At 41.4% G+C, this 144,179-nt stretch overlaps 5 protein-coding genes across 8 annotated transcripts; 2 read left to right on the top strand and 3 right to left on the bottom strand.

Moving 5' to 3' along the window:
* Positions 1-226: 226 nt before the first annotated feature.
* Positions 227-1,144, top strand: LOC122320350. The gene has a single exon (XM_043208543.1). The coding sequence runs from the start codon at positions 227-229 to the stop codon at positions 1,142-1,144; it is 918 nt and encodes a 305-aa protein (XP_043064478.1).
* A 9,869-nt stretch (positions 1,145-11,013) lies between these two features.
* LOC122320349 (predicted GPI-anchored protein 23) lies at positions 11,014-12,123 on the bottom strand. The gene is made up of 2 exons (XM_043208542.1): positions 11,781-12,123; positions 11,014-11,630 (listed from the first exon to the last, which is right to left on the bottom strand). Exons 1-2 carry the CDS (start codon positions 12,121-12,123, stop codon positions 11,014-11,016), a joined length of 960 nt encoding a protein of 319 aa, XP_043064477.1.
* Positions 12,124-36,264: 24,141 nt separating this feature from the next.
* LOC122320348 lies at positions 36,265-43,504 on the top strand. The gene is made up of 2 exons (XM_043208541.1): positions 36,265-36,278; positions 42,539-43,504. The coding sequence occupies exons 1-2, from the start codon at positions 36,267-36,269 to the stop codon at positions 43,502-43,504; spliced, it is 978 nt and encodes a 325-aa protein (XP_043064476.1). The 5' UTR covers positions 36,265-36,266.
* A 758-nt stretch (positions 43,505-44,262) lies between these two features.
* Positions 44,263-46,184, bottom strand: LOC122320347. The gene is made up of 2 exons (XM_043208540.1): positions 45,415-46,184; positions 44,263-45,085 (listed from the first exon to the last, which is right to left on the bottom strand). The coding sequence occupies exons 1-2, from the start codon at positions 46,182-46,184 to the stop codon at positions 44,263-44,265; spliced, it is 1,593 nt and encodes a 530-aa protein (XP_043064475.1).
* Positions 46,185-70,961: 24,777 nt separating this feature from the next.
* On the bottom strand, positions 70,962-124,053 carry LOC108098668 (thyroid transcription factor 1). 4 transcript variants are annotated; one of them, XM_043208501.1, is made up of 7 exons: positions 123,776-124,053; positions 118,007-118,447; positions 114,896-115,107; positions 101,071-101,222; positions 90,997-91,092; positions 85,250-85,336; positions 70,962-71,649 (listed from the first exon to the last, which is right to left on the bottom strand). In XM_043208501.1, exons 2-7 carry the CDS (start codon positions 118,318-118,320, stop codon positions 71,221-71,223), a joined length of 1,290 nt encoding a protein of 429 aa, XP_043064436.1. In that variant the 5' UTR covers positions 118,321-118,447; positions 123,776-124,053; the 3' UTR covers positions 70,962-71,220. The 4 variants fall into 4 exon arrangements, with proteins under 4 accessions (XP_043064436.1, XP_043064437.1, XP_017057251.1 ...); XM_043208502.1 differs by lacking the exon at positions 85,250-85,336; XM_017201762.2 differs by lacking the exons at positions 114,896-115,107; positions 118,007-118,447; positions 123,776-124,053 and adding an exon at positions 101,285-101,416.
* Positions 124,054-144,179: the final 20,126 nt, after the last annotated feature.

Genomic DNA, 144,179 nt, shown 5'->3' with positions numbered 1-144,179 from the left:
AGCTTACTGACCCAACATTTTGGTGACCCCGACGTGATAGTGCAATAGAAATTGGAACCATCTAAAACTAAAGTGCAACCAAACAAATAATTTATTATTTTCGTTTCGGTTCTCTTTGATTATCTTTGATTCTGCTGGAGCTTTATCATCGATAAGCTATGAACATTCACGCTTTCAAGTATTTGTTACTAATCAAATATCTTTAATTCAGAAGCTATCCAGTGGCATGAGTTGGCACTTCGTTTTGACTGACTGCAATCCAGCCGACAATTTGAAAAGAGGAGCTTCCCAGAGTGAGCTTCTGGATTCTGCCCTTTGGTTCAGAGGCCCAGCGATCCTTCTCAAGAATCAGCACGATTGGCCTGAATCTTGTTTGCCTGAGAAGACTCCTCCCGACTTCAGAAAGGGCATTTTGGTTGGCGTCTCTACCAAAGTGGATCTACCCTTAAAACGCAATCTCGTGAATTCCTGTCAAAAGATGACCCACACTTTCGGATTCGAATACAAATTTGCACACCGTAAAAGACGTCCTGGTCTTGCCGTCAAATATGTCAAGATGGGCACTCAGATGTTCATCAGATGTATCCAAATGAGCAAGCTGGCTGATGACTACTGGAGACTGCATTCTAAGCAGCAAATTTCATCATCCAGCCCGTTGTCCTCTCTATTGCCATTCATCGATAGCTTCGGTCTGATGCGAGTTGGTGGCCGTCTACAGAATTCGTCCTTGGATTACAATGCGCAGCATTCTGTCATACTGCCACGCCAGCATCCAGTTACACGTGCCATTATTCTGGACTTGCATCGGAGGAACTTGCATTCTGGTCCACGAGCTCTGCTTGCTCACATGCGCCTTCAGTTTTGGCCATTAGGTGGCCGCAAAACAGTGTCAGCTGCAGCGTCCAAATGCTTTATTTGCTTTCGTGCCAAACCACTGCTTTCTCAACACATAATCGCTGACTTGCCCAAGGATCGTGTAAATGCCACGTCTACGTCCATGGTTACTGGTCTGGACACCTGCGGTCCATTTTACTACAAAACCGGAGTTCGAAGCAAGGTGCCTGGGAAAACGTACGTCTGCGTTTTCATCTGTTTCGCGACGAAAGCGATGCATCTGGAGCTTGTCCAGGATCTTTCGACATAAGCATTTTTGGGAGCACTGAAGCGGTTTTTTCTCACTAGAGGCAAACCTGTCCGAATATGGTCGGATAATGCCACGAACTTCGTTGGAGCCAAGAACGAGCTAGCTGAGCTGAAGAATCTTTTCTTAGCGAGCCCCCACATTCGAGCGATTGAAGAATTCTGCCTGGAAGATTCGATTGAGTGGCGTTTTATTCCCCCTCGTTCACCTCACTTTGGAGGTCTCTGGGAGGCTGCAGTAAAAACGGCCAAATTTCATTTCTACCGTTCTGTTGGCCCATCGTTATTATCGTTCGATGAATTGCGCACTCTCATTTGCCACATTGCGGCGATTGTAAACTCACGGCCTTTACTCCCTCTTTCAGAGAATCCGGCAGATCTTGAGGCGCTAACTCCTGCACACTTTCTTGGCACAGTTCCACTGGTGTTGTACTCTGAGCCTGACGTCACAAAGCTGATCTTCAACCGTTTGGACCGCTGGCAGAGAATTTCCTACTTCCAAAAATCTTCTGGTCACGGTGTCGTGAAGAGTACTTGACCCTGTTACAGCAACGGTCAAAGTGGCGCACTCCCAAACCTGTGCTACAAATCAACGAGGTCGTCTTCACTCTGCCGCTATTTAAATGGCCATTAGCCAGGATCATGGAATTGGTGCCTGGATCTGATGGAGTTGCTCGTGTGGCTCGGATCTCTCGAAGGGTTGTCCGCAAGCTGTGCGTGCTGCCGAAGCTGGATCTGGTTGAAAGCCCTGGTCTTCCAACGGGGGGAGTATGTTCGGGCATGCCGCAGCCTAAATCAAACCACTAATTTCAAATAAAAAACCAAATTCTCGATGTTCTCCTTTTCTTTTGCTATTTGCCCTGCGCGGCAACACTGTTTTGATTGTCATTGCTAACTACCTTTGCACTTTTTCGCTTATCGCTTCCTGGCCTTGTCCACGGCAAGCTTCATGTAATTCTATTCGTTTTCGCTTACAAGAATGCACGGTCGCTGATCGCCTGCCTATGTATGTATATACTCTACGGCTATATACTCTTCGCGTCGTTTAAGGCACAGACAAATCGGTCTGCCTGCCCAACATAACTTTATACTAGTTCGAATCTGTACACGCTTACACAAGGCACGATCGCTGATCGCCTGCCAAATCTCGGTTATATACTTTCGTCTAAAGCACAGACAAATCGGTCTGCCTGCTAATATACTTTCGCTAAAGGCACAGACAAATCGGTCTGCATGCTAAAATACCCTTTCGCTGCAAAAAAAGGCACAGACAATTCGGTCTGCCTGCCTAACTAAATCTACAACAAACAATAACTCTGTGAATTTAAGGCCTTGGTGCCAGTAATAAATAAGTGCATTATTTAAGCTAAAATTTGTGCGTTTTATTTACTTGGGCACAAGGTAACGGTTAGTAAAAAAGCTTACTGACCCAACAAATTTGTTTTGCATATTTTTGCTACAAAAAACATAAATATTACAACAAAAATCGAAAATACACAATTAAAATGTACAAATTTTGATGGCCCAAGCCTGACTACAAAAGTGGCCCAACCCTGACGACATGCGGTATTAATCTATTATGGTATGATATAGCCAAACTATATCTATCAATGAAACTATATCTTAGTATTTTGTAATATAACACCTATATAACGTATTTTTATGTTCACTTTGCGGATGACATGTTGTAATCTTGTGTTATTCCACCTTATCGGCCAGGTTAAAAAAACTTTTTCGAGCATTTATTTTTCACAGGAAAACGACACGTAGAAAAATGAAATCCCGAAATAAGTAGTCAGGTGGAAAGTTTCGAGTGACCGATAGAAGTTTCTAAACACCCACAAACAGAAGGTACTAGAACGAATTTTCGAAATATTGAGATGGCCCAACTCTGACAATGGCCCAACCCTGACAACATTCCCCTATTATTTCAAATTTATATAACAAGAACAGTTTAGCAAGTATGTTTTTTTATAATATCTCAAATTTTAGAAAATACCTTCAACTTTAAAATCCATTACAAATATTTTAAATTTGGACACGTAATAAATGAACTGACCACTTGAAAGTTCGGGTTTGCTATGAAATGTTCGCAATGCGCGCAAGCTGCGCTGTGTAAATGAACACCTTCTTACAATTTTAATTTTATTTTTAGAAAGAAGCGTTAGATTTACAGAAAAATATAGTTTGCCATCAAGAAGCTTGGACAATTTAGAAACGATTTGTTTACCTACTTTTCGTACATTTTTGTTGTTATGACTTTTTTTATTTTTGGCCTATGGGCGCAACCACTGTGGTATGGGAGCTATCCGATATAGTCGGCCGATCCGGCTCGTTGCGACTTATATACTGAGTGCAATACCTACACAACTTTTCAGAAAGTTTCAGCACGCTAGCTTCAAAACTGAGAGACTAGTTTACATAGAAACAGACAGACGGACCGACGGACAGACGTACATACATATTTCGATTCAGATGGTGATGCTGATCAAGAATATATATACTTTATGGGGTCTAAGGTGTCTCCTTCACTGCGTTGCAAACTTCTGACTGAAATTATAATACCCTTTGCTCTGCAAGGGTATAAAAATTCATAAAATTCGGACAATTATACCAAATAGCTGCCATAAGAAAGATTGAAAAATATATATAGATTTAATGGAAATTATTGGAAATGTGAGTGCTTTATTTTAGAGTTATTGGAATACATAAAATGTAAAGTAGTTTCCTGGCTGGGATATGACTCAGTCTGTCCAAGATCGCTTACAGAAAATTTATATCTGCGGGACTATCGGAAATTTTGATAGAGGGTGAACCGACGGAGATGGAGGGATCGGGCTCACGGTAGTGTGGGTTGCAAAAAGGCGGAAAATATGGGGAAAACAACTGAGGCTGGTCGCCGATAGCAGTTGCCAGGGTAACGGGTAGCGATGCGCTCACGGGCACACAGAGGCTGTGATCGCCGGAAGCGGCACACACGCGGGAGCAGCGGCAGGATGCCGGGCTGCGGTCACCGGGGTGCACGCAGGGACGGGGCGTGGCACGCAAGCGGGAGCAGAGGCTGGACGCCTGGCTGCGGTCACCGGGATCCACGTGGGGAAGGGGACGTGGCACTCAAGCGGGAGCAGAGGCTGTGCGCCTGGCTGCGATCACCGGGTTCCACGTGGGGAAGGGGGCGTGGCACGCAAGCGGGAGCAGAGGCTGTGTGCCTGGCTGCGATCACCGGGTTTCACGTAGGGCAGGGAAAGGGGCGTGGCACGCAAGCGGGAGCAGAGGCTGTGCGTCTGGCTGCGATCACCGGGTTCCACGTGGGGAAGGGAAAGGGGCGTGGCACGCAAGCGAGAGCAGAGGCTTGTCGCCTGGCTGCAGTCACCGGGTTCCACGTGGGGCAGGGAAAGGGGCGTGGCACGCAAGCGGGAGCAGAGGCTTGTCGCCTGGCTGCGATCACCGGGTTCCACGTGGGGCAGGGAAAGGGGCGTGGCACGCAAGCGGAAGCAGAAGCTTGTCGCCTGGCTGCAGTCACCGGGTTCCACGTGGGGCAGGGAAAGAGGGGCGTGGCACACAAGCGAGAGCAGAGGCTTGTCGCCTGGCTGCGATCACCGGGTTCCACGTGGGGCAGGGAAAGGGGCGTGGCACACAAGCGAGAGCAGAGGCTTGTCGCCTGGCTGCAGTCACCGGGTTCCACGTGGGGCAGGGAAAGGGGCGTGGCACGCAAGCGGGAGCAGAGGCTGTGCGTCTGGCTGCGATCACCGGGTTCCACGTGGGGAAGGGAAAGGGGCGTGGCACGCAAGCGAGAGCAGAGGCTTGTCGCCTGGCTGCAGTCACCGGGTTCCACGTGGGGCAGGGAAAGGGGCGTGGCACGCAAGCGGGAGCAGAGGCTTGTCGCCTGGCTGCGATCAGCGGGTTCCACGTGGGGCAGGGAAAGGGGCGTGGCACGCAAGCGAGAGCAGAGGCTTGTCGCCTGGCTGCAGTCACCGGGTTCCACGTGGGGCAGGGAAAGGGGCGTGGCACGCAAGCGGGAGCAGAGGCTGTGCGCCTGGCTGCGATCACCGGGTTCCACGTGGGGCAGGGAAAGGGGCGTGGCACGCAAGCGGAAGCAGAGGCTTGTCGCCTGGCTGCAGTCACCGGGTTCCACGTGGGGCAGGGGAAAGAGAGGCGTGGCACGCAAGCGGGAGCAGAGGCTGTGCGCCTGGCTGCGATCACCGGGTTCCACGTGGGGAAGGGGGCGTGGCACGCAAGCGGGAGCAGAGGCTGTGCGCCTGGCTGCGATCACCGGGTTTCACGTGGGGCAGGGAAAGGGGCGTGGCACGCAAGCGGGAGCAGAGGCTGTGCGTCTGGCTGCGATCACCGGGTTAAACGTGGGGAAGGGAAAGGGGCGTGGCACGCAAGCGAGAGCAGAGGCTTGTCGCCTGGCTGCAGTCACCGGGTTCCACGTGGGGCAGGGAAAGGGGCGTGGCACGCAAGCGGGAGCAGAGGCTGTGCGCCTGGCTGCGATCACCGGGTTCCACGTGGGGCAGGGAAAGGGCGTGGCACGCAAGCGGGAGCAGAGGCTGTGCGCCTGGCTGCGATCACCGGGTTCCACGTGGGGCAGGGAAAGGGGCGTGGCACGCAAGCGGGAGCAGAGGCTTGTCGCCTGGCTGCAGTCACCGGGTTCCAGGTGGGGCAGGGAAAGGGGGGTGTGGCACACAAGCGAGAGCAGAGGCTTGTCGCCTGGCTGCAGTCACCGCGTTCCACGTGGGGCAGGGGAAAGGGGCGTGGCACACAAGCGGGAGCAGAGGCTGGACGCCTGGCTGCAGTCACCGGGTTCCACGTGGGGAAAGGGCGGATGGGACCCTGACATTTGGAAATGGCTGCCGGCTCTAACTACTGGGTACGGGAATTAAATATGCAAGCGAAGGTTGGTTCAGTTTTATGTACACGTGTTTATTTAATTGTGGTAAAGAAATGGTCCCTGCCTATACCGCACTCCTGTTTCTTAGCACTACTCACTCATACAGATTTTTGAGAGCTCGGGGCGGGGAAGTCGACGTCCTGGATGCTGTAGCGGGGCCTCGTTCGACGGTGGTGTTTCGCTGGCGTGTGTCACAAATGGCGGCGCGGAGCCTGCCACGCGGTGCGGTGCGCGGCGGGGTCGCGGTGTGCGAGGTGGGCGGGGTGTGCGAGGTCTGCCGCTTCGAGGGCTTGGTTCACTTTTCCCGATATTTCCGAAGGGCCTGGCACGTGGTCCAGAGGTTTGCAACGCAGAGCCGTGTCGAAACGGGTGCCGAAATTGCGTGTATTCGCGACTGATCCTCGACGATGATGGAGCGGGGCCTCTTGCCACGTGGTTTCTGATCGCGTGCCGTTGCGCAGAGCCGCTACGAGCGGGTGCCGAAAAATGTGTCCTTTCCAAACTGGGCCTCGAAGATAATTCCAGAAGTAGGTGATGAGCAGGTGCACTTTCGCGGATTCCGGATTTAGGATTGTTTTCCACTTTCGTCGCGAGACTTGGAACGGGGCCTGCCACGTGGTCCACTGACGCGGAGCGCAGAGCCGTGTCGAACGGGTGCCGAAAAGTACGTCTGATCTAATCTGGGCCTCGGGGATACGTGATTTCTCTCCCTCGCCAAAACTAATAACCAGCCAAAGTTCTTGCACTCTGCTACAGTCCTCTGCCGCCGTCCTCTGCTCGCACGATCGGCGCTTGCATATTTTAATGCGTATCAATCGTCTTGCCTACGCTCTCATTGGCTTAGCCGCCCTCTGCTCGCCCAAGCGGGGCCTGCCTTTTTTATGATGTAAGTGCAGGTCGCGACGTAATTTTGGGCTTCGGCGCTCGCTCCGCTGCCCTCTGCTCGGCTAGTCGGCGCCTGCGCTGGTCCACGCAATTGCGTTGTAGACTTAGATTTGCGGTTGTTTTCTCTGGTTCTGTCGTTCTCTCCCCGCCGTCGTACTCTCCCTGCTTAGTGATGCTCTTGTGGTTAGCTTAATTCTAGTCTTATTTATTATTCAAAATTAAAGTGGAAAACTTAGAATAAGGGGAAAAAATTGTACGGCCAATTCGGGCCGCTACAAAAAGAAACACGTCCGCTCGTTGTGAAGTTACAAAAGAGAATCAAACTTAGAACTTATCGATCTACAGTTGCTCGCAGACAACAATCGCAATCAGCTGACAAACGGCGTTGCCCTACTATTTCATATTTCTAACACTCCTTCTCAACGCTGTATGTCATTTTACAAGATAATCATTTACAACAAACCCATCATATTAATAAATTTCATGTGCTTAAGCTTACTTAAATTCTTCGTTAACACATCTGTCATCATGTTTTCTGTTGATACATACTTCAAATCTATAATCTTTTCCTTAAATATATCTTTTACATGATGATACCTGTAAGGATGTTTTCTCGTACGGGGTACAAATCTCAGTCGAGTACCAGAGTCCTTTACAAGAATATTTGTAAATCACCGAAACACCGGACTAGGGGGTTCCGCTCCGCGAGGGAACGGTCGATTTCGAGGGAGAGTCTCCACCGGAGGTGGGAGTGAAGGAATACGCAGACGACTTTAATAACGCAGGATCCTGTTCGTGGGCTGCGATTCCTTTGTGTTTCGCGTCGAAAATTCACCGGGCTGGACCTTCGGGCGAGGCCAAGCCGGGACAATACTTTGCGGATGTGGGAGCAGGGTGGCTGGATTGGCGGATCCGGCGGGAAGGGTGTCCACGCCCGAATCTCTAACTACGGTTAGTCGGGAATCGGATCCGGCGGGAAGGGTGTCCACGATCGAACCTCTAGCTACGGTTACCTGGGAGTCGGATCCGGCGGGAAGGATGTCCTCGCTCGAATCTCTGGCTACGGTTAGTTGGGAGTCGGATCCGGCGGGAAGGATGTCCCCGCTCGAATCCCCGAACTACAGAGGTGGGGGGTTAGGTGAGGTTAGGTTTGATCCTGAGCTACGCAAGGAAAAACACACACTTCGTATATATTTCACAATTTATTCCATATCACTTCAATAGAGTCCGCTACACCGTCGTAAACACGTGTGAGCCTGGTCGTACTAACCTCGACTATCTCGCTTTCAAAATGCTCTGAGCCTCGTTTACCAACGTCCCCGAAACACCGCGTGGATCTTGGCCAACTCTCACTGTCGTCATGAATTTTACCGGGAGTCCGAGGACGGTCGCGTTAGGCGTCGAAGGTGGCCTATCCCGCGATCCTCTGCCGGCGAGGAGGAAAACTCGAGGAGCGCACGTCTGCTCCGTACCACGATCCCGGAAAAAGCGGAGTTCGAGAGACATACGTCCGCCCCGTTCCGCGAACCCGAGAGAAGAGATCGGGGAAACCACGCTCCCTCTCTGCGTGACCCTCTTCCCCCTTTTTCCCGCATTCGGGATTTCTGGTATTTTCCTACTGTCGAAATCCTAACTCTTTTGCGTATCTAGTATTTAAGGTGTCTCGGCTAAATATCGGTAGGCGTTGCCACCCCGGACTTGGATCTTAGCTGTAACTTCTTTATAGTGGTTGTAACTTAATATTTAATATAATTCACGATAAGTCTCTTAAGACTAACTTGGTTATGGTTATGATTGTGGCGTACCCGCCTTCTAGGTGGGTTCGTCACCCCCCCCTTTCTTCCCGCGGCGCGATGAAGAGGTGTCCGTCACTCTTGATAGTGACGGTATACCCGTAGGCTCCTGTCCCGATTGCTATCCGCACTCGACTTACTGATAGCCCTACCTTCCGAACCCCCTACCTAACGGTGTAGCTAACAAAGGACTCGTTAAACTTAACCTATTATAAGTGTGGTTCTGGCTCCATGGTTTTGGGCGCTTACCGAGCCGGGTTAATCGGCCTGGCGTTGCTGTCGTCGATCGTGTCAGGGGTATCCGCCGCGTAGTAGGGCTTGACCTGTGATATGTTGGCGATCCGCCGCTGTCGATCTCCCGAGCGCTGCAGTCCTACCAGGTTCGGAGAGGTGAACTTCACGACGGTGTAGGGACACACCATTCGCGTCTCCGAAGGTTGTAGTGCCTCGCCTGCTCCAGGGATGCCCGTTGAAGGTTCGACCGCACGATGTCGAAGAGTTCGCTCACGACCCGGGTTAGCATTTTCTCTGCAGCTTTGGTCCGATCAGTCTTGAACTTCTGGCAGGGCTCGCAGCGCCGCACGTGGTGTTTGGCGTCGCGGTACATGCCGGGACAGAAATACCTCTGTGACAGACGGGTGATCGTCTTTCGGACCCCCAAGTGCCCTGCAGTCGGGGAGTCGTGGCATTCGTGTAAGACGCGAGCTCTATGGGGAGTGGGCACGCAGAGCTTCCACGGGAAGTAGTCCTCGTCGTCCGCTCGGTAACCCATGTTCTTATAGAGCTGGCCGTTCTCTAGTGTATCCTCGGCGAACTTCTCAGGCTCGTCGCGCACCTTCTCTTTCATCTTCTTGATCCATTCGTACTGGTCCTCGAGCTCGACTGCTCCTTAGAGTACGTCGCGGGGCTGTCGCGAAAGTGTATCGGCTACGACGTTCAGCCTCCTTCGTCGGAAGCGCACGTCAAATTGGAACTGTTGAAGTTCCAATGCCCAGTGCGCTATTCGGCCGGAAGGACTCTCGATGGAATTCAACCAATTGAGGGCCAAATGGTCGGTAACGATCGGTAGCCCTCCAGGTAACACCGCATCTTCCTGATGGCCCAGATAATGGCCAGACACTCTTTCTCGGTCGTCGTGTAATTAAGTTCTGCGGGGGTTAGTCGGCGGCTGGCGAATGTGACGATCTTCTCTTGTCCCTCGATGTCCTGAGATAACACCGCTCCCAAGCCGACGTCACTCACGTCAGTCTGCAAAATGAACTTCTGGTCGATATCCGGACAACCCAACACGGGGGTAGTGGTCAGGCATCTTCTAATTTCTTCCAATGCAGCTTGCTGTTCCGGTCCCCATGTCCACTTCCGACCTTTCTTCAGCAGCGCGGTGACTGGTTGTACGATGGTCGCGAAATTAGGAACGAATCTCCGATACCTGGATGCCATCCCGATCCATTGGCGGACTTCCTTTTGGTTGGTGGGCGCCTTCAACCCCTTAATCGCGGATACCTTCTCTGGGTCTGCCTGGGCTCCTTCGCCTTGTTCTTCCGCCTCCGTCCCAGCAGATGTCTCGGCGTCGGTTGGTATTGTCGTGGCTCGTTCCGGCGTGGTGCCAGGAATCTCCGCTTCTCCTTGTCTGGCAGTCCCCAATTGGACTCTAGGCTGGACAAGGTGTACTGCTTCTCCTCGTTCGTCTCCCCGGGGCATGAATACCGGGGTTAACAACTGCTCTCCTACTACTTGGGATTCCGGCCGCAAATCGAGGGTGGCTTGCCCGCATTGCAAGCGCGTTCCTGCTGCTTCAAGGAAGTCCATCCCAAGTATCACTCGATCCACCATGGTGGGCATCACCAACATGGGTAAGATTACTGTGGTTCCCACCAACGTGACCGGTTCGCCACGACTTCGTCACGTCCAGACATGGCCGATCGGCCAACGCTATGCTAGTGACCACGTCCCGAACCTCGCCCGCACGGGCGACCAGGTTCGTAAAGCTTTCGCTGGCGAAACTCCTCGATGCCCCCGTATCGACGGTGGCGTCTACCCACTTTCCTCCGATTTTGATCGCGGCCGTGATGAGCCCACCGTGTATTCTTAACGGGGATTTGGATGGGGTCGGGTCGCTGCTTCGTGTGTCTCCGCCGTACCGACCGAATTCCGACGAAGACGTCCTCCGTTTCCCGAGGCATTTTTTTCTGTGTTGCCTATATTTTGTGTGTGTTTTATTGACCGGTCCACCTCCAGCACTACCCGCCCCTGTCCCCCACATATACAGTCGACTAGTACACTTGAATGGGCATTTATTGTGTCTTAAAGACCCTGGCCCGCCCGCCCGCCATCTTGATGCGGTAGCGGGCCCCTTCTGACCACATTAATTTGGCCCACCGCTGGGTCCTCCCTCGCCGAGCCTGCCTCTCCGCCTCGGTCCTCACCGCATCTGGGCACTCCGTGAGGGCTATCTCCCGCCCGGCGGGCTCCACCGACACCGTCCTCCGCAAGGTGGGTCTCTTTGGTGCCTGGGCCTCCGGACACGACACCTGACGGAGCAGCTTCGGCGGTCGTGGCGGCGGTTGCGGCGCCGACGGCGGTGGCCCTTGCGGCAGCGGCGGCGTGCTCCTTGCCGGTGGCGACGGCGGCGGCCCTTGCGGCAGCGGCGGCGACGGCCCTTGCGGCAGCGGCGGCGTCGGCGACGGCAGTGGCCCTTGCGGCCGTGGTGGCCACACCCACGCCGGCGGAGGAGGCGGCGGCGATGACAGCTTCGGCGACGGCGGTGACAGCTTCGGCGACGGCGGTGGCGATGGCAGTTTCGGCGGTGGCGACGGCAGTTTTGGCGGCGGCGACGGCAGCTTCGGCGGCGATGGCAGTTTCGGCAGTGGCGACGGCAGTTTCGGCGGCGGCGACGGCAGTTTCGGCGGCGGCGACGGCAGCTTCGGCGGCGATGATGACGCCGACGACGACGATGATGCCGACGACGACGACGACGATGATGACGACGACGACGACGACGAAGATGACGACGCCGACGACGACCTTGGTGACGGCCTCCACAACTCGGCCTCCGCTTGCTGGAGTCGCACTTGCCACGCCTCCCACGCCGCCACCCTTTCCCTCTGCTGCTCCTGCAACCTCCGCAGCGTCCATTGGCGCCTGGCCATGATGGCTGCCACTTCCGCGGGGTCCCCCGACGGAGCCTCCGTTCCGCACCGGATGATGTCGCCACCCGCCACGGCCCGCCTGAGCTGCCTGTAGCTCCTCCCTGGCCTTTGCCGCCCGCCTGTCGTCGTCCTCGTCCGACGAGACCACGGGGGTCACAGTCTCCCCGCCGCTGTCCTCTTCCGTCGACGACAACTCCACCGTGACTATCTCCGCGGTGGGGCCGCCGTCGACCTCCTCGTCGGAGGACACCTCCCTCTCCGACATCTCGCACCAGGCCGGCGACGGGGACCGCGATACCAGCGGGGACGCCAGCAGCTGGAGGGCCGACGACGAGCGCCGACGCCCCCACTTCGCCCCTGGCTGTTGCCGCTGGTCGCGGCCCTCCGCGCCGACCTTGCGCTTGCGCAGCTGCTGCAGCGGCAACGGCTGCTGCTGTTGCTGTTGTTGCGGCTGCTGGTGCTGCTGCTGCTGTTGCTGTTGCTGGTGCTGCTGCTGCCGTTGCTGCTGCTGTTGTTGCGGCTGCTGGTGCTGCTGCTGTTTACGTCCGGCCATCTTGATCGTAATTTTTGAAAAGACCGAGTCTTCCCGCGTGGTTCCCCATGACACCTCGGTTTCCTCCTTTCCGCTGTGCCGTAAATTACAAATTACCAGGGAAATAAAATTAGTGATTGTGAATGGCCCGTCATATCTGGGGGCCAATTTCGCCGCGAAGCCTTCCACCGCTTTGGACAGGTGGTGCTCCTTGGCCCAGACCCTATCACCAATCCTTGGCGTCCATGGTCTCCTTCGCAGGTTGTAATGCCTTGCCTGATCTTGCGCTGCCTTCTCCATATTACGTCTGACGAGTTCGAAAATTTCCTACAGTTTTTGTGCATTTTCCTTCGGTGTTTGTCTCGCCTTTCCGGTCTCGATTGTGTGTTCGTCGAAAAGAGCTTTTGGCAGCCTAGGTTCTCGACCCTGGGTGACGAACACTGGTGAGTACCCGGTGGACTCCGCCACACTGGTATTCACTGCCAGCTGTAGTTCTGGCCATTTGTCGTCCCAGGTCCTCTGGTCGGCCCCCGCGAACTGGGCTATCATCGTCTTAACTGTTCTGTTTGCCCTTTCTGTCGGGTTTTCCTGAGGCGTGTATGGTGCAGTGAATTGGTGTCGCACCCCCAATTCTTCCAGAAATCTTTTAAACGCCCTGCTTGTGAATTGTACCCCGTTGTCCGTGATTAACACCTTAGGGACCCCGTACCGTGAGACGATTCTCTCCCTTATCGCCTTCTGTAGAGATTCCGTGGTCGCCTTCCGCATTGGCACCAACTCGGTCCACTTCGAGAATCAGTCCACCAGCACGAGCAGCATAGCATTGCCGAGTTTTGACCTCGGCAGTGGCCCGACGAAATCGGCACACACTCTCGCCCACGGCTCCTCGGGAATCTGCGTCAACATCTTGCCTGCAACCTGTAGCTGATTCGGCTTGTACTTCATGCAGCTCTCACAGCTACGCACGTAGTCTCTGATGTCCCTGTGCATGCCCGGCCAGTGGTACCTCGCAGCCACTCTCGCGATCGTTTTCCTGCTGCCCAAGTGACTGGCTGTTGGTGCGTCGTGATTTTCTGCTATCACCCTCTGCCTTGATCCTCTGGGTATGCATAGCTTCCACGCAACCACGTCCTCGTTCCCCGCCCTGTGGGGTATGTGGCGATACATCTGATCGCCTTCCAGCATGTAATACGGGTATTTCTGCGGGTTTTGCTCCACCTTGTTCCTCATCTCTGCTATCCAATCGCGTCCCTGTTCCGCTGTCTTCGGGTCTGCCTTCTTTGTCTTCATGCGGCGGCATTCCGCTGGCAATGGCTGTCTTGACAGGGCATCCGCCACGACGTTAAGTTGGCCTTTCCGGTAGGATATCTCAAAATCATATTGCTGGAGTTCCAGTGCCCATCTTGCAATCCTTCCCGACGGGCTCTCTATGCTGTTGAGCCACTTCAGTGCCATATGATCCGTGATTACCTTGAAGTGGTATCCCTCGAGGTATGGTCGCAACTTTCTTATGGCCCATACAATCGCCAAGCATTCCTTTTCCGTTGCGGAGTAATTCCTTTCCGCTCCATTTAGGGAGCGACTTGAATACGAGATTACTCTCTCGCCTTGGTCCGAATGCTGCGTGAGTATGGCGCCGAGCCCGTAGTCGCTGGCGTCTGTTTGCAGGATGAACGTCTTCGTGAAGTCTGGGCATGCCAGGATTGGGTCTGCGACCAGCCTGGCCTTGACCGCCTCAAACGCTTTCTGGTGGTCGTCGGTCCACTCCCATTTCACCTTCTTTCGGAGTAGGGCATTAAGCGGCTGGACTAGTGTGGCGAAGTCGGGTACAAAACGTCGGTACCATGATGCCACTCCCAGGTATTGCCTCAGCTCCTTGACGTTGGCTGGAGGTTCCAGCAACGCTATCGCCGCCACCTTCTCCGGATCAGTTCCAATTCCTTGGTCGGTGATGCGATGTCCCAAGTACTGCAGCTCCTTTCTGAAGAACTTGCACTTCTCCACGTTTACTTTTAGGTTCGCTGCTCTCAGTCTTCGGAACACTTCCCTCAGGTTTCTTTTATGCTCCTCCAGCGTCCGTCCGATGACGATAATATCGTCTTGATACGCAAAGGCGTGCGGCATCATCTCAGGCCCTATGACCTGATCGAGCGCCCTTTGGAACGTTGCCGACGCTGAGTGCAGCCCGAATGGCATCACCTTCCATTGGAACAGTCCTTTTCCTGGGACGGTGAACGCGGTATACTGCCTGCTCTTCTCTTCCAGCGGTATCTGCCAGTATCCATCCTTTAAGTCCAGGCTGCTGATGTACCGTGCCTCCCTTAATTGATCCAGTATGTAATTGATCATAGGCATCGGGTACGCATCCTTTACCGACTTTGCGTTGATTTGTCGGAAATCTACGCACAGCCTCCATTTTCCCGTCTTCTTCTTTACCATGACGATTGGAGAGCTGTACGGGCTTCTTGACGGCTCGATGCATCCTTTTTCCAGCAGCTCGTCTACCTTTTCGTTTATTTCCCCCTGCATTTTTGGGGTTTTTTGGGTAGTACCGCTGCTTCACTGGCTGGTCGTCCTTCATCGTGATCTTGTGGACGGCTATGTTTGATACTCCGCTTGACTCTTCTAGAGCTTTCAGCTCCTCCTTCAGGAGTTTGGCGATGTCCTCTTCCGAAAACTGTTCTGGTGTTTCTACCACTGCTACCGACAGTCTTTCTTCCAGCATTCCTAGTCTGCGCTTCCTTGCTGGTATCGCCACCTCGAGTCCTGCGCATTTTACCTCCGCTCCTATTTTTGTGAGGAAATCCCAACCCAATACTATGGCGTCTATCACTCTTGGGAGGATTAGTAACTGCATCAACACCTGTCTCGTCCCGAGACCAACCACTATCTCCAGCTGTGATTGGATGCTCCCGCATCTTCCGTCTGCCATGCGCACCTGCCTTCTCGTTGGTACGACCTTACCGGCGGCCTGCAGCCTGTCCGCCAACTCTTCGCTTATAAAGCTTGCCGTGGCGCCAGTGTCCACCGTGGCCTTCACTTTTCGTTTGTTTATGAGCACAGTGGCGGACAGCTGCATCTCTTCCGCCTTCAGATCGCCCATTAGTTTCGAGAGGCAGCACCTTGCGATCCCTGGCCGCCCCTCGGTGGCTGATGTCGCTTGGCGTTTCCCGCTCGTGCGCAGCATTCTCCGTTTATGACGCCTATCTTCCCGGGCTTTTGTGACGTTTTCCTGCTCGAACCGTTCCCTCTGCTGGTCGAGCTCCTCAAATTCGTCCGCTAATGCCATCAGGGTATCCAGGTTCTGGCACCTGTAGGGGCGGATAAACAGCCGTAGTGTCGGGGTGCTGTTTTCCTTAATCCGCTCCAAGATTTCGTCCTTGTTCAAGCCCAGGGGTCGCATCAGTGTCTATATGTCTACCATGTAGTCCTTGAAGCTTTCGCCGTAGTTTTGCTTCCTCTGCCTGACCTGATCTGCGAGTTTGTTCATGAACCCCCTGGAAAAGAAGCTCTGGAAGCTTTGGCTAAATCCGCCTCAGGTCTCCCAGAACCTGTTGTTGGCGATGAACCATTTGAGCGCTCTACCCTGAAGCAGTTCCGGCATTGCCCTCGGGATTTGGTTTATGTCTAGCCCGTATGTCATGGCCGACCACTCCACTTGTTCGAGGAACTCCAGGCGCTTCTCATTCCCGTCGTAGCGGAAACTCCACTCCCTGACTTGTTTTGTGACTTTGGCATAATCCTGTCCTGGTCTGCCATTTTCCTCGCGTTGTTCGCGGTTGACGCTCTTTCTCTCCCTGCTGTTCTCCCGTCGGTCGCGGCTGCTGCTCCTGCCGGCGTTCTGCATGCTGCTCACGTCCAGGCTGCGCACCAGGCCCTCGGCTCCGGTGACTTTCAGGCCGACCGACGGGTATTTGGCTTAATCCCTTTCCAGGGCCGCCAGAATTGCCAGCGCTTCATGATCATGTTCGGAGTGGTCGATGAATTCGGTCAGTGTCCGCCTCATTTCCTCTACGAGGCCCTCTAGCTCGATGCCTAGGGCGCTTGCGATCGCCGGGAAATCGTCCTTTTTAAGGTTGTATAACCAGGACTTCCCCCATTCTATACCTATTCTGGTCTCTTTGGTCTGAGTATCACGCTTGGGCGCCAGATGTAACGAACTGCTTTTTTATGTCTCCGCTCGCTACGTAAACGTGCGGCTAGCTCAGTTGAGTTTGTGCGTTCGTCCCACCAAATTTATTGTTTCGTGACCCCGAGACCAAAGAAGAACGCAGAGTTAGGTTAGATTTAGAATATGTGTTGGGTTTATTGCTTGTGGATTTACAGCTTGGTATTGATTCGTGGATCTGCTGCCTGACGACTCGCTCTCCCTCGTTGACGCTGGTATGGCTCCCGCGTCGACTCTACGGCGGCACGCCTGTCGCGCGTCCTCTGCCTTGCCGAGTCTTTTGGGCACCGGCCGCGTACTAGGCTCGCTACGAGCCTCTCACAACCTTGGAGGATGTTAAGCAGAACCTCCCTAGCGGGGCTAAGCAGTGATGCCTGCAGTCACCACTCTTCGCTCCACCCCGGAGTTCGTTCGGGACTTCGTCGGCCTGGCCCTCAGCAGGTCCTCACTCTCGTGTGGACCGACACCGGGTACCTTTCGCACAACTCCACTGGATCTTCGTCGGTCTGGCCCTCAGCAGGTTCTCAGGTTGGGTTGAGGCAGTTTCGGCGGAAGTGTCCGTTCTCGCCGCAGCGGCCGCAGGCTCGCTGCGCGTCTATTCGGGCGGTCCCTTGCCCGATCATCCGGTGAGTCGCGTGTTCTGTCGGCATGATAGGCTCCGAGTCCCGGAAGGGGGGCCGTCGGATTCGCGATCCCTCATCGCTTCCGGTCGTCATTACTGGGGCTTCACTTCGAGTTGCTTGATACTCTCATACTCGGTAGCCATGTAGGTCAACTGTTTTAGCGTCGTGAACTCGCTGCGCTTGATATAAAGTCGGTACTCTGGGGCCATGTTTTCATATGCTCGGTATAGCTCTTCCTCTTCTCGGTATCCGGCCTGCTGCATCTTCGTCCTGAGCTCGATCAGGTAAGTTTTGAAAGGCTCTCCTTTCCTCTGCACGTGCGTCCGTATCTCGTCCTCTAATCTTTCGAAGTACCGAGGAGGTAGGAAGAAATCTAGGAATTCCTTCCGGAAAGTTCCCCAAGAGGCGGACTGTAGATGGCTAGTGCGAAACCACCGTGCCGCCGGGATCCCAAGGATTTCGGACATAGCCCGGGGAATCTCTTCCGGGTTTATCCTGTACGTCGTCATCTTCTCCTCGAGTGCGGCTATGAGCATCAACGGGTCGGAGCTACCGTCGAACCGCAGGTTCCACTTATGCATCTTCTCGGGAAGTAAATGCTGGGCGGGAGTCGTATCACTTTGTGCTTCCTGTCCCTGTGGATCCGTGGCCACGCGGGAATCTGTCGGCGGCGCCCAGAGGCCGTGTGGTATTCCCGTATGTACCCCTCTATGACGGGCGTCTGACTCCTTAGGAGTACTCATCGTGTTGTCTTCCAGGGCGTACCTCTTACTTATTTCCTCCTGGCGGGTCGTCGCGTCTCGACTCTCCGGGTGACTCTTCGTGTCTTTTAAGTGGGTCTTTAGGCCACTTAGGTACATCCCTAGCTAGTCTCGGTGTCCCTGCTCGGGCGCCACTTGTAAGGATGTTTTCTCGGCCGGGGTGCAAATCTCAGTCGAGTACCAGAGTCATTTACAAGAATATTTATAAATCACCGAAACACCGGACTAGGGAGTTCCGCTCCGCGAGGGAACGGTCGATTTCGAGGGAGAGTCTCCACCGGAGGTGGGAGTAAAGGAATACGCAGACGACTTTAATAACGCAGGATTTACCGGGCTGGACTTTCGGGCGAGGCCAAGCCGGAAGAATACTTTGCGGATGTGGGAGCAAGGTGGCTGGATTGGCGGATCCGGCGGGAAGGGTGTCCACGTCCGAATCTCTAACTACGGTTAGTCGGGAATCGGATCCGGCGGGAAGGGTGTCCACCCCCGAACCTCTAACTACGGTTAGTCGGGAGTCAGATCCGGCGGGAAGGGTGTCCGCGCTCGAACCTCTAGCTACGGTTAGTCGGGAATCGGATCCGGCGGGAAGGGTGTCCACGCTCGAACCTCTAGCTACGGTTACCTGGGAGTCGGATCCGGCGGGAAGGATGTCCTCGCTCGAATCTCTGGCTACGGTTAGTTGGGAGTCGGATCCGGCGGGAAGGATGTCCCCGCTCGAATCCCCGAACTACAGAGGGGGGGGTTAGGTGAGGTTAGGTTTGATCCTGAGCTACGCAAGGAAAAACACACACTTCGTATATATTTCACAATTTATTCCATATCACTTCAATAGAGTCCGCTACACCGTCGTAAACACGTGTGAGCCTGGTCGTACTAACCTCGACTATCTCGCTTTCAAAATGCTCTGAGCCTCGTTTACCAACGTCCGCGAAACACCGCGTGGATCTTGGCCAACTCTCACTGTCGTCATGAATTTTACCGGGAGTCCGAGGACGGTCGCGTTAGGCGTCGAAGGTGGCCTATCCCGCGATCCTCTGCCGGCGAGGAGGAAAACTCGAGGAGCGCACGTCTGCTCCGTACCACGATCCCGGAAAAAGCGGAGTTCGAGAGACATACGTCCGCCCCGTTCCGCGAACCCGAGAGAAGAGATCGAGGAAACCACGCTCCGTCTCTGCGTGACCCTCTTCCCCCTTTTTCCCGCATTCGGGATTTCTGGTATTTTCCTACTGTCGAAATCCTAACTCCTTTGCGTATCTAGTATTTAAGGTGTCTCGGCTAAATATCGGTAGGCGTTGCCACCCCGGACTTGGATCTTAGATGTAACTTCTTTATAGTGGTTGTAACTTAATATTTAATATAATTCACGATAAGTCTCTTAAGACTAACTTGGTTATGGTTATGATTGTGGCGTACCCGCCTTCTCGGTGGGACTTCACCAAGACCCATCTCACGCCAAAGCTTACGAATGTATACTGCTTCCTTTGCAGCATAAGATAGCGCTATATACTCAGCTTCTGTTGTGCTGAGAGCTACCACGGGTTGCTTTTTAGACTCCCAGTTTATCGCCGCTCCTGCTACCAAAAATGTCCAGCCAGTGAATTATTTCCTGTCGCTGTCGTCTCCAGCCCAGTCTGCGTCCACGTAACAATAGACAGCCTGTCCAGTTCGCTGATAGTTTAGCTGGAATGTCTTCGTACCCTGCAAGTACCTCAGGATTCGCTTGGCACACACCATGTGCTCCTGATGTGGATCCGAGTTCCGTTGAGCAAGCTTTGCCACAGAATGGAGTATATCTGGCCTTGTTGTTATAGCCAAATACATAAGTGAGCCTATCAGGGACTGGTATTCAACCTGATTTTCTCTCGGGCACTCCTTCTTGCTGCATCGAGCCTGGTAGCCAGCTTCGAGAGGAAGGTTGGATGCCTTACAGTTTTGCATTCCGTAATCTTCCAATGGAGCCTCTATGTACTGCTTATGGCCCAATCGAACGCTGCCAACTTCGCCATCGCGATCAATTTCCATTCCCAGGAAATGTTTCAGGATACCGCCATCTACAACATCGTATCTCTCTGATATAAGGTCCTTGATCTCGTCTAGGTCTGCCTTCGAGTCGCTCGCCACTATGATGTCATCTACGTAGACTATGATGAAGCTCATTTGGTCACCCTGACCCCGTTTGTAGATGCAGGGTTCACTCGGACATGCTGAGAACCCTAACTTCAGGATGACATCGTTTAGGTTGCTATTCCACTCTCGGCCACTTTGTTTTAGTCCATAAAGCGATTTGTGCAGCCTAAGAACCTTTTCTGGATGCTCTTCGTCAGTGAATCCCTCAGGTTGCCTCATATATACCACGTCATGGAGTTCACTGTTGAGGTAAGCAGAAGAAACATCAAGCTGGTGCATATACATACCACGTTCGACCGCTACAGCAATAATTAGCCTTATTGATGAATATCTGGCCACCGGCGAAAACGTCTCAGAGTAGTTGATGCCATACTTTTGTCCACAGCCCTTCGCGACAAGCCGTGACTTCAGACGTTCCACATTGCCGTATTTATCTCGCTTGACCGCGTAGACCCATTTGCATCCAATAGCCTTCTCTCCCTCAGGTAGCTCGACGAGTGTCCAAGTTTTCCTTTCTTGCAAACTACTAATTTCCTCTTTCATAGCCTTTTCCAGTTATCTGCATATTTGGAGCTTAATGCATCGTTTAAGCTTGCTGGAACCTCAACATCACTTTTGGTTATGATATTGACAGTTTGGTACTCCTTCCGAGGTCTCCCACGCCGGCCAGTACAAACAAGTTTTGGTGGTGGTTATTTTTAAACATTTTATTTAGACTTCCAAAATTTAAATGTCCGAATCTGTGATGCCACTTTATTATTTCTGAACCTTTCGCTTCTGCCGCAAAACATACACTTTTGTTGGTTTCTAATAAGAATAAGTCATTTTTCTTATCGGCACTTAAAACAACATTTCCCTTTTCATTTATGATTTGGGCTCTATTTCCAGAAAACTCTGCACGAAATCCATTTTCAACTGCTCTCGCTACGGATAAAAAGTTACACTGCAAATCTTTTACATACAGTACATCCACTAGATCGATCGTGCTTTTCTTCCATTGTATGCGTATATTTCCACGACCTTCCGCCATGATGCTATTAGTGCCAGCCAACATTATTTTCTCTCGGTGTTCCGTTATAGTTGTAAAACTAGAGCGATCACAACAAAGAAGTCCAACACACTCTCTTGTTTCTATCCTTGTTCTTCCATTCGGTTTTTGTAACAGCTTTTTCAGTTCGCGACACGAACATTTTTGTTTCTTTCTCATGAACCGTTTCGTCGCTCTTTAGTCTCTTTCCTTCCTCCATCAATTTGATTTTTAGCAGATGGATCGACGGCAATCTATCGCGCGTCTCAACCGCGACAACAAAATTTTCGAAGGCGTCACTTAGACCAAACAGCAACAAAATAACTGTAACCTCTTCGGGCAGTATCACCCCGATGTCGTTCAGATTCTCAAGAATATCAGAAAATTTGTTGATATGCGATCCAATATTGTCTTCTTCGGCCATTTTCATACGGAGCAGTTGCCGAAGTAGAAATACACGCCGCGCCGGTCCCATTGGCCGGTGTATTGCTAGAAGTCTGTCCCATGCTTCCGCTGCATTAATACAATGTTTTACATGATTTATTTGAGACGGTTTTATATTTAACATTATGCTCGCAAGAGCCTTTTCATCTTTTATATCAAATGCAGCCTTAACTTCTTCACTGTCATTTTCGTTCTTCGTCACACGACGGCAAACAACTGCCCACAGATCTGCGTATATTAAAACGCTCTTCATCAGCACAGCCCACGCGCTGTAATTTTCATCGCCAAGTTTTTCTATTGAATTCATACCCGGATTCATCTTTCGTGTTTAATTGCGAAGCCACTAATTTAGCCTTAAGTCCAGAATTTTCCACGCAGTAAAAATTCACTTTTTACCGCAACAATCACACGCACACAACCGCAACCGTGTTTAACGCGAAGCCATCCACCCGGCCTTAAGTCCAGAACTTATACGCAGGAATTAGTTCACTTTTTACCGCGATTATCAAACACGACCGTCAAAAACTCTTTTTCCATTCCTTTCGCGCAGTGAAGTCACTCTGGGCCCTTAACCTATTGGAAATGTGAGTGCTTTATTTTAGGGTACTTGGAATACATAAAAGAAACACGTCCACTCGTTGTGAAGTTACAAAAGAGAATCAAACTTAGAACTTATTGATCTACAGTTGCTCGCAGACAACAATCGCAATCAGCTGACAAACGGCGTTGCCCTACTATTTCATATTTCTAACAAAAAGCAACGACATTATAATTTTTTTCCATTATTTATGCATATATTTTTTGATCTCTCTTATGGCAGCTATATGATAGAGTTATCCGATTTTGTAAAAATTTAATCCGAAATTTTAATTTAAACGCCATCTGGAAAAAATGAAGTCGATCTGATCAAAAACAGCTGCCTGAGAATTTTTTAATTCTTTCTCTCGTATGGGAGCTATCCTATATAGTCAGCCGATCCGGCCCGTTCCGACTTATATATTGCGTGCAATAACTACACACCTTTTGCGAAAGGTTCAGCGAGATAGCTTTACAACTGAGAGACTAGTTTACATAGAAACCGACAGGAGGACCGACGGACAGACGTACATACGTATTTGGATTCTGATCATGATGCTGATCACGAATATATATACTTTATGGGGTCTGAGGTGTCTCCTTCACAGCGTTGTAAACTTCCGACTGAAATTATAATACCCTTTGCTCCGCGTCGGCTTAACAAAAACAAAAAGTGCCCAACAATAAACTATCATCTTCGTGGTTAAAACAAAATGGAGTTGCCGCTGAGGAGGCCTTTTCGTCGGTGCCTCTGGAGAGTTTTTTTTTATCCTTGCCAGGCCTTGCCGCTGATTGCGCGCACCCTATAAACATACGTCGCCAAGCATATGGATCGGTAGATAGTGAGCATTCTAACCAAAAAATTTGGATAAATAAAAAAATTGCATGCACTAACAATTATAATTCTCATACATATTTGTATACCCATATATTCTATATATTGTCATGTATATTGAATTACAAGTGAATCGCTTTGGACCTTCTACGCATCGGTCATTGCATCATTTTCCGCTAGTGTCAGCATTTACCAAAGAGTGAGCCGCCAGATAAATACATACATGGGACATTCTTTTACAAATCGTACACCTTTTTTTGCGTCACAATTCCGATTTTTGTCAAAATTTTGATTTTTTATTTATATGAATTAGTAACAAATTAATCATTATATCGACATTTAAATGCCGATCCCCACAACTTATTTAATTGAAAAAATCAATTTATTATCCCTATGTTTCGCTTAATAAGTAGTAAAAGGAATAAGCGTGGGGTCTTCATTAGGTCAAGAGAAATTAAATAATTTTCCACTCTTCGCGCAGCGCGCTTTCCACATGCTGCCGCAGCGCGATCAATGTTATTTTATATCTTATTACCTAATTGCGCTGAGCGTGTGCTCCTCTAGAATTTGTGCGTGCGGTATATGTATTAGTGCCGTAAGGAATTAATAAATTAATTGTTACTATACTTAACGACTTCTTGTAAGTTATTCGACAAATCCCCTACACTGCATACATTCGGCATAGACCACTCGATTATTTTGTTATTATTTAAATAAAAATTAATTATTCAGCGAAGCCTCCGCTAATTTCGCTTATAAATAAAAGCAGGCGTGTGAGCGTCGATGAATGCGCTCCACCGGCAAGGCGTACTCCCCAATGCCGCTCGCCGAGCATTTCTCTTCCAACATTCAGGAGAAAGCACTCCGAATTTAAAAATTGTATATACCTTTTCGAAACATTTATTGACAAAGATGACACTCTGCACGATATTGAAAAATTTAACCATCTCATATCGTGTCGAGCTGGAGACGCTTTAGGAACAGTCAGGGCATTTCAAGTTATTGCGGCCAATTATCCTAAGGCCCTGGCTAGCCTGAAGCGGGTGTACGATTATGATTGTTTGATTTTCTTCGACAATATATCGACACTTTTCAATCTGCCAAAAATTTCCCAGCCATCAGCCACAGCCTTGAGAAACCTGATCAATACAGTCAGAGCTCTTTATGACTCTTTGCTGTCTTTTGGGGATGACAAAAGAATTACGAATTTCATCTTTATTCATTTAACAATGAGCAAAAAAGTCGATGCAGGAACAAAGAAAAAGTGGGGAGAACAGATAGACTATACTTCGCTTCCGCTTTGGAGCGAATGTGAGTCGACTCTGGACAGGCGATACCAGCACATGGTCGCCGAAGAGGAGCACCTGCGGCCTCAAAGCAACTCAACCAAGTTGGGAGTGGTATTCGATGCCTCAAACCGCACATCGACGCCGGTTGCGTTGAATGACATCTTGATGGTAGGCCCCACTATTCAAGAGGAGCTGTACTCGACGCTACTTCGGTTCAGAATGCACAAGTTCGCCCTTGCAGTGGACATTAAAAAGATGTATCGCCAAGTAATGGTTGACGAAGCTGACCGAAACTATCAGCTCATAGTGTGGAGACGATATCCTTCTGAGTCTCTGAAGATCTTCAAGTTACTTACCGTGACATATGAAACATCGCCTGCACCCTTCCTGGCAATCCGGTGTTTAATGCGGCTTAGAGAGATGGCGCAAGCTATTTATTGTTATTAATAAATTCAGCAAAGGTCATTTAGAAAGAATTTTATGTTGACGAATTGTTGACAGGCGCCGGATGCGTTGAGAACCTGCAAAACCTTCGTGATAAAGTTTCTCCGGTTTTGCAAGAGGCAGGTTTCGAATTGGCAAAGTAGTTTTCAAACTGTCCAGAGGTCTCCGCATCTGATAGCGCTATCATGCCATTATTGGCCGACTCAGATGCAACTGAAACCCTTGGAGTGGTTTTACCTGGTAAAAATTTCGGTTGGTTGACTCTTTCCTGGGTCTTCGTCCGACAAAACGCAAAATACTCTCCGTGACTGCGCGACTTTTCGGTCCACTGGGCCTGTTACGTTCTTTGGTCACAAAGGCAAAGATGCTTTTACAGGAGCTGTGGCTTCGAAAATTAGATTGGGACGAGTCGATACCGATACAGCTACAAACGTCGTGGGAAGCCTTTAAAGCAACTCTGCTGCAACTGCCCAAAATTAAGGTATCACGATTCGTTCACACAGATCCACAAGTCCCGATCGAAATTCACGGTTTCGCTGTCGCTTCTATGCGAGCATATGGAGCATGCATCTACGTTTGCACTCAAACTGATGAAGGATTAAAAGTGTCATTACTGACGGCCAAATCTAAAGTAGCTCCCCTCAAGACGAAAACTTTGCCTCGCTAAGCTGTGTGCAGCTCACCTTTAAGCAGATCTTCTTAATCGTGAAGGGCCGTTACTTAATTGCCCTATTAAAAAAGTGGTCCTCTGGACCGACTCCGAGATCACTCTGCATTGGATCAAAACTCATCTTTCGTCGTTGTCAGTTTTCGTCTCAAATCGAATAGCTGAGATCCAAGAGTGGTCGGGGAATGCATTTTGGCGACCCAGTTAATCCAGCGGATATAGTGTCTCGAGGATGTGACGTTGAAGATCTCTTAACGTCCATTTGGTTCAATGAGCCGTCATTTTTACTCGACACAGAAATTTAATTGGCCTGTAAATCAACACTTCGAACTGCCATCAGAAGTCGTGTCGAGTGGGTTACGGGTTCACAAAACCGAACCCAACTCGGCCAATTTGACCCAAAACTGAACAGAAGAGGAAATCGTACTCAGCCAATACAGATCAATTGATCAAAAATGTTCCGCATGTTCCATATGAGGTTTGGCATTAATTTCTCAAAAAAAGGCCAAGCCTAATTCTTTTTATAGTTGGGAAAAGGCTTTTACAGACATATTTGCTCTAAATATTTATTCCAAATTATATGATCACAATTAACCCCCTGTTAAAATCTGCGAGGTTTTTTTCATCAAGTATTTCATTAAGAGTAAGTGGATTATCGTAATGAATATTTAATGATGCAAGCCCATTTAACCGTTCTGGGCCAATTGTACTTCGCAAATATGTTTTAAATCTTTTGAGTGCAGAAAATGTACGTTCTGGCGTCTCAGTTGAAACTGGTACATTTTGTATCTTCCAATCTCCAACTCGCCTTCTTCACATCTTGACTTCTGATACGAACCCATTTTCAGAACAGTCAAGAACCGTAGCATAAAACTCGTATAATCCCATGCACTTATCAACATCGAAATCATTTTTCGGGAACAAGGTACCAAAATTTTCGAGAACTAATTTGTGTTTTGCGAAACGACTTTGAAGATGAGTTATGTATGTATCGATGAATGGGATGTAAAATGCGATTCTGTAGTAATCCTCGGCAGATTCTGCAACGACGTTGCACCTTCCTGTTTGACGACTGTTGACCTTTTGTACATCTCCAAAAATTTAATGAAAGTAATCATCTGACTTTTGGCGCATCTCTTGAAATTCCTGCATTGCATCATCTGCAAGCTTTGTGGCTTCAATCAAATCGTGTGCTTCTGTTTGTAATCGCTTGCTTAATGGCAAAACGATGGAATGCGCTGATTATATAACAAGACATTTGGAAATCTTGCTTTATCGTTCTTCCATTTTTGAATTTCTTCAAGACCTTCAAAAATAGCTGGTTGAAGTTCGATAAATGTCGCTACTGCTTCGTATGATTAAGCCCATCTGGTTGGACTGACACCTTTCAATTTTTCTTTCCGGCTTCCAATTTGTAGTCCTAAAATTTTTTCTTTGAGAACGTTTTGTCTTTTAGGCCATCGAAAAAATTCATGTATTGGTCCAACAGTCCCCAAACTGCATTTACAGCTTAGTTAAAACAGTGTGCTGCACAATGCACATAAATGGTCAAGGGAAAATCAGATTGTACATATGCTTGAGCTCCATGAAACTCTCCACTCATTGCTGGAGCTCCATCAAACCCTTGGTCGTACAAGTACGAGCAATCTAGACCTGCGTCGAGGAGATATGTCTCGATAGTGTTGGCTAGACCTTGGCCAGAAACGTCTTTCACTTCCATAAGTCCCAAAAAATCCTCACGATGTTTTGATGTGAAAAGGTCTATATCGAGAACTGATCAATACCAGCAGCATCAGTGGTACCATCTGCCAAAACTTCGAATCCTTTAGCGTTGTTGACCTTTTGAACAATTTTACTCCGAATCAAATTTTAACACACCTGGATTATTTTATTCTGGGTTGTTTTGCTGATATGTGTTGCATTTTTTTGCTGAAGGAAAAAGAATGTTTCTTAGATCATTATCGATTTCAGCACGATAGCGTAAAATAGCCCGAAAATTTTCGTCGTTATCGTACTTTCCATCATCACTTTCTTTATTGGTTGAGCGGAGTAAAGGTCCATCGTCTCTGTGGCCTCGGAGAGCGATTCCTTGTCGTCCACACAAGATATTTTGTGTTTTTAATTAGTGCTTCTAATACTGAAACACAAATAAAACCAAAAAAAAAAAATCAAACAAATAAGGTGATGAACCCAAACGAAGCTCGGGCGCAGCGCCAACGTAACCAAGACGAGCGCCGGCTCTCGCTGCAAAAGAGCAATGCTTACATCTCTTTCGTACCGACAGCGGAAGCACCAACAACAAAAGCTTCTGCAGTAGGCGATCCACCGCGATCGTTAACCCCAACACCTTCCAACGAACTCAAGCCTATTCATAACGAAAGGGCGCGCTCTCTTTCTTCATATATGTCAGCGACGGTGCAAAGCGGGGTAAGCGACAAATGCATTTCTCCTCTTCCTGGCCTTGCCTCACCCCAACTGCCCACATGCCTGGCCACGGTTACCAGCACAGTAACGTCATTAGCAACTGTAAATGCAATGACAACAACAACATCAGTTTCGTCTGCATGCCCAATACAGTCGAGCGTTTAACCTGCTGTCTCAGCGAATTTATCAACTGTAGCTAGCGCAGCACCGTCAGATGCTTCAATTAAAAAGCAAGGTCCGTCCATACGGACTGGCATGGATCGCTACATAAACATTAAAAGAAAACTAAGCCCACAGGGCACGAAAATGGGTAACGCCGCAAAAATCAATAGGGCTTTCCCAAACCAAGGAACCGTGCAAAACTCTAATACTGCAAATAGATTTGAACTTTTGGCTGACACGTCCGATGAAATCCCTTCAACAGTCTTGGATACGGACAAAAAGAAACCCAGGCCGCCTCCGCTTTACATTCGAGAGAAAAACTCCAACAACCTCGTTAATATAATAATCGATCTGATTGGTAAAGATAGCTTCCACGTAATCCCCTAGACTAAAGGAGACATACATGAAACAAAGGTCCAAGTGAAAAGCGAAGAAAGCTTTAGAAAACTGACGGAGCTCTTAGACGCCAAGAAAAAGAACTACTATACCTACCAGCTAAAAAGTAGTAAAGGACAACAAGTTGTTATAAAAGGAATAGAACCAAACGTAAGCCCTGCTGAAGTCGAACAGGCACTAAAAGATAAAGGTTTTAACGTGAAAACAGTTATAAACATACGTAACAGAAACAAACAACCGCAACCTCTATTTAAAGTGGAACTTGCACCTGATTCTAAGGCGCTTAAGAAAAATGAAGTCCATCCCATCTACAATCTCCACTTTCTAATGCAGCGCAGAATCACGGTTGAAGAGCCACATAAACGCAATGGCCCAGTCCAGTGCGCAAATTGCCAGGAATACGGACACACCAAATCTTACTGCACACTCCGCTCTATATGCGTCGCCTGTGGAGGGCTGCATACCTCTGCTAAGTGTGAATTAAAAAATGAGCCAAATAGCAAAAAGTGTAGTAACTGCGGAGGAGACCACACAGCAAACTACAGAGGCTGTCTAGTATACAAGGAGTTAAGAAGTCGGATAAACCAGAGAGTCTCAACAGCACGATCTCACCACACCCCATTGATACCCTCTAAACTTACACCTGAAGTCTTCTTTTCGTCAGCAGCCCGATCATCACTCGGCAGTTCCACTATAAATAAAAACGTAAGTTTTGCAAGCTTTATAAAATCGAAAACAGAAAACAGAATGGAAACGATGATGCTCAGTTTGCAACAAAATATGGATGAATTCATTTCATTTATGCGAACGACCATGCAATGTATGTTGACAAATCGGAATATTTTGATTCAGATGCTCCCAAACACTTTATCAATATAATCAATGGCTCCCCTGCGCATTGCACTGTGGAATGCCAACGATGTTTCACGGCACAAACTTGAGCCAGCACAATTTATGAATGACAATGAAATCGACGTAATGTTACTTGCAGAAACCCACCTTACCAACAAATATAATTTCCAAATCCGAGGGTATATGTTTTACAACACCAATCATCCTGATGGAAAGGCCAACGGAGCCACTGGAGTCCTAATAAAAAACCGCTTGACGGCCTAATGCATAAAATCAAAATAATGCTCCCTAATAACACGCATAAACTCTTGAAGTCAAATCTTTACAACAGAATATTTGAGGTGAGATGCAATACTTCCATATCAGCTGAACGTAACATCGAAGCAGGAGTTCCTCAAGGCAGCGTTCTCGTTCCTACGAGCAGTCAACTGACTATGTCTACGTTTCCCGACGACACCACGATCCTCAGCCGATCTAGATGTCCACAACAAGCCTCAGCGCAACTTGCGACACATCTAGAAGTAGTGGAGAAATGGCTCTCAGACTGGCGTATAAAAGTAAATGAGCAAAAATGTTAGCAAGTAACATTTACCTTAAATAGACGAAACTGCCCAAACCTTACACTAAACAACACCGTGCTTCCCCAGTCAGATGATGTAACATATCTTGGCGTACATCTCGACAGACGGCTTACCTGGCGCACGCATATTGAAGCTAAACGAACTTATCTAAGGCTGAAGGCAAATAGTTTGCATTGGCTTATAAACTCCCGCTCCCCACTCAGTTGTCTGGACTACAAGGTCCTTATCTACAATACAGTTTTGAAACCAATCTGGACTTATGGCTCCCAGTTGTGGGGCAGCGCCAGCAACAGCAACGTAGAAATCGTGCAGAGAGCCCAAGCAAAGATCATAAGAATTATCACTGGGGCACCGTGGTACGTTCGGAGTGTAAATATTCAGAGAGACTTGAATGTACTACCCGTCCGAGATGTAATAGCGCAGAACATGGAAAATTACTTCACAAAGCTGTCAACCCATCCAAACCACCTCGCTAGAGCATTGACGTTGGTATGTAGCCGCTCCCGCCTTCGTCGTAAAGACCTTCCCATCCAGCGATAATTATTAGGACAGTCTAACATAAATGCAGTTTAACAAATTGTTAGAATAATGTAGTACTTTAAGATTTTAACACAATTTGTTAGTCTCGTCCGAGAAGATTCAAAATAAACAACCAAAGTCTAAAAAAAAAAAAAACTCTTCCAGTAACGAAATAGTTTGGTAACTAGTTGACCCAATTCATTGTGTGACATCCCACCAGTTGAAACTCTAAATGAAACACAGTACTTGCAATAAGCACCATCAACTCTAGCAAAATAAGCTATGTTTGAGTAATCGATTAACCATTGTCTTTGGAAACTCAAATTCCTTCCACTAGATTTAGGAAACTTAAATGTTTTTTGCGGTGTCCAGACATTGTTAACAGCGTTGCCAGACGTCCCGATTTTGGCGATTTTTAAATAAAAATTAAATGTCCCGCGCGGGACAGGTTCAGTCCCGCTTCTTAATGAGAATTCGAACGTGCGGGCTGATAAAGCGCTCAGGATTGAGAGAGGCGCGTGCGACTGCGACTTCCTCTCTTTCTCTTCGCTCTTTCCTTATTTTCATTTGCTTATAATTTTCTGTTTCAAGAAAACCTACGATTATCAACGAAAGAATAACGATTACCGTTTGTTTTAGTGCAGTGAAGCAGTGATCTTTTTATTAAAGAGAAAAAAGAAACTTTAAAAGAAGTGAAATCTTCACAGAAATATCATGAATAAGTGATTGTTATAAATAGTTATTATTTTATTGTAAGTTAAAATTAGAAACATTCACTCCTCAGACTATTGTTTAAAACGCCATAGGTATGGTTCTACTTATTTGATTTTGATTTCTGTTTATTATTATTTTTTTTATTCAGGGAACGAATAAAACCCAAATATTTAACGAAAAAGTAAATATCATTGGAAATATTATATTTTTGTTTAAATATATTTTCTATAGCTAATTTTACTATCTATTGTACTTTAACTTAATTTGGATGGAAGTAAAAAGATAAATATTTTAAAAACTTCTGGTTACATACGTTTTTTATTATGTCCCGCTCTCGACGTAAGAGTCCCGCTTTTTTCACTAAAAAGTTCCTAAGTCCCGACTTGGCAAAAAAAACTGGCAACGCTGATTGTTAATAACTTCTAGCATCTCAGCTGGCATCAGTTTATTTTTTGTTCTCAAATTACGAAGACTGACAGTCGCGATACCACGGTTGCAAATCTTCTTATTCTGTAAATTGCTTAGAGCAGCGTCGATGTGAGAGGACTCGGCACATAGAAGGTCGTCATCATTCTGAGTTGGCGAAGACGATTCTTGTGCCGAACTTATGTCAGCGAATTCGGCAGAAAACTTGCCATATTCTATATCGTCCGTATCCTAAGAATAACATTTATTAAACTTATTAGACGAGTACAATTTAATAAAGTAGAGTTAATTCGAAAATGAACCACACATGACACAAGTATAAATTTGATTCTATGGAATCAGTAATAATTTTTTGATAATTTTTCATTTAGAAATAAACGGTCAATAACGGGTAGATGACACGTTTAAACTTTATACTTCAATCTTTTTTTGATTTCTTTTATGTAATTTGTTGACATTCTAATAGAAAATAATTAATTAATAAAAGCAGTTACCTAACCTCTCGACCTTTATGAAAATTGAATTTTTTAATTGAATGCTTTGTAAAGCGTAAAAAGAGGAACGGTCATACTATGAGGTGAATTTAACGTCCACTTACGATACACCACGTTTGGTTTGACCATTTTCTTTAAGGTTTGGTTGAACATCCATTTTATTCTTAATATATTTTATTCTAGTCATACATTACTTCAAAATAACCTATTAGGGAACTCAACTTATAGACAGCAGTTATAGAAATGAAATTGAAAATTACCGGTTTCCGTTGTTTATTTGCACTAAGATCGACTGGTAAAAAATAACCGAGTATGTAAAGTCCTCTTCATCTTGTCGGGTGAAAAATCATCAACATCATTGAATAATTTTACAATAATTTGAAATAATAGGTCAAGTAAAAAGTAATCCATTAGTAGTACATGAAATTCAAAGCTTTTTTTGTGGTTAGAATTATCCGATTTATTTCAGAATTTATTTTTAATCGATTGCCATTTTGATAATAATTTCATGACACCCCTCTCATAAAATCATTCGTCCTTATTTGCAAAAAACTGAGCCATCTATTCTTCAAATAATGAATTACTTTTTACTTGACCTATTATATATGAACTGATATAAAGTTAATTCCCGAGATTAACATATAAATTCCACAGACTAGACACAGACACTAAAATTTTTTTTCAATCGAAAACCCCCCCAGATTGAAATTCTAGATCCGGCACTGAGCCTTTCGAAAAAAGCAATACGCCAAGAGAACTGAATTTTACGTTCGAGAAAATTGTAAAAGTTATCCATTCTCACGAATTCAGTGACAACATAGGCAAAATTCGAAAAAAGAAACTAGTATCAACGAATATTCAAAAGCTAAATCCCTTTTTGCAGGAAAATAAATTAGATTGGTGCTCTTCGACATTATTGCGAGTTGGTGGTCGGTTATTGAATGCTCCTATCCCGTACAAAGCCAAATTTCCGTTCTTGCTAACGAAAAGCTCACAGTTCCTTAATAGTTACGTGTCTTCTGCGAGAAAAAGTCTGGTTAGTCAATGCTCAAGACGTATGTCGCCGAACCGTTCGTTCGTGCATGCGTTGCTTTCGATGCAAGCCGCAACTCTTGACGCAAATTATGAGGAACTTGCCATCAGACAGACTCCGAGCTCCCTGCGTCGATATGTGAGCAATTTAGCACAACACATTGGATCCGTGGTAAACCACCGTACAAGTCATATGTGGCCTTTTTGTGTGTTTTGCGTTCAAAGCGATCCACTTAGAGTTAGTGTCTGACCTTACCAATGATGCATTTTTATTGGCTTTTCAAAGGTTCGTGAGTCATCGCGGGATTCCGAAGAAGGTGTGGTGCGACAACGCGACCAATTTCGTCGGCGCAGATCAGCACCTGAGAAAGTTCCGGGCCCGTCTGGAGGAGCAGGGGGGCGGTGTAGAAACATTCGCATCAAAAAAAGGATGCGACTTTGCGTTCAAACCGCCCAGAGCACCTCACTTCGGAGGTCTATGGGAAGCAGGAGTGAAGTCTGGAAACCACCTGTTTTTTTTTTCGGTCACGACCTCTTGACCGCGGAGGAGCTCGGATCTCTCCTCGCAAGCGTGGAGGCGGTGCTAAATTCGAGACCCATCCGAGCGCTAAGCAACGACCCCAGCCACGGCGAAGCCCTAACCCCCGGGTATCTCCTGATCGACGGCCCGCTGGTAGCGCCACCACCGTTGAACTTCTGATCGCACGCACTGTCGTGACTCTTGACTTCGTTTTTGTTTCGCTAATTTCGCCTTGAAGTGGCGGGGCGTCCTTCTTGAAGGCAGCAAACTCCTGGTATCAGCGATGGCTGGCGGGGTAGGCTGTGGGGGCGAGAAAAACCACACTCGGCGATCGCGAAAGAAAGAAAGACTTGGATGTCGGGTGATAGCGCGGACCAGCCGGGCGTTTATTCAAGCGTATGACGTTTTGGAACTAACTTAAGCTATTCTAAGCTAGGTGCTTGGAGGCGCAGCGGAGACTTCTCGCGCTCGGGGAGTGGAGAGCCTGGACGGCCGAGCGCGACATGCTCCAAGCTTCGGGAGAGGGAGAGTGCGGTGTGGGGAGAAGCTCCGGGAGAGGGAGAGCGGGAGAGGCCTGAACATTCCGCCCCCCTTGCAACCGCTGGCGTTGCAACATAATTAGCCCTGGTTGCAGGCGCCGGACAGGATCCAGCCGAAGATGGTCTTCTGGGCCACCGGCAATCCCTCGGCGACCAGGTGGAATCCTGGTTGGATGACCTTGGCGTAGACATCCGCACCCAGGACCATGGAAATCGACGCCGGCAGATAGAACCGCTTGTCGGCCAGCGGAAGGTCCTTGTAGCGGCCGACGACAGACTCGTCGATCGCTCGGATGGGGGTGGGCGCCAGGGTGGCGTCGATGCAGCTTTGAGGCGAGCAGGGGTCTATGAGAGCCACGGTGTCCACGATCTGACCAAAGCCGTTGGAAGGACGTTGACGACGTGGTGTTGAAGGAGGGTTGCCAGCGTCGGAGCAGCGCGCGCTGCGCGAGTCGAGGGCTCTGGTGTCGAGGATGCTGAGCGCGGTGGAGAAGCAAGCGCTCTGCGAGTTGGCGGATCTTGCCGGCGCGAACGCTGCTGAGAAGCGGAGCCCCTTTTGGAAGGCTTGGAAGACTCGGTGATGTGGAGCAGCGTGTGATGCTCCTCATCGCACGTTCTGCACCGGTCACCGCTACGGCAGTCCCCTTGCGAATGCTCGTGGGCAAGGCAATTTGCGCAGTACTTATTAACCAGAACTGCCCGTCCGCCTCGAGTCCGCCTGCTCTCCAACACTTGAGCGTTCTGTTTACGCGGAGCCAATGTCTACGGATGTCGGCGTTGGATCATGAAAAAAAAAAAACACAGGAAGATGTTTTATAATGGAAAGATTCGGGCCTTACGGACTACGGACAACGAAGTATGGATTACTGGGTAGAAGTTTGGGGAGCCTCTCCGGGAAGGAGAACAATTTTGGCTACTGGACGACGGACAATGCCGCGCGCCGTCCGGATGTCGACTACGCGGACATTGCCATCGGCTCCAGGAAAGACGGAGTCGATTCTACCGAGTCGCCACTCATTTGAGGGCAGATTGTCGTCTTTGATGACGACTGTCCGGGACACTTCTTTATGGCAGTGTAACAATTAACAGACCAGAGAGCAGTTCTCTCCAGATGATCTCTCATCTCGCTCTCTTGGTCTGCTAATTGTCTCCACACCGCTCTGCCGCCCTCTCCTGGAATTACATCAAACCAGTGTAAAAACTAACCTACGGCAATAAAGTGCATTTCTCCGAATTCGAACCTTCGTCTTTATATTTACCGCGGCGCGAGAAATATTCTTTTTTCATCTTCGAGTGCCCACATCCAGAAGGAAGTCCGCCCCACTTAACATTTTGATCCATCGACCGGATAATTTGAATCACCAGCGGCCACACCGGCGGAGTTTTTTATTTCCAAAAGATAAGTACGAATTTTTCATACATATATATATGCGATCGCCATATTGGCTTCGCATAATTTTCAAAATCCATTATATATATATGTACATGCGTATGCACACTCCAGTGCATACTTAAGTCCAAAATCATATATATATATAAACGATCGCCGTATTGCGGCTTCGTTTAATTTCCAAGTTCCTATTGCAAATTTAATCCAATTGCATAATTACTTATACATATATGTATGCACACTCCAGTGCATACATCATTTCATCCATATATACATAAGATCGCCATATTGCGACTTGTATAAATTCCAATTGCAATTTTTTCTTCCAATTGCATTTCTAAATACAGTCCACATTTAAACAAAAAAACCACAATTAATAAAACATTTATGTACATATTAAAATCCAACAAAATTAAAATTGAGAACAAATTTAAATTTATATAGTACTACATACACATATAATTTCCAGTAATATATATGCATCCCGTTTTATAGTAGCAACATATATTATTATAACATATATTATAACATCCAATACCAAAGACATATACATCTCTTCCAGCAAGTGAAAAGTGCAAAGAGAATAAAGAAAATAAATCCCCAATTAAAATTATTGTTTGTGTGGGCAAATATTTTTGTCCAGTGTGTTTTCCAAGTGCATTTCCAGCAGCAAGCAAGGAACGAAAGCTCTGCATATATGCACGTTATGCGTCCAGCATAACTAAAAATCAAAGAGCAATAAATAAAGAAATAAAGAGTGTTGTGCGTGAGCTGGGGCAAACATATTTTTTGTTGCCCAGTGTGTTGTTATTCCAAGTGCTTTTACATCCAAATATATATACATATGTACAAGCACATATGTACATATGTCACTTGGGGTAGAAATCCCGAATAATAAGAATTACACCATATTTCCACTAATCACATCATCCACAAATCCATGCATGCTCTTGTAATTTTTTCCAGTTGATACTAATATCCATTATATATTCATATATACATATATATATATTATACGTTTATTTTTTTTTGCGTTTTAATATTTCTAAAGGCGCAAATTAATTAAAGGAAAATTTGAGAAACAGATAATATTACAAATACATACATACGAAAAACACAAATAATAATACCAATCCATACATACAAATTAAAAGAAAATCAAAGAAATTAATTAATAAAATAAATACAGCAAATTATAAATTAATAAATAAAAATTATTAATTCAATAATTAATTATTTCTTTTTCCAACCATCCAAAGCCGGCACCAAATAAGTTTTTTGGGCTGCTGCATATATTTTTGAAAATCCTTACATATACAAAAAGAGAAAAATCGACTGTTCCATCCCACGCTCTCTGATATATTTTTTACTGTTTAAAATTAATTCAGGACAATCTCCAGATAATTTTTAAGACGTTCTATTCCACGCGTTCCAAGGCTTTATTTTTTGCCTTATTAATTGCTCGGTTCGGATTAATTTCACCGTGTTGAAGTTTTTCCTCCTTCGGACGTCTCGTTTCATTCCGCGGGTTCCAACGCATATTTTGTTCCAAATATACTTGGCATCCTTGGGTTTTTTTTCGCATCGCGATTTTGTTTGTTTGTTTTTGGGTTGCAACCACCCGTGCCGTAAGTCTACCGTCCCTCTTGAAACGCAAGAGCTGGCATGCCAGTAGGAGGCGATAACAAACCATTAGCCGTTCCGTCCGTGAATCCAACGCGGTCACCCTCAGCTCTTCCTCCCTGCTCCAAGGAGAGCTCGCAAGTAAAATCGTCTGGTAGGACTCCGATTGTAAAGGTAACGCGTTCTACCATCAAAATGTCCACAGACGTAGCAGAGGCAGCCCTCAATAAGTTTATCGCAGTGACTGATCGTCTCAGTCAGTTCGAAGCGAGACTTAATGGTCCAGGCACTTCCAACCCCTCGCTGCATACGTGCAATGTCCGCCGAGACCAGGTCCGGTCACTCTGGGACAAAGTCGAGAAGGAGTTCGAGACTTGTCTGGAGGTCATAACGGCGGCAGGCGAGGGGACTGCCGAAATGCGTACAGTTCTCCATAACAAGTACGACTATTGTTATTCGGTATACGAGACTCTGGCAGCTCACCTCAGCGAGCAAATAGAGAGAGCGACGGCTCCCACAACTTCCACGAACCCGCCAAGCTATATTCCCTCCGGATGTCGCTTACCTCCATGTGACACCGAGGTTTTTGAGGGAGACTATCTAAAATGGCCAACGTTCAGAGATCTCTTCACGGCAGTTTACGTGAATAATCCTAGGCTCACACCAGTTGAGAAATTATTCCATCTTAACTCCAAGACCAGTGGTGAAGCGAAAGCGATTGTTTCAAAATCCCCGCTTACCAATGACGGCTTCGCGTCCGCCTGGGAATCGCTCCGAGAGCGGTTTGAAAACAAAAGGCTTTTGGTCAACAGCCAACTCAAACTTCTATTTAACTTGAGTTCGGTTGGCCAAGAATCTGGTCGAGCGCTAAAGGAGCTGCAGAGCACCATACAAGGGTGTTTAGTAGCGCTAGCGCACTCCAATATTTCCACGGAGAACTGGGATTGCCTGTTGGTGTTCCTGTGCGCCAGTAAACTGCCGAAGTTGACCCTTTCCTTATGGGAACAGTCTCTGTCATCCAAGTCCGATATTCCGACATGGGAAGAAATGAATACATTTCTCAGTGAAAGATATCGGACTTTAGAAGCCATCGAGGACATGAAACCGACTATCAGCGGTATAGCCTCGAGAAATCCAGTAGCTCCCAAGAAACTCAATTCCTTTGAAGCAAAAGTGAGCACAAAACCAAAGACTTGCGATTTGTGTTCGAAAGAGAATCACCCAGTCCGGTTGTGCTCACGCTTCTTACAGATGTCCGTGGATGCGCGCAGCAGCTATATTAAAAAGAAGCAGCTGTGCCTCAATTGTTTCGCGCGCGGCCATCAGCTTCGCGACTGCACGAGCACACACAGCTGTGCTACGTGCCACGCGCGACACCACACGCTGCTGCATCGGGGCGCTCCTAGCCCTGGGCCACATTCCACAGTTAACGTTTCGGCCAACACACAACCTCCTGCAGCACCTGCGACGACCAGCTCATCCGGACAGCCGCCAACAGTGCAAAACTTTTTTGCAGCTGGATCCACGGCGGTGCTGCTAGGCACGGCAATGCTGGATATTTGCCATCTCGGGACAAAATATAGGGCTCGCGCCCTAATCGATTCGGGCTCCGAGGCGACCTTTATTTCCGAACGCCTATTCAGGCTCCTTAAGCTGCCATTCCGTCTCATTAACGCCAAGGTCTCCGGTTTGAATCAGACCGTTTCCGCACAGTCGACCAGGCTGTGCCATTTCGCGATAAGTTCGCCCTCCAAACCCGACCTGCAGCTAAATACAGCAGCCTATGTGCTGCCGGAATTAGCAGGCAATCTTCCATCGTGTCCGATTCCAAAGGAAGCACTGTCTGGCTTGCCTAATCTTCCTCTAGCAGACCCTACGTTCTCCGAAGTTTCTAAAATAGACGTACTGATCGGAGCTGACATTTTGCCATCCGTGCTGCTGAGCGGCACAAGGACGAACATATGCGGCTCTCTCCTCGGTCAGGAAACCATTTTCGGTTGGGTGCTTACAGGCCCAGTGTCCAGCACACCGAACCATGGCAGTGTCTCCGCGTTTACAACCCAGATCAGCGAGACGGCAGACCAAGAACTAAATAAGCTTTTGACAAAGTTTTGGGAGGTGGAAGATCTACCAATTAAAATGGTAAAGGAGTCGGATTCCTATTGCGAAAGCAATTTCCGTCAAACTACGACAAGGGACCAAACCGGGAAATACGTGGTAACGCTACCGTTTCGCGATCCAGAGCATTCTGGGTCCAGTTTGGGGTACTCGAGATCCATCGCATTGGCTCAGTTTCTTCGAAATGAAAATAGATTGAAAAGAGACTTTCCGTTAAAAGAGCAATACGACTCCGTCATTCAGGAGTATCTGGATCTCGACCACATGAGGCAAGTACCTCCGACTCAGGACACTCCGTCCTACTACCTTCCACATCATGCGGTCATTAAGCCCGAAAGTACCACTACAAAACTGCGAGTGGTATTTAACGCATCCAGCCCTTCAGCAAATGGGACCAGTTTGAACGATGTGCTTCACGCTGGCCCAGTCCTACAATCTGATCTAACGATCCAGATTTTGAAGTGGCGGTTTTTCCAATACGTATTTAGTGCCGACATTACAAAAATGTATCGGCAGATCTGGGTTAATCCGAAACATACGCCTTTCCAGAGAATTCTGTTCCGAAACAAGGAAGGAGAATTACGGGACTACGAGCTGAAGACGGTCACGTTCGGGGTCAATTGCGCCCCTTTTCTTGCGATTCGAGTCCTTCAGCAACTAGCAAGTGACGTCGAAGTTCAGTTTCCAAGGGCTAGCCATATTATTCGGCAGCACATGTACGTAGACGATGTCCTAGCAGGGGCAAATTCCATTCAAGAGACCAGGCGAGCCATTCGAGAGCTTCAGGACGCTCTCAATTCCGCAGGATTTCCCTTAAGAAAGTGGACATCGAACCATAAAGAGGTTCTCAAAGACATTCCTAGCGCGCATCGTCTCCACGATGGCTTCCTTGAAATCGATGCTGACAGCTCCGCCAAGACGCTTGGAATTCGATGGGAAGCTACGTCCGACGAGTTCTTCTTTGTACCGCCGGTGATCGGTATAGAATCGTCATACACGAAGCGGGAAGTTCTCTCCCAGATCGCCAAACTATTCGACCCCGCAGGTTGGCTGGCGCCATTCATAGTGCGTTCCAAAATATTCATGCAGGAGATTTGGCTGCAAGAATTGGGTTGGGATGAAAAGCTTCCCAACGAGATGAGCCAAAGGTGGCAAGAGTTTTTGCGCAGCTATTCCGATCTTAACAAGATCCGCATACCGCGATGGATTGGCTACAATTCCGATGTGAGAATCGAGCATCACGGGTTTTGCGACGCTTCCCAAAAGGCGTATGGGGCAGCCATATATGTGAGAGTTGAGGTGGGCGATAAAATAATGGCGCATCTCCTTGCGGCCAAGACACGAGTCGCCCCGGTAAAAACCGTGTCCCTTCCCCGACTTGAGCTGTGTGGTGCCCTGCTGCTGTCCGAAATGGCGGCAGCAATCCTTCCTAACATGCCGACGGGTCCTTCCAAGCTTTTCTGTTGGACCGATTCCACGATCGTCCTCGCATGGTTGCAAAAGCCCGCCTGCTGTTGGACCACATTCGTGGCCAACAGAGTTGCCAAGATACTCCAAGCGACAGCTGCCGAGAATTGGTCGCACGTTCGATCCGAGCAAAATGCTGCTGACTTAGCCAGTCGTGGCGTTCCTTTGAGCGACCTGGTTGGAAGTCAACTCTGGTGGCATGGTCCTGAGTGGTTACAAAGACCGAGAGACCAGTGGCCAGCAGTGTCCGTCCTAAATCCATCCACTGAGTTAGAGCAGCGCGTGGTTAAGACCAATTTCGCTAAAGCAGCTTCAGAAAATTTCCTTACTCGTTTTTCCAAGCTCGACAAAGCCCTACGGGTCCTGGTGTATGTGCTCCGTTTTCCGACTCGTTGCCGTAAAGGTCCCAAGGGACCAGAGGGCCCTCCTACAAACGTCGAGATTCGGCATGCTGAAGAAGTGCTTGTTGCGCTAGCTCAGCGCGAGGAATATGGCCAAGAGCTTAATTCCTTAAACAGCAAACGTCCGTTGTCGGGTTCAAGTCCAATAAAGAACCTCTTTCCGTTCATAGACCAACAAGGCATGTTAAGAGCTAGTGGCCGCCTCTCAGCCTCAAAGGTCCTGAAGTATGATGAGCGTCACCCTATCATCCTGCCTTACAGTTGTCGGCTGTCTCGTCTCTTAGTCGAGTTCATCCACCAGATTTCGCTCCATGGCGGCAATCAGTTGATGATACGCCTAATCCGAGCGAAGTATTGGGTTCCAAAGCTCAAAAATCTAGTAAAGGCGGTAGGGAGCTCTTGCAAGGTGTGCATCATCTTCAAGAAAAGGCTGCAGTCGCAACTGATGGGCGATCTTCCGACAGACCGCGTCTCCTTCTCGAGGCCTTTTACCTACACCGGCATTGATTACGCAGGCCCGTTTGAGATTAAAAATTACACAGGAAGAGCGTGCCTCATTACGAAGGGGTACGTCTGCGTTTTTGTGTGCTTCTCAACTAAGGCCATCCACTTGGAACCAACTTCTGACTTAACAACAGAGAAGTTCCTTGCGGCATTCGCCCGGTTTGTGGCCAGACGAGGTTGTCCCCAGCGGGTCTATTCAGACAACGGCAAAACCTTCGTGGGAGCAGCAACTTTGCTATCCCGTGATTTCCTGCAAGCGGTCAAGGAGTCTGCGATGGGTACATACGGCTATCAAGGGCTTCTGTGGCGTTTCATTCCGCCAGGCGCACCGCATATGGGCGGCTTGTGGGAAGCGGGTGTGAAGAGTTTCAAAACACTTTTTTACAAAGCCACGTCCAGTCGAAAATACACATTCGAAGAGCTTTCGACGCTACTTTCTAAGGTTGAAGCATGCCTTAACTCCCGGCCTCTCTCTCCAATGTCCGAGGATCCCTCCGACTTGCTCGCATTAACGCCAGGCCATTTCCTGATTGGGGGTCCGTTGCTCTCCACAGCTGAGCCCGAAATCAAAGGGGAAGCTAAGTCGATAATAAATCGATGGCAACATCTCAAGGCCCAGCATCAGCAATTTACTGTGCGATGGAAAGAGGAGTACCTGAAAGAACTCCATAAGCGCAACAAATGGCAAGCTCCAGACCGGAACATCCAAGTTGGCGATATGGTGGTTGTCAAAGAGGACAACATACCATCCAACGATTGGCGACTCGGCAGAGTCGTGTCGGTCTATCCGGGAGCCGATAGCCGGGTTCGCGTCATCGACGTGCTTACTTCGCGGGGCACTATTAAACGCCCAGTTCACAAAGTTGTGCTCCTTCCGACAGGGGCTCAAATTGTTCCGCAGCCCAGTCAATAGCTCACGTAGTCGCTAACCATTCCGCGCGCTTACAACGTATTTCATAAGCTGACAACGGTTAATTCTTATTTAATCTTCCATTATTCTATTCCTTTTTTTTTCATGTGCCTAGCATCATATCGTGTCAGCATCCACAATGGCTCCTCGTCCAACTCCCCGCTCTGCGCAAGCCCTCGAAAACAGACGATCCCGAGGTACACAGTCCTACCGATGCCGAGTCTGTAAGGGGATTCATCCTCTTCGGAAATGCAACCGTTTCCTGAGGTTGTCCTCCGAGAAGAGGCTTCGAGCAGTTCTGATTAACAAGTACTGCTCGAATTGCCTAGCGCACCAGCACTCGGAGGGGGCTTGCCGCAGCGGGGACAAGTGCAAAAAATGTGGACAGAACCACCACACTCTGCTCCACTTCCGTGAGCAGCCAGTGGTGCGACGCCCATCACCACGTCCGTCTCCATCGCCTTCGCCATCACCATCGCCGTCGCCATCACCATCTCCGTCGCCATTATCATCGCCAAGATCGTCGGTTTCCAGGGCCCATCCATCGGCAGGACGACGCAGGAGTCCCGTGCGATCTACGCAGCCTGCCACGCCATCCGTGGTTTCCGTGGCTCCGTTGCTGCATATATTGCCAACGGCAATAGTGGTGCTGGACACTGGCACTACGAAGTACGAGGTCGGTGCGCTCATCGACACTTGCACCGCAATGAGCTCGATCGACAGCTCACTGGCCGCGGCATTCCGACTCGCCACGACCAATTTGGGCGACGAACGCGTGTGTGCGGTGACCATCCGGTCCCGTACTTGCGATTTCGCCACCAATGCGGTCCTAAAGGTGTCCGCCGGCACGCGGGTCCGCACGCCACGACGGGCATTGAGCGACGAGGTTCGGTCGAGGTATGACGACATTCGTCTTGCCGATGACCAGTTTCATCGTCCGGCGACTGTCTCCCTGGTATTGGGGTCCGACTTATACACGAAGATCATCCAGCCAGGGTTCCTAAAACTCGAGGACAGTCTGCCCGTCGCTCAGTGCACGGTGTTTGGGTGGATCGTGTCAGGAGCGTGCCGACTATCCTGATGCCACTCGCGAGTCTTTCGCCTTCGCCAGGGGGGGAGAATGTCCGCGCCAAGACGGGACACTTCTTTATGGCAGTGTAACAATTAACAGACCAGAGAGCAGTTCTCTCCAGATGATCTCTCATCTCGCTCTCTTGGTCTGCTAATTGTCTCCACACCGCTCTGCCGCCCTCTCCTGGAATTACATCAAACCAGTGTAAAAACTAACCTACGGCAATAAAGTGCATTTCTCCGAATTCGAACCTTCGTCTTTATATTTACCGCGGCGCGAGAAATATTCTTTTTTCATCTTCGAGTGCCCACATCCAGAAGGAAGTCCGCCCCACTACAACAACGACCATGTCCCCGACACGCATATTCTCGGTGGGACACTTTCAGGTATTCATCCTTCCATCGAGCGCGGAATTGCTGATGGAGCGCTTTCAAGTGTTGCCACCGGTTTAATATGGTCTTTGTATTCTCTCTTTACTTCGGGCTCCACTATGGATAGAAGAGGGCCGCCGACAAGAAAGTGCCCTGGTGTCAACGCTAGAAGATCAGTGGGATCCTCTGACATGGGAGATAGCGGTCTGGAATTTAGACAAGCTTCAATCTTCGCTAGCAGAGTGGCAAGTTCTTCAAAGGTGTATTTCCGCGTAGCTGTGCATTTATAAAACAATGCCTTGAAGCTCTTGACACCAGCTTCCCATAGGCCTCCCATATGGGGTGCTCCTGGCGGAATGAAATGCCAGTCGAGCTGCTGATGACTATACGCATCAGTCACAGACTCTTTAACGGCCTGGAGAAAATCTCGGGACAGTAATGTGGCAGCGCCAACAAAGGTCTTCCCATTGTCCGACTGCACTTGGCGAGGACACCCTCTTCTGGATACGAACCGAGCGAATGCCGCAGATCGGTCGTCAGATCTGAAGTAGGCTCCAAATGGATAGCCTTGGTGGAGAAGCAAACGAAAACCAACACATACCCTTTAGTAATAAGGCAGGCTCTGCCAGTGTATTTCTTTATGTCGAAGGGCCCTGCGTAGTCCATACCCGTGTACGTGAATGGACGGGAGAATGACACTCGTTCTCTTGGCAAATTTCCCATCATCTGACTTTGCAATCGCTTTTTGTAGATCACGCAGACCTTGCAGGCATTGATAACTGCCTTCACCAAGTTTTTAACTCTCGGAACCCAATATCTGGAACGGGTGAGACGTACCACCAACTGATTACCCCCGTGTAGCGTAATGAGATGGGTGAACTTTACCAGAAGCCGAGAGAGTGAACATTCGTACGGGAGGATTATCGGATGTCGTTCATCGTAACGCAAACTTTCAGAGGCTGTGACACGGCCACATGCCCTTATCAGCCCCTCCTGATCTAGGAAAGGGTTTAAGAAGAGGATCGAACTGGAAGGGGGCACCGGAAGCTTCTGACTCAAACAGCGATACTCGTTCGTTAAATACCTGCGCTGAGTGCAGAGAATCATGAGCCGTTCGGCGGCGACAAGTTCCTTGGCCTCCAGACGGATCTCTGAAAGCGGCGATTGTTTCTTGCACCGATTGATAAAACGCTGGACATACGCGAGGACCCGCAACGCTCTATCCAATTTGGAAAAACGATCAAGGAAGTCTTCGTTCGGAATATATGCTACGTGGGCTTTGACTGCTCGCTTTTCGATCTCGGTCACGGGAAGGTCGGTCCCCTGGCTAGGCCATTGGCTGCGTGGCTTTTGCAACCAAGTGGGTGCCACCAGAGAGAACTACCGACAAGCTCTGGAAGGGCTACCCCTCGACTAGCCAAGTCAGCGGGATTATGTTCGGATTGAACGTGTGACCAGTTGGCTGCCTCTGTGGACTGAGTGATCTTCGTCACTCTGTTGGCAACGAAAGTAGTCCAATGGCAAGCTGGTTTTGCTAACCATGCCAACACAATGGTGGAATCGGTCCAGCAGTGGAGACTCGAATTCAGCATCGGCATGCTGGGAAGGATCGCTTCAGCCATTTCGGCTAGCAGTAAAGCTCCGCACAGCTCTAGGCGAGGAAGCGACACAGTTTTGACTGGCGCAACACGCGTCTTGGCGGTGAGCAGGTGTACCATCGTGGTATGTCCCATCTCTACGCGCACGTAGATCGCAGCGCCGTAGGCTTTCTGCGAGGCATCACAAAATCCATGATGCTCTAAGCGGAATTCTGGGCGAAAGGAAACCCATCTTGGAATCCGGACCTGATCAAGGACCGAATAGCTCTGAAGAAAACTGTGCCACCTTTGGCACAACTCAGATGGCAGCTTATCGTCCCACCCCAGCTCCTGAAGCCAAATCTCTTGCATAAAGATCTTGGCACACACAACAAATGGAGCGAGCCAGCCTGCTGGATCAAACAGTTTGGCAATTTGGGAAAGCACCTGGCGTTTTGTGGGGGAGATTTCTGTGGGTAGATCTGGGGGGACGAAGAAAAACTCATCGGACGTCGCTCTCCACCGTACACCGAGAGTCTTGGCTGTACTCTCAGTGTCGAGATCAAGGAAATCACTGTTCAGAAGATGACCGGCTTGGATATGAGCTAACACCTCTTTGTTGTTGGACGTCCATTTTCTTAACGGAAAGCCCGCAGAGTCTAGGGCACTCTGTAACTCCTTTATTGTGAGCTGAGCATCTTCAGCAGAGTCAGCTCCCGAAAGGACATCGTCTACATACATTGCATTACGAATGACTTTGCTCGCTCTTGGATGGCTGAGCTGCACGTCAGTCGCCAGCTGTTGTAGGACTCGTATCGCCAGGAAGGGCGCACAATTAATCCCGAAAGTTACCGTCTTTAACTCAAAATCTCGAATGTACCCCTCGCTGTTTCGGAATAAAATGCGTTGGAACGGGGTATGTTTAATATGCACAGGAGCGAAAAAAAAACCAGAATAATTAAATAATATTTATCCTTAATGTTATTAAGAATATTATAATTATTATATTTATAATACGGATATGTGATTATTATTTTGTGTGGTATTTATTTACTTTATTTTAGAAAATAATACCAACTGTGGTAAAGACAAAAAAACCAAAAAAACGGGTAGTTTATTCGAAGAATGGAAGTTAATTATTTATCCAAAATAATTTATTTGCAAATATTTAATTTCTGAGCTATCAACAAACGGTGTGCCGTACGGAGTGACGTTCACACTTAAATTTTTTGGAACCAGACAAAGAAATAAATTTTTTTTTTTAAATTATTGTATGTTGCTGGACAAAAGAAAAACAAATCAAATAATAAAAAAATTAATTTCCAATTATTTTGGTATTTTTAATTTTAATTTGACTGGAATATTAATTATGTGTTGTTATTGGAGTTGGAATTTATTTATTGCAGCTCAGAAATAATTTATTTTGTCTTTGGAAAAATTTTATATGTTTAAGACCTTGCACTGGATGTCGTGCAACGGCTCCCTAATGGGTATGGGTGTATATGTGCCCTGCAGTTCTGGCTGTCACCTAGTGTCTTTTGGCATACAAGCAATCAACGTGTAGGAAAGGAAAAGGGATATTCCTATGTTTCCCCCTCTTTCTCACTCTTCGAATACGATCTCGTTGCTTCCACCCGACGGCGGCCCGACTCCAAATTTGTCTTCTATTCTTTCGTTTTTCTAATTGCACTGTTGTCATTCTCCGTTAGAAACAAAAAATTGGTTTTCGAAGGAAAATACGGCTAAGGGGCGCTCGACTTATGTATACTCTTTTGATGTTAAAGTTCTTAAAATATTATATAATATAAATATAATATAATATATATATAAAGTTATATACATATATAATATATTTTATATATACAACATTATTTAAATTATTGAACCAAGATAACCATAACATAACATTGATTGCAAATATAGATATAATATAACTCGCGTGTCATTTATGGTCGGCTATACCCAAAAAAGAAGGGTATACTAAAAGGGTGCAAAATAAAATTGAACTGCTCATTCTTCTGCGTTGTGCGTTGACAGTTAGTTGTGAAATTACTTAATTTGCGCAACGGGCAGCGGAATTGTTTAAAAATCATGTAAGTGTCGTTAAGATTACAAAAATATTATGTCTTTTACTACAAACTTATTTAAATCTTTTTAGGATTCAGCCTGTCTGTACGATAAATTCGTTTGAAAGGTAAGTTTGCTTTAAATAAAAAAAGTAATACATATATAATAAGTAATAATAAAAATATTTTTTGTACCATAGATGGACGCAAAGCAGCCGTTGTCCTGTAAATATTCCACATAAATGGTAAACAAAAACTTTCTAATTTCATATTATTTATGTACTTATCTCTTATGTTTCAAAATAAGATTAATTAATAAAATAAAAAAAAAAATAAATATATACATATATATTGTTTTTCATATGAATTTGGGGATGACATTTTAGACATTGGCATAGATGACAACAACGCCTCCACGCCAGCAACGAAAGCATCAATAGCTTATACGAATTTTCTCTATACAAAATTCGTATAAGCCATCGATGCCTCGCTCGATGACTCGGACAAAATGGTCATCGAGAGCGACATGCATGTCAAATCCTTAAATGCCATACAACAACTTTATATGAAATGACATCAGTGCGGATCCATGTGCTTCGGACACTGACATCAGTGGGTAGTCGTCCATGTCATCCACGACAAGGCACTTTTGGAACTGCAGGGTGTATATTGGTATGCTGGATTTGGATATAAGTGTATATATGTATATATGTGCGTTTGTGCAGTTCGCGCTCACGCCAAAAAATGTTAGAAATAAAACACACTGCAACCAACAAAGTTTTCCGAGTCGGTGGTGGATTGTAATTATTTATTTTATTCTACACGGAGGCCGACGGAAAACTCTTAATGTTGGTATATTTTCGCTGTAGGAAGTAGAAAATATGTATGGATATATGGAATATATTTGGAGATATATTTATGTATGTGCGTTTGTGCAATTCGCGCTCACGCAAAAAATGTTGGAAATGAAAAAATAAAAAAACACACTGAAACCAACAAAGTTTTCCTAGTCGGTGGTGATTGTAATTATTTATTTTATGCTACACGGAGGCCGACGGAAAACTTTTAATGTTGGTATATTTTCGCTGTAGGAAGTAGAAAATATGTATGATGTATATGGAATATATTTGGATAACTATGTATGTATGTATTTTTGTGGCGGAAAATTTATTACAAAATATTGCCGGCGGGTATGTGTCGAGCTTTCGATTTTAATTAAGTGGACTGTATTGCAAGAAAAGGTGTGCAAAATATTTAGCGTAGGACTGCAGTGAAAAAAAAAAAACACTTTGAAATTGGGGGCCCTTTTTCGGCAGAACACTTAGAATTTTTTCACAGAAATTATTTCTTCACTGTTCACTTCGAATATTTTGCACACTTTACACTTGTCGTTAAATTTTGGATTTTTCACTTTTATTCAATTTCGGAATTTTCACTTTTTATTAAGGGGGGAAATACAATTAGAAATTTTTTTTTTCGAAAATTTTTTTTGGGTTAATGTACTCTAAATATGTCTGGGAATAAGCCTTTAAAAGCATAAAGCCGTCCGGTACTTATTTTCAAAGTTATACGCAATTTAGTGAGGGTGTGTCATATGGCGGACATGCACATAAGTAAACTTTAAACGCTTTTCCTGAAAAGTCGTGTTTTCAAAGTCGCCGTGCAATGTACAGGTCAGAGATTTTATTTTAATCGAATGCGGTTTTTTGCGTTATGTTTGAAATTAAATTCTCCACACCATGAATATAACCGTTTTTCATATTTGTTGGTTAAAACATGTTTTTTTTACAAACAAAGTCGAAAAAAAAACGTTTTTTTTGAAATTTTTTTTTAACTTCAAATTTTTTAATGGAAAAATAATTTTTTTCAAATATGGAATAATTCATGGTGTGCGCTGTACCTTTAAGTTTAAAGCCCAGTTGCTGTTTTTTGTTTAAGTCGTGATACTGGACCTGGAGACTGCACGGCGCAAAGTCCCTCCCTAAAAACACGACTCCACATAATTGATCATAAATGGACTTAATTACAATATTTTTCAAAAAATTTGACTGATTTTTATTGCTCAATAACTACCTAATAGCATGCAAAAAGAATCGCTAAGATTCATTTAATACCCTACTTGCAATCCACTCCCAAAGATAGCCCTCATTTCAGGCCTTCTAATTGTATTTCCCCCTTAAAGTTTGCAATTTTTGCTCTTTATTAAAGTTTGGAATTTTGCTCATTTGATGTATGTATACTTGTATGTACATACATATGTGTACGGTTTCACTTTGATGTACGGGCCAAAGAGGAATTGGAGGAATATGGCGGCACGATCAAAGAAAAACGGAAAATGGAAGAGATCTTAATAATTGCCGTTTTCGGATTAAATCGGACTTGGATTTTTAGAAAAAATCATGCAGAAAGTCAAACGAAACAGTGTTTTCGAGTGGCTGACTGCAGACCGGCAAATTAATATATGTAGATCTTCGTACTTATCTTGAGCAATTTCGGGCGCTGATCGAACTGGCTCGAAGGACCAAAAAATGAAGTGGCGGGGCGTCCTTCTTGAAGGCAGCAAACTCCTGGTATCAGCGACGGCTGGCGGGGTAGGCTGTGGTGTCGAGAAAAAACCACACTCGGCGATCGCGAAAGAAAGAAAGACTTGGATGTCGGGTGATAGCGCGGACCAGCCGGGCGTTTATTCAAGCGTATGACGTTTTGGAACTAACTTAAGCTATTCTAAGCTAGGTGCTTGGAGGCGCAGCGGAGACTTCTCGCGCTCGGGGAGTGGAGAGCCTGGACGGCCGAGCGCGACATGCTCCAAGCTTCGGGAGAGGGAGAGTGCGGTGTGGGGAGAAGCTCCGGGAGAGGGAGAGCGGGAGAGGCCTGAACACGCCTAAAGAATAAACACCTGCAAATCACAAGTTTCGCGTTTTTTATACATTTTATCAAAATCGGACAACTTATCATATATCGGGTGTTTTTTTTTAGAGGTATAGAACTTTAAGTTGCGATAAAACAACGATGGATTATTCGATTGACATCCATTTTTTTTTATTCGAAAGATAATCTTGTGGCAATTCATTTTATATATGATTTCTGGCATATAACCGCCACGGCTGGCTCGGATTTCGATCGATTTATTAAAAGACACGTTTGGTGACCGCCTAATTTCACGTTTTGGACCTGTGAATTGGCCTCCAAGATCTTGTGATTTAACACCGCTAGACTACTTTCTGGGGGGCTATGTAAAGTCATTGGTCTATGCGGATAAGCCACAAACGCTTGACCATTTAAAAGACAACATTCGCCGTGTTATTGCCGATATACGGCCGCAAATGTTGGGAAAATCATCGAAAATTGGAGGTCCAGATTGGACTACATCCGAGCCAGCCGTGGCGGTCATATGCCAGACTGCATATACAAAATGAATTGCCACAAGATTATCTTTCGAATAAAAAAAAATGCATGTCAATCGAAATATCCATCGTTGTTTTATTGCAACTTAAAGTTCTATACCTCTAAAAAAAACACCCGTTAGCTGTCATATGAACAAAAGTCGAAAATATGGAAAATTCATAGAAAAATCGTCATAGCTTCGATGTTGTTAAATTTATTTATTGTACTCTGTACTCGGAAGTTGTAAACTTAAGGTACAGATGGGAAACGGCCATAGCAGCGGTGACTTTCGGCCGGGATGAGTATCACATGTTTTCTTAAATATATAAATACTTAAAATACTTTGGTTTACAAATATGATATATAACAAGTTATTTACACATAAACTATATACAAATTAAATAACAGTTTTTAATGAGGAACGAAAAAGAATAGGTTTATAGACGATGCAAGATGTTAGCTGATTTGAGGAATTTTAAAATTAGCTGGAGGTTTGCAAAATTAGGGTTAATTAGCAGTTCCGTTAGTTTAACATTTGTTAAATTTGATCTGTATGTTTGTAGGGCTGGGCAGTCGTTAAGGATATGGGGGATTGAAATGTTATCCGTGGTGCAGAACTGGCATTGGGAGTTGGGTGGCTGTGAAAAGCGATGTTCGTGGGTGAGTCTGGTGTGGCCAAGTCGAAGGCGTATTATTTTTGTGATTTCCCTTCTTGGTAGGTTGAAGGCTTGTGAAGTTTTTATGTAGTCAGCTATGCTTATGGCTTCTGGGTTTATTTGTTGATACCACTGTGATGATTTTTGCAATGTGATTGGTTTATATTTAAGGGTGTCAGTTTTTATTTGTTTGTTAATGTCTCTACGGTTTACATTTGGTGTAGTAAGTAATGGAGCGTTGGTCGCTTCTTTCGCTGCTGTAACGGCATTTTCGTTGCCTTTTATGCCGACGTGACTGGGGACCCATAGGAGCTTGATTTTGTTTTTATATTTTAATAAAAGGTCGCGGATGGATGTTACATAAAAGTTGAAGTTATTTATGTTTGTTATCGCTTCCAATGTGGATAGGGAATCTGAGCAGATGCAGAATTTCCCTCTAGACTTGATTGCTATTTTGATGGCTTCAAGAATAGCAATCGCCTCTGCTGTAAATACCGATGAGTAGCTTGGAAGGACAGCTTGTTTAAGTTTATCATCCTCTGTCGTTACCGCAAAGCCAATTATTTCCTTACTCAGGGATCCATCTGTAAACAGAAGTGTGTAATTCTTGCTCATAAGTTGGTGTTTCATTTCCCGAAATTGTTGGACAAATATGTCCTTGTTGGTGTTGGATTTTTGTAATCGGCTTAGTCGGGTATCTATCAGATTGATATCCAGAAACCAGGGCGGTAATGATGGTTTTGGCTTATGAGGAAGAGAGGTTGGAAATTCGAGCTTTTGACCAAGAGAAATGCAGCGGTTGACGGTAGAGGATTGGTATTTTTTTATGTTGTTTTTAGTTATCCGGTGGATAATTTTTCTTAGAGGGGTGTCGTTTGCGTGTATGATAGTGTTGATTGTTTTTGTTTGTAAGTGTTCGATTCTGTTTTCTAATGGTTCGATGTTGGATTCCAAGTAAAGATTAGAAGTCGGTGTTGAGCAGAAGGCTCCCAGAGACGTTCGCAAGATTGAATTCATTAAGGTTTTCATTGGTTTTAAAAGTGTCTTTGTAGAGTTGCCATATATCGGTAAAGCATAGTCAATTTTGGAAATAAATAGACTTTTGATGATTTGAACTAGGGTGTTGGGGTGGCTGTTGTATTTTCCGCTGGAAAGGCATTTTATTATGTTTGATGATTTCTGTAGTGATTTGTATAATTTATTGATGTGGGGTTTGAATTTATATTTTGTGTTGAAGGACAGACCTAGAATGGTTAGTTCGTTAACTGTGTTTATGATTGAGGATTGTGTAGAGACCTGGCATTTTCGGCAAATGTGAATATGTTTGCATTTTGAGATTGAGAGCATTGCTCCAGATTTTTGGCACCACTCATTAATTTCAGAAAACAGTGTGTCGAGGTTGATTGTAATGTTTTTATCTTTTTTTAATGGTATTAAGATATTAAAGTCGTCTGCATAAGCTGTGTGTTGAAGTTCCTTGTGCTTGTCGATTAAATCTGAGAGACTGTTAAACGCAATGAGAAAGAGTACTACCGAGAGGGGAGATCCCTGCGGGATGCCATTGTGGAGTGGGTGTACCTTTGAGATGTTTTCGTTGGCTCGAACTCTAATTTTCCTGTTTGTCATAAAGTTAACCACATATTTGATTATTAGTGGGCCACAGCCCCATTCCGACAGTTGATTTGTGATGGTATGCAATCCTATTTTTTCAAATGCTTTTGCGAAGTCGAGAGATATAATGGACATGTGTCCTTTTCCAGAGAGGGCTCTGCTAATTAGAGCATCTGTGTAAAGCAGACAGTCCATAGCAGATTTCCTTTTTTTAAATCCGAGTTGACGGCTATTCAGTAGCTTGTTAGTTGTAGCAAACCACCATAGCCGTTTTGAGATTATCTTGTCAAGGGTTTTGGATAAACATGGGTTAAGGGAGATAGGCCGATATGATTCCGTCATGGTTTTGTCTGCACCTTGTTTGTGGATAGGAATAATTGTGCTGATTTTGTACGATTGAGGAATATAAGATCTTAATATGTTGTTGAAGAAACAGATAATTCTCATTTTGAGTGATTCAGCGACATGTCGTATCATTTCGTAGTTTATTTTATCTTGTCCTGGGGTGTGACCCTTTAAGCTATTTAGTGCGGATGAGAACTCTAGGAAGTTTATATCCTGTTCCATGAACGCTGCAGTTCTGTGTGGGGGAGTTAAATAGTTAAGCGTATTTAGTTTTCGTTTTTCTTCAATGAAAGTATTGGAGAATTGAGAGTCTTCCGATCGAAGTGACCAATAGCTTGCAAAGGCTTCAGAAATATCTTCGGCGCTGGTGAGCAGATCGCTTTTACTGTTGTCCTTGATGGCGTGTATTTGTGTGGCTTTGTGAAGGTCACAGAGTTTTTTTAGGTTACTCCAAACTGCTTCCGATTTGGACTGAGGGGAGATTGTCGAAGTCAATTTAAATAGGCTGTTGGCTTTACTCAATTTTAGTTCCCTTCTGAATTGTGCGTTCGTTTTTTTATAATGGATGAGATTGGCATTGGACATATCTCTATTGAATGTTCTCCAGGCTTTAAATTTTTCCTTTTTCAGACTATCCAGTTTTTTGTTCCACCAAGGAACATTGTGGTGTGTCTTAGGTGGTCTTGTATGTGGAATGCTCTTGTATGCACTTTGCAAAATAATTTTCTTGATATTACCTGCTTCCTGATTAATGTTAAGTGATATTGGTATTTTATTGTTTAGGTCTTCAGTTATCATCTCGAATTTTTCCCAGTCAGCTCTGCTGGTTACGAACCGTTGTACAAAGTTTTGATTTGCTCTATGATTTTTCGGGAAAATTTCGATGGAGATTGGGAAGTGATCGCTTCCTTGGAGGGAGTCACTGATTTTGAAGTCGCAATATACTTTAAGTTCAGGTGAACAGAATGCCAAGTCAATATGTGTAAAGGTCCTGTGTGTAGAGAAATGCGTGGGTTGTTCGTTGTTAAGGATAATGAGGTTGTTGTCCAGAATAAATTTTCCTAATATTCTTCCTCTCACGTTAATTGTAGGGGATCCCCAGCTGGTATTCCAGCTGTTGAAGTCGCCTGTAATTAGGTTTGGGGAGTTTCCCGGTGGTAAAATTGAATGAAGATCCATTTGGTTAAATTTCTTGTTAGGAGGTATATAGGATGATATTATACTAAATTTGTTCACAGACTGAATTTCCAATGCAATGGAATCAACTGTGCTCTGGAGAGGGATGAATTTGTGTTGTATGGATTTGTGGATTAAAATGGCAGCGCCGCCATCCTGGCCGTGCGAGGCTGTGTGGTGAATGTTGTAGTTAACTGGAATAGGGATTGGTTGGGAGTACGTTATGTGGGTTTCTTGGAGTGAAATGATTTAGGGAGTAAAGCGTTTATCAGGACTTGCAGTTCGTTGTAATTGTTCAGGTATCCATTCATGTTCCATTGTAGAAGTTTCAGGGTCATTGTGATTGTTACTGTGTTGTTTTTGTTTCAATTGAGGCAAGGGATTTAAGTTTCGACCTGGTGATAATTGCGCTCTGATCATTTTTTAAAAGTCTTTTGGTTCTATTTGTTGTGTTGAGCGGAAGGATTTTTAACGGGAGTTTCCGAGCTGGATGACATTGGTTCGTCTGGGTCTGGGTTGAGGTTCCTGGATGTTGGTGTGTCAAATTCGTTTGGGGCATAGCTAATTGTTTTCCTTGTTGTCGTTTGGCTAGAGTTGGCTAGATTGGATTTCGCTGCTGACGAGTAGAGAGATTCATCGTGGTGTCTTCGGTTGTATATTGACCAGGCTGTCCTATTGTCAACTTTTTGTAGGGTCTTAATGGCCTGGACTTCCTTGTTCGACAAGAAGACAGGGCAGTCCTTGTTGCGGGCATGGTGGTCCGATGATGGGAGTTTCTTTAGGCAGCAATTTATGCAATTCGGCATGTTTTGGCAAATTTCTCCATTTTCGTATTTAACGTGGGCATCAAGACCACAGTTGGCGCAAGTTGGTGTGTTGTTGCAGAACTTTGCGGTATGACCAAACCTAAAGCATTTGTTGCAACGCATAGGGCGCGGTACAAATGTACGAACTTCAACTCTCTCATAACCAATATAGAGAAAGTCTGGCAGATTGGTTTGCTTGAACGAGATTTTGATAAGACCCGTTTCGTTTTGTGGAGTTTTTTGTAGAACCTGGTTGGGAATATATTTATAAATTTTCTCGACTCTTTCGACTTTCTGCGACTTTAGGTTGTCCAAGATGACTGTATCATCGATTCCTCGCAAATCGTTCGAATATATTATCCCAATACTCGAGTTAAGGCTTCGGTGTTCAGATATTTTAATGGGGATATCGACATATGGAATGTTGGAAGGCATACTGACGAGTTTCTTAAGTTTTTCGGCTTGTAATAGGTTTTTGGTCTTAATCAGTAGATTACCGTCTTTGGTTCTCTTACAACTTGTAACTTCACCTTGAATCGCATTGTCGATGGTTTTCTTGATAATGAACGGGCAGATTGCAGCCAGGGGCTGGGAATCTTCATCCGTTCTGGTTGCTACCAAAAATATACCGTCTGGAGGGTGTTTTCTCCAGATGTCTGGAGGGTCCAGCATTGTGGGGTCAACAAACTTTAAGGCCTCTTAAATGCTGCCAAAATTGTCCGTCGCTCAGTTGGAGTAGAGATAAGAAAATTTTGTTGTTTGCTTTGTGCTTGTGTTGTTGTTTTGAAGCTGCGCTACGTAGACGTCTCGCGGAAGAACACGACCGATCGGTTAGACTGTCGAAGGTGAACTGGATGTTGTTAAATAGAAAACGCCGTCTGGAAGAAATCGAGTTGATCTGATCAACGGCGTGAAAAGTTTTTATTTCATTCTCTTGTATGGGAGCTATCCGATATCGTCGGCCGATCCGGCCCGCTCCGACTTATATACTGCGTGCAATAACTACACAACTTTTGGTAAAGTTTCAGCAAGAAAGCTTTAAAACTAAGAGAGTAGTCTGCGTAGAAACAGACAGGAGAAAAGACGGACATACAGACAGACGTACAGACGTATTTCTATTCAGATCGTGATGCTGATCAAGAATATATATAATTTATGGGGTCTGAGGTGTCTCCTTCAGTACATTGCAAACTTCTGACTGAAATTAAAATACCCCTTTGCTCTGCAAGGGTAAAACAATTTGCTCCCACAAAATGATTTTAGTTTCATTTAACTTAAAAGCTGAGTTCGACGTGAATATTAAAGAAATGGAGATAGACGAGTGTTCAATATCTACAAAAGAAATTAAAATCCTCAAGAAGATCAAGCGAGTCCAAAGGCTGTTATCAGATATCTGGGTGGTCGATGATTTTCTCCAGTCAGCAGAAGGCCGATATCCTTTCGGACAACTTTAAAATTTAAAATACCTTACTCTGGTAGAAAATCTTATCCTAGTGCAAATGCATCTGGACAAAATTTTAAAATCAAAAAATTTAACAGAACTCACTTATATTCTTTTACTAGTAAACCCGGCGAACTCCGTTCCACCACCAGATGGCGATAGTTTTATGTAAAATTTCGTTTGGTGTTTAAAAGATAAAAAAAAATTTTTTTTGTTTTATATATGAAAAGGAAAAATTTTTATTTCGATACCATTAAAACTTTGGCCATTGCTGAGTGTTTTGCAATATTACACGTTGGTTCTTCAATAATTTAAAGATTTAACGGTAATTTTAATGCTGAATGAGCCGTTTGGCATCCTTCTAACAACATGGCTGCTATTCCAGAAGAAGCAACTGCAACAGCTATGTTGGATCTCGCCCGAACAGTTGCTAAAGCTAATGACATGAGGAATGTCTTGCCAGTTCCACCAGGGGCATCTAGGAAATATAAACCACCATTTTCTTCATCGATTGCCTTCATTAAAATATCATAAACTTTCTTCTGTTGAACTAATAAATTTAATTCCTGGTGATCATATTCACGTTCCCGTTCTAATTCTCGATTAAATGCCTCATTTATTTCACGATTTGGCGCTGGCATTTTAACCTGATTAATAAATTACCGCACATGAGGTAACACATATCTTCGATCAAAAGTAAAACCCGATTATGTACCTCCTCATTCATCTTAATGTCGTGATTTCTGCCCAATATCGCGACGTTTAAGCAGAATATCTCGGTTTCCAAATTGTTCACAATCAGGATGGCGACTTCGTCTATTGTTGGAGCATTAAATGTCCTTTCGTGAGTTCCAGGTCGTCGTTTATCTGCTTTTATGACAACTTTATAGTCATCATTTAGCATGCGCTCTAAAGCACTCTTAAACAACCTGACCATCGCATGATGTTCATGAAGCAGACACTGAAAGTCTTGAAGAATTGCTCGCTTCATTCCTGTATTGATCCCTAGGCGTCGACCATGTTGTTCTTCCATGTTGCCCATGAAATATATTTGTAAAAATTTTTTTTGTGTATCTTCGAAAGGTAGTAATGATCCAATTCGATGGTGAATCTGCCCTTGCATCTAAGATAAAGTAAGTTATTCTTTAACTAAATTCTATGTAATACCAAAAAAAAAAAACCTTAAATGTCGGATTAAACCTCGTTCTTCAATAATATCTGCCCCAAATAACGTCATTTGGAAACAACCATTGTATTTTCGAGTATTTGCAGGAAAGTGGCGTGATTCTTGTGTTTCACCACAAAGCAGTGAATACAATGGCTCAGGTGGCGGAGTCAACAATGGCAATTTCACTTTACCATTAAAGCAGCATAATCCAGGCGTTTCAACGTAAAACTTCAACGCATCGCAATACTTGCAAACAACGTCCATTTGCCCAATGAAAACGCTGGGATGTAAGCTGTAATCAGTGATGCAATCGTATTGAAACACTGCTCGATTCAAATCAGCACTTGATAAATATCTTTTGCGTCGCAAATTATCTATTTCTTGACCTCTGTTGTAAGCTCGACGATTCTGCATTGTCAACCGAGCCGTGTTACGGGTTGCCTCACTTTGTTCTTCTTATTGAGAAGCACGAAGTCGACCCATACAAACGCGGCGCTGTTCACGAGCAATGTTTTGTTCCCCTTCAGTCCTTTCATTTACAGTATTTTGTAGTCTTCTTGAATTACGGCTTTGTCGGGAAAGATTCTATCGTCTTGGTTGCGGCATTATTAATTAAACTTCACTTCACTTCAATTCACTAAAACCACTAAAAACTTCACTTCACTTCAATTCACCAAAATCACAAATAACTTCAATTCACTTAAAAAAAATTGACGCCTCATCTAGCGAGGCTCACATGTTTTCTACTTATCGTATCATCAGTATATCTCATTTATATTATTTTGTTTATTAGTCATGTAAGAGAAATATCATGGAGTACATTCGTTATAATAGTTCTAAGTAAATCAGTATATCCCATTTATATTATGTTGTTTATTAGTCATGTAAGAGAAATATCATGGAATACATTCGTTATAATAGTTCTAAGGAAATCAGTTAATCCCGACATACCTAAATAAGATTTAAAATTAAGCTAAACAAAGTTGCCATTTATTTCGCGTTACCAACGACATTGCCATTTACTTCGCGTTGCCACCAACGTTGCCATTTACGGCACTATCGATTAACACGCTGACAGCTGATCCGTGGCCAGATCGCGACGCTGTCAAAAACCGGCAGCTTGTCAGAGAACTTTCAAGGAAGCTCGATCTCTTCCTTTCCGGACAGCCGTAGCGAGCAGACGTGCGCTCCGAAACTCGGCCTCTGCCCCAGTCCGCCGCAGAAGGAAAACATAACCACACTTACGCCGACAGGTAAACCTCGATCACGTGTTAACAAACAACCACGCGCAATACAGCCCCCCGAGGCTTAACTAACAAATAACCACGCGCAATACAGCCACCGCGGCTTAATCAACGAATAACCCTCGGTGCAGCAGCAGGGAAAACAGGTTAGGGCAAGTGGCCAATAAAGTAAAGTGATACATTGTGAACATTTAATTCCTGAGTGTTCTTGATTTCGTAGACTTCATAGCAACTTACCCTAACTCGCACCTCCCCGATCCCTACCAGTAGTTAGCGATCCCTCAGGCGTGGCTACGACAATTCCTGGTTAATCCAGAGAACGTCGGCGTGCCCCTGTTGGATTTATAACCCGATCCTTGTCAGTAGATAGCGATTCCTCAGGCGTGGCTACGACAATTCCTGGGCAATCCAGAGAACGTCGGCGTGCCCCTGTTGGATTCATACCCTGACCCCTGCCAGTAGTTGGTGATCCCTCCGGCGTGGCTACGACCCCTTCCTGGTTAGCCCAGCGGAAGTCGGCGTGCCCCATTCCTGTGCCCGTAGTGAGTATTCCTGAGCCCTCTCGGACACGCTCACGTGTTCCTAACCTGTCCTACCGAGCATAGATTCGGCTCAACCAGGTGTCTCACCGGCTCGTTGGAGCACCCCCCCCCCTTCCGCTCTCCTCTCGCTCCGCTCTCCTCTCGCTAACGGCGCAAAGCCTGCCACAGGGTGCGCAGTGTGCTCAAAGCCGGAGTACCGTTAATCCAAAATCCGCACTCTACAGTTCCTATCATTAACAAGTTCCCCCTGTAAATTACAAATGTCTTGTAAGGATCTCTGGCACGACTGAGGTCTATCCCAGCCTGAGAAGATTCGTTACAAATGGCGCCCGAACAGGGACTTGTAGGGTAAAATCCTAGGGAAATTCCATCTTGTAGAGCAGGTTAAAATTTGGAGAAAATAAATCCGGTTTCGAAGCACCGAAAAATTAGCCAAAATCATCAGAAACGCGAAACGCGACGAAAAGTAACGCGACGAAAAGTAACGCGACCGAGTGTACCGCAGAAAGCCCACGAGCTAACGGCGCGATCCGAAAAATAAACAGAGCGAGTGAACCAGTAAACCAAGTGAACCAGTGAAGAAAATTCCATATTTGTTCCAAGCGAAAAATAACCAGTGGAAGAGGAAAATTTCTAACCTAACAAGTGAACGCGAAAGTGACATACAGTGGAACAAAATATATATAAACAAACAAAATACACTGTGAAAAATAAATAAATCCATATATACTACACTGTGAAAAATAAATAAAATACACTGAAAAAAAAATTATATTTAATTAATAAACTAAATATACGGGAAAAAAAAATAATAATAATAAATAAAATAAATCGTTGGGTCAGAAAATACCCAAGCACAAACTCATCAACGAAGAGATGCCAACCATGGAGGAATTAAATAACCCGGCCCAGGACAAAGACGCAGCAAACAATACCGGTGAGTCTGTTCCAATTAGGCTTAAGAATCCTGGTGTGGGGACGACTTGGATATATTCCCGTCGTAAGGAGGAATTATTAGCCTTCGCAGTAGAGTTTGGGTTCGCGTCGGGGGGCCGCGTCGAGGACCTCCAGAAAAATTTCGCCGCCTTCGTCAAACATTCGGAGCTGACGGACGCAGTCTGGGCTAGGCTAAAGGCCCTCGAGATGCATTTTTCTTCGCGTTTCCCAAGCCCGAACCCTGGCGAAGAGAAAGACAACGCCGCCGACGATAAGGCCTCCGTTTCGAACGCGATTATAAATAGGAATATGCACTCACTACTTCTCCCGGGTAATCTACTCCCCGGTAATCCTCCCCCCTGGTAGTCCCGGTATTACCATACACGCACCACAGACTTAAGGAGTCCCGGGGATCGAAGCCCCTCGGAGTTCTACATGCACCCCGGAAAGAATTCGCAAGTGGGGACTACAATTTGATGGCCGATCCGACCCTCTAACCTTTATCGAGCAGGTAGAGAGTCGCGCAGTCTCCTACGGCATCGAGTTACAAACACTTCCACGGGCTATGGCCGAGCTTTTGACTGACCGGGCGGATAAATGGTTTCAGACCAGCCGGCTTCAAGGCGCGAAGTGGATAACCTTCCGCAAGGAATTTTTAGAATTCTTTTTACCTCCACGGTACCTCCAACGTTTAGATGATAAGATAAGGGGGCGAGACCAGCAAGACGAAGAGAGTTTTAAGGACTTTGTGCTGGATCTCCGTGTGCTCATGAGACACGCGGGCTACACCGAACAACAGGAACTCAACAGACTCTACGAGAACGCTGCTCCGGAGTACCAAATGTACATACGCCGCCACGAATTTAAAACCATCGGAGAGCTAACCCAGCTCGCCACAGAATTCGAAACCGTTAAACAACGTAGTCTAAGCCGGGAGAATTCCCGCCGAACCCCAGTCGCAGCTTCTCGCGCTCCACATCAGACGTCCCGGGAGCACTCTTGGAACACTCAGGCCCCGCCAAATAGACCGGGAAACTCAAACGCAGAGCTAGGACCCCGACAACCGGCCGCGCCCATATCGAACAGGATCATCACACCATCGCAAAGGACAGACGTAAGGAACAGCAGACGATATTCCTGCTGGGATTGTGGTAGACAAGGAATTCGCACCATCGACTGTTGCCGTAATACGCAGCCGGGAAATGGACCGAGTCCTCGCGTCGCGCGGAATACGCCGGGGACCAGCGAGCCAAGGACCCCCCAGTAACCGCACCCCTCAGATTACAAGACGGAAAGATAGTGGCTACAGTAAAAGTTGGAGGACGGACTAGGCTAGCCACGATAGATACCGGAGCGTCCCGCAGTTTCGTAAGTCAGGAGTTTGCCGATGCGGTCGGCGAACCGCATCAATTCAAAGAAATTCGAACCCAGATAAGTCTTGCCGATAACTCGAGGATAGAGGTGTCAAAACTATTCATAGCCAGGATCACACTAGTGCAGGACCTCCTCGAGGTGCCACTACTTGTCATGCCATCCATGCTAGAACCCTTGATTTTAGGATTAGACTTCCTTGGTAGTATAGGAACGACGCTGCGCTGCGGAACAGCAGAGCTGCGGCTATCACCAAGACCCAATCCGGTTGAGCTGCGAAGCATGGGCTGCAACAAGGAAAGACGGGCAACAACATCCCTTGAGGACAACTACAGCAAACCTATCACCAACCAGAAAAACGCTGGCCCTGACCCCACGCGATCACCAAAACCAGAACACGTCCATGAACCAGGGAAGCCTGCCACTCATCATGCACGTACAGAACAAGCACCCACGAGCGGATCGGAACCATCCGAATCACAAGGACTCACGGACACACCGGAGCCCCAGTCACACATAGCAAAACAAGCACAAGAGGAAGAGACGGAACCACCTCAACAACCAGATGCGCAACAGGCAGTGGAACCAAGCCACAACGTTGGAACCACGACAGAAGACAAGGATACAGCATCACGGGAACCACAACCGTTAAACGAAGAACAAGAACGGCAGATACAAAACTTTCTTGGCATCCAGCTCAAGAAGTTCGAGGGAATGACAGGCGTAGCGACTATCGCTCAACATAGAATCACCATGCGAGATGACAAACCGTGTAAGCAGAGATACTTTCCCAAGAATCCTGCCATGCAGGAGGTCATTAACCAACAGGTGGACGCTCTACTCGAGCAAGGGTGTATCGAACCTTCTCGTAGCCCGCACAGCGCTCCTTTGGTGCTGGTGCGGAAAAGACTGGACAGTGGCGCATGTGCGTTGACTACCGTCAGCTTAACGCCCGATCAATTCCTGACGCATACCCACTGCCTAGAATCAATCATATTCTAGAGAGACTCAGGAACGCGAAGTACATCTCTACATTGGATCTGCGCAATGGATATTGGCAAATACCTATGGCGCCAGACAGCCGTGAAAGCACCGCTTTCACAGTACCGGGGAGAGGACTTTATCAGTGGCGAGTCATGCCTTTCGGCTTGCACTCCGCCCCCCGCTACTTTTCAGCGTGCGTTGGACAGCGTGATTGGCCCGGGTATGCAGCCGCACGCCTTCGCCTATCTAGACGACATAATTGTCATCGGGGCTACCTTAGAAGAGCACATGGATAATCTCTGTCGTGTCTTTGAGCGGCTCAGAGGAGCCAACTTGCGTATCAACCAAGAGAAATGTTCATTCTTTCAGCAGAGACTAACGTACTTAGGACATGTCATTAGTAACCAAGGCATCCATACAGACCCAGAGAAAGTCGCCGCTGTGCGAAATCTGAACCCGCCGGAAAACCTCAGAGAACTACGACGTTGTCTAGGGATGGCCTCCTGGTACCGGAGGTACTAGGACGCACCCGTCCTAGCGTGCCCCGATTTTACTGAGAAAATGACTCTGCAAACCGATGCTAGTAATTACGGACTAGGCGGTGTTTTAACTCAAACCATCAACGGGCAGGAACGAGTGATAGCCTACGTGAGCCGCAAACTAGACGCGGCCGAGCTTAACTACTCCCCAATGGAAAAGGAATGTTTGGCAATCGTCTGGGGAATTCGCAAGCTCAGATGTTATCTCGAAGGTTATTGTTTTAACGTAATCACCGATCATTTAGCGCTTAAGTGGCTGAACCATATAGAGAACCCCACGGGAAGAATCGCCAGATGGGCGCTAGAGCTACAACAATATCAATACGATGTCCAATACCGCCGAGGAAAATACAACGTAGTCGCCGGCGCTTTATCTCGACAGCCATTAGAGAGGCTCCAGCGGATCACGACCGGCAACCAGCGGTGTAAGTGGATTCAACGCAAACTACAGGACATCAAGGATAACCCACAAAAGTTTCCGAATTACGTCGTCGCGAACGGAGAACTGTATCGCCACTTAGGACATCGACCCGACGACCAGGACTACATACCTTGGAAGTTATGTGTGCCAGGCGAACACCGCCAACGAATTCTACAAGAATGCCACGACGCGCCCACAGCAGGTCACTTGGGGGTACGGAAGACCATCCTCCGTATCTCCCAGAAATACTACTGGCCTGGCATGTTTCGCGACGTCGGGGCATATGTACGAAAATGTATCTTGTGCCAAAAGTTTAAAGCAGACCAACGAAGGCAAGCCGGCATGATGCTCACGAGACAGGTAGAGGAACCATTTGCAGTGTTATGCGCAGACTTCGTAGGCCCGCTGCCCCGTTCCAAGCAAGGAAACAACATGCTACTTGTTTTCTTCGATACGTTCACTAAATGGATTGAACTGATCCCTCTACGCAAAGCAACCTCGGCGTCACTAATTCGAGCCTTCCGTGAACGAGTCCTAGGTCACTTCGGAGCACCGAAGAAAATGGTGTGCGATAATGGCACTCAATTTACTAGCAAAACATTTCGTACCTTTCTATCAGACATAGGAGTAGAGCTCCAGTATACAGCACCCTACTGCCCTCGCGAAAACCCCACCGAAAGGGCGAACCGCACAATCAAGACGATGATCTCGCAGTACCTAGGCGATCAACAGAACACATGGGACACCCTCATCCCCGAAATCACTCTCGCATTGAACTCCAGCGTCTCCGACTCGACGGGATATAGCCCGGCATTCCTGCTACAAGGCAGAGAACCGCGGTTACCCAAAGCTTGGTACGACCAAGTCACCCCGGGAACTGGAACCGTTCCACAGACGCCCACGCAGAGAGCCGACCACTTACGAGAAATCTACAGCATCGTCCAGGGGAACATACAGAAAGCAAGCAAAGATCAGGGACGTCAGTACAATCTCCGCCGCAGAGAATGGCGTCCGGTCCTAGGATCTTTTGTTTTGGTGCGACAACACCACCTTTCAAAGGCGTCCGAAGGATTCGCGGCCAAGTTAGCGCCAAAGTTTGATGAACCTTATAAAGTCGTGGCCTTCACCTCTCCCAATATCGTTCGGTTACGCCTCCCCGGCGAACGAAAGGGGCGGTTAGCCAATATCGCAGATTTAAAAGCTTTCCATTCCCCCTCCTCCACAGGCATTAGCGAATCCGAAGATGATGACCACGAAGACGCACGAAGCCCGGGCCTACCCGTTCCAGCCGAAGAAGATGGGGCAACGACGCCAAGTATCATCGAGGGGTGATTATAAGCATAAACCACCAAACTATTGTTAGCTTTAAGACTTGATTCACTGTTAAGAAGTTAGCTGCTGCCCGATTTTAGGAGTCTTTCACGCGCCCATATATATATACCTATTCGTATTCTAAGCTAGATAAGGCCTAATTTTAAAATATTCAGTAGGCAGCTACCATGGACAACCAGGAGATCGTTGACCTGTGCAGCAGCGACAGTGACGCGACGCCACCACGAGCTCAGTCACCCAAACCCCGGGACCCGCGTCTCTGGCACGAGGCACAGCGCACCCAACCGAGGCCACCTTCTACCCGGTCATCCAACGGGTCAGACGCAGACCGCGAGTACGTGGATATCAGCCCTCCTCACCGCGATGAGGAAATTCCCTGCCCTCGCCGTCCTGCCACACCACGCTATGGCCCTCCCCCGGAGGCATATGTTGAGGATGTCAGCGACGACGAGTGGGCCAGCGGGCCACGCGACCCATGGAGCGACGAGGAAATCCACTTCGGAGGCGGTTCGCCTCGGTACTGCAATGAGCCTCGCTATGCTTCATCCCCGGAGGCCTACGTCCAGGATGACAGCGACGACGACGACGGGCCACAGTACGACGACGAGGGAGCCAGCGACGGACGGGACACGCCGAGTGGCGCCGGGGTCGGCTACGGAGGCGTTCCACACCAGTTTTTTTCACAGCCACTGGATACAGTTGCTCCAGGTCCACTACACATCGTGTTGGATCCGGATGCCCTTTCGGCCAACGGAGGAGCCGATCATAGAGTTCCCAACCTCACCGGAGCCGAACCTCGCGCTCGTAGGTCCCGACCCGAGAGACGTCGACGACGTCCAGGACCCGACGGCTCCATCACAGACCAGCCTCAGCGCTGCGTCGCACACTGGGCATTCCATTACAGGTGACGTCGACGACGCCCTGGACCCGCCGATCCTGGCTCAGACCAGCCTTAGCGCTTCGTCGCCCACTGGGCATTCCATTACAGGTGGCGTCGACGACGCCCTGGACCCGCCGATCCCGGCTCAGACCAGCCTCAGCGCTGCGTCGCCCACTGGGCATTCCATTACAGGTGACGTCGACGACGCCCTGGACACGCCGATCCCGGCTCAGACCAGCCTCAACGCTGCGTCGCCCACCGGGCATTCCCTTACAGGTGACGTCGACGACGCCCTGGACCCGCCGATCCCGGCTCAGACCAGCCTCAGCGCTGCGTCGCCCACTGGGCATTCAATCACAGGTCAGGCTCGTCAGCCCGAGCGCGCAAACTCCGCTCCTGACGGCGCCTTGGACCTATCGATCCCGACACAAACCAGCCTCAGCGCTGCGTCGCCCACTGGGCATTCAATCACAGGTCAGGCTCGTCAGCCCGAGCGCGCAAACTCCGCTCCTGACGACGCCTTGGACCTATCGGCCCCGCGGTGCACCGCACCCAACAACACGTTGCCCCCTGGGCATTCAATCACCCGCCAGGCCCGTCAACACGAGCGGTTCCACTCCGCTCCGGACGCCACCAACGACGCCACCTACACAAGCTTCTGCGCTGCGCTGACCACCGGGCACCCAACCATCGACATGGTGCACCAGCCAGAACACACCTGCGCCGCTCATGACGCCGCGTTGGACTTAACGTCAACTACAGATGACCCCCGCTTAGCCGCCGGCTCCACGTTTGGCCTCGACGAACCGGTCGACCGCGACACTTTTCCCTGGGTAGGCACCCAAGCCAGTTCCAATCAGATCCCAGTCGCCCTGAGGATACTGCGTGCGGAGAACACCTACGCCGCGCACGTCGCCACCCGCCAGCCAAACCATGCCGGATCGTCGGATACGGCTAGCGGGAAGTGTATGGCCTGGTCGTCCCAGTCAAGCGACTCCGACACAGACGGCGTCGCCATTTTCCGACGCAGCCGCAGGAGGAAGCGTGCGCAGCAACCCCAACCGCAGCCGACAGCGAGTGCCACCGCGCATCCTACCCAAAATCGACCTCCATCGGAAGCCAGTGCCGACATCCTGGAGTTGGGAATTTCGGACGAGGCGATGGACGCCCTGATGGCCGAACTCCCACCAGAGGTCGAGAGCCAGGTCTTGGACTGGCTGTCGGATGGAGACACTCCAGCTGCTCTGTCAGTACAAGACGCAGGCGAAGTCAGAGTAGTTCCCCCGGAGGGGTGGACTTGCGACACGCCGGATGGAAGAATCCCCACCAATATCGCGGACGTCATCGAAGCCCGAGCGCGGCAAGCCAGGTCCCGCCAGCGGTACCGCCTTCAACGCCCAGAGGGGAACTACCAGGTCACCAGCCGCACCAATGGCTCCGTCTCAATTCTTTTCAATTCCACCCCGAAGTAGGAAGGTGGTGTGACGCCTCATCTAGCGAGGCTCACATGTTTTCTACTTATCGTATCATCAGTATATCTCATTTATATTATTTTGTTTATTAGTCATGTAAGAGAAATATCATGGAGTACATTCGTTATAATAGTTCTAAGTAAATCAGTATATCCCATTTATATTATGTTGTTTATTAGTCATGTAAGAGAAATATCATGGAATACATTCGTTATAATAGTTCTAAGGAAATCAGTTAATCCCGACATACCTAAATAAGATTTAAAATTAAGCTAAACAAAGTTGCCATTTATTTCGCGTTACCAACGACATTGCCATTTACTTCGCGTTGCCACCAACGTTGCCATTTACGGCACTATCGATTAACACGCTGACAGCTGATCCGTGGCCAGATCGCGACGCTGTCAAAAACCGGCAGCTTGTCAGAGAACTTTCAAGGAAGCTCGATCTCTTCCTTTCCGGACAGCCGTAGCGAGCAGACGTGCGCTCCGAAACTCGGCCTCTGCCCCAGTCCGCCGCAGAAGGAAAACATAACCACACTTACGCCGACAGGTAAACCTCGATCACGTGTTAACAAACAACCACGCGCAATACAGCCCCCCCGAGGCTTAACTAACAAATAACCACGCGCAATACAGCCACCGCGGCTTAATCAACGAATAACCCTCGGTGCAGCAGCAGGGAAAACAGGTTAGGGCAAGTGGCCAATAAAGTAAAGTGATACATTGTGAACATTTAATTCCTGAGTGTTCTTGATTTCGTAGACTTCATAGCAACTAACCCTAACTCGCACCTCCCCGATCCCTACCACCTGCCAGTAGTTGGTGATCCCTCCGGCGTGGCTACGACCCCTTCCTGGTTAGCCCAGCGGAAGTCGGCGTGCCCCATTCCTGTGCCCGTAGTGAGTATTCCTGAGCCCTCTCGGACACGCTCACGTGTTCCTAACCTGTCCTACCGAGCATAGATTCGGCTCAACCAGGTGTCTCACCGGCTCGTTGGAGCACCCCCCCTTCCGCTCCGCTCTCCCCTCGTTAACGGCGCAGAGCCTGCCACAGGGTGCGCAGTGTGCTCAAAGCCGGAGTACCGTTAATCCAAAATCCGCACTCTACAGTTCCTATCATTAACAAGTTCCCCCTGTAAATTACAAATTTCTTGTAAGGATCTCTGGCACGACTGAGGTTTATCCCAGCCTGAGAAGATTCGTTACAATGTGTGTGGCTGGCGTTGTCCTGGTGGAAGACAATTCGGCATCTGTTGATCAAAGATGGCTTCTTCTGCATGAGTGCTGTCTTCAAGCGGTCCAGTTGTTGGCAATACAGGTCCGAATTGAGCGTTTGCCATAGGCGAGCAGCTCATAGTGGATTATTCCCTGCCAATCCCACCAAACACACAGAAGAACCTTCCTGGCCGTCAATCCAGGCTTGGCCACCGTCTGGGTCGCTTCACCGCTTTTCGACCACGACCGTTTGCGCCTTACGTTATCGTAAGTGACCCACTTTTCATCGCCAGTCACCATACTCTTCAAAAACGGGTCGATTTTGTTGCGATTTAGAAGCGATTCGCATGCGTCGATACGGTCAAAGATGTTTTTTCGCGTCAATTCGTGTGGCACCCATACATCGAGCTTCTTAGTGACTCCAAGCTTCTTCAAATGGTTAATAACGGTTTGATGACTCATGCCCAGCTCTTGACCGATGCTACGGCTGCTACTATGCCGGTCTCTTTCGACCAATTCAGCGATTTTATCGCAATTTTCGACGACAGGCCTTCCGGAGCGTGGCGCATCTTCGACCACCTCTACACCAGAACGAAAACGTTGAAACCATCGTTGTGCGGTGGGAATGGAAACTGTATCGGGTCCATAAACTGCACAAATTTTATTGGCGGCTTGAGATGCATTTTTGCCTTTATCGTAGTAGTACTGTAAAATATGCCGTATTTTATCTTTATTTTGCTCCATGATTGCGACGCTATAACTAACGAACGACTTAAAAGCAGAGCTCGCAAATAACAGTCGACCGTTTCTCGTTGTCTGCTAATAACAGTCTTCTCCTAACCCTTTACGAAAAGTCTCAGAGAACGACCGGTTTATGGGTTCGAGAATGGGTTCGGTTGCGCTCAGACCGAAACCGTTTTTTTCTATTCGGTTTTGTTCTGGTTGCTCCAAGACCGTTTGTCATTTTCAGTGAAGCAAAAGGTCTTTTGCATATGTATTAGAATACAGTGAACGTATTGGCAAGCAAATCTTTAAAGATCGGCTTTGCGGACGAAATATATTAATCGCTACGTGAATTGAACGTGTGTGTGTAAATGCGAAGACCGTTTGCGTTGAGTTTTTCGGTCAATCGGTCTTTTGCTGACTCTCATTGTGCGAGCGTTTCTCGATCTGCTCCTTACGTACTGCTAATTGAAAGATCGAAATACAAAGAGCTCAACGAAAAGCGCTCAACAGAAAACACAAATGATGACAGCAAGGGTCTCTTGCTCAGAGCGAGAGAGTATGAACTTTTTCGGTTGTGCTCGCACCGAGAGCATAAGATGAAAAACGGTCGACTGTTATTTGCGAGCTCTGCTTAAAAGAAAAGACAATCAATCAAACACGTGTTAGGGCATGAAATGAGCTTTTCAAAAAGGTATAGTATGACCTGATCCGACGAATAAAACAAGAACTACGAGCTTTCAGCGCCAACTAGCGAAAATACCGCAAGACTTTTTTGATAATCTAATATTAGGTTGTCAAAAAAGTCTTGCGGTATTTTTATTGAATTTTCAATTACCAATCTGCTCAATATACCACATTGACAACAGTACACTTATTAGTCGAGCTGCTAGTGTTTAAATAATTTCAGATTGATTATTCGATTATGTTATTATTTGGGGCTAATCCAGCAAAGCGGGTTTAAAGGGCTCAAATGGCTCTACCTTATTTCTTGAAATTTTTCTGGGTCTGCCACTCTTTGTGCTAAAGGCATAATATGCACAATTTTGTATATATAAAGGCAATAAAACGCGCTGCACTGAGACCTGAGATTTCACGTTACTCATCTTCATGGATTTACCTCCGTTGATTCGATAGAAGCAATGCATTTATGTCAAGCCCTTAATGTCAGAAGGTCTGACCAGACCCTAAAAAAAATAAACTACAACTTTGTTCATTTTTTATTTTTTACATTGGTCTAAATATGTACACTTATGCATAAACTTTTTGTTAAACTTTCACTTTTATTCATTGTTCATTTTAATATTTTTACTATTGATATATTATTTATATAAGTGTATGTACTTCATTTAATGAAACTGATATTCCATATAACATTTTAATTAAATTTCTTTCATTATTTTTTACATCCCTTACCGAATAGAGTACACTTAACAAAAGTAAACAAAAGCATACATTAAAATTTTACCATGCTCTCCCCTGTAATGGCAAATATCCGCCACATTGCTGCTGATGTCCATTCGAAATAAAATTATTTTGGTTTCTATACGCCATTGCTAAACTGTTTGACATTAAAGTATTATTGCAGGGTTGCTGCAGCATAGCAACGTTGGAACCTCCAACAGTCCCATAACTAGCAAGTAATGATGAAGATGTATCCGGCGAATGAGAGTTCGGAGCATCTCCTGTTATAAGATTGAGACCACCCGTAACATTAGCGGTTACTGAGACGCCTCCACTACTAGCAGTACCACCATTATTAGCATTTGTATTGTTGGCTGCTGACGTGGCACTGTTACCAATCGATTGAGATTGAGTTGAACTATTTCCAGAACAAGGCTTGCCGTCTTTTACGAGTACCGGCACGGCCACGCGTCTTGGTGAGCTCGCAGACTGCAATTGGAGGACAAAATAAAAAAATTATTTATTATTTCAAAGGTTAGTCGAATATTTAGGAAACAGCTGTTGCATACATGGATTTTCAAATTGTAAATGTGCGAAACACAAGCTAACAAAACTTTATAAAACAAAAACATTTTTTTAACAAGAAAGAAAGCTAGCTTCGGCAAGCCGAAGCTTATATACCCTTGCAATCATCAAATATGGCAAACAAAATACATAAAGACTAAACAACCTCGAAGATATGATGATCTTCTTCCATCTGGAAGAAATCAAGTCGATCTGATCAAAAACAACGGCGTGAGAATTTTTAATACATTCCCTCGTATGGAAGCTATCCGATATAGTCGGCCGATCCGGCCCGTTCCGACTTATATACTGCGTGCAACAAACACACGACTTTTGGGAAAGTTTCAGCAAAATAGCTTTAAAACTGTGAGACTAGTTCACATAGACAGGAGGAGGGTCCGAAGTATCTCCTTCACTGCGTTGCGAACTTCTGACTGAAATTATAATACCCTTTTGCTCTGCATGGGTATAAAAAAATCAAGATGTAACCTGTGATGAAATATTTACATTGACTAGAATATGTTTAACACTCCAAGAAACAAATTTGTAATTTTACTTTTACGTAAGAACTTAATAGTAATTCCAGGCGCCCTTTGATTTGACTTTTTTAAGAACTATCAGGCCCAGCCAAATTTGTTTGACATCTGACCATCCAAATTATGTTCGTAAGAATGTCGAGATTTCAGGGCCTATCATTTAAGAGCTGAAATAGTGCTAATAAGCATGTGGTAATACCTCCAATATTATGATTTTAATTCTGTTTTACAGTACCCTATAACCTTTTTTTATTACTAACAATAGAAAAAGGAAGTGGTGGAAGGCGATATATAATTTAAATGAATGAGTCTCACGGTCACAGACCTCAAACAAAAACAAAATTGGTCGATTTGAAGGGTGTCATATGGATTCATCGATCAGAGCGGCAATTAACAAACTTAAATAGTCGGGCATTGACTTCCAAAAAAAAAAAAAAAAAAACATACATACAACTAATGCCATATAAGGGGATCCAGAGAAAGCTCTAAACGGTTATAAAATATTTAAGACAAATAGAAAAAGTGGTCAAGCACTCTTCCTCTTTAATCCCGGCATCCAATGCAGCCGCTCCCGGTTATCCGCACTCTCCCTTTCCCGGCATCCATTGTACCATGGAAGCATTTTTAGTCCCCGATTCACTCCCGGTTCCACAGGATCCTATTTAGTGCTTACTATTGGGTTGACAAGAAAGTCATGTCGTTTTTTTCAATATTTTCAAAGATGATTTATTTATATCAGGACTTATAATTAATCAATTATGTATTGTCCGTTTTGTTCGACCACTAATGACCATCTTTCGGGCAGCTGCATAATTCCGCGCTCGAAGAACTTTTTCTTTTCCAGAAAAGAATCGAGACAAGTGGTTTTCGACAGCCTCATCTGAATCAAAGTTTTTACCATTCAAAGAGTTTTGAAGAAAGCGAAACAAATGGTAATCTGAAGGTGCTAAGTCCGGACTATAAGGTGGATGTGGTAGCACTTCCCAATTCAGCTCCATTAATTTTTACCGAGTGACCAAAGATGTGTGGGGCCTAGCGTTGTCATGGTGAAAGACTATACCCTTGCGATTAGCTAGTGCCGGCTCCTTTTCTTTAATTTTTTCCGCCAAATTGGATAGCTGGCGACAGTACACATCTGAATTGATGGAATTCATTCCGTCCCAGCAGCTCAAAGTGCACTACACTCTGCCAATTCCACCAAACAGACAGCATAACTTTCCTCTGATGGATATCGGCCTTTGATGTGGCTTGGGCTGGCTCATCTTTCTTGCTCCATGATCTTTTTCGTTGGACATTATTGTTAACAACCCACTTTTCGTCGCCAGTAATGATCCGCTTCAAAAAAGGATCGTTTTTAATCCGTTGCAGCAGAGAATAGCAGATGTTGATACGCTTAGTTAGGTGAATTTCCTTTAAGTTATGCGGAACTCAAACATCGAGCTTGCTTACGTAGCCAAGTTTCTTCAAATGGTTAAAAAGTTGTATGCGACACTTTGAGCTTCTCTGACATCTCCCGCGTTGAATAACGCCGGTTTTCATCCAGCAAAGCCTGAATTTGTTCGTCAAAAACGGCCGATGGTCGACCAGAACGTGGGGCGTCTTTAACTCCAAAGTCTCCAAGCCTGAATTTGGCAAACCAGCGCTGACATTGGCGATCACTCAGGGCATCTTTACCATACACTTCGCACAATTTTTCGCGAGCTTCGAACGCTTTTTTTCCTTTTTGGAAGTAAAAAATCAAAATATGCCAAAAATGCTCACTTTGGTCCTCCATGTTTAATTTACTATAGCTTCCACAAAGGTTATCGAATAATTACCAAATTTTCGTCGATAGTACCCAAGACAATAAGCTTTAAAACGATACTAAAAAGTGTGACCCTGGTGCTCGATTAGTCGTAAATAAATTAGATTAAAAACTTTTACTAAAAAAAACGACATTACTTTCTTGCCAGCCCAATAGTAACAAATTGTAAATAAAGTAAATTAACGCCGGTCGACTCCAAGCCGAATTATTTCCAGTGCAACAAAGTGTTTTTTTCTTCCCTTGTGATCGTTGAGGTCCCTAGCTCTTAATCACAACTTGCAAACGACGCCGGACCGCAGTAAGATTTTCGAATAAATATTTCGCCTAACTTTCTGCGTGATTTCCAGTGTCAATTAATAATCCGTTTAATAAAATCTGATCCAACGACAATTTGTAATGCAGTTTGATCTTCATGTTGTTCCAATTGTGCACGGCCATCATTACCATTACCTAGTTCTCCTTTGATACATATAAAAATTTTAATTTTAATTTTGGACGTTGATTAAAGTAGTACCACCCAATACACCTTTGTTTTTTTATTATGATTTGGAACAGGGAAAGTGTTTCATCGGGAAATTGAAGGTATATACAAATTACATACTAGACGTCTGCATAATTACATTCATAACATTCGTCTAAATGAAAATATTCGAATCGAATAGAATGGAGTGAGTGGAATGATGCAAATGAAATGACATTGTATGAGTGCAAGCCTGTGTTCCTCTCTTAATTTTAGACGTCAAACGAAATGAGAGTGAATGAACGAAACGAAAAGTGAAATGAGAGATTTGGCTATGCCTTGAATACTCGAATCATTCGAGTTCTTGCTTAGGATTTCTGTAGGTACATTCCTTTCTTGAGAACTGCAGCACAAAGTCAAAAAATTTTGCATTCCAGCGAGCAGCGCGGCTTCGGAACGTACATTTTCAAACGCAAGAAATTTTTACAGAATAATTACAGAAAATCGTTGTAGCCACTAATTCGGAAAATATTAACAAAATAATGTTTTTGCATTCCAATTTAAATTAGTTGTAAGTTATTGTTAATTTAGAAATAAATAAAATAAAAAACCATAAATATAAAGCCTTTTCGGATTCGAAGAAAATTCACTGCATTTAATTTGTTTTTATTTCCTTTTATTTACATTTGCAACTCGTATCATTCGAATGAAACGTCTCTGTTTTCAACGTTCTCAACTCACTCAAGTCGTTTCCTTCTACCTGCTCTTTGTGCAAATGAGTAAGCGAAAGAGAGCCAACCCTCTCACTCCATGTTGGCTTTGCTCTCAAATTCACTCAACTCATTTTGAGCATTGTGCATTTGAATGTGGGTTTTTTGCCACTCATGCAGATGTCTATTACATACACTAGTTCAGGGGTGCTCAACGCCTATGCACCGAGTGCACTTTTGTTTTTGTAGAGCTCTGTGCTTATGGGTAGTGCGCCCATAAGCACCGTGCATATGGGCTTCGATTTGCATGCGAAACAAAAACAATTTTGCTTGTTTCTTCATTACATCTCTGTCCGTCGTCACGCTTATCTGATCGCAATGTATTTTGTTTTTGTTTTTTCCTCGAGCACATGCACTGAAACTTATCTTTCTGTCTGCGTTGGCTTTTGATTTATTTCGGGGTTGACCATCGTAAGTGTTATGTTAAATTTTTTGGCGGATCAAAATGAGTGATGAATTAGAGAGCAGTTTTTTTTAGCATAAACTTTAAATGCGAAGTACAATGCTTAATATGCTTCGTAGTTCTGGAGGTAAACACCAAATACATTCTCTATAGGCATTTTTCTCTCAGTGCACAGCTGCACCCCAACACAAACGCGCCGCTACATATGTACACGTTTTCTTGTGGATGTGTTAGTAAACGCACTGCCATAAGACGATCTTGAGCACCCCTGCACTAGTTGCATATACAAATTGCATTGTAAATCTAATCTTTTTCCTAAAATAAATTCTAATTACTTTTAGGTCGATAAAATGTTATCTAAATAAAATTTAGCAAGCTATTCGATATTTTTATTGATATTTATTGGTATTTAAATGCCAACAATAAGGTGAAGCAATTTTGGACGCCGGAAGCGTAATAGTGCAAGGCTAAGCAATTTGCGGCAGAGCCAATCTGATGAGCAGCGTGAAAACTGAAATAAATTCGAATGATCTTGTTCATTCGGAGTACTTTAAATAATCCTAGACCTGCGTTTCGTTACGATCCTGCATCAATTACAATACAGATCAGTTTGTATTATTATTTTTATTGCAATTCGGGTTCTTTAAGTGGGTGCTCTTTGGAGAGAATAACTCAGGTGGATGATCTTGGTGTTCTTCTGGACCCAAAATTAAAATTTTCTATCCATATTTTGTCTATGGCAAGTAAAGCCAAGAGTGTTCTTGGATTTATGAAAAGGTGGTCAAAAGAATTTGACGACCCTTACATAACAAAAACTTTATTTATTTCGCTTGTCCGTCCCATTCTTGAACATGGATCACCGGTCTGGAGTTCCCAATAGGGAGTTCATTCGGATCGGATAAAAAATAATGTTCACTTTTTGCCCTACGTGGCCTAAATTGGGGAATTTTAGTAGACTTATTCTAATTAACTTACCCTCCCTAGCCAACCGTATATCAATTTCTGACCCTCTGCCGCTCTTAAAGCGATCACTTCTAAGTTAGAAGTTCTAACATTCCTAGCACATAATTAAATCTAATTGTGTTCTTCCTCATTTTCCTCGCCCTTTATTTATTTTTCTAAGTCGCGACTCTTTTCTCGCGAACCGAGCCGTATGATACACGGCAGCGCCCCTCGGTCGGTTGGGCGGAAGGTGTGGAAGTGGGACACGCGAGCAAAAAAATAAAAAAATAAAAATAAAAATATAAGGAAAAGGATAAGGAAAAGGAATAGGATAAGGAAAAGGATAAGGAAAAGGTTAAGGAAATGGATAAGAAAAAGGATAAGGAAAAGGACAAGGACAATGATACAAGGACAAGGAAAAACGAATTGGAATGTTCGACGTCTGGGAGCTATCCGATATAGTATAGCCGATCCGGTCCGTTCCGACTTATATACTGCGTGTAATAAGTACACTACTTTTGGTAAAGTTTCACCAAGATAGCTTTAAAACTGAGAGACTAGTTTACATAGACAGGAGGACAGACGGAGAGACGGACAGACGTACAGACGTATTTCGATTCAGATCGTGATGCTAATCAAGAATATATATACTTTATGGGGTCCGAGGTATCTGCTTCACTGCGTTGCAAACTTCTGACTAAAATTATAATACCCTTATGCTCTGCAAAGGTATAATAATGGAACAAAATAATGGAATATTAAGTTTAAAATAGATTTTATGAAAAAAAGCCCGCGAAGTTTAAAATGAAAATTCACTTTACTTTTTTAGCATTTGTCGTACTAGCGAGTGTGAACCTACTAGAGGTAGGAAATTCGGATCCAAAGACGGTGACAAAGGCGCTGGTCAGCCAGTACCATGAATGGCGAAAGGCGATGGATATTGAATATCAAAGTCTTCTGAGGAATGGAACTTGTGAGCTAGTGGACGCCTAAATTTAATAAATTTGGATCTACAATTAAACGAAATGCTGATGACAACATTGAAAAACATAAAGCCAGACTTATGGAACAAGGCTGTGGTCAACACATGCGCGTTGATTACAACAACACATACGTACCGTTAGTCAGATATCCGACTATTCGATTGATAGCAGTATAGTTCAGTTTACGTATATGTCAATCACATTGATATCGTGGCGACTTATTTGAAGTCTTAAGAAAGATGTATACATCGGACAGGCAATATTTATCCATCAAGCCAGACCGAATGCTATATGTAAGCTGAAACAGTGGATCTAAACAGGACATGAATGGATTATGAGAGAAATTTAACGAAAACAGCGAAGCAGTTGATCGAGGACCTGTGAAGTATTTTTGAGGATTGAAAGTTGAGCGAAATGGGCCGCGTGGCGACATATCTACCATATTCATCAGAATATGTATACCCAACACTTTTTAGCAGAATGGGAAATGGATTTGTGTAGGTTAACATTGGGAAAAATTTTGGAAAAATGCACGGATCAGAATTTCACCCAGCTAGAAGATATTTTTAAATATCAATCTTTAAATGGAGCTCTCAACTATTTGTCAATAGCATAAATGCCAGACATTACTCACACGGTATCCAGATTGTCCGAGTACAGTAATCATCCACACAAGAAGCACTTTACAGTTGCGAAGCGATACTTAAAGTACTTAAGCGATACTTAAAAGGCGCTTCTAAGGGTATAACTAAATATGGAACTAATTTAGAAAATCTTATTTGTTACACAGATGCAGATTGGGGATCAGCATCGTCTGATCGGAAGTCCAACAGCGGCCATATACTAATGTTAAGCGGGAGCACCGCTGGTTTGGAAAGCCATAAACCAAAACTAGTTCGATGGAAGCAGAATACTATGTGACAAGGCGCAAAATAAATTGTCTTTCAACGAAGCCTTCTTTCGGAAATGAGGTTTCTAGATCTTGTCAAAGAAGAAACGATTTTAAGATCCAACAACCAGGCGACAATTACTATTGACACCAACCCGATGGTAAATAAGAGGAGTAAACACATCGATATCCGTTTTCATTTCGTTCTTGAGCAAGTAGAAAACCACTACTACGTTTCTAGAATAGATAATATCGCTGATGTGTTTACAAAAGCCCTTTCCAAAGAGAAACGTTCACAATGCTGTAAATTAATGAATTTGTAAGAGATTCTACACTTAATTAAATGACTCTTGTGAGGAAGGATAAACCCACCCCCACATTTCAAACACATCGTGTTCCATTTCTAGTTATTATTTGTATACATACATATATTCGTTTATATTCTTAGTCCTATCCACAATTGTTATTTATATTATTAAGATTGTTAGTTCGTAAGATCAAGCCACGAAGCCAGACTAATTTAAGTTAGTTAAGTTCGAAAGCCTAAGTTTAACTATTCGCTCCAGGGCTGTAGATCATACGCAGGGGTTATCAGGAAATAGTAGCGATAGGATAGTATTGAAAGGGGAGAAAACCGATAGAGGGGAAGTTACGCGCTGCCATGTGGCCGAAGTTCATGGGTCTTTCTCAAATAGCAGCCAAGGCGAACAGACCTACCACTCTCCAGCGGAAACAAAAGGAATGAAGCCAAGGATTCTCGTAGTAAGTTGAGATAAGTAACAGAGATACATAGCCGAGTCTGAGTGCAAGTTAGAAAATAAAACAATAAAGACCAAGAAAAGAAAATCGCCTTCGGCATCCTTTTCTCGGGCTATGAGTCGGTAGATAAACGTTTTCGGTTTTCGATGTTTTCTCAGTACAACACGGATACCCAGCTGCCCACAAGAAGCACAGGAAAAGAATCGTCTCCGGTATTCTCTCTTCGTTGCACTAGTTTTTAGCACCCCTTTTTTTTATCGGTAACTAAGAGGCGCCCATGTAAAAGAAGCGGCCACGCCGTTCGAAAATCCCGTTTCTGAGATAAAGGCTCTGCCCCACCTTAGTACACTTTGGGTCATCGTGTTGCGCCAGAGTCTGCTTATTCAGTAGACTGCGGGTACCCCGATCTCTTTTCATTACCAAGACACTTGGAAGCCCTGTCCCTATTCGCTACCAATATTTTTTTTACAAATCTGTAAGAGAACCTAGCCGTATTGAGTTATATCGCGCCCCCAGAAAAAGCTCCTTACAGATTGGCACCCGAACAGGGACGAATAATGGACGAATAGTTTTATGAGTTTGGTTTGTTTTCCACCGCGAACCAGATGGCCTAAAGACCCATGTCCCGGTCATAGTGATTTATAGTGAAAGTGCAAAAGTGTAGGAGACTAGGAGATCCCGGAAGTTCGTTCTTCGTCGCACCCACGATTCAGCGACGCCGCATCAACCAACCGCGCCAACGTCGGGAGCGCCCCTCGCCGCACACATCAGCAGTACCTACCAGCCGCACACCAGGGAGCGCCGCACACCGCTCAGCGACCCCGATAACCCCAGCGAGGCCGAAAACCGTTCAGCAACGCCGCTTACCTCAGTAGCGCTACGCACCTCAGCGTACTTCAATAAGGCTGCTTACCGATCACCGCCACCGCACACCAAGGAGCGGCCCCATCGCGCGCCCACCAGCGGTGCCCACCACGTGCACCAGCTGCGCACACCAAAGCCTACCAGCGAGCCTATCAGCGAGAATTCTTTGGTTCGATCGCCCAGGAACTGGAGAGGATCTACGAGAAGCTGCTTCCGGAATATCAGCTGTTCACAGGGGCGGATTAAGACAATTTGCCGCCCTAGGCAGTTTTGATTTTGCCACCCTAGACTGCAGCCTAATTTTCACCTTTAACAGTCGTAGTAGTGTTAACAGTCGAAAATTGCCGCCCCTAAAAATTTGCCGCCCTAGGCAGCTGCCTATGTTGGCTATACGGTAAATCCGCCACTGGCTGTTCATACGGCGGCACGAGTTTTCCTCTCTGGAGCTCTTGCCCCAATTGGTCACCGCTTTCGAATTCGCTTGGGATAGGAATCTCGCTCGGCAAGCGGCCCTGACTATAACCGCAAGTTGGAACTTTGGAAGACAGAGCCTCACTCGGCCTCGACCCCAACAACGGATGCACCTCACCCAGCCGAGACAAGGACAGCAGAGACCAGCGATATCCAACCAGATGATCTCCCAGGGAACCGAACCACTTATCGACGTCGCCAAAGCCTGTAGACGCTGCGACGAAATAGGACACTTTGTTCTGGAGTGTCAGAACCCACCGGTACTACACTGTGGGACAGTGGGAGATACTTCACCCGCACCGGGAAACGGCCAGGATCCCCGCCCACGCCGGAAGCGAGCGGCTACCCACACAACGCTCCCTCACCACTAGATTCCCCACTCCGCATGTCCGGGGAGAGAATCGTCGCCAGTGTGACCATCGAGGGAAAATCTTTTACGGTGACCATCGACACAGGCGCCTAGCGGAGCTTAGTCAGTGAAGCGATCGTCCACCAGTTGAAGTCGGGGAAAAAGACCAGGGAAGTCCTAAACAGGATAGCCCTGAATGACGGATTTTGAAAGGAAGTCACCAAGATTTTGGAGTCAGAAGTTTGTTTGAACAACGAATTTTTACATACGACCCCGTTGTTCTTGTCCACAATCTTAGGTGGAATGATCCTCGGCCAAAGGAGGTCAGTGGCATTCGCGCAGCCCTGATCTGCGGACAATTCTGCCTGAAATTTGCTCCCCCTACCGCTCGGAGGGCGGAACCGGCCCCAGTAGCGGAGGCGACACCCACCGCCGCAAAGCTTCATTTTTCGGGCATACAAAAAGATGCCCCAGGATTGAAAGGTTATACCACGGAAAACCAAAGGACACCCATACCCACTCCGAGGACGGCAGTCAAGCCCGACCCTGCAGAAGGCCACACCATGGAAATCCAAGGAAGCAGGAAACCCAGACGACCTACAGTAGCAATCGGACGTCATCAGTGCCAGGACCAAGAACCCCTCTTGTAGACTCCCCACAGGCGGAAGCAAGAGGACGACTACTATAGGAGCAACATATAGCAACAATTTGGATACCTCCCCAGTACCCCCAGAGCTATGCTGGGAAATCGGCAGATACCAGTTGCCAGCCCGCGCGGATGCCACTATTGCAAGGAAGCGCAACCCACTTTGGAGCCACTACCTTCACGGCCATCTGGCCATCGCATCGGAGGACTCATCCCGATCACAGGCATCCGAGGAACCCAACGATGAATAAACCACCCACTTCCTACAGGGTGAGTTACAGCTTTTCGACAAGCTCAGCGGGCATACGACCAAAGAACCCGAACATGCAGAGAATCATCGACGAAACAAGTGGATGAATTACTACCAGACGACCGAATCGAGCCATCCAGAAGTCCGCACAACGCCCCGTTGGTACTAGTACGGAAGAGGACCGGAAATATGCCGATGTGCGTCGATTATCAACAGCTCAATGCATATTCTGTTTCCGATACGTAGCCACTCCCGCGCATCAATCACATCCTGAAACGCTTACAAAACGCACGTTTCATCTCTACGCTGGATCTTTCCACTGGAAAGTCAGTCCTTTTGGACTCCAATCTGCGCCAGTGATGTTTCAGCGCGCTCTTGACATTGTCATTGGACCAGACATGGAACCGCACGCCTTCGCCTACTTGGATGACATCATCGTCATCGCTGCGACGTGGGAAGATCATGCCAAGAACCTCCGGGAAGTATTCCGACGGCTGCGTGAAGCAAAATGACGACTGAATCAAAGCAAGTCCAAGCTTTTTCAGAGTATTCCTAAGGAAGGGAGTTAAGTGGCACTGGGAGGAACCCCAATAGCAAGCATTCGAAGACCCCAAGGCACGCCTTACAGCTGTGCCTGTATTGGCTTGCCCAAGCTTCGAGTACAAGTTCGAACTGCAGACGGATGCCAGCGATAAAGGGCTTGGAGCAGTCTTCACACAGAAAATCGATGGGAAAGTTTTCCGCGCCGCCCTGGAGACCAACCAGATGGCTTCCCAGTAACAGGATAGACATTATAACCTACGACGACCGCAACTCGGGTTACAGGTGTTAGTCCGACTACATCACCTGTCGAAGACTAGTAAGGGGATCAACGCAAAGCTTGATATAGTTTCTTTCACCGCATATCATCAGACTCCAAAATGCGACTCCAAAAGGAGACCCGGAAAAGACAGACGGCGGGAGTTGGAGACCTAAACGAGTACCACCAGCGCGACGACCAGACCACCGACTCAGCAGGATCCTCAAGAAAAAGCGCGTCGCCAACACAGTTTTAATTAAAAAGCACACCGCCAGTCTAAACATGATCATCTCGCTTAGAGAACAATGCAGTTTGAATTAAAGGAAAATAAAAATAATATCCAGAAAGTAAAGAGGGGGTGTGAGGATGAATAAACAAGATTTCTGTCGGCCGGGAACCGCGTTGCGCCAGAGCTGTTTTCTGAGTACAACGTGGATACCCAGCTGCCCACAAGGAGCACAGTTTTTAATCGGTAACACAGAGACGCCGATGCAGAAGAAACGGTCACGCCGTCCGAAGATTCCGTTTTTGAGATAAATGCCCCGCCCCACCTTAGTACACTTCGTACAGTGCACTGCGGGTACTCCGATTTCTTTTTATTACCAAGTCACACGGCAACTCCGTTCATATTCGCCGACAATTTTTTTTCTACAAATTTATCTGTAGAGAACCCTGGCTGAACTAACATAAATCTAGGTCTGAGAAAAAGGTCCTTACAATCTTACCCAACAAGACGTGTTTTCCTTTTGTTCAAAGTTATAACGCGGAACTTTTATAACACTTTTTTTACATCAGTTAGGTTGGTCCTAAATAAAACGAGCTTAGACTAAAATAAGAAAGGAAGCTAGCTTCGGAGAGCCGAAGCATATATACCCTTGCAGTCATCAAAAATGTCGAAATATATCGAAAATATAATAGTGGCTAAACAACAACGAACTTATGTAGATGTTTCTATTAACTTTCTATATTTTCGACGACAGTTCATATGACGGCTATATGATACAGTCCTCCGATTTTAATGAATCTGAAATTCAGATTCTGAATTCAAATCGAGAGTCATTAGAAAACTCTAGATTCCAAAAGTTGAACTTATCTAATGAAAAACAACGATGTTATCCGTTATTTTCCGTTAATTTTATATCCATTATTCCTATGGCTGCTATATGATATAGTTCTCCGATTCTTATTAATTTTTTTTCTCGGTTCAAGGGTAGTTAGGCCAATTTTTTAAAAATCATGCTTGTGGGATAAAAAACAACGACGTTATCATATTTTTTCCATTATTTATATATACAGTAGAATCCGGTTATAGCGACTTTCAAGGGACCAACGATTTTTCGTCGTTATAACCGGAAGACGAACTAAGCAAAAGGAACAAATAAACATATTTTTTTGTTTATTTATGGTTGCCGTCTTCGTAATAGGTTTTTAAAATAAATCAAATTGTTTTTTTAATTAAAACGAAACATTTTAAAAATTTTATTCAAAAGCATGGGTTTTTCATAATACTAAAAACTGAGTGAGCTTATTATTGCATATGTTGCATTTGCCGAATTTACGCTTTCAGTTTTATTCGGAAAAAAACAGAAAAAAACTAGAAATATAACGGGACATCTCATGGAATAGGCTCTGAGGTCTGCACACGCAGTGTGACGTCGGCATTGCACTTCGACTCTCTCTCTCGCAGCAGCGTAGGCGACAGCTAAAACTAACAGAGAGTAGTGACAGTGTAAGATCCTTTGTGTCACTGCTACGCACACAAGCAAAGGTGCCGATCACTAATAAATACATACATTTTTAACAGCTTGTTTTGATGTTTACATTTGGCACTATTGCAATGTATTTTTTTTCTGCACGACGCAATATCCGGTTAAATTTTTAAATTTTCTTGAAAAATTTCGTTCGTATAAACGGTTTGTCGCTTAAAGCGGAAACGCTCTAAACGGAGGCCCTTTAATATAAGTTTGTATGGGAACCAACCAAACCATCGAGTTTTCGTTGCACAACCCGGACGGACATTATAAGCGGAGTCGTTATAACAGGATTCTACTGAATATAGGTACATATTGATATTGCTATGTTTGCTATATAATATAAATTATCCGATTTTAAGAAAATTTAATTCGAAATTCAAAAGTAGTTAGAAAACAAAATCTGGAAGAAATCAAGTCGATATGATACAAAACAACGACGAGATAATTTTTTTTTCATTCTATCCTAAGGGAGCCATCCGTTGAAATCGCCCGATCCGGCCTGTTTCGTCTTATATATTAAGTGCAATAACTACACAACTTTTGGCAAAGGTAACATAGAAACAGACAGGAGGACAAGCGGACAGACGTACAGACGTACATATATCGATTCAAACCGTGATGCTGATAAAAAATATATATACTTTACGGGGTCAGGTGTCTCTTTCACTGCGTTGTAAACTTCTGTCTGAAATTATATATAATACCCTCTGCAAGGGTATAAAAGTAGTACAGAAATTTGTTGCGTAAATCATACATTTTTTGATATACATACTTATCTACAACAAATACCTGTTGGTGGGGAATTCAAACACAAAAAAAAACTAAACTCTCCTAATACCCATTTACCTGATTATGTTGATTTTGTTCAGCCATTGCCTTTTCTTTCGCTTGCCGTTTACATTTATATCTGTGATTTTGGAACCATATCTTCACCTAAAATTAAAAAGAAAATATTAAAAGCTATTTATGTATGAAAAAAGGTATATAGTTACGAAGTAAATTATATGCTTAGAAAAACTTAGAGTTTTTTAGCACCCTGAAGGAGATAAAGTATATATCTTCTTGATCAGCATCACGTTCTGAATCGAAATACGTCTGTACGACTGGCCTCTGTCCTCCTGTCTGTTTCTACGCAAACTAATCTCTCAGTTTTCAAGCTATCTTGCTGAAACTTTCCCAAAAGTTGTGTAGTTATTGCACGCAGTATATAAGTCGGAAAGGGCCCGATCGGGCGGCTATATCGGATACGCCGTTTTGGTCATACCGACTTGATTTCTTTCAGATGGTGTTTTTTATCTTCTATTGAATTTTAAATTAAATTTTATCAAAATCGAATAAGATCAAAAAATATAAAAATGGAAAAAAAATATAGCGTCGTTGTTTTTGATTCCATGAGCATGATTTTAAGAACATCAAGTTTTTTAACCACTGTTGAATCGAGAAAAAAATTTCATAAAAATCGGAGTATTATATCATATAGCTGCTATATCGAAAAATCTATATAGAAATAACGAAAATAAAATGATTACCTCTTTGTTTTCTTATCACACTGCAAGGGTGTATTGTTATTATATAAACTCGTCCCTCAGTTTTAAAGCTATCTCGATTAAACTTTATGAACAATTTTGTAGTTACTGCACGCAAAAGTCGGAATAGGCCGGGTGGGGCGACTAGATCAAAAAATAACGGGGGAAAAATTACGCCGTTGTTTCTTATACTAAGAAGCCACCTCAGATAGTTTTGAAGAATTCATTATTTTCGACTTCAATTTCATAAAAATTGGATGACTATAATAAATATTAGGTTGTGTGGTAATGACATACCGGTTTTTACATTTAAATTTCGCGCTTCGCTTGTAAAGTCAAATATAATCGTATCTGGAAATGCTGTAAATCGTTTGAAAGGTATTGGCATCACCTTTAAAATGACATATAGTTTATTGTTTACATGAGCTTCCACGTTAAAAAATTACAATCGATTGAAATGGAGTTTACAAACGCAGAAATTCGGGAAATTTTGAAATTTTATTTCGCACAGGAAAAAACTGCTGCGGATACTCGCAGACAGATTATTGCTGTCTTAGCAGATAACAAACTTTCGATTCAAACAGCCGAACAGTGGTTTAGGCGATTCCGAAGTGGCAATTTTGATACCGAAACACCCAAGCCTTCCGAATACGAATAAAATCATGGAAATAGTGGATCGAGATCGTCATGTGACTATTAGAACCATCGCAGAGGAGCTGCAACTAAGCACGGAAACCGTCCATAGGCATTTAAAGACGAAAAATGTAACAAAAAAGCTCGATGTATGGGTGCCTCATGAGTTATCCCAAAAAACCCTTTTCGACCGTTTATCAATCTGCGAATCTTTGTTGCACCGAAATAAACTCGACTCATTTCTGGATCGGTTAGTCACTGGTGATCAAAAACGGATCACATATGACAGCATAAAGCGTAAAAGATCCTGGTCGAAGCACGGTGAGTCGTCTCAAACGGTGGCAAAGCCAGGACTGACGGCTCAGAAGGTGTTGCTGAGTGTATGGTGGGATATCAGAGGAATTATCCATTATGAAATTTTGCCCTATGGCCAAGCCATCTATTCTGACCTCTTCTCTGAACAACTGGAGCGATTGAAGATTGCACTTGAACAGAAGCGGCCAGCCATGGTGAATCGTAAGGGCGTTGTGTTCCATCATGACAACACCAGGCCCCATACATCTTTAGTGAAGCGTCACAAGCTACGGGTGCTTGGCTGGGAAGTGTTAATGCATCCACCTTATAGTCCGGACATTGCCTCAAGCGATTACCATCTGTTTTTGGCCATGCAAAATTTTTTCGATGGTCACAAATTGAGTTCAAGGGAGGATTGACGAAATCGAAACGCCAAGTTCTTTGCCAGTAGGGACAAGGACTTCTTTATGAGAGGCATATGCAAGTTACCATCAGAATGGCAGAAAATCATCGAAGACAGCGGTACATAAAGCACTTAAATCGGACAATGCTAACTATGTTAAAATCGTCGTCAAAAAATAAATAAAGAAACCGGTATGTCATTATGTAATGTATTATTATGTAATGACTCACTACAAAACAACCTAATACATAGTTGGATATAATCGAAAAATCTAAATAAAATAATAAAAGAAAATTTATGACGTCATTGTTTTTTTATTAAACAAGCATGCATATTGAAATATCAATTACTATGGTTAAACAAAGAACAAACTTTTTTATGATAATATATGTATGTATGTATGTATGTAACTCGATATTCCATAAATCATGCTTGTGTGATGATGTGATGTGATGACCATGATGTTATAATTTTTGACACATGTGTTTTATAAAGATTTTTATCTCTTGTGTTGCAGATATTATTCATGAAACTTAATTCGTTTACTAATACAAATATACGTGGTAAACATAAGGACTCTTCATAATCGGACCGGGAAATTAAAAAAAAAATTAATAAATAAAACGCTGCCCAATGCTTGTAATAGTTTAGTGGCTTTTGTCCATCATTTCTCCGATCTCACATAAAATTTTCCAATATTGTGGAAATTCCAAATAATTCTACATACATATATGTACTTTTTATAGTCGCACGATCAAGTCCGTTTCAGCAAATATACTAATTGCAAAAGCTACAAGACTTTTGTGTAAGCAATTAGCTTTAAAACTGACAAAGTTGACTAATCCTTCAGCCCTCTCAACATTTTAATTTTCAAATTGTTTAATAGATTTCTTCGCCTGGGTTTCAAGTCAGTCAGCACAATATAATATCCTTCACAACAGGTTTGTTTTAAATCCCGTAAGATTCAGGACTCTTCCATATCAAATTTTTTTGTAATGATTATTAACAAACTCAGCTGATTGACAATACATGGACTTCGGTGAATTCTGAAACTTAACACCACCAAGGAAATTTGTCTAATAACGAACTTGTTTTTTTAGTACTAGGACTTAACGTAAATACTGCATCAAGATTTAATGTTCACTATAAAATTGTTAATAATAAGGTTATAAGAAAAAAATAGGGTTATATAAAAAGTAAATACCCAAAAATTAGTTATTTTCTAAATTTGGAGTCCCAAAGAAACATAAACGACGCTTAAGGTACAATCATTACCATAGAATTTTAACTGCTAGTTGCAAGTACAATTTATAATAATAAGGGTGTGATACTTACAAAGCCTACCACTTAACACATAATTGTCATTAGGTTAAGCAATTACGTTTGCGGTCTGCACAAAAGGTTGAGGATGCGACGTGTTATAACAATAAAAACATTTGAATTGTGTTGTCACCCTTCTAAAGTATTTTTTCGAAATTTTTTTGAATACCCACATAAAGAGATGATGAATACCCCCGAATAAAGCAAACAAAATGTATGTATTCACAACAGTCTCTGTTTTTGAAAGATAAAAGTGCATTAGGGAACAATGGAAAGTATAATACATATTAAACACACCCCTAAATTGTATTGAAAAGTAGTCATTGTTTGATCATGCTCTTTACTATTAAAGGGCATAAGCATTGTGTTAACATAGCTGTAGTAAGGCATTTTAATAAAACTATACATGTGTATGTATGTATTCATCTTTAAAATGGATTGAAGTCCGCAATACCTGCCTGACGGTTATCACAGCACTTACAGATTTGTATATTAACGTCTTTAATTTAAAATTATTAAAGGCTCAGCACTGATGACTAAGTATACAAAAATTAAAAAAACATCAAACTGCCGAAGCTTAATAATATATGTACCTATGTATATAATCGCTTATAATCGGCAAGCCGAAGCAACAAGGAGTACTAATAGTTACTTATTTTATAGTACCTACATAATACATAAAGGCTAAACAACATCGAAGCTAAGACGATATTCATTTTCCATATTTTCGACTTTAGATCATATGGGAGCTATATGATATAGTAGTCCGATTTTGATCAAATTAAATTCGTAATTTAAGAGTCGTTAGAAACTCTGTATTCCAAAAATTATGCTTGTCTGATTAAAAACAAAGATGTTATCATTTTATTTCCGTTATTTCTATATAGATTTTTTAATCTTTCCTATGGCAGCTATAAGATATAGTTGTCCGATTTTTATGAAACTTTTTCTCAATATAAAGGTTGTTAAAAAACTTGATATTCAAAAAATCATACTCGTGGGATAAAAAACAACGATGTTATCAATTTATTTCCATTAATTTTATATATATTTTTCGATCTCTCCTATGGCAACTATATGATAGAGTTATCCGATTTTGATCAAATTTAATTCGTAATTTAAGAGTTGTTAGAAAACTCTATATTCATAAAATGGTGCTTGTCTGATGAAAAACAACGATGTTATAATTTTATTTCCGTTATTTCTATATAGATTTTTTTATCTTTTCTATGGCAGCTATATGATTAGGTTCTCAGATTTCAATGAAATTTTTTTCTTGATTCAAGGGTTATTATAAAACTAATATTTTGAAAATTATGATCGTGGGTTTAAAAACAACGATGTTATAATTTTTTTCCCATTATTTCTATATATATTTTTCGATCTTTCCTATGGCAGCTATATGATTGAGTTATCTGACTTTGATTAAATTTAATCCAAAATTCAATAGCAGTTAGAAAATGTCATCTGGAAGAAATCAAGTCGATCCGATTAAAAACAGCTGCCTGAGAATTTTTTATTTCGTTCTCTTGTATTATAGCTATCCGATATAGTCGGCCGATCCGGCTCGTTCCGACTTATATACTGCGTGCAATAACTACACACCTTTTGGTAAAGTTTCAGCAAGATAGCTTTAAAACTGAGAGACTAGTTTAAAGAGAAACGGACAGACAGACAGACAGACAGACAGACAGACAGACAGACAGACAGACAGACAGACAGACAGACAGACAGACAGACAGACAGACAGACAGACGGACAGACAGACTTACATACGTATTTGGATTCTGATCGTGATGCTGATCAAGAATATATATACTTTATGGGGTCTGAGGTGTCTCCTTCACTGCGTTGCAAACTTCTGGCCAAAATTATAATACCCTTTGCTCTGCAAGGGTATAAAAACCGAAAAGATTCCTAACGTGTACCATATTTTGTATTGAATGAACTACGATCATGGAAAAAAAAACAAAATTGTATAAGTTATGAGCTTTTGAAAAAATTACGATTTTCGCGTTTTTTTTTCACTCATTCTTTTTTAAATAACCAATTTTCAATATTTTTGGCTGACTGTAGTTCGTATATTAGAAAAAAAACTTTGATATGAAATTTCTGAAGCACATTTTTGGAACATATAACAAGCAAAAAATCGATTTTTTTTTCCCACAAGGTGAGAACCTATCTTAAGAGAGTACACATTTTTATATATAGATGAACTATAAGTCATTATGATAAAGCAAGTTTTTATTTTAATTATTTTTATTTTCTTTTGAAAGAACAAACAAAAATTTGTTTTAAGTCAATTATTTTACAAATTTTAAATTTTATTTCGCTGAAATTCAACATTAAACGAGGTTTGTAGGTCCCACCTGCAGTTTAATCATTTAGTCTTTAAGTAAAATAACTTAAATACTTACTTGTGTTGGGGTTAGATGAATAAGACTGGCCAAGTGTTCTCTTTCCGGTGCGGAGAGATACCTCTGCTGCTTAAATCTCCTTTCTAGTTCATATACCTATGGTAAACAAAAGTATTTTAATTATTAACAGTTATGCCAACTTTAAGTAGAGTATATAAATATATACATATATTCTGTATAATATTCAACAGACGAATAGTGCCTGTGTATTCGTCCGTATAATCGTAGATTATAGACCCACTTTTACGCATAATATTCTGTTTTCCCCACGTTACAACATTTTAGATAATATATTTGGATTCCACTCATGAGCACGCCGCAAATGTCGTTTAGTCTGTTTGTTTTTACGATGAGATCGCGAAAAGCTAGGAAAAACCGTTGCAGTCATTAAATATGTCGAACAAAATACATAAAGGCTAAACAACATCGAAGCTATGACGATTCTTCTATTCATTTTCCACATTGTTCATATGACAGCTATATGATATAGTCGTCCGATTTTGATGAAATTTAAGGGGTTATATCCAGTTGCGATTTTGAAAAAATCGAAATTTTTTTTTTTGCCTATTTTGAATGTATATATATCTAAGAAGATTATCTGAAAATTTCAAAGTATTCCGGTAAATAGTATTGGAGTAATCAGTGTATTTGTAAAGACGTCTCCCATGTAGTTCAACTAGTAGCCAAAACTTTAAATGCGTTTTTCTCGAAACTATGTCTTCAATGTCGGTGAGCAAAATTTCTCAGAGACGGCTTGTCCGATTGACTTGAAACTTTCACATTCTCTTCTTAGATATTTTTTCAGGTAATGAAACTTGGAATTTTGGCTCCGACAAAAACTTCGATTTTTTTAGACACTTCAAAGTTGAAATTTTTGTGCCAAAAACGAAGTTTTATGTTTGGGAAGCCGCCATTTTGTCAAAAATCAAAATTTTGAAAATCCCAAGTCTCATTACCAGTATTTGTCTATTCTTTACGTAATCCTTCCGGTTTTTTGTATTTCTGATCATTTGGACCGGAGATATTTTGCTCACCGCAAAACCTTTTTTTGAAGTGGACCCTCGGGAGATCCTCTACAGGACCGACGGAGTCCAAAATATTTTTTTTTTTTAAATATATTCTAAGACTAGAAATAATGACCTATCTTTTCATATATATTACGTATTCATACAATAAATAGCCTCTCCAAAAATAATTTTCAAAAAAGCTCATTTTTTTGGCCTCGCAACTGGATATAACCCCTTAATTTGAAACTCAAGACTCAATAGAAAACTCTATATTCCAAAAATCATGATTGTCTGATGAAAAACAACGAGGTAATCATTTTATTTCCGTTATTTCTATATAGATTTTTCGATCTTTCCTATGGCAACTCTATGATATAGTAGGTACTCTGATTTTTATGAAATTTTTTTCTCGATTTAAGACTATTTAAAAACTTGATGTTCCAAAAATCATGCTCATGGGATTAAAAACAACGATGTCATAATTTTTTTTTCCATTATTTATACATATATACATATATATTTTGATCTCTCCTATGGGAGCTATATGATAGAGTAATCTGATTTTGATAAAATTTAATCCGAAATTCAATAGCAGTTAGAAAATGCCATCTGGAAGAACTCAAGTCGATCCGATCAAAAACAGCTGCCTAAGAATTTTTTATTTCGTTCTCTCGTATTGGAGCTATCCGATATAGTCGGCCGATCCGGCCCGTTCCGACTTATATACTGCGTGCAATAACTACAAAACTTTTGGGAAAGTTTTAGCAAGATGGCTTTAAAACTGAGAGACTAGTTTGAAGAGAAACGGATAGACGGACAGACAGACAGACAGACGGACAGACAGACAGATGTACATAAATATTTGGATTCTCATCGTGATGCTGATCAAGAATATATATACCTTATGGGGTCTGAGGTGTCTTCTTCATTACATTCTTCTGACTGAAATTATAACACCCTCTGCAAGGGTATAAAAATAAAGTTGCCATTTAAAAATTAAAGCGTTTAAAAAGTTTACATAATTAAATAAGTACTATACGTCATACATTTTTATAGACTGAAGTTTTAACTGGTTTGGTATATACATATCGACGCATTTCCGCGACTGTATCGTATGTCGCTTTTTTTCGAAATTGAGATTTTAATGCAAAATGGTTAGGCACCTAATGTCTCACTACCCTGTGAAATATTATAACTGAAAGCCCTATAGTTCCGATCAAAATTAAGTTTCAATTTTATCGTATGTTACAATGTGCGCGCGAAATTATCGTATGTCCATACAAATTTGCATGGAAATACTGCAATCGCACAAAAATACGGAAATACAAAAATAAAGAAAAAGCTTCTCTTGTAAAATTTGATTTTTCTACATACGATAGAGTCGCGGAAATGCGTCGATATGTACTTGCAAGCTTCAGCTCACTGAACGTACATATGCGTATCATTCTTTCTTTTAATTGAAAACTTTGTTCAAAGCAAATAATTCAAGAATACAAAAATTTTACTCTAAAACTGTTAAACAAAAGGTTAAAAAATGTGCATTGTAACGGTTTTCGATGGACCGACAACACACGTTTGATCTACGGTGTTTTTATTTTAAACTTTATTTGTCTTTTCTTAAGAGCAACCCAAATGAAAAATAAAACAGTACAAAAGATCAGAGTATTATAATGAAAAACGTATTTTTTATTTACCAGCCACTTGAGGAATTGAAGGCTTAAATAAATACAAATATTATTGTGAGTTTTCTATTTACATTGTGCAAATGCTGTTTGCTCACACACGTTTCCTTCTACCGTTTGGTAAATATGTGCCTGCATACAAACCAATCCGTAAAAACGTGCTGTCAAATATTGTGCCTTATTAGGAGGCAGTATATATATGATGTGCGTAAGTAGAAATTACTTGTAATTTAAATATTTTTAGAATACCATAGTTTTCAATATAAATGTAAAAAACGACTAGACAAGAAATCTTTAGTATCTGCACAGGGTGTTATAATGGCTTCATGGGGTTTGAGATATCTCCATAACGCGTTGCGAACATGTGTTTTAAATAATATTACCCTATGCAAGGGTATTAAATGGGAACGTTGTTGTTTTTATTATACAAACATGAAATTTTGAATATCTACTTTTTTAACGTTGATTGAATTTCTGGAATTTCCAATTCAATTTCATTAATATTAATATTGCTCGAGATATTAAAAATATAAGCGAATATATTTCACGAAAGAATTTTTAACCGTTTCTCAACTTAAAGGGAAAACAACCTGTAAAGGAAGTTATGTGCTAAAATTCAAGCAGTTGTATTGACATTCATTTTTTCTTCAATTGATCGTATTATTGGTTAAGGGGAGGTTCTTTTGGATTTTTTTGAAAAAATCGATTTTTTTTTGAATAAAATGAAAGTTACATATGTGTAGAATATACGTGCCAAGGGATATTTCGATACGACGCGTATTTCTTGAGCTACAGCGTGTCAAACATACCCATGTCACGCGCGCTGTGGTACGCTCTAAAAACTTTAAACACGTTTTTCTCGGAACCATGTTTTCAAACCTCTTCTCGCGCACAGGGCTCGTTCTATTGATCCGATTTCCTTCATTCAAAAAATGTTTGAAAGTACATATATACTTTTTGTATGCCTTATACTTAAAATTGGCATAAAAAAATTGTTTATTTATAATTTTTAAAAGAGATCGAAGTAAATTTTTTTTTAAACGTCCATGAAATGGGTTTATTTTTACCAAAATTGATTGTAGTTAGGTATAAGGCAAAGGAAATTCCATCAATTTTAATAAATTATATGTCGGCCCGACACTAGACAAAGCAGAAAAATAGAGGTCGACGAGATCCGCCATTTTGAAGCCGCCATTTTGAATTTCCTGAGTATTGAATATTTTTTTTAATCGTTAATAAACAACGAATCAAAAGTTCAAAAGCATAAGTTCGTATGTCTTTTCATTTCCCGCAATCCATTCTCAAAGTTTGCTTAATTTTCGGAAAAATCCAAAAGAACCCCCCTTAAGTAAATTATTTTGAATTTTAGGACCGAAATACCACCTACAAAAATTCACAAATTAACTTTCAAAACTTCAATAGCCGGGAACCTATCATGTATGGGGAATACCAAAATTCTACATACAGCTTCTGCGCTTATTAAAGTATTTACAAGCATATATGTATCTACATATAAGCCTCCAAAGTCAGCAAGAGAACAAAATTGTAGGTCATTTATAGAAATCTGAATTTTTGCAGATATGTTCCGTCAAACTGAGCTTATACCAAATCGTTTCTACCTTTAGAATCTTGTATTAGGTTGTTTAAAAAATTTTGTCGTTCAATAAAAGAGGGTATTGCCACAAGCCTTAATACAGGATATGGTTTTTAAAAATCGTCGATTGAATGAGAAAGATTTAGTAGAGGCTCTACATATTTCATTAGGCACTGTGAGCCATATTTAACAAGAAAGGAAGTTAGCTTCGGCTCGACTAGAAAACTATATATTCCATTAAATTATACTTGTCTGATGTGAAACATGGATGTTATCATATTATCTCCGTTATTTCTATATAGATTTTTTGATCTTTCCTATGGCAGCTATATGATAACGTTGTCGGATTTTAATGAAATTTTTTTTCCCGATTCAAGCGTTATTAAAAAACTCCATATTTTGAAAACCATGCTCGTGGGATTAAAACCAACGCCGTTCCGGTCCGTTTCGACTTATATACTGCGTGCAATAACCACACAACTTTTGGGAAAGTTTCAGCAAGATAGCTTTAAAACTGAGAGACTAGTTTACATAGAAACAGACAGACGGACAGACGTTCAGACGTATTTTGATTCAGATCGTGATGCTGATTAAGAGTATTTAAACTTTGTGGGGTCTGAGGTGTTTCAAATTTTTGATTTATAATTTCAGTCAGCTTCCTTTCTTGTTTTTAATTTGTCTCGCCCACTTTTACGCCCAATGGGGAGTAATTTTATTGTCATAAGCGATGGGATTAGTATAATTATTTGAACCATAATCAGAGGTATATTAGTACAAGATTTAGTTTGCCAAGTATTTTGAATTACAACATAATAATTTTCATTGTCATTCAAAACGCAAGAAATGGCCCGAATAAAGAGTAAGGTGAAAAGTCCCCATCTATATATTTACACTCTACTTTCATTCTTAACAAATGATAAGAAAGGGAGCTCATATACCCTCGTCATTAAATTTAATTTGAAATTCAACAGTCGTTAGAAAACTCTATAATCCAATAATTCTGCAAAAGCGCAATTTGGAAAAAATCAAGTCGATATGATTAAAAACATATCCTGTGGATGCTATGCGGTATAGTCGCCCGCTTCGGCACCTTTCCCACTTATACATATACTGCGCGCAATAACTACACAACTTTTGGTAAAGTTATAGTAAGATATATTTAAAATCGAGAGACTATTATACATAGATAAAGACAGACGGACATATGTACACATCTAGTTTGCCACAGTTCCTGATGCTGATCAAGTATACTATATATGGGTGATTCCATATCAGATTTACAGTCGATATTGGGAAATTCGATGAGATATTTTTTTCATGCTCTTTATCGAAAATAAATCGACACGTATTTTTTATATGGCTCAGAAAATTTTTTTGACAAAGTTATGAATTTTGATAAACTGCCTTTTTTCTGATGACAGTCGCGCTTTACAGCCCCAATAACTCGAAAACCGTACGTCGCAGGAAAAAATCTATAGGAAGTAAAAATTTCATCCTTCCTTCTTCTTTGCAAAACTTTCGTGAAAAAATTTTTTTTAAACAATTTTTCACCACAAAAAGTTCAAATGTTTATAACAAATTAATTTTTCTCCAACTTGGACCATTTTGATTTTTTTTTTTTCACAGTAAATCCTTCAAATTCTTCTGATGAACATACTAAAATTTCAGAATGGTATCAAAATTAGTTTTTGAGTTATAGAATTAAATAGCATTAAAAATTCATTTCATTGACCTTTACTATGCGCGCGCAAGCGAATTGACGCTCGTTAGAGTCGTTGGTCGGCGCACGCCCTGAGACCGAGCGCGCGGACCGTGCATGATAATCTTTAAAATTCTATAACTCAAAAACTAATTTTGATACCATTCTGAAATTTTAGTATGTTCATCAGAAGAATTTGAAGGATTTACTGTGAAAAAAAAAATCAAAATGGTCCAAGTTGGAGAAAAATTAATTTGTTATAAACATTTGAACTTTTTGTGGTGAAAAATTGTTTAAAAAAAATTTTTTCACGAAAGTTTTGCAAAGAAGAAGGAAGGATGAAATTTTTACTTCCTATAGATTTTTTTCCTGCGACGAACGGTTTTCGAGTTATTGGGGCTGTAAAGCGCGACTGTCATCAGAAAAAGGCAGTTTATCAAAAATTCATAACTTTGTCAAAAAATTTTCTGAGCCATATAAAAAAATACGTGTCGATTTATTTTCGATAAAGAGCATGAAAAAAAATATCTCATCGAATTTCCCAATATCGACTGTAAATCTGATATGGAATCACCCATATACTTTATGGGGTCTGAGGTGTCTCAAAAGTTTTCTTTATACTTTTATTAGGATTCTTCAATCTATGACTCGTCAAAACTGAAAGTTGATGCAGCAATTATGTCGTCCAATACTATGTACTAGACTTATGGGATTTTCAGTGTTATGTCGCCTGTTCTGTTTAAACCGGTTTCGAAGTTGCTCATAAAACCTTGTAGTCATTCCAGATTTACAATACGAAGGTATTTATACCCTTGCAGGTATTATAATTTCAGTCAGAAGTTTGCAACGCAGTGAATAAAGGACGACCCGGATTGGAGGACTATATTGGATAGCTCCCATAAGAGAGATAAAAAAATAAAGAGGAAACAAATTATTCTAACTTGGTTTTTTATCATATTGACAGGCTTTTTTCCAGATGGTGTTTTCCTAGGACCCTTAAATTTGAAATTAAATTTCATGAAAATCGGATGACTCCGATGTTGTTAACCTTTTGTGCATTTTGTTCGAGATATAAGGGTGTCAAAAAAGTCTGCGATATTTCAATTCCTTTTTTTAATTTTTAGAAAGTTGGTTACAATCATGCAATTTAAGTCAAATGGCGCAGTTTTGTTCGAGCTTAGGGATCCAATTTTTACAAGCCAACTTCCGACTACCAAGCTCTTTGGTTGAGAATAGAAACAGGTTGTAATCATTTGGTGCGATGTCCGGACTATGCAGTGGATGCAAAAGAACCTCCCATCGGTCATCGAACCGTTATTAGCCATTTTAATGCTTTTAGCCATGCTCAGCTTTTGGCCTATGCTACGGCTGCTACTATGCCAGTCTCTCTCGACCAATTCAGTGATCTCGTCTCCTCTTCAACGACAGGACTTCTGGAGAGTGGCGTACTTTCGGCCACCTCTGCACCAGAACAAAACCATCGTTGTGCAGTGAAATTGGAAAGTTTATCGGGATCAAGGGCTAAATTATTAATTAATTTGTGTGAAGAGCTTCAAACCAGTGGTGTCATTTTTTTCTGAGCAAAAAAAAGCTGGATCAACGAAAAAAAAAGCTAAAAAAATCGGAATACCAGAGAAAAAAAGCTAAGAAAAAAGCTGATTTTTGTAAAGCAGTATGTATGTATATATAAAGCTGCATGTTTTTCATTAATAAACCCTCAGTTCAGCACATTAATGTACAAAAATCAAGAATTATAGTATATTTGAGATATCGTCAGTATTACCGACATCATCGCTTGGATAAAAATTCTTTTGTTCAATTGTAGTTAGGCAGATGAGTGGTAGATTGTAGTTAAAACAGCACTTATTGTGTCGACGCAGCCCCTTTCTAAAATTTTAAGTAAATTAATTTCTAATTTCAAAATCTTAATAAATTTCAATATGGACCTTATACTAAGTATAGCGTTTAACGTTTCAACGCTCATGCTATTTCGAATATTTGTTATACCCTTGCAGAGCAAAGGGTGTTATAATTTCAGTCAGAAGTTTGCCAGGCAGTGAAGGAGACATCTCAGACCCCATCAGCATCACGATCAGAATCCAAATACGTCTGTACGTTTGACCGTCTGTCTGTCTTTCCGTCTGTCCTCCTGTCTGTTTCTGTGTAAACTAGTCTCTCAATTTTAAAGTTATCTTGCTGAAGCTTTCCCAAAAGTTGTGTAGTTATTGCACGCAGTATATAAGTCGGAACGGGCCAGATCGGCCGTCTATATCGCATAGATCCCATACGAAAGAATGAAATAAAAAGTTCTCAGACAGTTGTTTTCGATCAGATCGACTTGATTTATTCCATATGTCGTTTTCTAACTACTATTGAATTTCGGATTAAATTTTAGCAAAATCGGATAACTCTATCATATAGCTGCCATACGAAATATCGAAAAATATATACATAAATAATGGAAAAAAAATATTTACATCGTTGTTTTCAATCCCACGAGCATGATTTTTAAAATATGGAATTTTTAATAACCCTTGAATCGAGAAAAAATGTCATTAAAATATGACAACGTTATCATATAGCTGCCATAGGAAAGATCGAAAAATCTATATAGAAATAACGGAAATAAAATTATAATATCGCTGTTTTTCATTAGACAATCATGATTTTTGGAATTTAAAGTTCTCTAACGACTCTTGAATTACACATTAAATTTCATCAAAATCGGACGACTATATCATATAGCCATCATATGAACAATAGTCGAAAATATGAAAAATTAAGGCAGGTTCTCACCTTGTGGCAAAAAAAAATATTAATTTTTTTTGGCTTGTCGTATAAATATATGTTCCGAAAATGTTCTCAAAAATTTCAGATCCAAATTTGAAATATTACAAAAGTTACAGGCCCTTACATGGAGCACATGTCGAACACCGGCCATTGGAAGCCAAAACTTTAAGCGCGTTTATCTGGGAACCACGTTTTCGGACCTTACGGAAGTAATTGAAGGTGTTGGGGTTAACTAATCGTCTTCAATTTTTTTTTAAATGTTCCTAATTGTGAACTAGGATTATCCAAAAATATTAAAAACTGTTTAATTGAGAAAATAATTAGTGAGAAAAAAAGCGCAAAAATCGAAATTTTTTTCAAAAGCTAATAACTTTTGCAATTTTCTTTTTTTTTCTGATCCTAGTTCATTTTATGCACAGAACTGTACACTTTAAGAATCTGTTCGGTTTTTGTGTTTCCGATTACCCGTTTTGGCTGAATCACTTCCGTAAGCGGGACACCTTTTTGCCGAAATGTTGCAACTGAGGAACGCCCCCTCCCGCCCCTTTTTTGATTTTTCAATTTTGAAATTTTTGTTCGCAAAATAAATATGTTTTCAAATAAAGTTACAAATTTCAAATTTTTATCTTTAACCGTTATCTCAAAACAATTTTTTAAAAAATGTCAATTTTTCGGCCCTACAAGGTGAGAACCTGCCTTAATAGAAAAATCGTTATAGCTTCGATGCTGTTTAGCCTTTATGTATCTTGTTCGACATATTTGATGACTGCAAGGGTATATAAGCTTCGGCTTGCCGAAGCTAGCTTCCTTTCTTGTTTTTGTTTTGTTATGAATTTTTGCAAAATTTTGACCAAAACCGTCGGATGAGCATCGTCAATAGCTGTTAAATGAAGCCACCCAGAGTTACTCAAAAGAGTCAAAGCTGGTGTCAAATCATGGGTATATGGTTATAATATCGAAACAAAGATAACAGTGAGCCAAACTTTAAAATTTGTTCGAACTTGGCGTGCTTTTTGAGGTCTTGGCTCTTCCGAGCATGCGAATCACTTGTAACAACCAAATTAAAAATGCCATTCAGTTGATATTAGATACATATGTACATATCTTTGAAAAGAGTGTACAAACATAACCAAACAATAAAATCGATAATCGAATATAAGTTGCCAAAGAAATAGGAAAAGTCATTATACTTTTTGAACACTCAAAAAAAATTTACATATGTTTATATTTACATAATCTCATTAACAAGTAATATGCAATGACTATGTTAATCGTAACAGAATAGAAATTTGTCATACCAACCTGAGCTTGCGTAAACAAAACTCTTCGTTTTCTCCTTTGTGCCAAAGGAAACTGTAGCGGTTTTGTATCGCTTACGCTGCAAGCTGCCAGTCCACCCATATTTCCCATATGGGTCATTGTCCCACTGGCTGACGAGCTCATGAGGCGGGATACTGAAATATAGATTTTAAAATTAATTAATGTATTATTATTCTGAAATTAAGTTATAAAGTACCGGGTAGACGAACATTTTAGTCATCGCAAATATCGAGCAAAATGCAATAAGGCTAAATAAAACGTTGAAGCTATGAAGACTTTTCGTCCGATTTTTATAAAATTTCATTTGAAATTCAAGATTCGTTCGAAAACTCTACATCCAAACAAGAAAGGAAACTAGCTTGAACGACCCGAAGCTTATATACCCTAGCATATATTGCAAATGTAAAGAAAAATGCATTCGGGCTTGCAAACTTCTGACTCAAATTATAATACCCTTTGCTCTGCAAGGGTATAATAAAAATTAATCGAAAAAACGTCATAGCTTTGATGTTGTGTGGCCTTTATGTATTTTGTTCGACATATTTGATGACTGCAAGGGTATATACACTCGCCCGCATATCTCTGCGTACACCCCAAAAAAATTTCAAAATCTAACTTTAAACCCTAGCTGTTCGGCCATTTATGCAGATATTCAACCCATTCTTTTTTTAAACAAAATTATAATTTATTGTCTGACGTATTTTTTTTAAATTATTCAACAGAGTCTTATATTTTATTTTTAATTTTAAACTTAACTCTACCAAAAAATGTAACCGCAAAAGTCTGCGTACACCTATTTTAAGGGGCACAACTAATGTGACGGCCTAAAAACATGGTGATTTTTGGGAGTTTTTATAAAAAAAACTACTTGATCAATTCTTTTCAAATTTTCAGAATATATTTATACATGTTTTAAGAATGTATAGTGAAATTTTTAAAGAAAAAAGTTTAATATTTTTAAAGTTATAGTCGATCTCCAACGGCGCTAAAAAAAAAGTGCCTTTACTGCTGCAGTGATTCCGGCCCTCTCCGTGGACGAAATCAAAAAATGAAAAATTCTCGTTAAACTAGATAATATTTTCCATACCATGAACTACGATAAAAAAAAATATCAAAAAACAAGAAAGGAAGCTAGCTTCGGCAAGCCGAAGCTTATATACCCTTGCAGTCATCAAATATATCGAACAAAATGCATAAAGGCTAAACAACATCGAAGCTAAGACGATTTTTCTATTCATTTTCAATATTTTCGACTATAGATCATATGGGAGCTGTATGATTGATATGTCCGATTTTCATCAAATTTAATTAGTAATTCAAGAGTTGTTAGAAAACTTTATACTCCAAAAATCATGCTTATCTAATAAAAAACAATGATGTTATCATTATATTTCCGTTATTTCTATATAGATTTTTCGATCTTTCCTATAGTAGCTATAAGATATAGCTGTCCGATTTTCATGAAACTTTTTCTCAATATTAGGGTTGTTAAAAAACTTGATATTAAAAAAAAAAAAAAGATGTTATCAATTTATTTCCAATAATTTATATATATATTTTTCGATCTTTCCTATGGCAGCTATATGATAGAGTTGTTCGATTTTGATAAAATTTACTAGTACAGTCGACTCTTGTTAATTCAAACCTGCGATAATTCGAACCTCTCTATAATTCAAAGTTATCACGAGGTCCCTACGAAATCTCTTTATATTTCGAACTAAATCAATACATTTTCATACACTTGGTAATTCGAACGAAAAAATCATTGATATTTAACAAAACCACGCGTTAATTCGAACTTATCAGCGTCTCACACTCGACAATTCAAAGTTGCAGAGAAAAAAATTTTGCGACAAGTTCAAACTTGCCTTTGTTTTTGTTTTGATTATGTAGTTTTTGACGCACACACTTCTTACGAATTGGTTTGTGTAGTTATTCAGTCATGTTACTCTTTCGTTGGTATGCATATTAAAAGTTAGTGTTAGCTATGAGCCCTAGAAAGTATAAAGAACCTTTGGCAGAGGTGTCAGTTAAGGAAGCAAGATCCTCATTTGATACCTTACAAAGCTTATGTCTACAAAACGAAAGTGATGAAAAAGTATTTCAGGCACTTTTTCTCTTAAAAAAATTAATGCGGCAGTGTGAGCAGCAGAATTGTGCTTTAAGGGGACGTTCTCTTTTTTTTTTTTTTTTGGATCAAAAAATCGATTTTTTTTTTGCAAAAATTGAAAGCCACATATCCGTAGAATATGTGTGTGAAAGGATTTTTCGATACGATGAATAGTTTGTGAATGAGAGCGTCTCGAATACACCTGCGTCACGCGCGCTGTGGTATGCTCTAAAAACTTTAAACGCGTTTTTCTCGAAACCATGTTTTTCAACAAAATTACGCGTCCACAGCTTCATCCTGTGAACCGATTTGCTTCATGTAAAATTTTTATGAAAGTATATTCTTTTCTTTAGGGCACTAACCTACTCCGGAAAAAAACAATAATTTATTTATAATTTTTCAACGTGGTTTAACTGAAAAAAAATGTACGAAAATCGAACTTTAAACTTCGAACGTTCATTACGCGGTCAATTTATGGCCGCAATTTGATGCCACTAGGTTAGTGCCTCGCACAAGTATATTAACTTTACATAATGGTAACAATTTTCTATTTCTGTTGACTACAAGAGGCTGCAGGCTCGTAATTTTGGGACGATGTTTGCCGCGCGGAGGCAGATGAAATCCGCCATTTTGCAGCCGCCATTTTGAATTTCACCATCAAATAAATTTTAAAAAAATTTTGAATAATAAACGAATTCAAAAAGCAAAACCCGAAGTTCGTACGACTTTTCATTATCCCACAAAAAATTGACGAACTTTGCCTTCATTTCGACCAAAACAAAGAGAACGTCCCCTTAAAGCAAGCCAGTATAACAAAGTTCTTTCGAAAGATTAATTAATTAATTCACATTACGAATACATGTACGTACACGAATGTACCTCTTAATTCTTATCATTTGTATATTAATAAATACAAATTAACCAATACTTAATAATTCGAAGGTTATTTATTTTCTCTCGCAAATTTCGATCCATTTCATATTTCAAACACTCGATAATTCGAAATATTTCAAGAGTCCCTCGAGTTTCGAATTAACGAGAGTCGACTGTAGTTAGAAAATGCCATATGATAGAAATCAAGTCGATCTGATAAAAAACAACGGCGTAAGATTTTTTTTATTTCATTCTCTTGTGTTGGAGCTGAAACAGACTGACGGACAGACGGACCGACGGACAGACATATTCCGATTCTACTCGTGATGCTGATCAAGAATATATATACTTTATGGGGTCTAAGGTGTCTCCTTCACTGCGTTGCAAACTTCTGACTGAAATTATAATACCCTTTTGCTCTGCAAGGGTATAATGACAAAATGGCAGCGTTTAAAAAAAAAATCGAATTTTAACCAAAATTTTGGTCGTTTTTGGCCTGCCAAAATTCGATTTTTGATCGGATCAAAAAACCGATAGTTCATGGTACGTAGAACTATATAATTTGGTAGTGATCGGATCACTAGTTTTTGAGTTATCACTGCAGCAAATTTGGAAAATGCTGTTTCGAGAAAAACGCGTTTAAAGATACAATGATCGTTTGCACTGTTCTGAGAGCGGCTGCTCTTTAAATTGTTATAACTCAAAAACTATTTGAGATATCGATTTTAAATTTTAATATGTTATTTTTAAAGGTGTAATCTACCGAAATATGAAGAAAATTTTTTTTGATTTTTTTAAAACTTCACACTAGTTGTGCCCCTTAAACGTAAATAATATTATTTTTAATAACTGGTAGGGTATCCTCTCCGCTGCAAAACTTCCATGAGGCGTCTCGGCATGGAATCCACTAGGTTTTTGGTTTCATCTGCAGTAATTTTTCCCCACTCCTCCAGAATCACATCCTTGAGCATTTTTTTTTTTATGTAATCGTGTGTTTTCGGATTTTCCTCTCAAGAAGATCCCACAAATGCTCAATGGGGTTTAGATCAGGACTCTGGGGAGGGGTTCGCAGCTGATTTTTGACATTATACAGCAGCCAAAGCTTGGTATTCTGTGCCGTGTGCTTCGGGTCGTTGTCTTGTTGGAACCAGTATTCACTTTCGAGCCCTAATTTCTCAGCACTTTCTTTTAAATTGTTTTTTAAAATGTCAATATAGATTTTTTGATCCATTATTGACTCGATAAATACTAACTTTCCAACGCCACTTGCTGCCATACACCCCCACACCATAATTCCGCTTCCTTCGTGCTTTACTGTGCCAACCAAATTTTCTTTATTAAAGGCTTCTCCGCTTTTCCTACATACTAAAACCTTTGTCTTGATTCCAAATATGCAGAATTTACTTTCGTCGGAAAAAATAACCTTGGCGACTCTGCTGTGGTAGCCAGCCTTTTTATGACCCGGCGTACAGTATCCTCGGAAACTGTTTTGGACAAACTATCCTCGACCTGTAGCTTTGCCTGATGAGCTGTCGTCCTTGGGTTGAGCTGGATAGATTTGACAATATTCCTCTGCTCGCGGATTGTAAGCAAAGGCGGTCGGCCAGAACGAGTCTTTGGCAGGATACTTCCAGTCGAGTTGTAATTATTTATCACTCTTTGGATGGATGAGTGGGTTCTACCAACTAAAGCACCAATTTCTTTATAAGATTTTCCATCCAAAAAACCTTTTAGTATAATTTTCCGCTTTCCAAAAGAAATTTCCTTGCCTTTTTGCTCCATCTTGCAATATGCTCGTTATTGTAATGACAGAGTTTCATTTTAACAGAGTAAAATTTATTTTTAGACATTCTAAAGTATATCGGCGACGACAAAATTAACGGTTATCGCACAATCCTGCAATCCACGAAGTTGAAAACCGCTGTACGTCAATGAAGACAATAAATTATAATTTTGTTTAAAAAAAGAATGGGTTGAATATCTGCATAAATGGCCGAACAGCTAGGGTTTAAAGTTCGATTTTGAAATTTTTTTGGGGTGTACGCAGAGATATGCGGGCGAGTGTAAGCTTCCTTTCTAGTTTTTCCTGATCCTAGTTCATTTTATGAACTTTTAGAATCTTTTCGGTTTTTGTGTTTCCGATTATTTTTTTGGCTGAATCACTTCCGCCAGCGGGACACCTCCTAGCCGACATGCGGCCACTGAGGAACTCCCCTTCCGGGCCCTTTTATAATTTTTTCAACTTCAAAATTTTTTTTCAAATTAAATGTGTTTTCAAATCCAAAAAAAAAAATTTCAGCTTCGTATCTTTAACCGTTTTCTTAAAAAAAATTTTTTTAAAGGTGCAATTTTTCGGGCCTACAAGGTGGGAGCCTGCCTTAATTTGAAACAACAATTCGTGTAACAACTACAAAACTTGGTAAACTGAGTAAAACTAAGTATTATATAATACATATGTAGATACAGACAGACGGACAGACGTTCACATCTAGTTTGACACTGTTCCTGATGCTGATCAAGAATATATATACTTTATGGGGTCTGAGGCATCTCCCTCACTGCATTGCAAAATACTGATTGAAATTAGAATACCCTCTGCGACGTTTACTTTAAGAACAATGCGTTTTTTAAATCGAGAAAAAATTTCATAAAAAGCGAATAACTATATTATATAGCTGTCTAAAGGATATAGTTAAACAAGAAAGGAAGCTAGCTTCGGCAAGCCGAAGCTTATATACCCTTGCAGTCATCAAATATGTCGAACAAAACGCATAAAGGCTAGACAACATCGAAGCTAAGACGATTTTTCTATTCATTTTCCATATTTTTGACTATAGATCATATAGGAGCTATACGATATAGTTGTCCGATTTTGATCAAATTTAACTCGTAATTCAAGAGTCGTAAGAACACTCTATATTCCAAAAATCATACTTGTCTGATGAAAAACAACGATGTTATCAATTTATTTCCATTAATTCTATATATAATTTTCGATCCCTCCTATGGCAGCTATATGATAGAGTTATCCGATTTTGATCAAATTTAATCCGAAATTCAATAACAGTTAGAAAACGCCATCTTGAAGAATTCAAGTCGATCTGATGAAAAACAATAGAGTGAGAATTTTTTATTTCATTCTCTTGTATTGGAATTATCCGATGTAGTCGGCCGATCCGGCCCGTTCCGACTTATATACTGCGTGCAACAACTACACAACTTTTGGGAAAGTTTCAGCACGATAGCTTTAAAACTGAGAGACTAGTTTGCGCGGAAACGGACAGACGGACAGACGGACAGACGTACATACATATTTCGATTCTGCTCGTGACGCTGATCAAGAATATATATACTTTATGGGGTCTGAGGTGTCTCCTTCACTGCGTTGCAAACTTCTGACTGAAATTATAATACCCTTTTGCTCTGCAAGGGTATAAAAAAAATAGTAGAAAAATCGATGTTGTTTAGCCCTAATGTATTTTGTTCGACATATTTGATGACTGCAGTGGTATATAAGCTTAAGCTTGCCGAAGCTAGCTTCCTTTCTTGTTCATATTCGTATCAAAATGTGTTCTTCATGTTTTGAACTGCATTAAAATTTTTTGGATTTCAGCCCCATTCTATATACATAAATACATTTTGTTTTGTTATTTCGTTTTATTTGCTGATAACGTCATAGCCCCTTGCAGTCATCAAAGATGTCGAACAAAATACATAAAGGCTAAACAACATCGAAGCTATAGTAATAGATAACTTTATTTGGGGTGTCCTTAATTATGCTTGATTATATAGTTACAATAACCAAACCTTTTCAAAAAACATGGACAATTTTGACACTTGGTTGGTAATAGTTTTGTGCGCGGGGTAAAAAAATGAATTAGTAAAAGCACAAAAGTTTATGCTGCATAAAAGTTATCCATACATTAAGGATTTTAAAGCTGCTATTAAGAGATTTTAAAAGAATGATGTTTATTTCAAAAGTCATTCAAGACAATAAAACGCAGCAAAATCAGATAAGGTCGTTTTGGTATTACCTAGTTGACCAACAATTCGAAAGTAGTTTTTGAGGGAATCGAATATACGTGCTTTTGAGGCTCATTTTAATAAAAAAAGTAAATATATTTTCCAGTAAAATCAGTTAAATACGGCTGCAAATACGTTAATTCGTTACTCCCATTAGTTTATATGAAAAGCCATTAAAATAAGGTTTTATGATACAAAGGGGATTATGCAATGTTATACAAACATAAACATAATACTTATGACTAGTTCTGCATAAAGTTCGGGGCCCAACCTGATTCTAAGACCATTAAACGGCTAATAATGTTAAATATGTCACATTTTAATTGGCCTGTAAGGCTTACTAGAATATGAAAACACTGGGATTATGCTTTACGCAAATCGTTGATTCATTTTCTTAATTTACTTGCTGTGAGGTTAGTAATTTGTCAAAGGGTAACGCCATTCATCTTTCAGAAAAGTGTAAAGAAAGCTTTTAAAAAGATCCAGCGGTAATGGAGAAACTGTTTAAAAAACTTATATTTTATGTAAGATTGGCTATAGGAGAGAGCTGTATCTGGGACTATGCTTTGCCCAAGCCAAATCAAATTAATGAACCATTTTAAAATAAGAAAAATTTTAATGAAAAAATAAAATGCGTTGGCAGCACAGGCAAGACATTTGTTGTTGAATTTGTTATTAGCAAAAGTACTTCACAACAAACAAGAAATTAAGCCAGCTTCGGCGAGCCTATATACCCTTGCAGTCATCAAATATGTCGAACAAAATACATGTAGGCTAAAAACATCGAAGCTATAGCTATTTTTCTATTAATTTCTTATATTTTCGACGATTGTTCATATAACAGCCATATAATGAGTTGTCCGATTTGGTGAAATTGAATTCGCAATTCAAGATTTGTTAGAAAACTCTATATTTTAAAAAAATATGCTTGTCTGATGAAAAACAACCGTGTTATCATTTTTTTCAGTTCATTCTATATAGATTTTTCGATTTTTCCTATGGCAGTTTTGTAATACAGTTGTCCGATTTTCATGGAATTTTTTATAACCTTGCAGTGCAGAGGGTATTCTAATTTCAGTCAGAAGTTTGCAACGGAGTGAAGGAGACACCTCAGACTCCATAAAGTATGCATATATATTCTTGGTCGACATGTATGTACGTCTGTCCGTTTGTCCGACTGCGTGGCTCTGTGTGAACTAGTCTTCCTCAGTTTTAAAGCTAACTCGATACAACTCTCCCAAAAGATGTGTAGTTATTGCACGATGTATATAATTTGGATCTGGCCGGATACAATATCTGTGTCCTTCTCATTTGTGATGGAACTGTAAAGGGAGTTGATAATTCACATTGGTAAGCACATTTTTGTTTAAAGCAAGAAAGAAAGCTAGGCCCGTTACTCCTAGACTAAGAGGGTGGGTACAAATAAAACGACCCTATAAAAATTCTATTTTTGTCAGGTTCATTAAACGGGTCGATCTATATCTGTCTTGAACGTTGAAAGCGTGGGAACAATAAGATTTTAATTCAAATAATATTCTCGTTATTTGTAGGAAAAGGCTGTACCCATTTTAACTCCCACAAACCGTAAAAATGTCTGTGGCACTTAAAGTTTTGAAGGTACAAAATTTGGAAAAAAAAATTACTCTCTTGTTATACACGTAGAGCAAAGGGTATACTGTACTGGTTGAAGACTATGTAAGAGATCGAAGAAAACCCTTGCAGCCCCATTGAGTATATGTCATCAGACAAATAAACGTTGAGAAAGTTGGGAACAATAAGAGTTGGAATAATATTCGTACGCAGGCAAGCTTGTTTAATTGCTGTGCCACTCCAACAGTTTTTATATTAATAAAACTTGGATGACATATTTCGATTCTACTAAAAGATACGCACGCCCATTTTTACTCCCATCAGCCCCAGGAAATGCCAGCCTTGAACTAAAGGAACTTTACTTTATTGGGAGTGAACGTGCAAATTTTATTTTGAGGCCCCTAAGCTCACTTTTAATCTCAGCAGAATTGGCATTAAACATGCAAACTAAATAGTGGCTTATAAGGAAAGAAAAAAATTTAAAAATAAGTAGCCCACGTTTTTACAAGCCGCGAAAGTCTTTGACGTCCAAAGATTTGAAGCCACAGCATTTTTGAATGGTGATTTGGCTTTTGATATTAAGTAGCGGATGACGTTCCTAATAATTTTCCAGGCCTACTTTAACACCCACCAGGCTACATGGCGTTTCAGCCCCTTTGTCTGCGTGAACGTCGTGATTCTTAAGTTGGCGCGCGTGCTGACATTGTTTACCTGAGTTGCGGGCATCTAATAGTCAAGGCACTCCGATATAACCTTACCTATGGTTTTATATCATACCCGTTTTTTATATCCTTGCAGAGGGTATTACAATTTTAGTCAGAACTCGCAACGCAGTGAAGTAGTCACCTCAGACCCTAAATAGTACAAGTATATACATACATATGTATATTCTGGATATTATATTAACATTCTAAAAAAAAAAAAAAAAATCGAAAAGAAAACCTAAAGTTATATCAGTCATACAAAAAGCTATGAAATTCGCCTATGAATATGAAATCCTTTCCCCCCCTCCAAAATCGATCAGACAAAAAATCCCTCCATGGTTCTTTGAGGAAGACTCAGTTAACCTATCCTTGCACTCCTCTTTAAAAACAACAACACCTCTAGCAGTATTTCGAAGAAAATTTATGTCTATCAAAGAATTGTACGAAGACTATTTGTTCATCTACACTGACGGCTCAAAATCAGATCAAGGCGTAACTTATGGCGTCACTACCGATACCCACATCATAAAAACTGCTATATTACCAACCCACAGCTCGGTATTCACGGCGGAAGTGGCAGCCATTTATGCTGCTTGTCAATATGCTGAGAGACAAAAGCGGAAATTCGTCATCTGTTCTGACTCATTATCATCGCTACAATCAATCCGTAATATAAACAACACATCCTTTTATACCGCTAAAATCAGAGACATGCTGAACCATCACTATCCTAAGATTTTGCTATTGTGGATACCAGGTCACACAAACATAACTGGCAGCGATATGGCAGATTTTGCTGCCAAGGGTGCACATTCCCTCCCAAAAATCCTAGAGACCAATTACAACTTTAAGGATACACAGAGGCTGATGAAAAATATTGCCTCAAGATTACTCTTATCGATATGGTATTCGACATCCGAGCACTACAAAGCCATGAACCCTAATAAATTATCCCTAAAAGATTATAACTTCAATACAGAACATAACATCAACCGTTTAGACATGATTAAATTCATTAGAATAAGGTTCGGACACACAAGATTAACAAAAGAACACCTATTTAACAAACAACCTCCCCAACAATGTCAACGCTGTAACTCAAATATAACGATACGTCACATCCTATTAGAGTGTCCTCTTTACATAGAGGAAAGAAATAAAACTCCATCCTCAAACCCAGCAGATCTCCTAGTACCCAACACCAAAAACATACTCTCCACCATGAAATTTTTTAAAAGAATAAAACTGTACAGTGAAATTTAATGCTAATTTAAGATATATTAATAAAATGTAAATAATTAATATGTATAGCTTAAGGCCTAGTTGCTATAGCTTAAGTATGGGTTAGAGGTAATTTGCAATTGCCCCATAACCCGAGCATAAATAAATAAATAAAAATTAAAGTATATAAAATCATGTCTCTATGAAAAAACAATAATGTTATAATTTTGCTCAATGATTTTATAAAGATTTTTTATCTTTCCAGTAACAGCCATAACAACATCCATAACAATAAGATTTTATGGCATTTTTTTTTATAAATTTAGTCTTAGTTAAAAATCTTGATATCCCAAATCATTAATACTATATAGATATTTCGATCTTTCTTATGTAAGCTGTATAATATCCGATTCTCATGAAAAAATGGCCGTTTGATAATTTTTTCCCCAATATTTTTTCGAAATAGTGGATCCTGACCGTTCCAGCCTTTTTATTGCTTCAACTACTACACACTTTGGTTAAGTTTCGTCGAGATAGTTTCAAAGCGGAGACTAGTTTATACAGAAACTGACAGACGGACGGGCGGATCGACAAAAAGACGGACGATATGCTCTATATTGTCTTGAATTTTATTTAAAATGCAAGAGTCGTTAAAAACTATACATTCAAGCTTATATGTGCTTGCAGAGGAAAGGGTATTAATAATTATAGTATGCTAGCTGACCCGGCAAACGTTGTTTTGCCACCAGATGACTTTATAATTTCTCTACAAAATTTACTTAGTTCTAGACTTATAAAGTCATCTGGAGCGCTATAAACCATGAGGGAATATAAAAATAACAAAAGGCAAATATTATTTTTAAGTTATTATAATTGCGCCTGGCATAAAATGAATAAAGGTTATTATAATCACAACGTGCATTCACACGATTGGCAAGTGCGCTTCCGGAATCCTCTCCGCCCATAAAGTAGATTTGTAAGAATTTATGTTGTTCATTTGGCATTGGCAGCAGTGAGCCCATTTTATGATAAACTTGGCCTCTAATTTTGAATGTAGAATTGTAATTTTGACCATTTGCATTAGTATTTCGAACTATTTCTGTTGTTCTGTTGTTAAATGTTCGAATTGACTTCAGGAACACGTTAGAATCTGGATCCGTGCCGATAAGTAAGCCGTTCAATGGTTCAGGTGGTGTTTCAATTTCTGGTAGTTGCACTTTTCCTGACGCGCAACACATCCCAGCTGGCTCATTTTTAAATTTCAGAGCATGACAATGCTGACATTCCTTATCCATTTCTAACACCAATTATCGGTCTCATACTGGAATGCTAGACGCAGGAATGAATTAGATATAAAAATGATCGTTGTACCTGTTGTCGTTGTTGGTCATTTGTTATGCGTCTATTGACTGTGACACGGCGTGGTTGTCGTTGTTCTAATCTTCTGACTTCATTGCGTTCAGCTCGTGTAACTTCTGGCTCTTCTCTGACTTCATTGCGTTCAGCTCGTGTATCTTCTGGATCTTCTTGATGCAATAGCGCTATTCTTTCCGATCTTCTATTTCGCATGTATCGAGATCTACTTGTATCACGGCTCAAAGTACCCGCTTTGCGTTTTCTTGGCATAGCTCACTGGACAAAACACTCATAAATAGAATTAATGATTTTACTTAATGATGAAGGATTTTTGCCCCAGTTTAAATTGATTTAAAATGCTATGGTAGCGTGTTTTTGTCAGTGTGATGAGGTAGAAACACACTTTATATGCGATTTTTGGTATGTCGAACACGATTTAAGAGGATGAAAAATAGACGTTGGGTAATTGTCAGACTTACTCAATACGCTCACAAAATTTCATGAGAATCGGTATAGCCGTTTCGGAGGAGTAAGGTCACAAAAACTGTGACATGATGATTTTTATATATTAGATAAGTCGGAAAGGGCCGGATCGGCCGACTATATCGGATAGCTCCCATACGAGAGAATGAAAAACAAAATTCTCACGCCGCTGTTATTAATCAGATCGACACTTGATTTATTCCAGATGGCGTTTGCAAACTATTATCGAATTTCGGATTAAATTTTATCAAAATCGGATAACTCTATCATATAGCTGCCATAGGAAAGATCGAAAAATATATATAAAAATAATGGGGAAAAAAATTATAACGTCGTAGTTTTTAATCCCACGAGCATGATTTTCAAAATATGGAGTTTTTAACAACCCTTGAATTGAGAAAAAAATTTCATTGAAATACGACAACGTTTTCATATAGCTGCCATAGGAAAGATCGAAAAATCTATATAGAAATAACTGAAATTTGGAATTTCGAATTACGAATTAAATTTCGTCAAAATCGGACGACTCTATCATATAGCTGCCATATGAACAGTTCCCAAAGTATGGGAAAATAATACAAATATCATCAGAGCTTTGATGTTGTTTAGCCTTTATGTATTTTGTTCGACATATTTGATGACTGCAATGGTATATAGCTTTCTTTCTTGTCTTTTAATATTTTTGGACAACTTTGTTGGATAGCTTCCATAGAAGAGATCGGAAAAATAACGGGGAAAAAACTATCATGCCCCTGTTTCTTACCATCTCAGATGGTGTTCTTTACGAATTTTTATAAAAATCTGACTACTCAACCTTATAATTGGGTCTTTATAAAATAAATGGAATCAAATTTGAAACGTCGATGGTTTTTATTGCACAAGATTATAGATTGAGATGGTGATGCCGATCAAGAATATAGTTATTTAATATACATATTTATGGGATCTGAGGGGTCTCATTGCGTTGCAAACTTCTGACTGAAATTGTAATATCCTCTGTGAGGTAATAAAAAAGAATAATGTTGTCATTTAATTATTATATCGAAAAATCTCAATTTCTTGTACCTGATAACAATATATTTATTCAAAAGAAAACGTATATTTAGATACATACTTATATGTTTTTGTAACAGCGAACAACAAGCACCACTTAAAACCGTAGGGTCATACACGTAAAAATCGACAATCATCTTTCCATTTCTTGAACAAACAATGACAACCACAAAAAAAAGAAATCAATTATTTTCTCAAATTCCTGCATACCTGGAATTAAGTGAACCAGCCGATACATTTTTTTTTAAATCAACAAAACTAACGTTTTTTTAAGAAGTTATTTGTAAGTTTAATAGAGAAAGTCAGTTTTATCCAGCATTGGAAGTTAAGACGAATAAGTATAAATGATTTAACATATTTAGCTAAAACTATGAGTGTATAGATTTAAACTTACTAGCAAATCTTGGATCATTTGCGGTTGATCCGTACCACGACGCAGAGCTTCTCATATCAGTATAGTGACCAGCGAGAGATAAGTTATCGGTAGGTCCGCAGTAGCTTTGAACTCCTGGACTATGATATATTGATCCCATTGCGTAAGGATTGGCCATAGTGGAAGTAGGTATTGTTCCAGGGGAATTTATACTGCTGCCACTGGAGTTAGACCTATTTATATAGAAAAAGATGTATACAAATATATACTTTATAAAACAAATAAAATTAAAAATACTCGCATAGGGAAGATTACGAAATACAAAACTTAAAAGTTTTCGTACAAACATTTACCAAATCATTCATGTCAGACGTTGAAAGAAAAATATACTAGTGGTATAGTCTGAATTGTCAATCATATGTTTTTCTGTTGAAACCAGTATACAACGTATTATAAAGAGTATACTCCTTTTTTTTAGTTTCGACTATATGCGTAAGTTTATTAGAAACCACGGGTTTTTAGCTGGCAAGTTTCTGTTTCTAGACAAAAAATAGTGGGAGATATTTTTCTGGCCATACAACGAAATAAAGCACTATTGAGAAAAAGCTGCAGAGTTGCCATTATTGTTTGGATTTCTTTACTTTATTGTTTATTTGTTCGTCGAAATTTATCACTACAAACTAAGCCATTAAGTCAAAGTCCTGTTTGTGGGCGTCGCAAAATAAAAAATATTCATTTGTTTAGGGCTCCACAAAATGTAACAGTTTATTGGAGATTCGGTTATTGGACATTAATCACTAGAATCTGCATGGTTCCAGCTTTTTTTTGCACATTATTCTATCTTTTTAAAGTTTGTAAAATATCGAGGTTTAATTACACAGAACAAATAATGTGAACCAACACTCCACATTCAAGTTCTAACAGTTACCAAGATACAGTCGTTTATACGGACGCACAGACAGACAGACGGAGACAAGGACACACACATAGGCATAGATCGACACGTTTGATGACTCCGATCAAGAATACGTATACTATATGGGGTTGCGAGTTATTTCTTCTACCTGTTACATACTTTTGAATTCGTCGAGTAAAATTTTAATGCAGTATTTCATGCCCAGAGCCATCGGGTACGAGATTTTGGGAAATGAAAAAACTACATTTTATACCCTATCCGTCTGTCCGCCTGTCTACCTGTCTGTTTCTACGCAAACTAGTCTCTCAGTTTTTAAGCTATCTTTCTGAAACATTCCCAAAAGTTGTGTAGTTATTGCACGCAGTTTATAAGTCGGAACGGGCTGGATCGGACGACTATATCGGATAGCTCCCATACGAGAGAATGAAATAAAAAATTGTGTTGAGCTAATAAGCTTTTTTATTAGCTATCGAAATTAACAAGACGAAATTTTGTTTTGATTACAGCAAAGGCAGCGATTTTATTTTTGGTGAAAGCGATTCACAATGGTCCGCGGGATCGAAAAGAAGCATTCGAATTGAGAAGCGGATCAGCCAATTTCTGACCCAAAGTGGAAGCTACCAAGCAACGAGAGAGGGATAGAAAACATAGAGAGAGAGAGAGAGCGATGGTAACTATGCAGATAAGATAAGAGCTCGCATTTAGAGAAACTAATTATCTGCTGCGGCTGGATGTCCCGAGAATCAGGTCGTCCTGATTTCTTCAAGATTGCGTTTTCTAACTACTATTGAATTTCGGATTAAGTATTATCAAAATCGGATAACTCTATCATATAGCTGCCATAGGAAAGATCAAAAACTATAAACAGTAGAATCCGCTTATAGCGACTTTCAAGGGACCGACGAGTTTTCGCAATACCCGGACGGACACTATAAGCGGAGTCGCTATAACAGGATTCTACTGTATATAAATAATGGAAAACAAGAAGGCAAGCCGAAGCTTATATACCCTTGCGGACATCAAAGATGTTGAAAAAAATTCATAAAGGCTAAACAACATCGAAGCTATGACGATTTTTCTATTAGTTTTCCATATTTTCGACTATTGTTCATATGGCAGCTATATGATATAGTGGTCCGATTTTGATAAAATTAAATTCGTAATTCAAGAGTCGTTAGAAAACTCTGTATTGCAAAAATTATGCTTGTCTGATTAAAAACAACGATGTTACAATTTTATTTCCGTTACTTCTATATAGATTTTTCGATCTTTCCTATGGCAGCAATATGATTATCCGATTTTGATAAAATTTAATTCGAAATTCGATCGTAGTTGAAAAACACCATCAGTAAGAAATCAAGTCGATATAATCAAAAAACAAGAAAGAAAGCTAGCTTCGGCAAGCCGAAGCTTATATACCCTTGCAGTCATTAAATATGTCGAACAAAATATATAAAGGCTAAACATTCTTTGTCTCGTATGGAAGCTATCCTATATAGTCAGCCGATCCGGCCCGTTCCGAATTATATACTGCGTGCAATAACTACACGCCTTTTGCGAAAGTTTCAGCGAGATAGCTTTAAAACTGGAGACTAGTTTGAAGAGAAACGGACAGACGGACAGACAGACAGACAGACAGACAGACAGACAGACAGACAGACAGACAGACAGACAGACAGACAGACAGACAGACAGACAGACAGACAGGCAGACAGACGGACAGACGGACATACGTATTTTGATTCTGATCATGATGCTGATCAAGAATATATATACTTTATGGGGTCTGAGGTGTCTTCTTCACTGCGTTGCAAACTTCTGACTGAAATTATAATACCCTTTGCTCTTTTTTTTCAATCTCTCGTATGGGAGCTATCCGATATAGTCGGCCGATCCAGCTCGTTCCGAATTATATACTGCGTACAATAACTACACACCTTTTGGTAAAGTTTCATCAAGATAGTTTAAAAACTGAGAGACTAGTTTTTAGAGAAACAGACAGACGTACAAGCGTATTTCGATTCAGTTCGTGATGCTGATTTATACTTTTAGGAATTTGAGGTGTCTCCTTCACTGCGTTACAAATATCTGACGGAAATTGTATTAACCGCTGTAAGGGTATATAAGTTGAACCGGTGACATTCAATCTTGCAATAAAACTTATCAAATTTTTTTTAATTGAAGTAATAATAATAGTATTAAAGTGTTATATTTACCGAAACGGAGATGGTGGGTTTCCGTTAAGTTCCAGTTTTCGATAGGATTCTTCAATTGGACTTAGAATATCGGTCACGCTAAATGGTGTTGAATGATTACTATTAAATAAATTATTCTGATGCTGACTATGCAGATTTTGGAGGTGGTGAATATTTGAGAGATTGTGTTGGTGATGTGCAACCGCAACAGCGGTTGCAGTAGCTACGGTATTTTGTGTGGTTGTTTCGATTATATGTAGTTTTGGTGAAATATCCACTTGATGATGCTGGGTAATAGCGGTAGGAATTAATATGTCCTTTTGAGATAAACTCATAACCAAAGCTTCTTCATTTATTGTTCCAAAAGGTTGTCCTTATTATTTTGTTGTTCTTTATGAATTTTTTTCCCCATTTTTGAAATATTGCCAAGGCCGAGGAATAACGTGCAAGGTTATAATAATGCTAAAATTAAAAAAAAAAATATTTATCTTAGTATGAAGGAAGACTTACCTAAGAAATTTAGATTAAAAAGTAAATGATTTAAGTGCAAGCTTTTATTAGCATAAAGAGACAATATATCGTCTTTTTGCTTACAAAAAGTATTTTATCCGTTTATTTTATTGTATTATAGACATACATTTATATATTCCTCGTCCAGTATTAAAACAACCGGAATTTTAGGTACCAATTATATTATAAAAAGTTAAAGTGATTAGAAACAAAACTAATTAAACATTGATATTGTAAGTTACTAGAATTGTTATATTTAAATTTTACTACGATTAAACTAAGCATATTTACAATTTTGTGTTTCACTATACAAATTACCATATTTGTAAAACATCACACATTTTTAAAATAAAAACCCTAAACATATTTCTGGTTAAGCATTAAAATAATTAAGAGTTGTACTTATTGAAAGATGAAATAATCTTGCTGCTTAGCAAAAATTTGTGTGCTCTGTTGTGAAATTTTTTCAATTTTCAATCGGGTAGTTGTAGTTGATAAAATCCTTGGTGGTAAATTTAATTTCCTATATTTTTAGGCAACGCAGTGAAGAAGACTGAGGTGTCCCCCATAAAGTACATATATTAATCACGCCATGGTAAATATCTCCCATAGAAAATACTCAAAAAAACAGGAAAGGAAGCTAGCGTCGGCTTGCCGAATATATGTATACCCTTGCAGTCATCAAATATGTCGAACAAAATACTTAAATGCTTTTCTCGATTCAAGGGTTATTAAAAAAATCCATATTTTGATCATGCTCGTCGGGTTTAAAGCAACGACTTTATAATTTTTCGATCTTTCCTATGGCAGCTATATGATAGCTAATTTTGATAAAATTTAAATACGAAATTCAATAGTAGTTAGAAAACGCCATCTGGAAGAAATGAAGTCGATCTGATCAAAAACAACGACATGAGAATTTTTTATTTCATTCTCTGGTATGGGAACTATCTGATATAGTCGGCCGATCCGGCCCGTTCCGATTTATATACTGCAATAACTACACAACTTTTGGTAAAGTTTCAGCAAGATAACTTTAAAACTGAGAGACTAGTTTACATAGAAACAGACAGGAGGACAGACGGACCGACGGACAAACGTACAGACGTATTTCGATTCAGTTCGTGATGCTAATCAAGAATAATATATAATACTTTATGGGGTCTGAGGTGTCTCCTTCACTGCGTTGCAAACTTCTGACTGAAATTATAATACCCTTTGCTCTGCAAGGGTATAATGAAGGAAACAGAATTATGAGCCGTTTTTTTACACCCTTGCATCACCTCTCTCTCTCTCTCTCTCGCAGCAGCGTAGTTAAGGCGACAGCTAAAACTAACAAAGAGTAGTGACAGTGAAAGATCCTTCGTGTCGCTGCTACGCACACAAGCAAGGGTGCCGATCACTAATAAATACATACATTTCTCACACCGTGTTTGGATGCCTAAATTTGGCACTATTGCAATGTATTTTTTTCTGCACGACGTAATATCCGGTTAAATTTTCCAATTTTCTTGAAAAATTTCGTTCGTATAAGCGGTTTGTCGCTTAAAGCGGAAACGCTCTAAGCGGAGGACCTTTCATATAAGTTAGTATGGGGACCAACCAAACCATCAGGTTTTCGTCGCACAACCCGGACGGACACTATAAGCGGAGTCGTTATAACAGGATTCTACTGTATATATATAAAATGAAAAAAAAAATTATAATGCCGTTGTTTTTAATGCCACGAGCATGATTTTTGGAACATCAAGTTTTTCAAATACTCTTAAATCGAGAAAAAAATTTCATAAAAATCGGAGTACTATATCATATAGCTGCCATAGGAAAGATCGAAAAATCTATATAGAAATAACGGAAATAAAATTATTACCTCGTTGTTTTTCATCAGACAATCATGATTTTTGGAATATAGAGTTTTCCAATGAGTCTTGAGTTACAAATTAAATTTCATCAAAATCGGACGACTATATCATATAGCTGTCATATGAACAATATGGAAAATGAATAGAAGAATCGTCATAGCTTCGATGTTGTTTAGCCATTATGTATTTTGTTCGACATACGTAATGACTGCAAGGGTATATAAGCTTCGGCTTGCCGAAGTTACCTTCCTTTCTTGTTGAGTGTTTTCTAACGATTCTTGAAATTGTTTAAGCTGGGGAGACGAAGCTTATATACCCTTGTTTACTACTGCTTTCGGTTGTTAGTTCGAGCCTTACAACGTCAAGGATAAAGTGTACTAAGTAGGTCTTCGCTAGTTTTGCGAATTTAAAGTTATTTTCTTTTTTCTATGGCAGCTTTATGATATAGTTGTCCTATCTTTGTAGAAATAATATTTATTTTTTTAATATATGCTATCGTAACGAGTTGCTTAATGTCGATTTAAATGCAAAAATGCTTTCGATTCGTTTTTTCGATTTTTCTATTCATTTTTTACAACTTGTTTGAAGTTCAAGTTATTGCGGTCTTTATTGAGCATTCTCTGGATTATTTGAGCTTTAATATATTCAGTACTTTTGCTTATCAAAATGTGTCAAAAAAATTTTTGTTTCATTTTGGCATTGCTTTTTATTGGGGCTTGAACAAATCAGTCTCCATTTCAAATGGTCACATTTTTGTGTATATTTATCAAAGTAGATCCTTAATTGAACTATTTTCGTGAAAAAATACATCCAAAAATTACCTTAAATTACCAACTCAGTGAAAACCCGTTGCTGAAACTGTAGAAATTATAAAATTATCTGCAAAAATAGTTAGCACTGTCTTTAAATTAGTAATGAAATGTAATTATTTTTTAAACAAAAACGCAATTCGGAAAAATTTAGTCGAAAAATGACCGAACACACCGAAAGATTAAAAGTAAACAGTAAAGGTCAATTCCTGAACCACAGATTTTCTACACTACCAAAACCATGAATCATGCAGGACGAAAAATTATGGCTTGGCCACCTTTTTCCTCAACGGCTACAGGACGAAAAAATTTAGGTTTTGGATTTGCCGACTCAAGGATCTTAACTGAATCTTAGAGTAAACCTCTCCAGTACAGAAAAATTTAGAATTAATAATAAGTTATTTAAAAATTAGGATGATTTGTGAGTAAGAAGCTTGGTAAGATTTCCAATCCGGAGGTTTTTTTGTCTCTATTTGGTGTTTAATCTTGCGTTAAGCTCGACCGCTTCACATTTACATTCTTTAAGGATTCTTGTCAAACACTGGTGGAAAAGATAAGCCGAAAATGTAAAGCGGTATACATAATCTTAGGATTCAGCACCAAAAAGAGACGAAAAAGGAGTACGGTTTCTTAAAAAACCCTTGCAGAGCAAAGAGTACTATAATTTTGACCAGAAATTTGCAACGCAGTGAAGGAGACACCTCAGACCCCATAAAGTATATATATTCTTGATAAGCATCACGATCTGAATCGCAATACGTCGACTATATCGGATAGCTCCCATACAGAGAATGAAATAAAAAATTCTCACGCCGTTGTTTTTGATCAGACCGACTTTCTTCCATATGGCGTTTTCTATTGAGTTTTGGAAAAATTTGTATCAAAATCGGATTGGTCGAGAAAAATATATATAAATAATGAAAAAAAAATTATAACTTCGTAGGTTTTCATCAGACAACCATGATTTTTGGAATATAGAGTTATCTAACGACACTTGAATTACACATAAAATTGCATTAAATAGTACAATTTTTTCATATAGCTGCCATATGAACAATAGTCGTAAATATGGAAAATTAATAGAAAAATCGTCATAGCTTCGATGTTGTTTAGCCTTTAAGTATTTTTTTCAACATCTTTGATTACTGCCAAGGTATATAAGCTTCGGCTTGCCAAAACTAGCTTCCTTTCTTGTTTTTCTTTGTTTACAGTAATAATAAGTAATGAGGTAGTCTAATTATTATTTTATTATTTTTAGCCTATAACCTCTGTCCTAATGTGTATAGTTTTCAATTTGTGCTATTTATCTGACCAAGGTCGTGTACAAAATTTAATTATAAATTACAAAATTTAAGATTCGTTAGATAATTTGTTATATTCCAAATATAACTGTGTGATAACAAGAATAAATCAAATATTAACACCAACTACAAAAATAAGTTACTTAAAAAAAAAAAAATATTATGTCTAAGTGCGTCTTTTCTATTGGCCAAGAAAAATGTGCCTTATTTTAAGTTGCTTGAAGAAAATGTTTGAAAACACAACTAATGTTATATTTTTATAATATTTTGAATATTATAATTGAAGTATTATTAAATAACCAAGGTTTTTGCATATTCACTTTTTTTCAATAATCATTAAAATAATAAATATTAAACAAATTTGTTCGAAAAACTGAGTGCGTCTAACCCAAGACCAGCAGTGTACCCTTGCAGTCACTAAATATGTCGAACAAAATACATAAAGGCTAAACAGAATCGAAGCTATGACGATTTTTCTTTTAATTTTCCATATTGTTCATATGACAGCTGTATGATATAGTCGTCCGATTTTGATGAAATTTAATTTGTAATTGTAATTGTAATTTGTACCAAAAATCATGCTCTTGGCTATAAAAACAACGACATTATAATTTTGTTTCCATTATTTATATATATATGTTTTGAGCTATTCGATTTTGATAAAATTTAATCCGAAATTCAATAGCAGTTAGAAACCGCCATCTGGAAGGAATCAAGTCGATCTGATCAAAAACAACGGAGTAAGAATTATTTATTTCATTCTCTTGTATGGGAGCTATCCGATATAGTCGCCCGATCCGGCTCGTTCCGACCTATATACTGCGTGCAACAACTACACAACTTTTGGGAAAGTTTCAACGAGATAGCTTTAAAACTGAGGGACTAGTTTATATAGAAACCGACAGGAGGACAGACAAACAGACGTACATACGTATTTGGATTCTGATCGGGATGCTGATCAAGAATATATATACTTTATAAAGTCTGAGGTGTCTCCTCCACTGCGTTGCAAACTTTTGACTGAAATTACAAAACCCTTTGCTGTGCAAGGTTATAAAAAACAATGGTGTTATCATTATTTTCCCGTTATTTTTTCAATATCTCCTATGGTAGATTGTTTTCCGATCCGGGCGGTTCTGACTTACATATTTAATACTCTATGTACAGTAACTTTATAAGTTTCAGAGAGATAGCTTTAAAAAGAATACGTAGACTTAAAGACGATTCAGGAATTAAAAAATATTCATTTTTGTCTTTTAAACTTAAACTTAAACTTATAATCAGTTTAAATTTTTTTAACGCACTCACTTAGTTTTATGTACTTGTGTAGTTCTTAACGTATAACCATACACAGTCCTAATTAATCAAATTAAGCGGTTTATAATTTAAGATCTAACAGTTAAAGTCTAAATATTTAGTGTCAAATCACTTAGAAAATGTGTAACATCTGATTCTTGTTTCTTAGCACAATACAAGTATGTATGTAAATTTCAACACATATAAGCCCACGTCAGTGAATTTATTATGAATATCCACTCGACACGATTCCGTCAAATGAAATAAGAGGTCTGAACAGTACTGACGAGTACTCCTCAGATGGCTTCTGGATAGCCCTCGAATAAGTTTTTCCTATTAACGATGACTCTGTGCTGTGTTTGGTACTGGCTACATACTTAGTTGAGTAAAACAAACATAAAATATTGCTTATTCATTTCGCTTTAGCCAGCCAATGCCAGATCAAGAACCGAGGAGGGTTGTGCCGAAGCCGAACTCTCTCTTGGGTTATTTCAGCCCGTTGGAACCCAGCTTCGTCATCATTGCACGATGTCAGTTTTGTTTCATTCGCTCTCTAGATTAATGGAAGTCCGAATGAGCCAGAAAGGGACAACTATTGCTTTTGCCAGTCGTTAAATTGCAAGTACGTGACGAAATGTTAAACCAAGTGAAAGAGGCAGCCAATGGCAATAAAGACTTTAGTCCAACCCTCCAACAAGGTCTTGCGCAAAAAATTTAGGAAGGCTGAAGATTTTCATCTTGCGATTTTGTTGAATTGATTTTACTGGCGTTGCAAACAAGGTAAATTCTACGTTAGTTAACATTTTCATACAATATACCAAAGCGGGCACATAAGCGTAAATCTTTAAGGTCAAAATTATTTTGAATTTTATGAAATAATTCTGATACCTTGCGTAAACAAACACGATATTAATGCTTTTTTTTCAGTATTTTGCTCAAATGAACTTGAAATTGGATAAGAAAAATTTTTTTTTAAGTTTTAAAATATTGTCTGATTTTCTGACATATTTCAATTTATGAAAACATAATCGTATTTTATTTTTATATTCCCCTCCGGAAAAATTAAAAATAAATATCTCCAAAAAGTTTTATCGAACGGAAAAAATGGTGGTTATACTTTAAAAATCATTAGTCCTCGCAAATTATTGCAGCTTACAAAAAAAGGTCCAATGTTTTGAACATATGTATATGTATTTCTATTCCAAACAACATAGCAGCTATAAGAATTTATTCATACATTTTCTATAATTTTAAATCGTCCGTTTCTTATGAAATATATTATCAGAAACACACTTAAATTCTTGCATGTACGAAAAAAACAACAACATAACTTTTGTTTTTTGTTTCGTTGCTGATCAAAAATATATAGCATAGAACATAAGCTACAAATTAAATTATAATATCCTCAACAAAACTACACCTTCTCCCCAAGTTATTATTTATCTACGAATTTGCTCTATTCAAAAATATTTATTTTGTATTAAAAATGTTAGAACATCAAATTGTGTTATTTATGTGCTCAGAGATATGCATTGCACATACATAAATATTTTTGCGTGTCTTAAAGTTTATCCGTCATTTAGATGAGTCTGATCAACAATACATAAATATTTTAATGGTTCCCTAATGTTTTCTTACTTTTGTTACAACTTTTTCATTAGGCAAATAAGAAACAGAAATGTGAATGTCCAAAAAATTTAAAATAGATTAGGCGTTCTGACTCTCATATGTACATGCATTGTACATACATCTTTGCAGTTTTTGCCTAAAATTAAAAGCGACTAGACCAAAAAAGCTATGTATAAATTTCCTTTGTTTTGTCGAATTTATATGCACGATATAAAAATATCATTTATATATGTACATATTTATTATCGTAACGAAAAAAAAATAGCTTGCAGTTTTTACCTAAAAGAGTTGAATAGTTAAATATACTTTCTTCGTTTTATCAAATTTGTTTTTATGATATAGTAATCCGACCTCCTGAAAAAAGGTTTTTGTATTTGTTATCGTAAGGAATTGATGAATGTCGAGCGAAATGCATGAATGCCTAACATCATCGAAGGGATGACGATTTTACTATTTATTTATTTTCTATAATTTGCGGGCTATGTGATTTTTGAAATTGAATTGAAAATTGATATTCTTAGCAACTTAGTAAATCAGACCCCATACAGCATATAAACTCTTGATCAGCACTACCATCCAAATCGATTTAGACATACATATGTACAGTGGCTCCAAGCTTATTTCGTTCAGGAATAAAAAAGTTTTAAATCGATACTGCTACTAAACTAGCAAAGATATCAAAAAAATGTAAACGCAGTAATTTTAGGAATCTCGTATATTATTAAAATAATAACAAAAGTTTTTCCTAATTTAAAAAACAAAACAATTCGATTCTGACGCACAAGCTTATTTCGTGCAAGCACTTTAATGTTATATAACTTAATTAATTTTAAGAATTATTTATTTATAATTTTTTTTTAAACTTAATTCTGTTTGTAAAGGGGCTTTAAAATTAATTTCACATAGATTTGAACATTTTTCTAGTTGTCTTTACGCGAATTTTACCCCACTTCTCCATTGAAGCAATCTTAAGATACTTTTCGAGGGAAAATTCACTTTTCTGAATCGCCAAGTCCAAAATTTCCCACAAATGTTCAATAAATTTAAAGTCTGGAGACTGTGTTAGCGTTTTAATCCCGTTGAGGCAGTTTTAGTTAAAAAAGTGTGGCAGATAAGGTCCGAGTTGCACTAAACCAAATATTCAACGACTCCGAGGAGCGCTGTTTTGTCCGAAAAACTAAGGAACCCCTTAAGCTATCGGCTTCAAAATTTGTGTGGAGATTGAGAACGAAATGGTCAACAAATATTACCCAAATACAGTTTGGAACATATTGCACCACCATGCTTTTAATGGTCTAGTTCAGTGTTTCCCAATTTTGTCTGGACCGCGACCCATCTACACAAAAAATTGAAAGATCTATATGGCAATTAGTACCCACCAAAAATCTACCGGCGACCCACCAGTGGGTCGCGACCCACACTTAGGGAAATACTGGTCTAGTTGCAAGAAAGAATATTTTCAAAGGTACAAAAATAAGATGCATTAGGTCAAGTCCGCATTGGTACATAAAATTCGCCCCATTTTTTTCTTAAATGACAAAATTTCTGCAGACGAATCAATATTAAATTTTTTTTAGTCGGTTGGGAGACGCTACATGGAGCGGTGTTCCAATACGGAGCAAGAAACTAAAAAGTTAAGCGCAACGATTTGGCACGGCGGTGACCATGTCATTGTTTGGGCTTAACATATATGGCTGCGCCCGGCGTCGGGAATTATGTTTTTATTGTCGGTATCATGGATGCCAAGATATATTTAACCAATTACATGGAAAATTTGGTTAAAAATGTCGATAACTTAGGTAAATGGAATCAATTTAGATTCAACCAAGACAATGACCCGAAGCCTATTGCAACAATTGTAAGCTTTGGTTGAGCTGGAACTGCCTCAAGGGGATTTAAACCCCCACTCAGTCTCCAGACTTTAATTTCATTGAGCATTTGTGGGAAATTTTGGACTTGGCAATTCCGAAATGGGAGTTTTCCATCGAAAATGATCTTAAGATTTCCCTGTTGGGAAGGTGAGGTAAAATACCCATGAAAACAACTAGAAAAATTTACAAATACATGTAAAATTGATTTAAAGTCTTTAATAAACAGAGGGGAGTTAAAAAGTCGTAAAATTAAGAATTAGTAGAGTTATTTTATATTAAACTGCTTGCACGAAATAAACTTGTGCGTTAGAATCGCCCTATTTTTTAGATTTTGTATGAAAAATTCTTTTGTTTTTTAAATTAGGAAAAACTTTTGTTGTTTTTTTAGATAGTAAAAGAGTTTCCTTAACTTTCTGCGTTTAAATTTTTTTTTTATAGCTTTGCTAGTTTGGTTGCGGTGTCGATATAAAATTTTGTTTTATTCTTGCACGAAATAAGCTTGGAGCCACTGTACATACATACATAATGTTTGTTTGTTTTTATACCCTTGCAGAGCAAAGGGTATTGTAATTTCAGTCAGAATTTCGCAACGCAGAGAAGGAGACACCTTAGACCCCATAAAGTACATATGTATATTCCTGATCATCATCACAATGCCAATCGAAATACGTCTGTACGTCTGTCCGTCTGTCCGTTTCCTTGCAAACTAGTCTCTCTGTTTTAAAGATATCTTGCCGAAACTTTCCCAAAGGTATGTAGTTATTGCACGCAGTATATATGTAAGTCGAATCGGGCCGGATCGGCCGACTACATCAGATAGCTCCCATACGAGAGAATGAAATAAAAAATTCTCACGCCGTTGTTTTTGATCAGATCGACTTGACTTCTTCAAGATGCCGTTTTCTAACTACTATTGAATTTTGGATAAAATTTGATCGACATCGGATAACTCTATCATATATCTGCCATAGGACAGATCGAAAAATTGATATAGAATTAATGAAAAAAAAATTATAACGTTGTTGTAGCATGATTTTAAAAACATGGAGTTTTTTTAATAACCCTTGAATCGAGAAAAAGATTTTATTAAAATCCGTTTTTATATAGCTGCAATAGATCGAAAAATCTATATAGAAACTAGCAAACCCTGGCGAACTCCGTTTCGCCAACTGATGGCAACGTTCTCTTCTAGCAATCACTGTACTACGACCTATGTTCCAACAACGTCGTTGGACTGTGAAACGGCGTGGTTGTCGTTGTTCTAATCTTCTGACTTCTCTTCTCTGACTTCATTGCGTTCAGCTCGTGTATCTTCTGGCTCTTCTTGATGCAATTGCGCTATTCTTTCGGATCTTCTGTTTCGCATGTATCGAGATCTACTTGTATTATGGCTCATATCTCTCCCTCTGCGTTTTCTTGGCATTGCTCACTGGACAAACACTCATAAATAGAATTAATAATTTTACTTAATGATGAATGATTTTTGCCGCAGTTTAAATTGATTTAAAATGCTATAGTAGCGTGTTTTGTGTAAGGTTTTAAAGGCCAAAAAAAGGGCCATGTTTGATCTTTTTTTGCGGCGAAATGAGTAAGTTTATTTTATTGAAAAATTATTAAAAAATATTAAGAAATAAGCCTGTGGCGGTTAATCTTCCGAAGCGCCTTAAGAAAAAGTTGTTTTGCGGTGAACATCATAGGGCGTTAACGGATCATCTTAAAAATAAAATGTGATATGCGTTGTAAAGATAATGAATTTCCCGAGGTAATCAGGAAGAGATTTTTTTAAATTTATTTTTTGTCTATTTTTGGGAGCACTTGAAAGTGAAAAGTGCGATTTTAGCTTAAAAAATCGCTGTTAATTTATTTTTTAAAAATAGAAAAAAATTAAAAATTAAAAAAAACTCTTCCTAATTACCTGCGTATTTATATTGAGAATTTGTGTTAAAAATTTGAAAAGGATTGGTTCAGTAGATTTTGAGTTCTGATGTTCACCGACTTTCAAAATAACGTCTTCGGCAAAATCGATTCAAAGTATTTTTATACGTGAAAATACGTCCAAATACGGTTGTTTAAAACGCTGTAACTTCGTTAGTTTGACTTTAATTGACTCAAAATTTTTACACAATGTTCTCGACATATTGATCATTCACAAAAAAATAAAAAAAAAAAAATGTAAAAAAATTTTTTAAAACCTTACCCCCCCTTAATAGAAAAAACCGTCATAGTTTCGTTGTTGTTTAGCCTTTATGCATTTTGATCGACATATTTGATGACTGCAAGGGTATATATATATAGCTTCCTTTCTTGTTCTATGTTTCCTATGGCAGCTATATGATAACGTTGTCGGTTTTTAATGAACTTTTTTTTCAGATTTAAGGGTTATTAAAAAGCTCTATATTTTGAAAACCACGCTCATGGGATTAAAAACAAAGACGTTATAATTTTTTTCTCCCATATTTATTATATATAAATTTTTTCCGATCTTTCCTATAGCACCTTTATGATAGAGTTATTCGATTTTGATAAAATTTAATCCGAAACTAAATAGTAGTTAGAAAACGCCATCTGGAAGAAATCAAGTCGATCTGATTAAAAACAACGGAGTGAGAAATTTTTATTTCATTCTCTTGTATGAGAGCTATCCGACTTTTATACTGCATGCAATAACTACACAACTTTTGGTAAAGTTTTTAGCAAGATAACTCTGAAACTGAGAAGCTAGTTTGAAGAAAAACGGACAGATGTACAGACGTATTTCGTTCGGCATCGTGATGCTGATCAAGATTATATGTATATATTTTATAAGGTCTGAGGTGTCTCCTTCATTGCGTTGCAAACTTCTGACTGAAATACTTAAGAAAATTACAGCGGAATAAAGTATTTCGATTGACTCACTAAAATTTTCATAATTTATTTTGGAACAGTATCAGATACAAATTTAATAAAAGTTAAAAAAAAACGCTTATTAAAAAGTTGTACCGCAAAATCGACTTAAAAATAAAAAGGTTTCAAAGACAAATTTGCCAAAAATGAAGACAACATTTTATAAATAAATTTATCTTAAATAAATTTTCTAATATGATGATTATTTTGTGTTTTTAAAAGCCTGTTTCCCTGAAAACACAGACAAACTACTCCAAAATCTAGAAATATATGACCTAAATGTAAAGGCTTTTTGCGTTCTTGAAACATAAACTAAAATATATTTCTTTCCAATTTTCGAGTTCAAATACTACAATATTCTTAGAATGTGCGAAGATTTGTATTATTATTATTTTTTTTTCTTCGCGCGTAGTTCTACGGTTCACCACCCGCCCAACCGACCGAGGCGCGACAGCCGTGTATTGTACGGCACAATTTGCCAAAATTTTGACGCGATATTAAAAGAAAAAAAATTAAAAGCAAAAGAAAATTATTATTTAATTCTAAATTTAACGGTCTAATTTTGTGCCAGAAATGTTTTTATTAATTGCTTGTGAAGCTGCAGAGAGTCAGTAGTAGATACTATAGAAAACAGTCTATTATAGTCAGAACAAAGTACACTGAAAGGCTCATGCCCGTTATAATTAGATCTACATTGATTTAAAACTAAAGGATTAAATTTATAGTAAATCTACTTGGAATTGAGAAATTTAGTCTACTCAACAAGTAAGCACTGTCAATTTCACCACGTATAAGATTATGAATAAGCACCAGCACCAAGCATCGTTTGACGATTAGTAAGAAAGGGCAAGTTAATAAGGAGCAATCTATTAGGATAGGAGGGTAGGAAAGGGTTTGCATTCCAGTTTAGGCGGCGTAGGGCAAAAATTAAAAAGCTTTTTGTCTGATTCTATATTTATTATTTAATATTTCTTGATTTTTTATAGCCTTGTAGAGGGTGTTATAATTTCGGTTAGGAAGACCCTTAGAGATCTTAAAGTCTACATTTTTCCTGAGTCGATCCAGACATTTACATACATTTACTTTATGGGATCAGAGAAGTTTTCTTTACTCCATTGCAAACTTCTTACTAAAATTACAGTAGAATTTCGGCTAATGCACAGTTATAATGTTAGCTTTCACTGGGTGAATCGATTCATTCAAGCAATCGTTTGTGTAGGAAAGGAAAAGGGATATTCCTAAGTTTTTCTCTCTTTCTCACTCTTATAATTCGCTTTCGTTTCTTGCAAACGACGGCAGCCTGACTCCAAATATGTCTTCTATTCTCTGGTTTCTCTTACTGCATTGTTGTCATTCTCCGCTAGAAACAAAAATGTCGGTTTCGGTGAAAAACACGGCTGAGAGGCGAACAGCAGCGGTGTCATTTCCGCTTTTTTCCCGTCAGATTTGGATTTTTTTAAGGTGTGATTGCGGGAAAAATATAAAAACAGCGGGCAGCGGGAATTCTGCCTTTTTTGAAAATTAAAAAGTAATGAGTATTTTGGTACTCCCAACATCGATAAAACGACATATTCCTTGTAGAGGATGATACAATAAAGTTCTGGGTTAAAGTTCAGAAATACCGGGATTCTGACGGAAACTGCCGTTTTATTGAATTGGCTTCAGTTGCTCTGCAAATGCAGTCTCTGCCTTGGTTAAACGCCGACGTCGAGCGGGTATTTAGTCAAGTAAATTCAATTAAAACAAAAATTCGAAATAGCATGAGCGTTGAAACGTTAAACGCTATTCTAAGTATAAGGTCCATATTTAAATTTATTGAGATTTTGAAATTGGAAATTAATTTACTTAAAATTTTAGAAAGGCGCTGCGTCGACACAATAAGTGCTGTTTTAACTACAATCTACCACCCAGCTGCCTAACTACAATTTAACAAAAGAATTTTTATCCAAGCGATGATGTCGTTAATACTGACGATATCTCAAATATACTATAATTCTTAATTTTTGTACATTAATGTGCTGAACTGAGGGTTTATTATTGAAAAACATGCAGCTTTATATATACATACTGCTTTACAAAAATCAGCTTTTTTCTTAACTTTTTTTCTCTGGTATTCCGCTTTTTTTTTCGTTGATCCAGCTTTTTTTGCTCAGAAAAAAATGACACCACTGTCGCACAGTGGGCGATTTGGCCTCGCTAGCGGCATTTAATTCAAATTTCAACTTTCAACAAGAAAGGAAGCTAGCTTCGGCAAGCCGAAGCTTATATACCCTTGCAGTCATCAAATATTTCGAACAGAATACTTTTCTATTAATTTTTCATATTTTTTACTATTGTTCATATGACAGCTATATAATATAGTCGTCCGATTTTGATGAAATTTTATTTGTTATTCAAGAGTCGTTAGAAAACTCTATATTCCAAAAATCATGATTTTCTGATGATAAATAACGATGTTATCATTTTATTTCCGTTAATTCAATATAGATTTCTCGATCTTTTCTATGGCAGCTATATGAGTCCGATTGTTGTCCGATTTTTATGAACATTTTTTTATGAACCAAGGCTAGTTAAAAAACTTGATACTCAAAAAATCATAGTCGTGTGATGAAAAACAATCACCTTATCAATTAATTTCCATTAATTCTATATATATTTTTTGATCTCTCCTATGGCAGCTATATGATAGAGTTATCCGATTTCGATAAAATTTAACCCGAAATTCAATAGTAACTAGAAAACGCCATGTGGAAGAAATCAAGTCGATCTGATCAAAAACAACGGCGTTAGAATTTTGTATTTCAATCTCTTGTATGGAAGCTATCCTATATAGTCGCCCGATCCGGCCCGTTCCGACTTATATACTGCGTGCAATAGCTACACACCGTTTGATAAAGTTTCAGCAAGATAGCTTTAAAAATGAGAGACTAGTTTGGGCAGAAACGGACAGGAGGACAGACGGACAGACGTACAGACGTATTTCGATTCAGATGGTGATGCTGATCAAGAATATATATTCTTTATGGGGTCTAAGGTGTCTCCTTCACTGCGTTGCAAACTTCTGGCCAAAATTACATATAATACCCTTTGCTCTGCAAGGGTATAAAAAGCTATGATTTTTTTCACGATTCGATAATAGATACTTTGATTAGATTTATCCAAGCATTTTAAAAGCTCTACGATCAGCTGATCATCAGCTGTGAACGGACAAACACAGCATATGATTTTGCAAAGAGCTTTACAACATTTTTTCTGTTCGCGCGCATTGATTTCGGAATAAAATTTCTCGGGAATTTACAATTTTTATTGAATTTATTAAAAGTTTGGTTTTTTATTATCTTCAAGGTATGTATTACAAAAAAAAAAAAAAATGTTTGAGTCCATCTATAAATGTGTAGCTCATACGTCAGTGTATTAACAACGAGACCGGATTAGCGTAACCCTGTCTTTCGTGGAGTCGAACTTACCGGATTCAAGTGGATTCAGTCTAACTCTTTTATTAGCCGAAAGTGTGAATCAGGTTCGTGCAAAATGTGTAATATGAACTGCTATTACCTGCTAGCCTTCAAACTATAGAACTTTTTAGGCACAATGTCAGTAGCAAAAGGGCATTTTTTTTTTATTAAAATTTTTATTGAATTTATTTAAAGTTTGGTTTTTTATTATCTTCAAGGTATGTATTACAAAAAAAAAAACAATGTTTGAGACCATCTATAAATGTGTAGCTCATAAAACATAGTGGTACGTCAGTGTATTAACAACGAGACCGGATTAGCGTAACCCTGTCTTTCGTGGAGTCGAACTTATCGGATTCAAGTGGATTCAGTCTAACTCTTTTATTAGCCGAAAGTGTGAATCAGTGGCGTGCAAAATGTGTAATATGAACTGCTATTACCTGCTAGCCTTCAAACTATAGAACTTTTTAGGCACAATGTCAGTAGCAAAAGGGCATATTTTTTTTTAGTATTTTTAGTATATTTTAGTATTTTTAGTATTTCTCCTTCTGATTCCGATGATTCCGAATAACACTCAAGCCTTTTTTAGATAAAGTTTATTTATGAAATATGTTAATTCAATTTTAAAAAAAATAAAAGTTAAACAAAATTTTATATTTAAACTTTTTTTTTTTAATTAAAAAAATATATAAAAAAATTTAAAAAATTTTTTTTTTTAAATTCTATGATTTTTCACTGATTAGTGAAAAAACCGACTGAAGACATCTATTTTAGTTTAGATGTTATTAATTAAATGCCGCTAGCGAGACCAAATTGCCCACTGTGTGGCGTCTGCTCAAATTGGTGCCGCATAGGTCATTATCGACCTAACGACGCTGCCCAGTACCTGTCTACGCAGCTCTTGGGGTCGTGTTTGGCATGATGCGGGCCAGTGCTTAACAGGCTGTCGAGGCCTTCTCGGCTGTATACTTCAGGTGTTCTTTGAAGGAAAGCCTATGATCCAGGATTATTCCTAGATAGCAGAGATGGGGTCTGGATCTTATGGCTGTGCCACCCACTGTGAGAGTCACGCTTTCCACGAACTTCCTGGAGCTTATAAGCACCGACTAATTCGGGTTAGCGTTGGGTCAATGTGCTTCTTAACCAGGCATTCTAGGATCCTTGCCCAGTTCAGCAAATTAAATGCATTTTTGTCGTCCAGCGTCACCACCAGGCACTATTCCTGTCGGTATCGGTCGGTATCCTGAGGGGTCTTAAGGCACTTTACCTCCCTTTGGGATCAAAAATAGGTTCTGTGTCTTCCAGAACTTGGGGAACACCCCTTCCGAGATGTACCTGCTGAAAAGAGAAGCAAAGTAGCTTGGTTGAAGCTCAAATGGCCTTCCTCATGACCACGCTTGGGAAAACATTCTTTATTATCGATTGGAGAGCTTTCTGAAAAGCCGCTGACCCGAGAATTAAGGATATTAAAAAATTTCGATTGCAACATACAGGGTGCGGCGCTTAAATCCGGACAAATTTGAATTTGAATTTCCCGCTACGTAGTCATTCCGCCGGAGATCGCTACTGGCGTTCTTGTAAGCCATGGGCATCTAGTAAATAGTCATAACCTAAAAATGGCAGGGATGTTACGTACAAGTTCGGAGTGCAACCGAAGAGCCGCGATTATCGAAAGTCTTCGCGCTGGGCGTTCGCCGACAGAAATAATTCGATTCTTCGGGTACCCGAGATCAACTGTATACGATATTACATCCAAGTACAATGATTCTGAAGAGTCAAGGGAAGGTTTTTCTAACCCAGCAAGGAGAACTCATTCGAGGGAACGCATTTCACGAACTCCGGCAGTCGTGGAAAAGGCTCCGGCGTTGATTTTGGAGGACCCGGGACAATCGTTGCGGAAATTGGCATCAGTATTGGGTGTCATCGCATACAGCCTCCTCGTGGCACCTCCTGGGTAGCTATCTTAGCATCCGCTAGATAGTGAGCTAATGTGTGCAGCGATGTCACCCGGACGTAAAACGGTTGAGCGCAGGGTTTGGAACCCGCCTCGTAAAAAAAGAAGCCCAGTGAAGACCAAAGCGAAAGCCTCGGATAGGATACCCCCTTATGTTGACGACCACCGCAAAACGAAAAAGGACTACGATTTAAGGATATGCACCTGGAATGTCCGAACCCTTAATTGGGAAGGTGCCTCTATCCAACTGGCGGATGCCCTCGAAAAATTAAAGGCTGACATTACAGCCATCCAGGAAATGAGATGGACAGGACAAGGTTGCTACATATGCATTTTTATATGCTTTGCAACCAAAGCAGTTCACATGGAACTAGTGGCTGATTTATCCACAGCCCTCAGACGATTTATTGCAACAAGAGGTCGTCCCAAATGCATTTGGTCTGATAATGCAACCAACTTCACCGGAGCCAAGAACGAGCTTGCCGAACTTCGTCGTTTATTCCTAGCTGAGGACCATTTGAAGGCAATCGAGAGCTTCTGTCTAGCAGACTCCATCAGTTAAGACAGCCAAGCATCATCTTTATCGCACTATTTCGCAATCCACACTCGGATTTGATGAGCTGCGCACCATCATTTGCATGATCTCGGCCATAATCAACTCTAGACCGTTTCTGCCCCTATCAGAGGATCCAGCAGACCTTGATGTCCTGACTCCAGCACATTTTTTAACTGGCGGTCCTGCTACCAGCTTCAGCGAACCAGATCTCTCTAACTTAAATGTCAACCGACTTGATCGTTGGCAGAAAATTTCTTATTCGCAGGAAACCTTTTGGAAACGCTGGCGTGAAGAATATCTGACACTCCTTCATCAGAGATCCAAGTGGCGTTCTCCCCAACCCAGTCTGCAAGTCAACGATGTCGTCCTAATTAAGGATGAAAATCTACCACCGCTTAAATGGCCATTAGCTCGTGTGCTAGAGCTGATAAAGGGAAAGGATGAAATCTGTCGAGTCGCTGTCCTGAAGACTGCAACAAGAATAACCAAGAGAGCTGTCGCCAAATTGTGCCTTTAGCCTATGAAGGATGATGTTGAAAGCCCTAGCCTTCCAACGGGGGGAGAATGTTTGGTCCAGCCCAAACAACTGAAATAGCACCCCTTTTGTTTTCCTAACATCAAAACTAAAAACTATTGTAGGTAAGCTGACCTGCGAGGCAACTCTCTTAAATTCTCGTGCTTTGTTCTTCGCTTATCATTTATCATCTCGTACTTCTTCGTCAAGCTCATGCATCTGCATTGCATCGGCATTGCCGAAAATAATTATCAGTCGCTATTAGTCTTTGCTAATTATCAGTCGTTAACAATCGCTTTTTGTCGTCGCTAGATCGTTGCATTAACGCTCAAACCAATTCGGGTTTGTCTGCGCATTCTTTCGTATTATTTTGTCGCCGCCCTTGTGCCGCTAAATAAACTCTATTGTACTTAATAAACATAAGTGAAATAATTGAAACAAAACTTGTTATAATTCCGTTGGAGCTAATTAAATACTTTATAAACCTAAAATAAACCTTTGTGTTATCTTGCCAAAAAATAGTTAGTGAAAAAGCTCGCTAACTCAACAATAAATAATGGAAAAAAAATATATATTGTCGTTCTTTTTAATGCCACGAGCATGATTTTTGGAACATCAAGTTTTTTAAATACAAACTCTTAAATCGAGAAAAAAATTGCTGCCATAGGAAAGATCGAAAAATCTATATAGAAATACCGGAAATAAAATGATTACCTTGTTGTTTTCCTTCAGACAATAATGATTTTTGGAATATAAAGTATTCCAATGAGTCTTGAGTTACAAATTAAATTTCATCAAAATCGGACGACTATATCATATAGCTGTCATATGAAAAATATGAAAATCGTCATAGATTCGATGCTGTTTAGCCTTTTTGTATTTTCTTAGACATATTTAATGACTGCAAGGGTATATAAGCTTCGGCTTGCCGAAGCTAGCTTCCTTTCTTGTTTTGTATTATAGTTCTATGCTTGTAAATAACTTACAGTAGAAATATTATATTATCCTGATGTGACCATTAAAAGGGATTTTATGACTGCTCTCCCATGAAAGCGCCACCACTGATGCAATCGTTTCTATGGAAGCTATAGGATATAGTGGTAAGATCCGGTACATTTTTTTATTTTATATTTATAATATTTTTCTAGATTTTTGGTGAAAGTTTCATAGCGATAGAACATCTAGAAGTATTTATGACCGCGGTTCCATACAAGCCCGACCACTGTGCACTGGTTTGTATTCAAAACAGTGGACACAGCCACGGACAACATTCATGCACGCTTCTCGCGCATTGATTAGCCATATCTGCTGTCTTGAAAGTGATATCATGTCCTTGGCACCAGCATGGTAATGAGTCCGATGCAGGTCTCGAAGACATAGCGAAACAAATTCTGATTTTGAGGACAGTAATAGTGGAAATTTGGCATCATACGGAATTGGTGCACAAAACAACCTTCCCCCAACTCGGTTAATTGAAGTGTCACGCTTTCTAGCTCGCTAGTGTGTAAGAAAGGATTAAGACGTTGAAGATGTGGGCTTAAAGTTTCAGATTTCTCTAACTTGACATATTCTAAATCAAAATCAGCTCTTTGATATACTTGGACCATCCTTAGGAACGATAACTTCAATTCGTTCACCAAAATAACAACACGTGAATATATTTCTTCCCTTGAATTAACCGATTTACATATGCCATAATCCGCAGGAGTTTATTGAATGACGAACATCTTCCAACAAGCTCAATGAAGTCATTCGGTTGGTTTGTTGTGATGGAACATACTGCCACGCTTATCTTGTCCTCGGACAACTGTAACTCCGATGAAACTCCAGTCTGATGAGAACGAGGCCACTCGTTAGGATGTCGGAGTAAAAGTTCTGGTCCATTTTCCCATAGCGTGCATTTTAAACCCTCTATATCTGTTCCACGTGATACTAAATCGGCTGGATTATCTTCCGTGGGCACATGCCGCCAGACAACATTCTCTGAGAGCTCTTGAATTTCAGAAACTCTATTCGCAACAAATGTAGCTAGAGTGGACGGATCCCTCTTTAGCCAGTATAAAGTGACTTGGGAATCCGAACAGAAGTTGATGCTTTCAAACTCTAATTTGTTAAGCACACAGCTCGAGCCTTGGAATCGATTTGGTTTTAAGGGGGGACACTTTCGACTTGGCGGTTAGCAGTCTTGACAAACTATTTGTCCCAGCCATGGAACGAATATAAATGCAGCAGCCATAGGCGTGGCTCGATGCATCAGAAAATCCGTGGATTTGAACACTGTCATAGGAAAACAAACAAATATATCAAGGAATGGATATCTGGTCAATTTTTAGTAAATTCTGTTTGAATTCATTCCAACTGGTATGTAAATTCATGGGAACCGATTCGTCCCAATCTTATTTTGTCGCCACAGTTCTTGAAGCAAGATTTTAGCTCTTGTGTGTTTGCACAACAATCCCAAGGGATCAAACAAACGGGCTGTGACGGATAAAATGTTGCGTTTAGTTGGTGGTAGGGACTCGGAATCCTCCGAACTATAATGAAATGCATCACTCTGAGGGTTCCATCTCATCCCAAGCGTTTTCACAGACTCGGAAGTGTTGAATATAAGAGATATTTCTGGTCCCTGGTTAATGATCAAACTTGGGTGATTTGTTGCCCATTTGGCCAGCTGGAAATCCTATAACTCCAACACCTTGGTCACTTCTCTGCGAATGACTTCCAACTCTTCTAAACTGTTTGCTTCTGTGAGCGTATCGCCTACATAGAAGTCGCTTAAAATAACCTCTGATGCAACAGGATGTGACTCAGAATAAATTTTTGCTAGTTCAAAGAGGAAACGAATACCCAAGAACGGAGCAGAGGCTGTCCCATAAGTGACAGATTTGAGGCTATAGGTTTGGAGAGCTTGCGTCGACTTTTCCCTCCACACGATAAGATGGAAATTTCTATCTTCATTGGCAATGTTAACTTGCCTATACATCTTCGAGATATCAGCAGTCAAGGCATATTTGTGTAATCGAAATCCTGCCAAAATAGCGTAAAGCTCCCTCTGAATCGTTGCACCCACCATTAGAGTCTCATTTTATGAGATCGATGTTGACGTTTTACTTGAAGCGTCAAAAACAACTCGCAACTTTTTGGTGCTACTATCAGGTCCCAGGACACATTAATGTGGAATGTAATAGTGTTGTCCTGAAGGAGGTGTTAGAAGCAGCGACATATGCCCAAGGTTAAGATATTCTTTCATAAACTCTTGATACATGTCATGTAACTCGCGATTATTTGCAAGCTTGCGCTCCAACGCAAGAAATCTGCGCCTTTCCGTTTCGAAGGACAAGCCTAAAGCACTTGGATTTGTCTTAAATGGCAACTTTACCTCAAAACGACCTGACGAAAGCCTGTGTGCTGTTTGCTCAAAGTTCTGCTCGCAAGCAACTTGTTCAGCTGTATAAACAGCCTTCGATCTCTCTGGGACGTGTTCCAATTCTCAAAAACGTTTTACTAGAGAGTCGAGAGAACTTATATTTTCACTACCAGTGACGCTGCATACTTGAGCATTATTCGATGCGCGTTGGGTGTACTTTCCCGAAACAATCCATCCTAATAAAATTTTTTGGATTGAAGGATGTTCTGAACCCAATTTTATTTGGCCTACGCTGAGAAGTTCGAAAAAAATTCTGCCCCAATTAGTATGTCTACTTTTGCGGGCTTGTGAAACCGAGGTTCTGCCAATTCAATGTTGGCTGGAGTTTTCCACTGTGCACAATTGACTTCGTAATCTGGTTGATTTGATGAAATGGAGCTTAACACCCAAAAATCAGTAGCGAAACTATGAGCATTGACGCGAGAATGAATTGACGTGTGGAGACAAAGGTGTATCTTTTTCCATGATTTCTATTGATAGAGTTTGGCACAGCAAGTCGCCTGCGTGTTGTTCACTGTCGCGTGTCTTTTCCAAAAGTGACCTGCAAGCAGTCCTTTTAACCCTCTCGCTTTCTTCTCCATCTTCTCATTCAGCACAATCCATCTATCATGCTCTTGCTTTACGCTCTTCAGCTGAACAATACCAGGTGCCATGCTCATTTGGCTTACACACCAATGATGCCCGCTCATCTTATTAGAATCTTAACATACTTCTTTATTCAATTTAGGTTATATTCAAATTTAACATAACTAGCTTTTGGAATCTACGACATATATATATGATTATTTCCTGTGTAACCGCAAACGCTGTGCTAAGTCTTCGGCCATAAAGTTTATTTAAGACCCTGAGTCTAACAGAGCTCGTGCTAATTGAAACTGTCCAAATCTACCGTACCTTAACGACAGCCGTAGCTAAAATAACTTGGTCACTACTTGCAACATGACAAGAATGGGCTTGATTGGTATGATCAATGCTACTGAAGGTGCCTGGGCTTGCACTTCAGGAAGTGATCCCGAAGAAATTGGTTGTTGCTCTACTCCATATCTGTGAAGAAGTGTGTTATGGGGCTTGGAGCAAACGCGACACTTTGGCGCTTTGCACTTTTTAACTGGATGACCCGGATTCAGACAATTAATGCACAACCGATTGTGCTTCGTGAAATCGAACCGTTGGATCACTGACAAAGCCATGAAAGGTTGACAACTGCCTAAACTATGGTTTGTCGCTGAGCAATATCGACATTTTGATTCAGGTTTGCGATCTGTTTGTGTGCATGAGAAGGACGATTTGGAATACCCTCTATTGGAACCTTGATTAGGCTTCCCTTTACTTTTAGTTGACTCCTCAGCAGCTAAATGTTGATATCGCCGATTCAACTGAGTCGCACAATCAGACCATGTTGGCAACGTATTATAATCTTGCTGTTCCTCAAATCGGGACTTTGTTGTGTAATCTACTTTGGACATTGCAATGCGAATAAAAATTGCGTTATTTATTTCCTTTTCACTACCAAAGGACTGTAACGATGCATACAGGGCCAATATTTCATCTATAAGAGACCTCAAGCCTGATGCAGAGGGTTTCGATACTTGCGGGAGGTCAAAAAGCTGAGAAATCATGTCAAAAAAGATCAAACATTTATTATCGTACACGTTTTTTAGACTAGCCAATGCATTCTCATAATTTAGATCCGAAATTTGAAAAGCTTTCACAGTTCCTAATGCATCATCTGTTAGACATGTTAGCAAATGGTTAAATTTTTCTATGTTCGTTAGCTATGGATCCTTATGAGCTAAACTCTCAAAAAGACTTATGAAATTTTTGTAGTCGGAATGTTTTCCACTAAATTTGGTTAAATTCATTTTTGGTAACTGACGCGAATGACGATAACCACTTATATCACCTTGACTAAGTCTCTGAGGCTCGACTTCTCTCATTGCGGACCGATATAACGCTTTTGTAATTATGCACATCTCCTCAACTGACTCTCTTAAATCATTCATTGGACTTAGCACATCGATGTCTCCTTGGATAACCATCAATTTTTCGCAATATGTTTCGAGTAGTTGCATTCGGTATTCCATTTGAAACCTATCGAATGAAATAGTTTTTTCCTCAAATGACGTTCTCATACGTTGAATATCACTCATGACCCTGTTGAGTTTTTGCATGGCCGATATTAGTTTAGAATTAGGCTTTGACGATACTTCCTTTTCTTTTTCAGACATTTTGGTTTATTTAAATAAATAAAATATTCCAAGTAAAAAATCGAACACAAGGGTTAAATAAATCTTTTTCCGAAATGTATAAAAGTTCAAAATGCTCCCTTAATAAATTGTAGTAGGATGTCTACCTACAATACCCACTGTAGGATGTAGAATTATAAGAATTAGAGTTAAAGACCAGAGATGTATAGCCATCTCTCTCGCTCTTATAGAATAGAATAGAATAAGTTTATGATCATGTATTGCTTGCTCGCTCACGCGGCTGAACGAGGAGAAGAAGTAGAGAATAAAAAAGCATTCAACGCCAGACACTTAAAAGGAGCAGTCGCATATTTTGAATAAAGTGATTTAAGAAATAAAACGAAAGTCTTGTTACTGTTACAAAATTTACAACGATATCCAAACTTTAAATTTTGAAAAATTAAAAATTTTAATTCCTCTAACAAAAATTTATTGGGTTGTATAAGGGTCGAATGTGCACAGAAGCACCACCAAAATGCACAAAATATGTTTGTATGTGTGTTTGCCGTTAAACTAAAGCCGAAAAATGCACAAATGTGGAATTTTATTTTGACAAATAAATTGTCCAAAGTATTTAAGTGGATCCCCGTACGGGATAAAGATGCCCACAAACACCGCCAAAAAATTCCATCACCATTTTCTCCAGGCAAAACATACAGTGGTGGCCATAAGTACTTTGACAAAATTAAAGTGAAATATACTCGAAACTTGAACTTGCTTCTTTTAACTTTTGGTATCAATGGAAAGGTAATTCAAATGCCGTTTGAATGATACCATCCTTTTCTCAACTCATTCGATATTTATTGAAAAGGGAAATTAAAAAAAAAGTAAACAAAAAACTTTTTCCCTCGGCTTCAAAACTAAAATTTTTGGATGCAAAAAGTTTCTTTAAACAAAAATAATAGTAACTGCAAAAAGAATTTTTCAAAAATAATTTTTCTTCTATTTTTTATGAATGGCAGTATCATCAGCAAATGTTGAAGTTATTGTAAGACCGGTTGTCGGAAGGTCTGCTATGTAGATTATATACAGCGTTGGTCCAAGCACGCTTCCTTGAGGAACTCAAGCTTTAATTGGATGGTAATCGGAGAGAAAATCTTTACAACGTACTGCGAAACTTCTATGCACAAGATACGAATCCAGTATTTTGTGGGTGTTCTGTGGTAGCAAATTTTGAATTTTATAAATCAAGACGTCTAACCAAACGCGGTCGAAGGCCTGGGCGACATCCAGAAAGACTGCGGAACAGTACTTTCGATTTTCAAATGTATTTCGTATCTCTGTGGTTATTCGGTTTACTTGTTCAATGGTTCCGTGTTTCTAGCGGAAACCAAATTGGTGGCTTGGGATGGCATTATGGGACAGTAGGTGTTCCTTTATACGATTCAGAAGCAGCTTTTCAAATATCTTTGATAGGCACGGCACAACACTGATGGGCCTTTATGATGAAGGCTGGGACTTGTTTTTTCCAGCTTTATGGATCATAATGATGACAGACTTTTTTCATTGCTGTGGATAATAGCCCCATTTCATTATGCTGTTGAATATCATGGTGAGAAGATTTACTGCACAGCTCGGCAATTCCATAATCATTTTAGGGGAGATTAGATCGTGTCCTGACGATTGAAATATGATAGGCAGGGTAGCCTCTGGAGTGATGTTTGCTGAGATCACAAAGCTATTTGTTGATGGAAGAAATGTATAGCCATTAAGGTGAAAATGGTTTTTGTTTGTTAGCTGAGTCTCTGATATAAACATAGCGTGTAAGGAGTTGTAAAACTCCTTACAATTTCGAGTGCAGGGGAGCTGCATAGAAACAGCGGGATGCGCTGGGTGCAGAGGGAAAAAGGGAAATAACGGCTCTCTGGACTTTGGACTCAA

This window comes from Drosophila ficusphila, unplaced genomic scaffold (genome assembly GCF_018152265.1).
Source record: "Drosophila ficusphila isolate 14025-0441.05 unplaced genomic scaffold, ASM1815226v1 contig_470, whole genome shotgun sequence".
NCBI classification, from domain to species: domain Eukaryota; kingdom Metazoa; phylum Arthropoda; class Insecta; order Diptera; family Drosophilidae; genus Drosophila; species Drosophila ficusphila.
The sequence above is the reverse complement of the archived record's forward strand: the minus strand, read 5'-3'. Positions and strand labels throughout refer to the sequence as shown.

What these genes read in the sequence shown, in the direction of transcription:
- LOC122320350 (XM_043208543.1), top strand. Translation starts at nt 227, where the DNA reads ATGAGTTGGCACTTCGTTTTGACTGACTGCAATCCAGCCGACAATTTG.
- LOC122320349 (XM_043208542.1), bottom strand. Translation starts at nt 12,123, where the DNA reads ATGTCGGAGAGGGAGGTGTCCTCCGACGAGGAGGTCGACGGCGGCCCC. An exon ending in CGGCGTGGGAGGCGTGGCAA is followed by an intron (nt 11,631 to 11,780) that starts GTGCGACTCCAG and finishes TCGCCGCCGAAG; the next exon opens with CTGCCGTCGCCGCCGCCGAA.
- LOC122320347 (XM_043208540.1), bottom strand. Translation starts at nt 46,184, where the DNA reads ATGTATGTAGACGATGTCCTTTCGGGAGCTGACTCTGCTGAAGATGCT. An exon ending in TGGACCGATTCCACCATTGT is followed by an intron (nt 45,086 to 45,414) that starts GTTGGCATGGTT and finishes CAAATTGGATAG; the next exon opens with AGCGTTGCGGGTCCTCGCGT.
- LOC108098668 (XM_043208501.1), bottom strand. Translation starts at nt 118,320, where the DNA reads ATGAGTTTATCTCAAAAGGACATATTAATTCCTACCGCTATTACCCAG. An exon ending in TTCATCTAACCCCAACACAA is followed by an intron (nt 85,337 to 90,996) that starts GTAAGTATTTAA and finishes TTTTAATTTTAG; the next exon opens with GTGAAGATATGGTTCCAAAA. An exon ending in AACAAAATCAACATAATCAG is followed by an intron (nt 71,650 to 85,249) that starts GTAAATGGGTAT and finishes CTCCAATTGCAG; the next exon opens with TCTGCGAGCTCACCAAGACG.